The sequence below is a fragment of the Corylus avellana genome, chromosome 10, assembly GCF_965113065.1.
Source record: "Corylus avellana chromosome 10, dhCorAvel1.hap1.2, whole genome shotgun sequence".
Taxonomy (NCBI): domain Eukaryota; kingdom Viridiplantae; phylum Streptophyta; class Magnoliopsida; order Fagales; family Betulaceae; genus Corylus; species Corylus avellana.
This window is the reverse complement of record NC_142499.1, coordinates 20,128,345-20,248,782: the sequence shown is the minus strand read 5'-3', so window position 1 is coordinate 20,248,782 and position 120,438 is coordinate 20,128,345. Positions and strand designations below refer to the sequence as shown.

Genomic DNA, 120,438 nt, shown 5'->3' with positions numbered 1-120,438 from the left:
TATCAAACTAAGGAATATGAATAACTATTTAATTCTATTTTCGTCTATTCTTAATAATAACTATTCATTTTCCTTACGGAATAGCCAATCCACAAATCAAACGAGAAGAAAAAAGAAAAAAGAAAGAACCGCTTTATTCCTTTTCAATCTTTACCCCCCCGGCCAAAAAAAAAAGAAAGACTATAATATATAAATAATAAATCACAAAACCATGTCAGGGTAGCGCAACAAAATCCAAGAACACTTTACTGTAGGGCTTCTTTCTTTTGAAAAATGTGTACACATTCTTAAGTATTTACTTTTTAAAGCAACGATGAAAATTATATGTACTTTTATTTGTTATTTCATCTACCATAATTTTTATTGGCATATCAATGAACTTTTGAAAGTCGTCTTTTCTTACTTGTCTCACTTTTACCAAACTTGGACTATAAAATTATACGGCAAATTCTAAGCACATGCTATGACTTAAACTTCAATGTCCCTATCAATTTCAGCATGTGAACAGCACGTCCATCTGAACCAAGGGAGAGAAGAAGAAAAATGTGGCTATACATACCACGAAGTCCCGTGCATTTAACATGTTAATTGCCCGGATGATACGGGCTTTTTTCAAAAGTCATAAAAGTTACGAGCGTGTGATTAAAGGTTAGAAAAAGACAAAGAAAACTTGTCTTGGTTAATATATTATGTTATAAATCAGACATCATAAGAAGCATTTGAGAAAAAAACTAAGAAAGTTATTCGATTTTGCACATGTTTGATGCATTTTATGTTATGAGAGGAGGTGTTGGAAGGTATGACGGAGTCTTGCATGCTTGAGTCTTTTTATTTAAAATAGCTTATTGTTATCTAGGTGTGGTAGAACACTAGTAACTGGAATCTATTGGTAGTCTAGGAATTATGTAGCCTTGAAGTTATCTCCTTATGTTTAGGCTTTGCTTTATCTTGTTAGCTTTATCTTATGTTTTTTGAATCTATTGGTAGTCTAGGAATTATGTAGCCTTGGAGTTATCTCCTTATGTTTAGGCTTTCCTTTATCTTGTTAGCTTTATCTTATGTTTTTGCTTTATATTTACTGGATAGTATTTCCATGTGATAAGAGACATTGTAGGAGTTGAACTCAATTTGATCACTCTATTTAAGGGGGTGATAATTATTAATAAAGGCATGCAAATTTATTCTCAAACTTATTGTTTGAAGATGCCTTAATCTCATAGATTAGCAACATAAGTAGAAGCTCGAGTTACTTGGTCCTTTACACAATCATGTAACATTTTATAAAAATGATAACACATCAATCATTTTAGGATCATGTTTTTCTTTAAATTGGGTTGGATAAACTTTTTTCAACTCAATCTATAAATATGACTTATCTATGCTATTGGGATGTACCTGATTTTTTAATAAAATTTATTTCAGCTTTGTCTATGCTATTAAAAAATCATGTGTCTTTCATATGTTCAACATAAACATGTCATTTTTATAGAATGAGTGACTCACCCAACACCTTAAAGGTGATTGAGGGTGGCACGCGTCCACCCACAAGTCACCCCCAGAGACTTGGCCTGCCCCACCTTTGGGGTGGTTTCCCAACCCTAAAAAAAGAAAATCAATTTTTTTGTTTTATATATTTTTATTAAGAGTAACATGCGTTTTTATTTTATTGGCACTAACATGACATTTAACAGAGTTCATCAAATGTTTTAATATAATTTGATTTTGGGACTAAATTATTTTTTTGGCATATTATAGAGGAGTAATGCTAGAAGTCACTTATGTCTATTCTGTATATCTCCAATAATGATGTGATTTCTAAAATCATCATTGATCTTTTAATTGATTATTATTGAATTTTGATTAAATGATAATTTTAAAAGTTATCTTACAAAATTACTCATCACATAGATCTCTGAGTTCACTTTGACATGGAGCTATTTGTAATTTAGACTAAATATATAAACTAATTTTGCATCTAGAAAACGTGAAAATTGTTCCACGCGCCAAACGTGTCTTTTTGAATGAAGGTCTAAACCAACACGTACATAAAAAAGAAAAAAAAGAAAAAGACAGAAAAAAAAAAAAAAAAGGACACCTCCTAAATCTACTATTGCTAGTATTATGTCCCCAGCATATTCCTTTCTGCTTAGGGTTTTCCACTAGGGTTTCTCTTTCTCTTTCTTTTCCACAAAATTTCCTCAACCCATGATTTCACTATTTTTCAATTATAGGGGTTTCAGAGATTCATCAACCATCGTTTAAGCCCGGTGAGATCAAGCTCACCTACTTGTGCACACCGAGTATTAGAGAGAGGCACAGAGAGGCTATGAATTTGCAGAGAGAGGCTATGAATATGGAGGCTCGGGTGGGTGTGGTCGTGGAAGGAGGGCAGAGGGCTTTGAACTCCGCTCACGGGAGCGTCGTCGACCGGAAATATCTGCAGCAGCAGCAGCAGAGCCACTCGAAGCAGAAGCAGATTGGCGCGGTGCAGCAGCTTCTCGCCGGTGGGATTGCCGGCGCTTTCAGCAAGACCTGCACGGCGCCCCTGGCCCGGCTTACCATCCTCTTCCAGGTCCGATTTTTCCCACTCTCTTTCTGATTTGTAATCTGAGATAAAACTCTTTTTGTTTAGTATCTCTTTTCCAATATGGGTCTTTGTGGTTTGTGATTTTTAAACGTTATTGGGATTGGGAAAGTGGGAATTGTGATTTATGCCTTGGGGTTGGTTTGGTTGGGACTGTTAAAAAGTTTTATGCTGTGTCCTTTTTTTTTTTGACGAATTAACACATTTGTTATTTTGGGGTTGGTTTGGTTTTGGGAATGCTTTAAGTTCTAAAGACTTTTTTTTTTCCTGAAAACGAATTAGCACATTTCTTATTTTGGGAAAACACATTTGTTATTTTGGTGCGGGTATGGTTGGGAATGTTAAATTGAAGCTATTTTTTTTTTCAACGAATTAACACATGATTTATTTTGGGGTTGCGATTTCTGTTAAATTAAATAGGATTAGAAGTTTTTTTTTTTATTTTTAAAAAGGCTTAATTAGTAAGACAATAAGGGGGAACTAATGCAGCGGGTTTTATCATGAAGCTTTTTTCTATTTGATTGCATACGTACAACTCCCCTTGGATTGACAGTTAGCTAGCTATATATAACCAAGTTTTAATTTGCTTCAAGAGGAACTTTTTGGGGGTATGGAGGACGAAATTTGGTTTTTGTGGGTCGTGATTATGGGTGGTTTTTGAGTATGAGTGCAACTTTTGTTTTTTCAATTTGAAACGATTGGGAGTGGGAAAGATTGCATATTGAATTACTCACGAGGTTTGTTTTTGTTATCACCATATGTACATTTGAATATTTAGTAATTATTTTATTAGTAATATTTAATCATTTTCTTTAAGACAGGTTATATTTTTTTTTATTACATTTGTTTGAGACACGAATTTCCAATTTTTAGGTCGAAGTGGGTATTTGTCATTTTGTCATGACAGCCAGTACATGTGTGGATGTATATTGCGTAGAAGTAATCCCAATGAATGTCATAGCTCTCATTTTTTAATTGTCAGTTATACATAGTGGTAATTATAATTCTTGGTTTGTTAAACCCAAAAATGTGGATTCCTCTATATCATTCTATAACTTTCTTTTGGCACATATTTCCTCCAACTGCTTAGTTTGCTGATCCATATCATTCTTATCAGGTGCAGGGCATGCACTCTGATGTTGCAGCACTGAGTAAGGCTAGCATATGGCGTGAGGCTTCTCGAGTCATGAATGAAGAAGGGTTTAGAGCATTTTGGAAAGGCAATATGGTTACGATTGCTCATCGTCTTCCTTATTCTGCACTCAACTTCTATGCTTTTGAACGTTACAGGAATGTGAGTGCAGATGTCCCTTTAATAATTCTGATGTGATGTTAAAGTGGGATGGTATTTTATCTTCGCATGTTGCTTAATATCATTTCATGTGTCCCTTTTTCTGCAGTTTTTGCACTCGGTTGTTGGGGAAAATCGTAGGGGTATTATGAGATCAGATTATTGTCTGAACTTTGTATGTGGTGGATTGGCTGGAATAACAGCTGCTTCTGCTACATATCCTCTGGATCTTGTGAGGACCCGTCTTGCGGCACAGGTAAATTGGTGGCATACTTTGGATGCATTCTTTTAGTATGTGAGTGTGTTTTCTATATATATATATATTTTTTTAAATTTTATTTGGGGTGTGGGGGTTAGAGAACAAAGAGTAGAACTAACAGTAAACTAAATGAGGAAAAGCTATTCCTTAACTTTTGAGTTTGAACATTTGTATAAATTCACTTGCATTTTAAACTTTGCAGACAAATGCAACATACTACAAAGGCATTTGGCATTCATTTCATACAATTTGTAGAGATGAAGGTTCTAGGGGCTTGTATTGTAACACTCTGGTCTGACATTGTGAAGACAAGTAGTAGACAAGTCCACAGAGTTGATGATTTATAAAGATAGCTATAAGTACTAAGTCCCACATTGTTTTTTTATTTGGTAAAACTAGGCTTTATAGGGAATTATAGGGAAGGTCCAAATTGACTAGTCATTTTGGGGTGATAGTACAAATGTGGTTAGTGCTTTTCCATAGGTGGTTACAAATTGTATTAGAGTCACTTAGTAACACCATGTGGTACTTGAGCACTGCATGACGTGAGCTTGACAGGGACATCAAGGGTTTAAGGGGAAGAGTTTGTAACAATTTGGTCTCACATTGGGAAGATGAGGAGTAGCCGAACCAATATAAAGTGGGTGGTTTATAAAGATAGTCATGAGTGCTAAGTCCTATATTGCTTAGTTATTAGGTAAAACTGAGCTTTATAAGGGATTCTAAGTAAGTTCCAAATTGACTAGTCTTTTTGGGGTGATAGCGCAAATGTGACTAGTGTTTTTTCCTGAGTTGTTACATGTAGAAAGGACAAACAGTGACCTAAATGACGAGCTATTCCTTAACTTTTGAGTTCTAAATTCACTTACATTTTAAACACTGCAGACAAATGAGAATAAGAGCAGAACTAACTGTGAATTAAATGAGGAAAAGCTATTCCTAGCTTTTGAGTTTGAATGTTTGTCTAAATTTATGTGCATTTTAAACCTTGCAGACAAATGGAACATACTACAGAGGTATATGGCATTCATTTCATACCATTTGTAGAGACGAAGGTTTTAGGGGCTTGTATAAAGGACTAGGAGCAACACTTTTGGTAAGCTTTTACTCTACTTCTATTCCCTTACGCATATCATTGACTTGAATTGTGCTTGAGATGCTTCGCATACACAGGGTGTTGGGCCAAGTTTAGCAATAAACTTTTCTGCTTATAAGGGCTTGAGTTCATTTTGGAAATCTCAAAGGTGAATATTCCATGTTTGTGTTGAGGCCTAACTTATGTGGAGTTGTGTTTGCTATATGATGCTTGGTGCATTTTGGTTGTAGTATTATGCTTATATTTTCTTTTGACCTCAGGCCTAATGATTCCACTGTCATGATTGGTCTTGTTTCTGGCGGTCTTTCAGGCGTTGCATCATCAACTGGTGAGTTGTTTGAAATAAACAGTTAAAGTTGGCCTTTTAACACTCTTTGGTACATGGATTTTTAAAACAATGTTTTTTATATAGCCTTCCAACTCTGATCATGTGACTGAATCTGTAGTTGCAACATTTTTACTTTAATTTTCATGCTTGGATTTATGTGATCTCGTGGCCGTGGTATTGGAAAGTAGAGAAGCATATTTTTGGAGGTATTTGAATTCTGTTGTCTTCATTGCTAATTATTGGCTTACATATTTAATTTGTGACTTGTCAGGGGGATTTTCATATAATACACATTTTGGAGATGATATTTTGTATAGGGAAAAAGTAAATTTAATCCCTAGGTTTTAGTGGTATTTCAATTAGTCCCTGGGTTTCCAATTTCGATAATTAGATCCCTATGTTTTACCCAATTTCAAATAGATTCTTGCGTCAACCTCTGTCTAACTTACTGACTTTCCATCTGCCACATTTCAAACATTTGTCATGCTTTCGGCGTCATATCTGCCATGTCATGATCGTGTCAGTCACTAAAAAACAAAAATTGCCTACAAGAAGTTATATATACATATATATAAACTGTCTTCCTCAGTTTACACTGCTGCGTTGATCAGAAAACAGGCATTGAACACAAGAAGAAAAACCACATCCTAGGGGACCTATTAGAGCTGAAGCTTCATCTCCTTCCTTTGAACACAAAAAAACCCTAGCCAATCCTTCAAACTTTCTTGGAAAGTGTGCCAACTAGATCGTAGTTGATTCCTTGGATCATTGAAAGATAGTTAATGATGCAACCACATGTGGCTCAGCAATCGTCTGTGGTCTTGGAAGCAGCAGTTACTGCTTTTATGCCGTCACATCAAACGGTAGCGCACGGTCCCTCCCATTATTGCTGTATTGCATAGCTGATGCGTGGAGTCCGTGTGTTAGCAATGCAACAACATGAGCAGAGCCACCCAACGTGCACACAAGCACTGTTGTGTATACCATCTTAAATGCTGCAAACCTTGGAAGGGTACTTTTGTTCTCTCACGCACTAAGCCTTTATTTTCCTTATTTCTGGGCATGGGGACGACAACATGTCCGTATAGGCCTTATATGCAGTGCCGAAAATGATGGAGGCTTGAGGCTTCGATTTTTACCTTTTAGTATTTTGGCTGCAAGAAAACTGAGACTGGGTCCGAATATTTTTTCTTGATCTGATAGTTCTTAGCAAGAAGATCCAAAAATACTATTGGACCTTCATGCGGAAAAGAAGTTCCATGAGTTCTCATGGCTTCAAGAAGATTCTTTTTAACTCCTTGTAGGCGAATAATTTTTTAGAGTGTGACTCACGTGTTTATGACTGGGCAGTACGTGGGGCTGACAGCCTGCGCATGATGTGTCAAATGCGTGACATGTGGTAGGTAGAAAGTTGGTTAGTTGGACAATAGGTTGACAGAGGGATCTATTTGAAATTGGGAGTAAAACCTGATGACCTAATTATTGAAACTGAAAACCTCTGGATTAAATTGAAATCACTTAAAAATTTGGGGATTAATTTTGATTTTTCCCTTGTATATATCATTTACTAGTAGTCATCAAGCTCTAAATGCGAAGAAAATTTTCTCATTGTTGCGATGGTTTTGCTTTTGGTGAGGTGTCCTGACTTTGGACTTTCCTTTACACTGAAAGTTCATGTTAGATGTCTTTCTCAATTTGGCATATGTTAATTGTTAATTATGAGATCCCAATGAAATCCATTCGGAATGTAGAGGTGGAGCGAGGATTTTGGTTCACAAAGCAAGATTAAAAGATTAAAAAAATTGATTAAAAATATTAAAGAACATAAATTTATTATAAGTCATTTTGACTTATAACTTATAATATTTATCAAATTTTTTTTTTTATTACAAGTCATTTTAATGTTAGAGTGCAAAACTAATAATGGTGTTGAGTATTAAATTACCAGTTATCCTAAAAGTTTAAGCTGGATGGAAGAAATAAATTTAATTATTTAATCATTAGTTGAACACTCTCCCTTACATGTGGGCTCAAATTCCCTTTTAATAGGTGACGCCCAACACATAAAATATTTAATTTGAATGGGGGTGATTTGACGGAGTTAAGGTTCGATCCCAAGATCTTTGGTTTTGATGCCATATTAAATTACCAGTTATCCTAAAAGTTTAAGATGAAAGGCATGAGTAAATTTAATTACTTAATCATTAGTTTAACATTGAGTAGTGGCCATAAGAATATCGGGTGTTGTCTAGAAGTAGTGACCATAAGAGTACTTGTTATTGCTGATGAGTGTCCTGGGGGCAGGGTGTCAATATATCTTATGCATTTACCTAAGAACAATGCTTGTGTTTTTTGTTGTCTGGAGTTGGTGTCTCACAATCAAGCTACTTTGAAAGATTTCTTTTTCTATTTGGTGCTATTTTTAGGTGTAGGGAACAGATTTGTGGTTGGATTTATGTAGGGTGGAGCTTTGTGAACATATTTTGTTTGGCTAGAAAACGAGTTGGGGAAGGGAGGTTACTGTGTGAAATACTAATTGCATAAATAGTCAGAATAGCTTTCTATATTTAACTTGTGGGGAGGTACGAGGCCTTGCCAATATATTTAATTCAAAAATAAAGAAAAGGTACATAATAATTTCACGAGATTTTAAAGGAGGTCATTGTAATTTTTCTGAAAGATTTTGTATCAAAAACAAAAGTAAAATGGTTGCAAGGAAAAAAATCTCAAACTTTGAGCTCCCTCTATTCCAGGCACCATCCTTTTCCAATTCCCTTACCTTCCTATCTCCTTTGAGACAAACTTTCAGCTACTCCCTACTTTTTTAGGCAGGGGGCAGGGGGGTCATTTGCCCCCTTTCGCCTCCTACATACTATTCGTTTTCTTCCTGTACATGTTGAAATCACCATTATAAACTGATATAATTATGGACATAATGTTGTAAATTTTATTCTTATCCGTCACTTTCAATATATCTGCGTCATGATGTTTTGTTCTCCTGATTACTTTCCAGCAACATTCCCTTTAGATCTTTTGAGGCGGAGGATGCAGTTGGAAGGGGCTGGTGGTCGAGCTCGCGTCTATAATACTGGTTTGCTGGGGACATTTGGGCACATAATCCGGACTGAAGGCCTGAAAGGCTTGTATAGAGGGATTTTGCCAGAATACTACAAGGTCGCTCCTGGTGTAGGCATTGTCTTCATGACTTACGAGATACTAGGGAGGGTTCTATCAGCTTTTTAGTTGCCAATTAAGTTTCCCATTTTCTTCTCTTTTCTACCTTGCCACCTACATGGGAAGGTAGAAAAGAGAATGAAGTTTATAAAAGATACAAAGGTAGGTAGAAGAATAGTTTTGCGGTGTCCTCTGTGAAATTATGTGGTGGTAAATTTTGCCCTTGCTGCCATGAGACGCATTCTTTTTGGTGTATAGGTAGTTTAGCACAATTGAGTCATATCAAGGGTAACCAATTTCATCATGATTGTCTTAACGTGTTAGTGTTCATTGTTGATTGTATCGTCTCTACAGTATTGATGTTGCAGCTTGTTTGTTACCTGCCTGCTCTTCAGATTTATGTTATCAGACTACTTATTCTTTTATCTTTTCAATGGATCTGAATGTAACCCATCTTACTGAGAAATTGTCTTTGATTATAGAAATTGTTGAGAAAAACTAGCTATGAAATGAATGGTGTTATTGCCTGGTGATGCTTGTCCTGAGAGATGATAAAGAATAGCCTAACCTCGATGGAAGACGCCCCTTTATTTCATATATTTTCTACTACCATATAGAAAATGTGATTAATGAAGGATTTTGGTTTCTGCAATAGCCCCTTGCTCAAACCGTCAAATCATTGGAGGAAAAATGTAAAAGATGAAAATTTTCTCTTTGACAGATTTAACCTTCTGATAATGCATAAATAAAAACATGGGGAAATAGATTTGACTCTCATTTGCACTTATTCCCTAAATTATCATTTGTGACACGCTTGTTCCCATTAAACTGCCATTTAGATGGAAGAACCCCTTTGCTAGTCGATAGCTTTAAATCTGCCAAAAAAATAGTGCATGAGATGTGTAGTTATTTTTAATGTAAACTGACGAAAATCTCTTAAATTTACTTGCTCTCTAAGGTAAAAATACCAAAAAAAAAAGTAGATGAAAAAAAGGATTGGTTAGCCATCGATTTCCGGGGTGGTAATGGTGGTAGAGATCGACGAGTAAATGAAAAAAAGGATTGGTTCTATAATTAGCCATCGATAATGATAGAACTATCTTTGTGGGGGTGATCAAGCTACCTCCAAAACTCTTTTAAAGTAGTTTGGCTATTCTCAAAACCATTTAAGGGTGGCTAAACCACACTGGGAAGTCACCTTGAAACCACATTGAGTGGTTCAGTTAGGCCCAGGTTATTCAGTGTGGCCAAACCAAATTGATTTAAGGGTAGTGCAACTACTGTTAGGAAATTAATCTTATTTTCCAAGATCCGTGAGATAAGAAAAATGCGGAATAACAAAGATAGGCAATCACACACGACACAAAGATTTAAGTGGTTCGACTTAACAAGCCTACATTTACTGGCGGAGACGACCAGGAGAAAATCACTACCAAAAGATGGAATACAAAAATAGTAGAGAGAAAATCACTCAGATCCCAAAGCCCCAATACACCCAAATCTCACTATCACACAAAAAAGATTATTCCCAAAATAGAATACAAAAGACAGATTTACAAACTCTTCTTTTGCTGGAAGAGATGGCGGTTGATCTCTATTTTCTTCTCTTACTTTGCAGCACCTTTTTCTTCTAATCACTTGTTTTTGGCTCTTTCAAAAACCACCAAGAAAAAAACACCGTTGCTGCCCTTGTACCTCCTCTCAAATTCTCTCTTTTTTTTTTTTTTTCCTTTTCCTTTGGTGCTTCACGTTTTTGGCGAGCACTAAAACACAAGGCTTCATGCCTTTATATATTGCACCATAGTCGGTTGTAGTCTCCTAGTACAAGTCAAATGTCAAATCCAATTCCAACTTAGACTAGGAGTTCACGTGAGCAAAGAAAAGGAATTCCAACATCAACTAGGAGAAACTTCTCCAAGTAGAACTAGTGGGGCCCACGTGTGATGGGTGTTAAGTCACACCTAATAACTACCCCCATATAATTCGGGATTGGTTGAACCACTTATCTTTGAGGGTGATTAACTATTTAGGGGTAGCTTAGCCATCTCCCGTGATTGTGGGGTGGCCAAACAACCCCCAACACTTCAAGGTGAGGGAGCCACCTTAGGAGTGGTTTGATTATTCATCTCTTATTTTGCGTAGTTTTTTTAACTTGAAGAGAATTTTAATCATTTTAGGTAAAAGAAATAAGCATGTGCATGTTTTATGCTAATTTTTTTTTATCGGAAATACCCACAATTATATAAATGGTAGTTAGAGGGAATCAAGTATCATAAATAGTAGTTTCAGCCCAAGTGCAAATAAAACGTCATTTCATAGGGTAAGTGTGTTTATCCCTTAAATCAAAGTTCTAATTGTTTAAGAATACATAAAAATGAGGGGTGGACAAGCCAATTAGCCATTCCCAAAACCACTTAGGGGTGGTTCAACCATCATTAGGTGATTTGGGTGTTGTTGAACTACTCCTGAAACCGCGTAAGGGTAGCTCGATCATCCCTAGATGATTTGAGGAGGGCCAAACTACACCTGATGGGTAGGCAAGCCATTCACGAAACCACTCATGGGTGGCTGGCCACTCGTAATTGATTTAGTGGTGGATGAACAATCCCATTTGAGATGGCCAAACCATCTTCAAACCATTTAGGAGTGGCTAAACCAACTTCAAACCATTTAGGAGTGGCTAAGCCATTTCCAATTGATTTGGAGGTGGCCAAGTTACCCCGAAACATCTTAAGAGTGGATCATCCACCCTCAGTGATTAGGAATTGCCAATCCATCCCAAACACCTCAAGATAGTAAAGCCACCGTCATGCACTTTTGTTATTTTAAGTAAAAAATGAGCACATACATGTCTCGTTAAGGGAGGCCATGAGCTCCTTCTATATAAATGATAGTTGAAAGGTGCTCATCCAAAAAAAAAAGAAAAGAAAAGAAGTTGAAAGGTAAGGTGTCACAAACGATAGTTTGAGTTTCCTTAAAAGTTAAAAGCAAAGTGCATTCAAACAAAGGAGTCAATGGTTCAAAGTAGGGGTGATCATGCAGTTAGTGGTTAGTGGCTAAAACCGTTAACCGCAATCGCTTAAGTGGTTAATACATTTTATTAACCGCATTTGGCTAACTACTTTTTTTACTAACCGCTTTTTTGGGCTTTCTTTTTGGGCCAAATTTGAGAATTAAGCTTTTTTTGGGTTCACTTTTAAATGTTTTTTTTCCATACATTTTTTTCCCCCCTTTTGGTCCAATTCAATTTTCAGTTTTGGGCTTATTTTGCCATTTTTTACCGTTTATGTGCCTTTTTGGCATCAAAATATGCACTATTTAACAAGCATATAGGTTGCAATATATTACATTGGGCTTGCTCCAAAATGAGCCCATATAAAAAAAATGCAAAGAGCACCTAAAAAAACCCAAATGCTATCAGCATAAAAAAATAAAGAAAAAAGAACATAGTTATATGAAAATCATCAGGATGATCAAATTCCTAACATAAAGTAATACAAATGTGAAAATCAAGAAAGAAAACCCGGTTGTTAAAAAGCCTTAGAATAAATATCCCAAACAAGAAACACAAACATAAACATATTCAATACACCATAATATATATATTAAAAAAAGGGTTTTCAAAAATTCACTAACCACTTTAAAAGCGGTTAGCAGTTAATAAAAACCGCTTCTACACCTCTAGTTCAAAGCATGCCAATAACAACAGCGAATTAAATATATTTTATTTTGCCTATAAATTAAAATCAATAACAACAGCGAGTTAAATATATTTTATTATGCCTAAAAATAAACAATATTCGATCGTCGTACATATCTTTTACTACTGATCATTAGTGCTTAAAACCAACGATATCTTCTTTTTTCTCTTCACCGTCAATGTCAAGGTTTGTGTTCAAACTATGCAGTTTGCTTGGTGTCGTCCGATGGTAAACGACACAAATTTATCTCAATCAGCAAGCAAGCATCTCTTGCCAAGGTAAACGACACTTGTCTGAAGCTATTATAAAGTACTAGCTGCTCGGCCATTGTTTTCTTCGTACGACAGTAGTTTTTCTGAAACGATGACCATTATGGCAAAAGAACAGGCATTTGTGATTTGTCCGGATAATGGTTTCTTGCAAACCCCTTCCACTACCGTGTTAATAATGTTGAACATCATGACTGAAAGAGTGGGGGTGCACTATGGTATATATGAACACACACACACACACACACACACATATATATATATATGCACTAAATACATTTTTTTAAATTTTTTTTTAATTTTAAATTTTTTTATGAAGTGTTGTAAGTAACCTCTAATTATCAGTGACTACATACATGTACCACGTGGAGAAGTATCGCAGGCATGAATCCCATTTCCCTTGAGGTAAGAGCACATTCAAGACTTTCTTTTTTCAGTTGTTTGTTGGTAAATTGAACGGACATAGAGCGTTTGGGATGAACTATATGTTTTATGGTCTAAATTAAATACGGACTAGAGTTTATAATCAATTAATTACCCACTTGTCCTGAAAGAATAATGAATTAATATATGTACAGATATCCCGTTGTGATCTAGGGAACATTAATAGCCAAGGGCCCGAGGGAATAGAATATGCTTGTGCATAAAAGCTGATGGAGGCCATCAAAGCAAATAGAAAATGCAAATGTGGCACCTCTTTTTCTAGTCAGTTCATCATCATTGGGACGAGAGCTAGCTAGACCCACATCTTCAGATTTATTTATATTGCTTAGGATTCTTCAATCACATAGGTAAGCTTCGAGCACACTAAAGACGTTGCTACTTATGCTTAGTGGTTTTTGATGTGCGGGTGTTGGGGTGATTATGTTTGCTAGCCTTTTTTAGTGAAAACATGGCATAATATTTAACCCAAAAGTTCAAGTCTATATCTTTGAATTCAACTATGATCTTAACTTATCTTTGATAGCTCTGATACCATTTGTTATGGATATTAATACATTGGAATTATTATTATTATTTTTATTCTCACAAGTATATACTCAATAGTGGGGATCGATGTTGTCTTTACTATCATCAATGAGCGTGTTAAAAAAATTCAGAGACAAAACTTTTATGAAAAGCTAAGGAAAGATCTCTAATCCCTTGAAAAAAAAGCAGTCAAGAGTCCTTGTCTATTGAAAGTAATGTCCCCACTAAAATCATTGGTTAGAGAAGAACCAGAATCATAGATGATTCTGGTAGAGCACCTTATCATGCCTTTATACCATATGCGCCCTGGCCTGCACAATATATTATTAACTGATACTTTTTGAGGATCATTAATTTGAGTAACCCTTATAAATTCCTATCATCATCATGAAGGCTCTCAAGCCGGCCCTTCCAGCTACAAACCTTCTATACACCAAATTTATATATTTTTCCATATTCTTCTAGCTCTTTCCTTGTTTCCCATTGATGTTCAATTGCGTCAGGTACAGGTAATCTGCATCCTGAGGTTTAGATCACTATATTTGCTGTATCTAGTCCTTGGGATGCAGATTATCTCTTCCTTACTCGCAATGATCCAAAAACTTGTAGTCAACCTAAATAAGAAAACCTTTTACCTTTCTTTTCTTTTCTTTTTTTCATTGTTTTTTTATTGCTGCATATTCAGGTTACTTTGTTTAAAAAGATGGATGAACTTGTGAAGAACCAGTTCATCTCCCTCGGTGTGTTTAATTAAGGTGATGCTGCTAAAGGTAGGTGCTTCTCCATGGAATGTTGGACAAATTCATTTCAATATTTCTTTTTTTAAATGTGGTAATCCTTCAAGCCTACAAATGACGTACGATGAACTACGACCACACAAGACGACAATTAATCACATGATTCATGCTGCTGAACCCAAATATTTGTGCGTCATTGATGCTGGTTTGTTTTCTTTCCTTCTGAGATTCAACATGCTTAATTAGCATGTTTTGATTTCTTACTTTCTTATTAATTAACGGGTTGGGGTTGTAGTCTTGAAATATATATATATATGAATTTTACGAATAACTTTTTCAGCTTTCTGCAGAATTCCAATGGCCTCTTCCCTGCTTTCAGTTAAGTCGTCCTTGCAATTCTTGAAGATTATAAGAAAATAAAACATCTGCATGTCTTATGCAAGACCCGAAGTCTTTGCCGACCACACAATGCCTGCAGCCTTGCATACAGGCAATTCATCGAATTTCTGTTGAGCAAGTTGAAATTTTATTAATTGATCATCATATAAATATCTTCGGGAAAATGTAATTTATAGTATCATATTCTAAAACAGATTAAATTACAAAATAAGATCTCGCATCTAGCTAATCACAGTTATATATATATATATATATATATATATATATGTGTGTGTGTGTGTGTGTGTGTGTGAACCAACTTTATGTGTTAAGGAATAAAGGGACACAATGTTTTATCTCTGCTCATTACCTAAGTGTGGAGGGAATTCTTCGTGTGATTGAGCTGATTTAAGCCTGTCAACATACCTTGTCATCATGACTTTGAATACATTGTTAATAAGTTCGCGCTCTTAAAATGTTTTTAGTCATGCTAAAATGATCATAGATTAATTTACTATCATATGCACGACAAGCAACAACATCATCTAAGAGAGAGATCAAAAAATTAGATGGTCAACCACAAATACTTAAAACTAAAAATATCAAGTAGTGTTCTATGACGATTTCTCTCAATGCGCAACTACGCTTGTAGTGAATCTCAAAATAATTATGTGCCTACTATAATAAATCCAGAGATTTTACTTCATCCATAAAATGCATATATATATATATACACGACTCTAATCGCGACTTTTATTTTTGGTCAAACTCACTATACATGGGACCTTAGATATCAATCAGCAAAACATACTACGACTCGTAGTTAGTACCGGTATGTGAAATAACCAAATTTTAAATTCATTTAGGGTAAAGCGATTAGGAGTACTATGCATCATTTCACAACATTTCAGCACAACGCCCTCAACAGCGCATGCACAGTCGTGCTCCGCCCGGTTCAGATGCACCAATCGTCTTTGTACCATCCAGCACCACCCCATCTCGGCCGCGCCCCATCTTCTTCATGTCAAACCAGATCATGGTTCATGAGAAAGAGAGAGAAAAAAAAGAAAAAGTTCTTCGTTGGTTAAAAAAAGAAAAAGAAAAGTTTAATTATACTTCTCGAGGGTCATGATCAGATCATCAAGGATTCTCTTGTTTGGGCTTAATTAAAAAATGAAGAAAAAAAAAAGACAAAAACCAAAGACTAATTATCGTTTTGTGAAGGAGGAGTAGTCAAGATCAAACTACTAGAGAAAGAAAAGAAAAAAAAAGAAAAGAAAAAAAGAGTTGTTGAAACTTTCACGTATTAGAAACAGTTGAATATCAATTTGAATATATATTTGGTAATACTTCTGGAACGATAAAAGGATCGAGGAAACACGTACGTACATCATAGTATTCTAAATCCCTTGTTGAAACACATCATAGTCAGTGAAAAAAAAGACAAAGAAGAAACTGTTTGGTTTTGGTAAAGCTAGACATAGTCAGCCGGTCAAAGTTTCAAGGTGAACCGTGGAAGCAACGTGAGAAGAACAAGATCGAGACTATTCAAGTTTAGTTTCCAAAATTTTCCATTGGGGACAAGAGAATTGTTAGGGGATGGAATGTGGTAATCATAAATTATGGGGTTAAGAATATTAAAGGACCTCTCAATTTTCGAGGACAAGCGTAGCAATTTCATCTAAAAAAATTATCCTCAAGGTGAGAGTCGGTAGGCGTCTAGTAGTAATTATTTGTCTATGACATTCATCCACTTTAGTAGGATTGTTTGTATTATTTAAGTGATGGTTACTGATAAAATAATAAAGTTGATTATTATTTTTTTATAATATAATTTTCTATATTTTGGAGGTCACGAAGGTCGTGAGTCGTGACTCTCTCAAAATAGCTATTAGACATTACAGTTCCTCCAAAGTAGCCATGTATTTTTTTCCCCAATATTTTGTACCATTTAATTTTCATCACATGGCACGATGCTTCACACGTGGTGATAACTGCCATGTTCCGCAACAAATTTGCAGCGGCCATAGTAATTGCAGATCTTGATGTGGCTTAGTTTTCATGCGGTGGTCGCATGAAGTCTGTCAGTGTAGCGCTGTGGCGAGGAGGTGCACCACGGTGGTGCACATGTGGGGCTCGACTTGCACACAACATGCCGTCAGACCCCCAATTAATTGAGTCTGGTAGTTTTAGCCATGATAATTTTATATTTTAAGAGAATAAAGGTATTATAGGAATATAATTTTTGTTTTAAAAAAAGGTGATATTCTTGGTACACTTTGATAGTTTGATGTACCACTTTAGAACACTTTAAACTTAATGTGACTTTTTTATATTTCCAAACAACCCCCCCCCCCCCCCCCCCCCAAAAAAAAAAAAAAAAAAAATTAGTCCTTTTGTTTGTAAAACAATATTTTAGGTCTTTCTTCTTTTACTTTGGCCCTTGGAAAAAATTTCAATACTATCCGACCTCTTTAAGTTAAATTCTTAGTTTCGTCCCTGGCTTAACCTACCCACTTCCACTTATATGCGCTAGCCCGCCATTAAATGTTACAAGTGTAAGTTCTTGTTGGCTTAATTCGGTAAGCAAAATGGTGACCAAAAGTGCCAAGATTCATCATCCATTCAATTACCGTTCGGACGAGAAGAAGTGCCGTTCGGATGCTCGAAGAATTCTATTTTCCTCGAGAGCTTCGTCTGCAATCCCGTTTGCAATCCTGTCCGAACGAGCTCGATAAATAGGAATTCCCGAGAGCCTCGTCTGCAGTCTCGTCTGAACCCCGTCCGGACGAGTTCGATAAACAAGAATTCCCGAGAGCCTCGTCTGCAGTTTCGTCTGAATCCTGTCCGGATGACTTTTACTAAAAAGGTCATATCTTGAGTTTCAAGCCTCTGATTGGAGCAATCTTTGCGGCGTTGGAAAGCTAACTCAAGGATCTACAAAGTCATGTTTCTCAAAGTTTAGCTAATTCCAATGTTTACTGGGTCAAAACGGGCGATAAAGAGAAGACTACGAAGCTGGGCGGAATGGCTCGTGTGCAATCTCGTCCGGACGAGATTGCAGACGGCCATGTGTTAAAAACACTTTCTGGCTGTGTTTTGTTGTCCCGTCCGGACGGCACATGTTCCCGTCCGGACGCCGCGTACCTGTAACAGTTTTAAATGAATATAAACTCTTTCCTAGGTCTAGGGATGATGGAGCTATTATAAATACACCTCTATAGAAAGAGAGAGTGGGAATTTCTGCATCTAGAATTCGCTTTTGTGTGCTAAGAGGGTAGAGTCTGTTCTCTCTCTTAGAGTGATAGTTTGTGTTTACTTGTTGATTGTTGAAGTGAAGTCAATCGGAGTTCCGGTGAAGGGAGATCACGTAGAAGGATTGTGCCAGCTGTCTCTGGAAAGGGCTACTGCGGTAGAAGGCAAGTGGGTCGCTTGTCTTATACAAGATCGTGTCAATTGCAAAGGTTTTGTAAGTGTGAACATCTTGTAATCCTTTATTCTTTTACTGAGTTAGTTGATTTCCTGGGTTTGGCTGCCCCGGAGAGGTTTTACAATTAGAGAGTTCTCTAATTGGTTTCCTCTTCGTAACCAAAATATCTGTGTTGTTTATTGTTTATTGTTACATATATTTTTGGTTGTTTATTAATTGTTAGGTCAGATCTATTTTCGCATAAATTGTGTGAAACACCTATACATTCAAAATAGGTGTCGTTTGGTGTCGTATTAGGTTTTTTCAACAAGAATAATAAACTTAATTGTATATCTTCAACCACTAACCATGAATATTCAAGGATCCTTTAGTGAGTCCAGGAAAGTTGCGGGGATAATATATGTATATATATTTTTTACAGGGAGATCGAGATTGATACTTCAATATTAAATTCCATGATTATGGATAGTGAAAAGTGAAAGTGTGGCATGGCTCACACCTCTTTGCACTTTGGCATATACTAGAAAGAAAGATAGAGACTTCACAGTAGTTTTTGTTGTTGCTACATATACAAGATTTGAAGTTAGAATGAATCTATCCCCACATCCGTCCTCCCCAAGGAAGAAAACGAATCTTTCAAAATTAAAAGATCATCATAAATAATATCTTGAACTGCTGCATCATCAATTTAATAATATTTAATCTACAAGCGATTATGTATACCTCTTTTGAAAAAGTTAATTCTGAGCCTAAAATAGCAGCTACCATCTGATCGATCAACGTATGATTTGTTGTGTTGTGGAATCAAGTAAGATCTTATAATTTACTCTTATTCTTTCACAAAAGCAGATGGAATTAGCTTCAAGATCGCACCAATCTTGTCCGGGACACGTACAAATTAAACTGTATCATTATTCCTTGCGTTAGGATCCCTCCTTCGTGCATTGCTTTTGATTAACATTAACAATGTAGGTTGAGAGCCTAATAACCCAAATCCATGATATGGCTCTACAATATAAGACAACCTCAGGCATGTGTATATATATAACTTGGTGCAAAATCTTGTAATTTGAAAATAAATCCCTTTGACCATAAGGTTAACTTATATAATAGAAGTACATGATCATCATCCACACATAAATGATAAAGTATTTTGTCCCAAAGAGGTAGTTCAATCGGCTGGGACGACGTCTAATTAAGTGGAGGTCATTAGTTCGAATCCCTCTTCTCTCTCTTGTGCGGACATGTCAAAAAAAAAAAAAAATGATAAAGTATTTTGTTTTTTCACATTTTGATGAGACAAAAATACGCATCCAATATAATTAACTGGAGAAAAAAAGGGTCTGCAATATTATGCTTAAGCAACTAAATTCTAAAGCACCAACAGTTAATACATCATTTTTATTTAATATAGTATAAAAAGATATGGACTAGGTTCCCACAGGGCACATAATTTGAGTATTAGCTAAACATATTCACCCTTTATTTCTAATAATTGTCTAGAAAATGAAATATAATATGTAACTCCAAGAATCCATATCCTTATAAGAATTTGAGTTCCTAGCAGCCAATTAATATTTAGCAACTGCCCCTAAATTAAACACTAGGAAGGCTATCGATCGCAATCATAGTAACTTATTTTTTGTTGGGAATTGAATTTCTTTTTTTGATTGTAAATTTTAGTTAAACATTTAAATATTTAACATACAATGGTAATAGAGTTGAGCCTAGTACTAAAATTAAGTGTCTCTAAGGGGTAATTCAATGGGCTGGAAACCACGCCTCATGAAACAGATGTCACTAGTTTGAATCTCCCCTCCCCTCTTGTGTGGACATGTAAAAAAAAAAAAAAAAAAAAAAATTAAGTGATCACATACGATAATAAATATTAATTAATACTCCCCTCCTCATTATATACGAAAAGATCCAATTCTTACATTATTTAATTTAGAGAATCATAACGCCCTATATATGTATAGAGAGAAATCAATCAAGTGTATATATCTTATTTATTTGTCTTTAAGGGTTAGCTCAATCAGCTGTAGACCACGCCTAATGAAGCAGAGGTCACTAGTTCGAATCCATCTTCTTCCTTCCCTTGTGTACCTGTTAAAAAAAAAAAAAAAAAATTATCTTATTTGCCACACTGTTGGTTAATCTCATCAATATTGGAACAATATATATATCGATGAATCCTACACTTATGAGTACACGTGTTGGTTGATCTGAGCGGCTGACTTGTTGGTTCACTGAGCCCATCGGCCCGGCACAGGATTTGGACCCAACTATCCGGCCTAGGCTTGCACTCGATCTCGGCGATCGGGGATGGTTGGGTGGACATTCGACATATCAATCCACAAAAAGAGATGAAATTGAATTGGGTAAGATTTCAAAGATTCCAAATGCTCTATTTACACTAATTAAGATGAGTCGACATTGTACAAAAATGTAATTTCATGAGCTGAAAGACCTATATATATTCCGGATCCCTTGGAATTATCCCTAAAGAACTCTTCAATTACATAATTAATTAACAACCCCTATTGGCTATACTCTTCTAAAAGAAAAATCTAGTTACAAAGAAACCCCCTCTTCCAAGATTCAAGAGAATCCTGGCAAACATTTTCAAATCCAAGAGCAAGAAAACAATCAATTTTCTTTAAATAATTTTTCCTCTTTTATTCAAACAAGGTTCCTATATATTCCTCGACCTAAGCAAGAACACGCTGAGTTCTTGACCCGGGCACTCGTCCGGGCTGACAAGGTGGAACGACTCCGAGTCCGAATTCCCCACCACGTGCTCATAGTTGGCCCTCATGTACATGACCTCCTCGTCTCCCGGCGATCCGAACCCTGCCGGAATGACCCCTGCTCCGACCGTCGTTGACTGCATGGTCCTGAGCATCGACTTGACCCGCTCGCTTGCCTTCCTCCTGGCCGCGAACCCGAGCTTGCGGCCATTGCAGTACATGGTCCAGGCGGGTACCGAGCGGAGCTGGCAGGATCCAAGCTCGGATTCGTCGCACTCGAGAGCGATCCGGACGAGCCCGCTGCGCATTTCCTTGACGAGCTGGTGGGTGACGATGGAGAGCTCGAGTAGGAGGGTAGGCTTGAAGGAGAGGCGGTCGTGCTGGACACAGAACCAGACGTGGCCGCGGCGGGGCCCGAAGATGGTCCCGACCACCATGGTCCGGGAGGGGCGAGGGTGGACAAGAGGAGCAGCAGTCGTTGTTGTGGTGGTGGTGGTGCAGGCAGAAACGGTGTCGTTGGAGGTAGAGGAGTCTTGGTCTTGGCTCTTGGTTTCTGGGTCAGTGTCGTCCCTGAGGGAGGTGCTAAGGCGTCTCTTGGTGATGGTGGCAGTGGTGGCGTTCGTGGGTGTGGCGGAGAAGAAGCAAGAAGGGAGGAATCGACGGAGAGCGTCGGTCTTGGTCATTGTGGATGATCACCAACAAGTAGGTGTGCAATCAATTTTCTGTATCAAGAAAACGAAAGAACAAGAGAGTGAGCCGAGTCAATAAATAAGAGCGAGTGAGCGAGCGAGTTAGCCAGGAGCTTTGGGAATCGGAAAGAGAAGGAGGGTGTCAATGAGTTGGGAATGAAATGGTGGTACGGTACGTGCAGTGCAGGTACTTATACAGAGGGCGCGGGAAGTGAAAAATATAGCCGTTGGAGGAGAGGGCTAGGGTTTGTCATAACTATATGCGAAATTCATTTGTAACTTGTGGGCCCGTGGCAATTAGAGAGTGGCCCATGTGGGGGCCTCAATCTTCGGCTAATTGGTCACGTTATAAGAGGCGAAAAGAGGCCTGCCATTTTCAGAGGCTATGCAATTAAAGACAAAGAGTCCTATGAATTCTGGAGAGACAGTTTGCCATCACATGCATGGCTGTACAATAAAACTATATATGACTGTCCTCTTGAATGTTTTAGGTTTCAATTGGTGAAAGAAATTATAATGATGTCGGACAAGTCACGTGACTGCTCCATAAGCTTGATAGAACATTTAGAAAGCTAGCTAGTAAATAGTCATTATGTCGTTTTTTTATTATTGGAGTTATGAGTTTTTATTTTTGTTAGGTTATGTTCCTGTGTTTTTATATTGGTACATTATATCATTATATGTGTAGTTAGATAAGGTGGGTTCTATATATAGGTTCCTCCAGCACACTTTTACGTGTGATTTAATATATAGTTTTAATTATTCTCTACATTGAATAAAAGCCTAGGCTTTGAATCACTTTCTTCACCTTTCTTTCCCCTTTTTCCAGCATTCTCACCGATGCCGTCGATCTCTTCGACGATTATAGTAGCTTTGTCTTCTTCAAATTTCTTTATTCCGTGCATCAATTAGATATTGACTACACCAATTGAAACCTCGAAATGTGATCTATTTTGAGCCGTCACTAACCCTTTAGTCTGATTATCCATGCTTCGTCCAAAGGTTCTACTCATACAACCTTACGCTGTCATGATTGTTCCATTAAGTCGATGACCACGTTGATTAAAAAATCTTACACCAATCATTTCAGAGCTATCGCGACTAGTCCCATCGGAATTGTCACACTAATCAAAGTTTCTACCACTCCAACCAAGTGCCTATATGCTGCACAATCCTGCTTCACGTGTCGATACACTTTTTGCACATGTTGTGTGCCATGTGTCATCAAAAATAGTATGCCACATCAATATTCGTGTCAACAACAATAATCTATCCAATGCCACATCAGCATCTAACACATCATTAGTCCATGTCACATGATACATCATATGTCCCATTAGCACTCATGCCATGTCATCAAGACATGTCATGATTGACTGTTTGTTGATTGTTGACTTTTACTTTGATTGGAATAGCAATCATCATCATGAGATCTAGTGGTTTCGTAACACTACCATTCCATATATCTCAGCATTGTTTCAACACTGTTTTGTAGTTTTGATGATTCTAAGTCTACTTGGGATATGCTTGCCTCCCGCTAATGATTTGCTTATTGTTCTCGAAAGTACCAACTTATGTTTGATCTCTATCATTTGAAACAGGAATCAGGACATGCTATCAATTAATGATTTATTTGCTCGCATGCAATTCTTATAGGATCAACTTTCTCTTTTAGACCCATCTTAGATGGATCACAAACATGCTCAGCTATATGCTGCACACATGGATCAGTATCGATTTTATCAATTTTGATGTCCCTACGTGATGATTTAGAGTCCATCTGCGGGCAACTTTAGCATCACACTCCTGTTCTTTCCTTGGACAAAGCTGTCTTTGAACTTGTTCGAGAGGAGACTCGAATGCAGACACTACGCTCTCACCATAGTCATACAATATTGGTTGCCTCATTCTCTAGTTCATCTTCGTAGCTACACTGCTGTCTCTAGTCATGAATACTCCATCATCTCCTATGACTCACCCTGTTTCTTCACTGCACAGACCAAGGCACCATTCTCCTTCTGTTGTATGTTTGATGACATGATTCTGACTAGAGATGACCTCATTGATATTCAAGAGCTAAAACAATTTCAGACAAGATTTTGAGATGATGGATCTTGGTCTTGAGATTTTTCTTTTTTTGTGATGGTTATAAGTATAATTGCAGGGTCTCTTGAGCCTCATGCTTAATTTGATTAATATAATATTTTCAGCATTTTCCATTGCTTCTCTTGTGATTCGTTCGATGGGAGTAACGTTTTTTTTTTCTTCCCTTGGTCTTGAATGTAACGGTTGGGATCAATGTTCAGACAATGTACTAGGGAAGCATGAAAAATGGTAAGAAGTCGATGGGATTGTAAAACAACTACTCTGTTTTGTAACTATTTTATAAAGAGAAATACTAGTTCTTCATCTCCCATCCATCTTCTATTTATTTATTTATTTCAAATCAACCTTTGGATCTACATGTCTTTAAGCTGGCAAACGTAAAAACTGTTAGAATATATGATGCTAAACGAATATAAATGCTGCTAAATTCCTGAGTTGTTATCTAATCACTTTCTTTTGCCCTCAACTCTGTTTCTTCATCATTTGCTTCGCAAGTATGAGATGAATTCTGGGGCTCGCCAAACCTCAAATAATGCCGGGCGAAGACACAGAAACATATAAGATTTAATGATGCGAGAGCGGCAATGGTGAAGTAAAAGTAGTCGAGCCTCTTCTTATTGAGGATTATATTTATAATGATGGAGCTTAGGAAACTAGCAATTGATAAGCTGAGAAAGAAGATTGCCCCACCAAATGTCTTCATCCTCTCCGGCCAATGTTTAGTAAGCAGCTCCATCATGGCAATGGCAGCATAGGCTTCAATCAAGCCCGACAAGGCAAATTGTGGAACAAGCAATGCAACACTTGTAGGACACCAAATGAGCTCATTTGTGTCATGGCTAGAAAACAACCGATTCCTGTTAACCAAACAGGTAGAACACCAATCATGCATGCATTTCAGCTGTTCCACTTGTTGCAAGCTACATAACCTCCAACCATTCTTGGGATTGCCTAGGTTGTCCAATTCATCACTTGGGTCGGTAATTATGAGAACTACCACGAGGGCGATCATAAATAAGAAATACCTGTTAGAATATAAATTAAATTATTAAATTAACTATTTTTTTCATTGATTAAATTTATTATTATTTTAAAACATTTGGGGTGAGTAGTGATTTAACAGTACTACCAATTGCAGAAGCTCTCTAGTTGTGCTCTTCCTTTCTCTGTTGAGGTGTTGAACTGATCAGCCCTTTTAAGATGGAAATTAAGTAAATCTTTCATAAAATCCATTCAGAGATGAATTAAACATGCATTATTTTACCAACTCATCAAGGCTTTAGAAAAAAGAGCAAATCTTTACCAGAAACAAAGCTGCGCTGCCGAAGAGAAGAGTATGGAATCTTCCTAGATAAGTATCTGCAACAAAAGCGCCTGCTAGTGGTAGAAAGTTGGTGAAACCAGCCCAAATATTGAACACATCAGCTGAATGTACGGTGTCCATGTTGTACTTGTCATGCAGACACACCACTAAACTGGCTATCAAACTCATTGCAGCCAATTTTTCAAAGGTCTAGCTCGTTCCCTTTAAAATGCCAAATATGTACACAATCAGAACACAGAAAAGTTGGAAAAAACACATAAATAAATAGAAGAAAACATTATCTTAATTGAGATTTCTTGATCAGCTCATGCATTACCAAGGATATATCGTACGGCTTTCCATCCTCCTGGTGCTGTTTGAAGAGGTGCAGAAGAAGATGGTGAACGGGTCTGCTCTGCATTGGAGGAATGGATCACATTAATGTCCATCTCTCTCTGTCTCTCTACTCCAATATTCCTCCTCCCTTCTCTCTGAGTCTGAGTTTCTGCTATGCAAAAACTGGTATTCTCAGAAGCTTCTTGGTCAAAACGCAATCAGCAACAGACCAGAGTTGTTTCGCAACTGGTAGGCAAGGTTCTTCTGTATATTATTGGTTGAGAGAGAATGTTTTAGGTCGACTCCACCATTATGCGGATTAAGCGGCTGCCTAAAGCAATCAATTAATAATATTAATAAAGATTTTTTTTTTAATAAAAAAAATATTAATATTCTTTAATTAAGGTCTCTAATTATGATAAATAAGTAAGTAAAAAAGTATTAATATCATTTAATTCTTCTAAAAAATTGATATTCTCCAACATTCCATTTGAAATAAGACTTACAAAATTGATACCATTATGGGAATCAAACAATAAAACATTCTTAAATAAACTCATTCTTCAACTTTAACGAAAAAAAAAAACATTCTATTCTTGGAAAGAATGGAGAGAGTGAAAAACAATTGTAATATTTAATTACTTTTGTGAGTAGATTGAGCCTTGTGATAAGCATTGAGTTGCCAAAATTCCTATCAAAATTGAAATGCTAAGAAGATGAAAAGTTCCCAAAATATTTTATTCAATAACAAACTTCTGTCTTTATGAGCTCTTTTTTTTAATTTTTATTATTATTATTATTTTTTATTTCTCTCTATTCAAGTCTTATTCAAATTTGAATAGTCTCTTAAATTGTTAAAAGATTTTTCGTGGAACCGGCTATAATCCGATAGGAGCTTAAGTTTCCATTATAAATTATTCTCCTCAGATTCAATTTGGAGGTAAATTCAACTCCTCTCAATTTGCTTTTATCTTTGATTTTGGACAAAGTTTTCCTCTAAATTTGTTCATAGAATTTTTTTCCCAACTTAATCTAATAAACTTGCATGATATTCTCACATCATTTATGACATCCATTTCACACAGGCTAACGAGACATCAGTCACTTAAAATACTTCACATTAGTCGTGAAAAATGGTGTAAAGAGTATCAATACTCTATTTTAAAATGTATGTGTCAATCACATTCTCTATTAAAACTGAATTGAATTTTAAGAAATGCATGTAAAAATCACATGTACTCAAACACGTTTTAATAAATTGGATGGGAGGAAATTGGAAAACTTTATCCTTAGCATTAATAGCTGAGAAACTGCCTCTGTAATCACATGACAATGGTGTTCCTAGTTTGATGGCACTGAGGATTTCTAAGAAGTATACCCGTGAGAGAATCTCCTTTAAAAAGGACAGTTAAAATTCGAGGTTGTTTTTACTGCAAAGTAGGCTGCCAAAGCCTCACCTTCATTTGAGTCAAACGAAGGACCCATTCCCAATGTGGCTGCAGCAAAAAGAATTGACCCATCAGAAGAGTCTCTGGAAGGAGGGATCCAATGAGGGGGGCTTTTAGATTTGGGAGTTCTAGGCTTTAAGGTGAGAAGACAGTGAAGTCCCCTTTGATGATCTGAGTCCCCTGGGGAAGACAAAAACTTGCACAGCTCTTTCAATTGGTTAAGAGACCAAATTGCAATCAGGCTAATATAAGCTATGACGACAAAACATCCATCTGCTAGCATTTTTAGAGGTCAAAAATATTACAATAGGGGATCCAATCGATTGAATGATTTCTTAGCATAAATATTTATTTTATTTTTAAGTCCCCCATTTAAGTGGTTAGAAGGCATCTCCAACATAAAAGAGGAAACACCTGCACTTATTGCACCCCACTCCATCTAGCCCAGTCAACAAATTGCATCCCACCATACACATTGTTGGCAAATCTCACACCAACTGTGAAAGCCAAGGCGATGGGTGGAACCTGCTTTGCAAAAGCTGATCCTTCGACCAAGCGTTCCAGTCCATTGATGATCTGGTAGCGGGTGTTGGAGGAAACGGCAAGAAATACACCTGCAATTTGGGGAGAAAACCGTAACCAATTAGCCGAAGACAACGGAGATATGACAATTAAAAGTTAAAAAATCAATAACTATCCCCTAGAGAATGAACAAGATAGACGAAAACTTAAAAAAAAAAAAAAAAAAAACTGGGAGAATTATCCACAGAAGAGGTTGAATAACGAAGGTAATATGAACTGAAAGGTAGGTAACAGACAACATGCCTGTTCTAAAAGATAGGTACATGGATTGAGCTACTATCAATTGGAAGATAGAACAAATTCAAAGAATGAAAGAAACAGTAAAAGCCACAGTAAAGTTAGTAAAACATCGAGGAGGCATATCAAACAAAAACCTTTTAGATGTTCTCACTAGCAAGGAACTAGTAAGAACAGAAATATGTACCAGCTCATGGACACCAAAAGCTTGTTTCAAGATCATATTAAGGCAATAAACTTGACAACTTAGAGCAAATCTAAACAGTGATGGCATACCCCAAAGAGCAGCAGTCTTTAGAAGTGGTGGCACAGGTATGTCGTCTTCTGATTTCTTTATATTCCTGACATATAGACAAAAATATTGTGAGAAATGATCCACTAGAAGAAAAGACAAACACAAACTAAAAAATTCAATTTCATTTAATTATGGGAAAAAAAGTAAGCAGCTAATTCCTGTATTTGAAAAAGAAATACTTCAGTTCCACCACCGTCCTCTTTTGGTTTTCAAAATTTTTATTGTTTCTTTTCCTCCAAAGACACCAAAAAAGGCAGGACGCAACCATCCTCCACACAGCTGCAGTCTGAAGACCGACCTTCTGCAACAAGCAAAAAGGTCTACTATTCTTCTAGATATAACCCAAGCTAACCTAACACGGCTGAAAATATCACTCCACAAGGCATTGGCAATCTTACAATGGAGTAGAAGATGACCTATAGACTCTTCACTCTTTTTACACATACAACACCAATCAACCACAATGATATGTCGTTTCCTTAGGTTATCCATGGTTAGGATCTCCCCTAAGGCTGCTATCCAAGCAAAAAACTGCCATTACATAGTCACCTAACACGGTAAAACAAGATAAAAACCTAAACTGAAATTGTAGCTTAGTTAAGACCCCCTTCACATTGCAAACAAAATCATGTCTTCCATTTCCCTATAGTTCCTCTCACTTCACAAAGCCCCACATGGATGGTATCATCAGTAATACATTATACTGAAAAATGGAAAAATGCCCAAAAGAACCTTGGAGTGACAAAGGTTCTCAAACGATTGACAGGCTAAAAAGTCAACGTCCACCCCCCCCCCCCCCCCCCCGCCCCCCCCCCAAAAAAGAAGAAGAAGAAGAAAGAAATGGGAAAACTTATTACAGATATCATTCAAAATGACTATATAACACCCACTATTTTAAATATGGTAAAAAAACAAAAGCAGAATTTCGCATGTAACAAGTATAAAGGAAGCATCTATATAGGAAGTATACCGCTTGGCAGTCATGATCAAATTTGCAATGCCTTGGCCTATGATGCCACATGCAAACCCAACTGATCCATACATGATACCCTGGAAACAGAATTTGTAAACCAACAATTACAAATATGCCAGAAACCCCACTATGATTCAGAACAGATAAATATAACTTACCTTATAAAAGTATGTACCCATTCTCTGCTGTATGGAAAATCTACATCCTGGCCTTTCAGCTTCAAACACGCTGCATAAGAAGATCACCTGACAGACTTACTAAAATATTTCTTACATTCTAAATCTGAATATGCAAATAAACACAAGTACAAATACAATATCAGCATGCAAGATAAAGGATACATCCAGATCAAGTAGAAAATATTTCTTTATGAGGAAAAGAAACAATTGATTACTGTTCTACGCATGAGTTACTTATCAAGATAAAATAGTTTTTGCAATGAGCTAATAACCTGCTAGGAAGAGCTCCATAAGCATGTTGCATTCGTCCAAGGAACCCCTTAGATAGAGATGGTCCCCCAATACGAGCATAGGGTGCCAACATACCAACCAAAGCAACGTTAACCACCAACCCAACCAAGAGATCTGCAACATACAACTCAAATTCTGCCCAAAAGTCTTCGCCTCTCTTTTGAACTTCCGCAAATGTAGCACAACAACAATCAATGACAATCTGCGTTGTATTAAATCAATGATAATAAAAGTCACACATGAGTCTATGGCAACAACTACACCGCACCAACGGTGCTCTAAGACATTAGAGCACATAGAGGCCCTCGTGTTTGACCAATTCCAGCAATACAGGAAGTTGGCCACAACTTTGGAAGGGCCCTGAAACTGTAAAGAATAAGATAGCCACTTGGCAGCCTAACTTGTCTACTGCCTAAATGCCTCATTAACTACTCTCCCAGTACTCAATCATCCCGGTTCTGTATGCTAACACTTCAATTCCATACATGCTGGCACATGCAAAAGTGGGTAATTTTATTCCCCCATGTCAACCAAAGCATTGCATAAGTGATCAATTTATATTCTCTGGCCACAACAGTTTAAAGGCACCATTTACTCCCACAAAAGTTGGGAAATATGGCACAGTTTCATCAAAACCAGTCAGTTACATAGGCTTGCATAAAAAAACATGTTACAAGAAGATCAACAAACCTCTGTTCCAACTTTAAAAAGAAAAGACGGATCAGCCAACATTCGATTGCGAAGTATAGCGCATGTCCTCATTGCGAAACCCAGAGGCCAGACAGACCCCTACAGTTCATATATCAAAATCACTGGTTATAACAGCAGCAAAAGACTTACTAATCAGTAATCACACATAAGGACACCAAAACAACAAGTTTAAACAGACACATAATATGTAAGTAAGTTGTACCTGCAAATCCAAATATCTAAGGAGAAGCACTCTGCGAATCCCCACGCTCTTGGCAGCCTCTAACATATCTCTAGGAAGACTAGCCCCCCGAGCCTCCGTCTCCTTCATAACCTCCTCAAATTTCAAAATTGGTCCAAGCTCCTCTTCTTCTTTATCATCCCCATTGTCATCACCACCGCCACCTCCTCCGCCGCCTCCTCTACCATTGGTAAATCTCCCATTTCCACCACTCCCACCAGCATCTTCTCTCGCTTCATACCCACCCTCCAAGACCCCAATACCCTTCCCTACACCAATATCACTATCGCCTTCCTCTTTCGCAACTGTGACCGCAGCTACGCCGGACTGCGACTCTCCACGTGGCTGCGACCCATTTGCCACCACCACAAGCCGGTGGTTCCTCTGTCTACTCCTATTGTTGCTCCTAATCAACACCGGAAAAGCCACCACCTTAACCACATTCCTAAATCTCACACTCTCCACAACCACGCTCTGACTCAACACTTTCCCCGAAACAACCCCGTTTCGGGAGCTCACGACATTTGATACCCCCAAGCTCGGTGAACAACCCGCCATTTGATAACTCGACAAATAATTTTGAACTATAATACAAATCTAAATCTCACTCTAATTGAAGAGGGTGTGTAAAGTACCTTCGTTTGGACAGAGAGAAAGTCGAGAGGAAAGTGAAGGGTCTTGCCCAGAATTTAAAAAGACAACAAAAAAGACTTTTTGTTTTCTTTTTTATTTAATTTGATTTTATTAGCAGACGTTGGGTTCTCCCGTCTCCGCTTGTTCTCACCTGAACACCAGTCGGGGGAAGCAGTGACGGCATCCTATATATATTTCTTTGGTCGTCGCACGTGGGAAAGACATTATGGACTAGGGCTAGTGTTAGATTCCTGGTTAGTGGCTTCGCGTTTAGTGGTTAATTGTTGAAAATACCTTACGATTTTTTGTTTCCCAAGTTGAGAAGTCACGTTCTATTATTGGTCATCATGAGTTTTGTTGTTTTGTTCTTTGTGGATGAGTTGAATGCGACGTCCTTTATTGGTCCTGTGCAAGGAATTATTGGTCGAACTAAGATTTCTTTTAGATTAAATTTAAGAGGATTATTGTCCTGTTATTACAATGTTTATGTAGATAGCATAGGTATTGATTATTAAGAATTTTTTTTTGTTATTCTCGATCGGGTGAAATTGACGTTTTATATACTCTTTAATTTGCAGCGTCGATTTTGCTCTTTCGGTGAATATATGCTTTCTACGTACCCAAAAAGAGAATATATGCATGAATGGTTTATTAGGCAATAGACACTGATTATTATGGTATCAAATATTTTTTGCTTGTAGTTGTGGGTATGTGATTCTTTCTCTTATTTTTGGAGCCCAATGTGTGGGAGCCTTCACGTCATTCAAGTTCTAATTCAAATAAGATAATCTTATTCCCTCACATGTTGAGTTTTCTTAAGACTTTTTCTAAAAATTTGGTTCCAATTTCATGTATTAATAAGGAGAAGTGTTTACATATTTACCTATTGTCCATTTAAAGCTTTCTTTTATTACATAAGAAAAAAAGGAAAAGTAAAGATAATTATAGCTCTCGCAATTGCTGATTTTTAGAAAAATTAAGTTTAGATTCATCTTCATTAAGAGTGGGTATCGGTTTGGCCGGTGTCGATAGAGGCATTTTCACCTACTGAACCGGGGAAACCGACTTCATACCGATAAGGAATAGCTTTGATTTTTTCTGTTATTCAGTTAATCGGTTAATATGTGGCCGGTTAATTGTCGGCTACAAGTTTTTGTATTAAGATTTATCAATTTCCTTCTAACTGCATATTCAATAAAGCATATGCTTTATAGATGAAAAGAAAAAAAAAATTAAAAAAAAATCATAGAACACAGACCAAAATGACAACCACAAATCAGCTTGACAAAACAATAAAAAAACCTACCATATAAAATTCAAATTTCACTTGAAAATCGGTTAAGTCGTTTACCGGCCCCAAAAAAAAAAAAAATCTACCATCCACTGAACCGAACAAACATCAAAATAATATTTTTATTCTACCTACTAACAGCCGAAAGGCGATCGGTATGCGATAATGGTTAACATACCCGCCCCTATTCTTCACATTCTAGTAGAAGTTGGAGAACCGAAGCCATTGCTGGTCTTTTGTTTCTGTCTTCCTCCACACAGGAAATGCCAATTTCAACCATTGTTGTTGCCTGCCTCCAGCTAAACTGCCCTTCCAATCTTGGATCCACTATTTTCTCTATCCATGAATCGTCTTCTCTGCATTGAATTTTCCCTTTCACTATCCTAACAAACCTCGTCAACTCCGGTTCCTGCTCCTCAGTGCTATTGTTTACCACCCAGCTTGATAACCTAATTCCCTTCAACATCTCCAAAATCACAACTCCATAACTATAAACATCAACTTTTGCTGTGATAGGAAGAGTCGAAGCCCATTCCGGAGCCATGTACCCTTTTGTCCCTCGAATCCGAGAAAATCCTGAGCTGGGGCTTCCTCTTTGAGACAACTTTGCAAGCCCAAAATCTGCAATCTTTGCTTCAAATTCACTGTCCAGAAGTATATTTTCAGGCTTCACATCACAGTGGATAACCCATTCTAGACACTCATGATGAAGATAAGCCAACCCTTTTGCTGTTCCTAATGCAACTTTAAACCTCTCTTTCCATCCAAGGAAAATAGGGGGGAATAAGTGTCTGTCCAATGATCCATTTTCTACATACTCATACACCAGAATTCTGTGTCCACGTTCTGAACAGAATCCCCACATTCTAACAAGGTTCATGTGATTGATTCTCCCAATAGTACTTATTTCTGCCCAAAACACTTCTTCCCCTTCATACATATCTCCCAATCTCTTCACAGCCACTACCCTTTCATCTGCCAAAATACCCTTATATACAGCCCCTGAGGCTCCTCTTCCTAGCTCTTCCTTGAACTTCTTGGTGACCTTCCTCAGTTCAGCATAACTGAATTTCCTGAACTGGCTTGAAAGCGCACGGTACCCGTCTTCTAGTGAAGCGGGCACGCCATGTCCTCTAAAAAGGAACCACCAACCCAATACAAAGATGAGAACTTCAACTGCACCAATTGCGGAAACAAACGAGTAGAGATAAACCCATGTCTGTTTTTTTGAATTGTTGTCAAACATGGAAGGAGACCCTATCACAATTTCAGATTCACGGATCCCACATATTGGATTGGTGGCAATGAGAGTACTGTTGGGTTCTGTGGTTTCCAAACTTGCTGGCAATTTTAGAAATATACTGCCTGGAAAATCTGGAGTCCTGAAGCCATTAAAAAGTGCACTTTTTGTGAAACAAAGCTGTTCTCCTGTTAGCCTATAGCTAAATGCTTCACAACGGCAATCCCCTAAGCAAAGATTTCTGCAAGAGTCAATTGAACTTTCTGTACTGTAATCGAGATCATATCCATAGAAATCTACATTTGCAAGCTCCACAAATTTCACATCATTGGCTTGGCTGCAAGTTTTATTGAACTTGGGCTTGCAACCTTTGTTCCAATTACTTGGATCAGTGACCTCATAGCCAGGAGGACATGAGCACTGGGCCTGCGGTGCATAAACACAAATCCCATTTCTCCCACATATCCCATGCACTTTACACGGTTCAGTGAGAGCTTCCCATGAAACCTCCCACAATCCTGACAAATTGTTTAGGCTATAAAGTCTAAGGTTTCCATCATAATCCGTTGTCAGCCTCCTTTTGACCCCAAAACCCATGTCAGCAGCGTTGAACTGCAACTTGTCAGTCGATAAAAAAGTACCCATTTCATCTAAAATAGCAATTCTGCTACTATTATAATTTGTTCTTCCATTTTGGAACACGGTAAAATCAGGATCAGGCCAATACAAGCTTGATATATCAGGCCCATCATACATCAACCTCAACACATTATCGTTATCAAAGTAAAGACTAAAATAACCAGAAAAATATGAACCTCTTCCTGAAGCAGAAACCAGTTTCTTGCTCTTTGTAAAGGGTTGGTTAGGAAGGAGAGTATTTGTAGGAAAATCAAAACTTTGCCACAGAATTTTACCGTGTGGGTCTTTTAGAGCAAGGTTCCCAGAGTCCAAAAGCTCGGCTCTTTGAACATCAGTGGCGGTGGTGTTGGTCTGCCACACGGTCGAGCCGTCCACGTCGGTTAGGACCATGGCGCCGTCTCGCCTCAGAGAGATTCTGGAGCCTCGGCCATTGACTGGCTTGTCTCTGTTTGCCATCCAAACAACAGTTCTGTCCTTGGAATTGGTGAACCAAATTGAGAAGCAGTAAGCATTTTTCCCCACCGCATAGAAGCCGCCGGTGAATGACTTATCTGGGGAGACCAGAAGGTCTGAATCAGCTTCAACTGAGAGAGAAGAACCCCTTTGAAGAAAGTTATTGGTTGCTGAAGTTGCAAAGGAGAGAAAGAAAAGAGAACAGAGAAAACTGAGAAAACCAGGGGATTGAAGGGTTTGTTGGTATCTCATTTTCTGCAGCATTTGGCTCTGAATTGATCCTCTTGCCAAGCGAAGCACAAAGCTGGCTTAATGGCAATATGGTTGAGCAGAAAAGTCAGCTGTAGGTTTGATGATCTATGTTGTTTGAAATTAAAAAGGGTTCCGCACGTCACAAGTCACAAAATCCTGCCACTTCAAAATCATCTTGTGAACTTTGATAGGTTGATGATGGATAGGAACTAGGAGCATAAAGTCTATGTCGTGACAATAATAACTCTTCGTCTGATGTTTTTTTTTTCCTTAATTTTTAGTTTGATTTTTTTTTTTTTTTTTTTGATATGTCCGCACAATAGGAGATAGGGTTTCAAACTAGTAACCTCCGTTTTATTATATTTGATCATAGCCGATTAAGCTATTTCTTGGAGATTTTTAGTTTGGTTTTTAAAAGCCTTCTTTGGCACAAATAAATTAAATAATGGTTACTATAATTCTATAAAATGGCCTGACCGATAATCTAATATATTTATCGAAAGATTCTATTGGGGAAGTAAACAACCGGGGAAGTTATATTGGCATAAGACCTTACAGGCTTACACCTTATCGTTTGACACACGTGTAAAACAAGAAATCACATTCACACATGACACAATGCTCATTTAATAGTCTTAATTAACTTTTGAATTCAAGTAATGAGTTTATATCTCAATTAATAACTAGCCTCCCCATTTATTTATTTAGCCTTCTTCATTCTAATTTCTTGACATCAAAAAACTATAAACAACCTATTAAGTGAAATTCATGATAAATATGCAGAATCCCCTCACTTGATATATGATATCAAGTTCGAATCTTATTTTTATTATTTATTTATTATTTTCAACTAAATATTTACGCGTTAAGTCTCACTAAAAATCACATTTTTATCTCATAACTATTTCATAAAGATGATGCGGCAATTTTAATCGATCATCAATAAAAGCAAAATTCTAAAATTGGTTATAATTGTGACGTTGGCTTTATAAGATAATTATAAGATAAAAATGTAATATATATCACTACTTCTTACTTATTAAGAGTGAGTATGAATAAAATAATTAAAAATTTTATTTTTTTATCAATGATTTAACAAGGCAACTCTTCCATACCCAAGTTTGGCTGGTAGCTTGACGACTGGACCCTGTTTGGCCGAAAATCTTGAACGGAGAAGATATCCCACAAAAGCAAACAAATATAATGATAATAGTGGGAAAGATATTTAATCGATCTTCTTACAGCTGGTTTTTCTTTGTTGCATACGACCCGTATGTCTCCCAATCCCCATAGAGCCTTCATTGTTTTGAACTCTAAACACGCCCGTCTCTGTGCCTACACCACAGTATCTAGGGTCCGATGTTTTACTAATATGATAGCATAAGAAAATAAATGGGAAGCTTTCCATTTTTCTATTTTCTACATTTTTATCAAATGCCAAAGTGATAGCCCCAATCAGTGTTTGGAACCCTTGGATAAGTTTTTGTTAGGAAAAAAAAAACAAGGGTTAAATAGAACTGCAACAATATATAGTTATAACTGAAATAACTATAAGTTGCTGGGATACAATTTTGACTACTGCACCAAGAACCCGGACAGGAAGCACATCAAATGTAGAAGGAATGCGCATTTCATCATTCTTTAAATCACAAAATTGTAATATTACAACAGCCTACCCTAATATAGGTCAACTCCAGTCAACCTCCCAATTCCCCCAGTCACGCAAAGAATAACTGTACAAACAAATAATTTTACAGAGTAAGAGGATGCAAAGTCATCAAGAAATGGTACTAAAATCTTGCTTTGTATTTATTTAAGGGGGGCAGTGTTGATCCTCGCACTTTAGAACAGCCATCCGCTGAGACCTTGAATAACATTGCCTGTTTTTAATGATGTCAATGTAACCTCGGAGCCTATACCGGTCCGAGTTTGTGAGGGAGAATGGAGGATTGACAATGAGGGATGGTGCTTCCACTAGAAGGAAGACTAACAAAAGCACAGCTTTTGAATACAATGCTGCTGCACTTTCCATATTACTCATGAGCTCCTCAACCTACAAAACATATGAAACAACAATCCTCAGTGGGTGGTGCCAGAATTACTTCAACATTTTGTATCACTCACCGAATTTCATAATATCTAAGGTAACATGTTATGATCTTTTCTCAAACAATATATTCAACATCCTTATAGTCGAGACCATTGTTTTGTTAACTCGATTATCTATATAAAGAGTATTTCTAATGGATTTGAAGCAATGCCATGTAACTTCATGCATTTCTACCTCTGCTTTTTCTTACAGCACAACACGAAAGGTTGTGTTTTTAAGTACATTACACGTTACATTTAGTGAAGCAAGTGAGCATGATTTGAATCATAATAGACAAGCCTATATGGACACAAGACTAAGAGACGCCGACAGAGTATTGGTTTACAATTATGAACACAGAATTTCCATTAATTTATTTTTCAACTACTCACTTCAGGTTCATAACTAGCTAGAGTAGGGACTTTAGCATGTCTCAACCGTGATCCCTAGTCTGGAATTTAACCTCCGAGTTCTACAAGCACAAATACAATGCATAAACATAAAACCTTGTCTTGCATTGCCTTGCCTACTAATTCAGTTAAGTATTAGCTACAACCAAATGCGGGAATGTGTCATGATCCAAATTCCAAGAAAAAAAGAAAAGAAAATACTCACGCCTCCGCGCCTCCCAAAAGCAAGGGCAGAGTCAAATATTGTCTCCATTGCATCTGGCATCTCCGTATTGCCTACAATCACGATGAGGAAGTTCAGTATTTAGAGCCTTACACACTGTAGAATGAAAAACCATGGGAGCTTCCTTATCTACATTTTTATAACACAGACAAATTGGAGGTACAGAAGCACCAAAGTCCCTCATAAAAATAGATATATGACGGCAAAAGCTCCCATACCATAAACATGCTGCTCCTACAACCACTAGCTCGTAGGACCCAATCCCATTTTACTTAGAAAAAAGTTGTTGGCACCATTAAATAATAAAGATTGTTAACATGACATATACACACACACCTTATGCATATGCAGATATGACTTCAAAAAATTTCACAACACCAAGATCGAACCATTTGAAATTTGAAAATTGAAATCGGAAAGTTGTCAAATACTATGGGTTTAAAAAAACAAGCATAGGAATTCAGGCATCAATAAAATGAATTTTACAAAAGGGTGAGAACAAAGTGAAACATATGATCTTACAAGCTACAAACGCTTCTGCATTAGTGCCGATGATCTATGGAGGAAACATTAAAATTTTATATGTAATGAAGAATGTCCAAATATCATGTCATACCAGGTTCAATAACCTTAGCAAGTTCTTCAGCATGTTCAACTTCCAGGAGAAATTCTCTCTCAATCTGAGAGGAAATATCCTCGGGCAATTGAGTACTGCAAACATCAAGATGTTCTTCTGTGTCAGAACTACCATATTTCTTGCTGGTGCTCCTCCTAAATCTTGGAATCTCTTGGCCTGGACTTCCTTCCATGGCTGAGGCAGCTTGTGTATGGCATATATGCAAGGCTTGCTTCCAAATTGCAAGAATTACAAGCTGAATCGAGAATGCTTCTAGTTGCCTATCTGCCTCGATCTTTTTGATAATGACAAGTTAATTAAACTTGTAATAGCAGAAAAAACTAATTAAACTTGTAATAGCAGGAATTAAAAAAATCAAGGTAATTCAAGGCATATCAGAAGGAGACTTAGGCTAGCAGAATGAGGCACAAACAAAACAGGAGACGAAGATTAAGTTAGTCCGACCACCAAATTATGCTCTTCAAACAATAATTATAGGACATAAGAACTTTATCAGGTTATAAACCCTATATTGTGGGACCCAGAAAAGGTTTACCATGCATTGACGATCAGAGGATAACAAGTATAAAATGTATAGTCCGTTACAATCATCAAAGCAAATGAATAGGCACCCAAGAATTTAAGCCCACCATCATACATTTTAGATCCCACCTCCTGAGTCAGCTCATTAACATGTGTCCTATGGATATACCATTATATATCTCTGCTATACTGGAAGCCAATTGAATATTCCCAAGGAGGCCACATAGACACCAAATGAATTAAGTGCTTGGCTGGCCTAATGAAAAAACTAAGGGAAATCAACAGATGCCAAAGAAATATATAGAAACAACAAGACTAGTTTTAGTAAATGGGCCAGACATGATTATGTGCCACTGAGAGACCATCTATCTTTAAACTTAAACTCAAATGACTGAGTGGAGAGGGAGGAAGAGGGAACCATTTATGATTTATTACTCTGATTTGTACAAAATGCACTTTTTTAAATTCCCTACAGGGTTGTTGGGACAATACAAAAGAAACTGGCTTACCTTTTCATTTATTAAATCTTTAATGGCAGAGGCACACTGCTGTAATGATTTAATCCTCGTCATGCAGTGAGTAGATGGCTGCTCTAAAGCGTCTCCCATATCCACTGATCCCTGTGAAGTGCCTGGAGCAGAGCTCTGACTTTCTAAGCTTCCAATGGGACACATTTTACTACTCTGTGCGCCAATGATTGGCATTGGGGAACTTGATTTGGCGGTCATGTTAAAAACTGCTTCAGGAGGACTCTGTGATTTGTATGGAGAATGGTTTGGCTTGGAAGGACTTGCTGAGGAAGACGACATATCCATTGGAGGTCCAGACACAACAACATAATCTTGATCAATTAAATCTAGCGAATCCATGACTGCAGAAACCATGAAAGTTCATGTCTTACTAAGACATGCTAGATCTAGATAAACCATACACTGAAATGAGAGGGAAAAAGAGCATATTGGGATTCTTGGTACCTCTTGATCGAGTGTTTGAAGATCTCTGGTCCATGGATTTCAGAGGATCAGCTAAACTTCTATCTGAGGGTCGATGGCTGTCCACCTTAGGATGAGTACTTTCCAAATTATCTGTGGCACTACCATATCCGAAAGAGAGATTCATGTTATTAGAAGTGGTAGATGCTGCTTCCCTTCTATCACCTTTTGTATCAAGGGAAAATCCAAAAGAAGACTTCATTGAGGACCTCCTCCTTAAGAAAGATGGGCTACCCTCAGGACCACTAGAGTCATCATCTAAAAAGAAAGGCAGACAATCCTCATGAGAACTTTCCTCCATATTTCTCACAGGATCACATTCAGATGAAGTAAATTCATCCGCTAGTCTTGAAGAGCTCCTACTCCTGCATAAGATTTTAGAATTTGGGTAACTGATAAATACATTTAGACAACCATGAAGACAAACGCTCTTCGCATCGTGTACCTCGGCGATGCAGCTGGTTGTTTCTGAGAAAGGAATGGGTGGTTGAAAAACTCTTCAAATGTTAATCGTTCAACTGCAAATACAATTTCAAGGAATAGAATCAAAAAATTGGAAATACGAGGAGGAATTTCATATAAATTTCATAATCCATTGGTAGATAAGACAAAATTTCCTATGGGTCTCATATATCATTCCTTGACATTGTGAGACTTTAGCATCTGATTATAGCTCGCGTCTCTATGCCATTTGACAATTGACAACATAAAAAATATTGAAAAACATGCAGTTAGAATTTAGAATCTGATTATAGTCCATTCGCTCTTTGGTCTGATCAGGTATCTCATACACATTCATCAAGAGATATACCTGGATTACGGCGCAGCAATTTCTGGCATAAATCTTTGCAGTAAGAACTCAAACCCTGGATATCTTGAGGGAAAGGCAATTCAGTTGATTTCACAATGTTCTGGAGCAACTGTACAGCACACGATATTGAAGTAACTTGGGTTAAGACAATGCATGATGACTAGTTTAACCCAGCTTGAGGATTACTACTAAAACTAAAAGCAATTATGTTAGGAATGCTGAGCACCATGTGAAACCACATTAGGCATGTGAAAAAGTAAAGCTAGTCAAAACCTGTATTTGATTGCTTCCAGTAAATGGCGTTTTTCCAGTAACAAGCTGAAATAAAATGGCACCAACACTCCAGAGATCTGCCTGCATATTCCGTTCCATGTTAATGGGAAGAAACATTAAATACTTTATAAGTACCTAACCAAGGAAAAAAGAGCGAAAGTCACCTTTGCATCATACTTCTGAAGTTGCATTATCTCTGGTGCCATGTAAAGCGGTGAACCACACATGGTTTCTGCGAGGCCTCTAGGTTGCAGAGATCTGCAAAGGGAAAATTGACATGCCTGAACATCGAAAAGTTGAAGGAACTAGGGAAACCACCTCAACAAGAGTCAGGTGCAGGGTACATGTCCATATGTCATTTTTTGAAGTGTCTGACGACCACAACTTCCCCATGTCATGGCTTGTCAGCACAGATGCTCCAAGATGAAGCAAAGTGTCTAGTTAACAGTTGTGCACTAAAAAATGAAAGAAACAGTTTCCTTTGGACAAAATGGCATCTCCTCTCCCCCATACACAAGGTATTGAGAGGTAAGGTTACTAATTCAATGCCACATGGGTTCATGAGTTGTGTTTATGTAACAATCCAAGAAAAAACACTAACCACATATGCGCTATCATCTCAAAAGGACTAGTCAATTTAGAACTTTTCTAGAATTGATTATAAAGCTCAATTTCACCTAGTAAGTAAGTAATATGAAACTTAGCACACATGAGCGTCTTTATAAACTACCTACTCTATGTGGATTACTCATTTTCCCAAAGTGGAACTGAGGTGTTACAGTTTGCCTATAAAAGAAAAACTGGTAAAAATAATATCTAATCAGACATTACAGTTTAGGAGCATTCCTGACCATCTAAACTAGAGTGCCCATGAAAGCTCTACGTAGGTAAGGCATCTAAAGGTGGGGACTTTAGGAAGCTTATAATAAAAATGACATTGATTTTACCTTGCAAATCCAAAATCTGCAATCTTCAAAACTGAATTGTTGTCATTAGTGGTGAGAAGGAGATTCTGTTCCAAAAATGAAACACGTTAGAAATGGATTGAAATGCTGAGAAAACCTTTCTGCAACAACAAGATTACTACATATCAAACAATTCGGCACATCAAACTATCTTATTATAAATGTTAACCAACGAATATTTACTTCATCTATTTGCCAATTTCTTAGCCTTCTGCAGGGATGTTGAACCATATTCTCTACTAGACTAAAGCACTATCCCAAGTACAAATTTTGTTCGTCCATGGCTTTAAGTACTATGAAAAATAGAAAAGACAAATTTTGCCATGGGCTTGCTTCCTCCCTTAAAGAAATGATCAATATACAATGCCATTTATAAATCAGAAATGGAAGTTAAACAGAAAAGAATCAACCAAACCTGCGGCTTTAAATCCCGATGTATAAGATTATTTTCCCGAAGAATTTGTAGTCCAGCCACTGTAAAATCCACAACCTTCCAACATCACTACATTACTCATCATTGAAGATTTGAAAAATAGTAATGAAGACCCAACAAGGCAAAACTCAAGATATACCTAGCTGCTGCATGAATTGCTTTGCAATGCCTTCAGGGACTCTTCCATGGCGTTGAATGTACACAGAAAGATCACCCCCTTTGCAGTACTCCAGTACAAGGTGTATCTTCCCAGGAACCTAGATGAGCAACATCATTCAAACTCTAATTAACAAAAAAAATAAATAAACTCCGGTCCTCCAGAGAGGGAAAACAGGTGTGGGGGTAGGGGTGGCACCCTCTCCCTACTCATAACATCCCAACTATGGTACAACCGCCCAGAGCCTTTCACATGCAAACTTGCAATTTCCCTACAAAATGAATTTTGGAGGGGGAAAAATACACACCTTCAATGCTTTGGAACATATTGTATATAGATGACATTACTAGCTGAATACCCTTGGAGAGAATTTTAGGGCACCTTTGACTTGTTGAAATTGTGGATTAATTCTAAATCAGGCCAAGTGAATACTCTATAGATGGACTCGGTTACAGGTAATAAGCATTAATGTTAACTTAGCAAACTATTCTCAGCTCAAGCCAATCAGGCCAAGTTACTTGAGCTTCACATGGTGATTATAATTTTCCCGATAATCCTTTGTTTTCCCAGCTCTGCAGTCTTGGAATTCTTTGTTTTGCTTTTACACAATAAATTCTCAAGTTGAATAAGTAAAAAGGTTGCATTACCCTTTGATCAAGTAAAGATACAGTCTTCTCAAGCACAAATATGCAAAAATCTGTTTTCAAAATCTTTACTTTTTAGCCCTCATTTTCTAAATCTCTCAGCAATTAAGCTAAGCCCTGGGCTATAGTCCTGTCTATTCCATTCATTCTACTTTTCTACCAATTGCTATCACAACGTAGAGAAACAAAGAGAAAAATACACGAATGCAGACCAACAACATAGACGTATCCCCATGGAAAATATTTCCGGGAACTCTTTTCCTGGAAGACCTCATGGATTTTCACCATAAATTTGATAAAGGTCTAACGACTATCGAAACAAACAAATCCTAATTCCTACATAAATTTCCATAACGAAACAAACAAAGCCTACGGTTTAAGTAAACAAAAAGCTTCAATTTATCGTTTCATAATGCGTCACAAAATTTAACGAGTAAGAAACTTCAAAACTATTTTCCTTCGACTTCCCTTCACTTTCTCCGCATCCAAACAAAAAGTTATTCAAGTAACTAAAAAAAAAAAGCTACAAAAATTAATTTCAGACCTGAATAATATCGTGCAAGCGAATAATATTAGGGTGGTTAATCCGCTTGAGGATAAAGATCTCCGACATTAGAGATTCTTGCAATTTCTTGTTGAGCCGGCCCGTAGCGATCTCCTTGATCGCCACCTCGGTCCCGTGGACTCGATGCCTGGCGTGCCACACCACCGAGAACGAACCGGACCCGATTTGCCGCCCCACCAGGTACTCCCCGACCACCCTACCCCTCCCGGTCGCCTGAGCCATTCTCGAAGCCCTCAAGAACCCTAGAATCCGAACCCGGAACCAGCTCCGAACACCGCAGTTCAACCTCTCGGACGGAGTTTCCCAGCTCTGGAAACGGACCTTCCACGATTCGACCCGAATTTATAGGCTTTATCTGGTCGAACCAAGAAATGATTAGAGAGAGAGAGAGAGAGAGAGAGGTAGATAGAGAGATTAAGAGGTTTGTTTAGTGTAATAATAATTGTTTATATTAAAATATTAGCTTACATATTTCCTGTAAGAATTTCAATTAACGAGAATAATTGAGATTAGTGCTTGTTGATTAGAAAGCGTGAGCAGAGAGAGGCTTTGAACGAGAAGGCGTAGCGTAGGTGGCAATAGAAGATAACATGCAATGAGGAAGCAATGTTAGCCTGTGGTTGATTCTACAGTGGGTCACGTGGGCGAGGGGTGGCGTGCACCGTGTGTTGCTTGTCTTGTAGTTGTAGCAGCCCCTTGATGTGGTGGTTCGCGATGATTGGTGGATTTTGTGTCCGTTTTCTCTTCGTTGGGTTTGGTGATGATGGGGGGTGGGGCCAAGTTCAATAATGTTGTGATGGATAGATTTGGAACAACGAAAACACACTTTCTTTTTCTATTTTCTAAGCTTAAGGTCAGTATCTGGTTATCATTTATTTTCTATTTCTTAACCTTTTGGCTAAGATCAAGTGTTAATATTGATAAGTCGTCTAATCACCAAAATTATGTGTCTTTTACTTACCAAAGTAAAGTCTTCCTTTTTATTATAATTTTGGAATTTATTTCAAAGAAGTCCGTTGTGTTTTTTATTGGCAATATATCGTTTCTTAGTTATTGGGATGATAATGAAACTTATAAGAGCAGTCCAACTCGTTAGTTCATTCGTATATATTTATATATATTAATTAAAGTAAATTTTATAAGTATATGCATATATATTAGTTATTAAGTAATAAGTATGTTATATATGTTAATATGCATGAGTGTGTGTGTGTAATTATTTGTATAAATATAAGATTGTATTGTATAAATATTAACGGCATCATATCCATAGTTAGCGCATTCGTCATAGTTAGAATCTCCAGCTCTATATCAAGGTCACGGTCAATATCGTCACTATCTTCAATAAAAAAAAAAAAAAAAACCTTAGGCTTGTTATCTAGGAACTTGTTTTGAAATACTATAATGAAATGAACATAGGAATTTTTCGCTAGATATTTGTATACTAATTATAGTTAGGTGTTTATAATTATTGGTAGCAAATGCTAAGGTGAGTGAGCTCATTGACCAATATACTAAATGGTGGAACACTTTGCTTCTTCAAAAGATTTTTATTGGATATAAGGTGAGGGCCATTTGCAAGCTGCCATTGAGTTGCTACAACGAGTCAGATGCCTTTGATATGGAAAGGTACCACATCAGGAGAATTTACTATTCACATTGCCTGTTATTCGGAAAAAAGAAAGAAAGACAAGATATATATACTCAGAGGAAAAGTTCAAATTGTTCAAGAAGAAGTGGGATTTGAAGTGTCACAACCTTCTACCTACCAATGAGAACTTGTTGAAACTAGGTAGTGGAAATGAACCTTCTTGTCCTATTTGTGATATAGATGGAGAGAATACTTGACATATTTTGTGGAGTTGACCAGCTATAAATGTAAGGGGAGCTTGTGGGATTTTTTTTTTTAAATAAATGTAAAAAAATGTAAGATTGTATTTAACATAATTCAATAGAGATTTGGGTCATCATTATGGAAGGAAATGAAATCCAAGTAGTGAATGTTATCAAGTCCAACAGATGGAATTTGAGTGGATATGAACAACTTGTGGAAAACACGCTAATGATGCTTACCTCGCGCGTTACACAGTTGTCAAATTGGCCACGTTAAAAGAGATGTAAATTATGTTACTCATGGTCTAGCCAAAGTATCAGTTAAACAAGTAATAGATTATGTTTAAATGGAATAAATTCCTAATTGTATATGTAATATTGTTTTGTTAGAACAACATGAATAAAATCATAATTTTCTTTAAAAAATAAAAAAGAAGTTATAGTATATTAACTATTTATAACGTAAGTAACTATATAACTACATGTTAATAATTAATGTGTTAATGTATATTAACTATACTACCATCTAGTTAGTTAATACACTAACATATTAAATAGTTAATATTACTTATCTAATAAGTAACTTTGCATTACTTCCCTTGTGCGGACATGTAAAAAAATAAAAATAAATAAAAAATGGTAACTTTGCATTAACATTTTAGTGTATAGAAGATTTAGTGATTTTTTCTCTTACCATTATAAATGGTTATAATTTGACTCTTTATATGTTATATATGTTAATTAGATTACAACTTTTTGTTGGTTTGAAATTTAATAGCTTGTGAACTTATTTTCTACGAGAGTAATACTATTTAGTAGATTATTACACGATTGGTATACAATTGGAATGATGTATAAGTGAAAACCATCCATTTTTTTTTTTTAATAAGTATTGATAAATAGTTGATTTTCAATTTTTCATTGTCACATTATTAAATTGTATAACAATTGTATAACAATCTAATAATAACATTACTCATTTTTCGAAACACAAAATACCCTTTATGCGTTTGTAGAGCAGAAGAAAAAAGTGTGAGAAACTCGGGGTGGTTTACTTGATTAGAGTTAGAATTTTCTTCTTCATTTTTTTCTTTTGTTTTAGCAAATGAGGGACAATGGATCAAGATGGTTAATAATGGATCAAGATTCCTTAGAATTTTTAGGACATTCTATTAGTATATTTCTTTAAATCTTAACTATTAGTTTAAAATTTAATAGAAGGGATTTTGCCATTATAATGGTTATCAGGGCTTATCGGACTTATCTATCTTTTAGAATGAATATTTATTGATAGGGAAAATTTGAACGTTCAATTTTAAATAAAATGATTGAGATTTGAGGGGAAGTAGTTACTCACTCTAGGTTTTAAATCATTGAAGTAAAAAAAACCAAAAAATAAAGACGGAAGCGTCTGGGTGGTGTAGTCGGTTATCACGCTAGTCTCACACACTAGAGGTCCCCGGTTCGAACCCGGGCTCAGACATGCTAGCTTTTTGGTCAAATTCCTCTTAACTTTTCCAGACGAACCTTCGTTGGCTCAAAACCTCCCAAAACCATTTCCTTCCATCAACGCTTCCTCATTATCTCCCTCCCCAAATCGCTCCATCCTATCTCATACGATCACCCACCTCCAACCTCGATTCCTTCTCGCTCTCGCTTCGCAACTCGTTATTTTTTTTTCTTTTCGTCCCCGTATTTTTAAGGTTGTCTTTCTAGGGTTTCGTAGCAGAATCCGAGAGAGCTATGGATTGGGGCAACGTGACAGCGGAGGATCTGATTGACGCCCTGCGCGAGGTCGACTGGTCGTCGCCGCCGCGCCCTCTCTCCGAATTCTTCTCCAGGTTCACCGTCCCCAGATCGTACGCCAAGTGGAATAGCCGCCTCAAATGCAATCTCTACTAGTACGATTTCCTTCTGACTTATTTTCATGCTTCTTTAGCTCGATTATGTGGTTGTTTAGTCTCTTTTTCTTTCTTGCTTGAATTACCGAGTTCTGCTTGAATTTTGCATTTTCTTGTGAATTAAATCGGCTTGGATCTAAATCGGCAAGTTCTTTTGTTGCTGAGAACCGATGAGTAAGAATTGAAATATTTATCAATATCCATCCTACTTGTTTCCCTATATTTGGGTTCCTGAAAATGAATACCTAACTGAATTAGGGAAAGTAATTGCATAACGCTGATTTAGTATCCTGGAAAGTGAAAAGCGACTCGTCTAGCTCTTTGTTGGTATGTTAGGCTCATTTGGGTGGGGGGTTTTGGTTTTGTTGGGTTACCAATAATGTGATTGTTCGTATTTGTTTTACTAATCTGTTATCGTCATCTGAAATATTTGCTTGCAGCTACCGGACCAACTACTTCATTATGATCACTTTCATTCTTGGTAAGTGAACAAGAGGGCTCTAATGCTCCATTTCCTTTGTTATAAATATGTCAAATGTGTTTGTTTTTATATTTTCATTATGAATGTAGGATTGGGTTTTCTCTGGAGGCCACTCTCTCTTGTAGCTGCGTTTCTGACGGCACTTAGCATTGCTTTCCTCAATGACAGGTAAGCCATTGTATGTACGTGTGTGCACGTGCTTGTCTATTTGTTATGTACTTCTGTTATGTGTTTGTGTTTACAGGGAATACGGTTTACTTAGTTGGAATTTTGATCATTAAAAATAGTTCTAAGAGTCTTTTTTTGGAGGGGATATCAATATATATTTTACTATTTAACGCCTATGTTTTATATTCTCATTATCCGAGGGTATTGGTGGTGAAATTCATTTAATATTTTGAATATTTAGTTCATGGTAACTTAAGTTAGGATTTTACTGGTGTAGGTTAGAGCAAGTTAGTGAGGCTTGATGATTTATGGCTTTTTCCTTGCCCAAATAGAGTCCAGGGCAGTCAATTTGTCCTTTTAGGAGGCTAAGTCATGAAAAGTGAGTATGTTATACGTCACTCATTGATCTGAATTAGTTATGGGAGTATACTTTATGCTTATGTATACATAATAAATCGAAAAGTTTCTTCCTATGGTTTTATAATGGTCAATGACTCAATATTACAACCACACACATGAACATACACATGCATGCACATACAGTTTTTGATAAGTAGGCTTAGAGTTGTACTTGTGTTTTAGATTGGGTAACTGTCCACTCATAATTGGAACATGGTGGTGGTGGTGGTGGAAGTGTTTGTCATGGTTTATGGTTCAGTAATGGGGTAATGCTACGGGTGATGTCATGGAGAAAGCTAGACGGGTGGTGCATGACCTTGTTGACCTCTGTTCACATGAGTAACAACTTTTTTTTTTTTTTTTCTCGAAAAGCAGAAAGATGTGGATAGGGAAAAACTGACTGGGACTTTCAGAAAGCAATTATTAAGTATTCATTTTTGTAGAGTTCCTATATAAGTACTTTTGACAAGTGGGAAGAAATCGGCATGACATATATGCCCATGTTACCAATCCAGTGGAAATTTTTTGTTGTGTCTGCTTATGCATATATGGGGTAGAGTATTGAAGATATAAAAAATCTTAGTAATAAATTATGGAAATTCATTAGTTTAAGTTGCACAGTATGTACTTCAGAATATCCCATGTGAAATTAGCTTGAGTTGGTTGCGTCCGTTGTCAACGGGACTCTTGACTGTCCCTAACCTATATTTTCTATTGTTTGTTTTCTGCCATTTGCTCTTTCTGTCTCTCTTTTCCTGTGGGTGGGGATTGGGCAGCGGCTTAAATCTGTTGCCAGTGATTCTGTGGGATTCGCCGCTATCTTTTGACTAGAAGAAAGGTCTACTCCTATGCATAAAATGATTCAAAATGCAGGGATGGGGTGAGACTGTATTATTGTTTGTTTCTTTATATTGGCTGCAGTGATAGTAAACATAAAAGGGCCATCTAGGAAGCGAAAAAAAGTCATACCAGGCATCTTTTCTCTTTATACAGTGATACTGGTATGCAATAATATAATTCCTTATCAGTAACCATCATGTTAGTTTCTCATCTGTTGTCGCTAAGGATTATTGCTACAGCTTTGCAGGTACTTTTAATGAGAAGGTAACAAGAACAGTGAGGCAATTCTCTCCTCACTTAGCTGCAAAGATGAGGCCTCCTCTTACGTAAGTGTCTTTGCTTATTATGTGCCTGCAAGTTGTCCTGTGATGTCTATCGATGTACTTTTTTCCTAGTTAGACGTTTCTCTTGTATACTTCCTGTGTATATTCGTTGCGCTTTGCACTTTTAATGATATTTTGATTACTTACAAAAAAAAAATTGTTTTGTTATTGCCAGGCCTGTTATTCGTGGACGTCCATCAGCTAAAAGAGCAATATATATTTGCGGCCAGCCTCGTTGGGTGTTTGTTTTTATATTCTCTGCTGGTATTTGAATTCTGAAAGCAATGTTTTCTTTTCTGCATATGCTGAGAGTCGAGAAACCATCACTTTATGACTTTTATTAGTTATTTAAATGCTTACCCAATGTCCTTTTTGTCTTTTTGTAGGGAGTTTCGTCCTTTGGTTTATTTCTTCTGGTCTCTTAACTGTCCTATGGGCTCTTGCCATTGGACTTCTTGGTATGTAATGTGCTGTAAATCTCTCGTGTTTTTCCTTAGCATTTTGTATATTTTGAGTTAATTCTCTCTTGCTCTCTCTCTCAGCCACTATCCTGCATGCAAGTCTTAGAACGCCTAATTTGAAAGCACGCTTGAACACATTCCGTGAAGAATTTCGTTCGGTTTGGCGCAATTATAGTGAGCTGTAGCTTACATGGAGTTTGCAGGACGCGAGTAAATATTTTTATGAGCTTTACATGTTTCAATTTCTACCATTTACTGTGTTTTCATATAATGAGGTAGCGCTTTGTAAGTTTTTGTTATGCCTCTATGGTTTTCAGATATGGCTGTCATGAAATTCAATATTTGGATTTATTTGTAATCTAAAATAATTTCTCCATTTACAAGTTATTTAGGAATCGGCATATAGCATAAAAGATGTTAGGGCCCATTAGTGTCTGAGGCACTAATCTATTGCAATCTCATAAGTAAAACCAGGGGTTGAATTTTGTATTACTACTGATAAGATTTTCTCTATCTTTAATATTGAAAAAATTAGTCTTGGTTTAAAAAATTTTTTAGGCATTAATTTTCCTCTGTTGTTGCGGTTAAGTCCTAAAAAGTTGCATTGCAATTTCCCTCTTTTACTTGTGTAGCACATATACTAATGCACAATTTTGGGTGTGCTCTTCTTTTCTTGGGGGAAAGAAAGGGATGGGTGATTGTGTTTTTGGTTTGGTTTGATTGTGCATGCATGATTTTATGAGTGTGCACGTGCACAAGTGCTGGTGTTTTCTTCTTTCCTAAAGAATGGTCACTTTAAGCAGTCAAAGATGATTTAACCCTTGGTTAAAAAACATGACTTAATCCTGATGTAAAGCTAAATTAATCTTGAGTAATCTCAGCATCGATTTCAGATCCCACCAGCCACAGAAAATTGAGAGCTAAAGAGACTGGCACCTGTAAGCAAGCAATCACCCAACAAAAGGGGAAAAGGAAAAAAGGAAACAGGAGTTGTATGATTCTACTAGTGCCTTTAAGAGCACATGATGAAATTTATAGTTAAATATGGATCCCTACGTCATTACATTCCGTTTAGGATTAGGAATAGGCATAAGTGTAACCAGACCTTTTTTACATCTCTCTCGTTATTTGGGACCTATTCATCTCTTTGAGAAAATATTGGGATTTGGTGCTTAGATGGATATGGAAATGATTTCAGACTAGGAGTGTTAAGTCTGCTTTTGCTAAATTTGATTAAACAAACAGAGTTTCTGGTCTGTCTTAGTTCCTAGCTATATGCAAGACCCTCTGAGGTGTGAAATTGAGTGGGATTATCTCCCTTTTAGACATTGCCTTACGGCTGATTTGATAAGACATCAATTGTCTTTGCTTTGCAATATCTGCCTTATCGTGATTGTGACACAATATTGGTTGTGGGATGGAGTGAACACAATTCCAACATAAGTTTATGCTTATGGTTCCATATTTTTTTTCCCGTCTGTTATACTTTTTTTTTTTTTTTTTTTCTTCCTTACATTCCAATCTTCTACTGATTAAATTGGTCATCCGTAAACATTTGGCCGTAACGTTTTTTGGCGTTTTTGTCATAAAATTTGGGTTTTCACACATTCTTTGCTGTTCTTTTCAGGGATTGTTCACTGAAGCTCATACAACAGGTGGTCATTCTTAATATGGGATTAACTGATGCTACGTTTGGTAGAAAATAATTTCTTTTGGTTGGACTGGAATTTCAGAGGTGAAAGCTGCTATTCTACGCAGATCACCAAGTTGTAAATCAAGAGCTCTTATCTCTGTAAAGCAAAACTGTTTCCATTTGTTTTATCCATATGTAGAAGAAACCTTGGAGCATTTATATCCAGTAAGCACAAATGTTCTCATTGTATCTGGGCAAGCTTTAAATGCCCATTCTAGTTGTCATAGACTTCTACATTGCTTAATAGAAGTTGTTGAATTGCCTGTATGGGTAGTATTTGAGGTTGTACTTGGCAGGAATATACGTTTGGTGAGATTGAAATGGAAAGGCTGTAAACAGAAGAGAGCCTTTTTTAACATAACCTGGTTTCCGCCTTCATTGAAGATGAATTCATTCATCTTCAAGTGGAGTCCAGATAGAATTGGGTTGATGGAAAGAGAGATATTTCATAGAGAGAATAACTTCTATAGGCATTTGATACAAACTAAGTCATTTGTACCCTTCAATGAGAGAATGACACATCAGCGTGATCACTAAACATAATAAACTCAAAAATGCTAAATTTTTCGTAACTAATCATCAAAAACACCCTTTTGTCAGCCCTATTTGCTTTACTAGAATCTGGTTTACTTGTTCATCTTTGTAGATGGGTTGAAATCTTGTGGTCTTGGCAGAATCGGAATCCAAGAGTCTGAACTTGTAACCCATCTCCGCCTGGTTTTGCTGACATCCACGCCTTGGCTTCAAAAAAATGCTTAACATGTAACACTTCTAATTCTCTATCCTTAGTCTTCTACCAGTTACAAAGCAAGAATTAACTATCAAAAGGCTTCCCATTGCTCTGCTAATTGATATGGTGATTTCCGATTCACTAAAAAAATTCTTTAGCCTCATTAGGTAAGATTCTTCTGTAAAATGAAATTTGAAGTTAATTTCAGAAAATTAAGACGCTGCAAAGGTAAAACAATGGGCAGAGAAATAATAAAAATAAATGAAACCCAAAATCACACCCAAGCATCTAGAATGATAAAACTCTGCATCAGGACAAACTGTGGATATATTTGTCGTTGTTCTTTTGTTAACATGGGTTAATCCTAAATTCCAACGATAATTGGTTCTGTTTTTCTCTGTTTAATTTTTTTTTTTTTAAAATTTCTCTTAAAGGTTCCATGCACTCACCTACTCAAAGTAATAGCCGACTATCTCCATGAAGACTCTGAAATTCACATGGGGAGTGCTTTTGCTTTTCGCATGTGTCTTCTCGCTTTACTTAACCTAAAAAGCTATCTTTTTTCCATTCTAGGAAGGTTCTTCCATGACTAACCTTTTTGTATCCGATGAAAGCATGATGATGACGAGTGCCCATCACCTCTCTCTCTCTCTCTCCCCCTTTTCTTGAATAAATATCTCAGGCTAGCTGGTTCTAAAACAAAAGATTATTGGACGCTTTTCTTTTCTGTTATTTGTTGGACCTATTTCTTTGGAATGAAATAATATTTGGTTAAATGCATGCCCTTCCACGTACAAAGTATAAAACCCTATGAACTCTTAACAACTAATGTGGTCTCATATGTACGGAATTTTTTTTTTGTTGATACGGGCTTAATTAATTGGATATGACGTAAGCAAAATGAAAGAAATATATTTAATTAAGAACAAAAAGAATAATCATTATTTTTATGATATGAGGGAGAGGGAAGATCATTGGCGGTCCACGTACAACACAACATTATATATTGATCACTTGTTTGTGTCTATCCAATTAAGTCCAATCTTCATGGTTAAGCTAGCCAATGCACAAAGGTATCTGAAAAATGCTAGATGGAGAACATTGAAACTCGATCTGTGATGCGCCAAAAGGATAACTTTATTCCATATATACTTCCAGTACGTAACCTTTTCCTACATGACAAGGCACAGGAAAAGTAAAGATATCTCCAATTCTCCAATTATTCGTAGAACTCTTTTAAAAAAGAAAAAGAAAATGATGTCAGAGGAGTAAACTTGGATGATTTGAGGGAAGTCACAGCCCACCGCGTTTGACGGCAAGAGAGAGAGAGAGAGAGAGAGAGAGAATGAGTTTGGTTACTGTTTTTCACAAGCGATTAATATACGTACAGGGGATAAAACCGCGTTGTTTTGTTTGAAACAAAGAAGAAAGGTTCTTAATTATTTTTTTTAAAGTAGATTGTTCTTTTGAGTTCGAGTTCGTTAACCGACTTTTCAAAACTCTTCTACCATCTACCACCAAACCAACTGAAGTCGGTAATGATTTTCCTCTATTGCCTATTTTTGACTAAGACTCCGTTTCGACGTAAAAAATATTTTTTATTTATTTTGACGTAAAATAAATTCGTGGAAAATATTTTTTGGTATTTGGCGCGTATAAAAAAAAAATCACAAATTATATATATATATATATATATATATATATATATATATATTCAATTATATTAAACTTTAAATTACGAAAATGTCACGATTAGGTCTCGGCTGTGTGCTAACTGAGTCTCGACGATGTCCTAACTGAGTTCTGATAGTGTCCTAACCGGCTCCCAGCAAGTCTCGAGCGAGTCAATCGGGTCTCGGCCATTGTCGGCTCAATGTATTTGAAGGCCTTAGGCGAAATTTTGAAATTGGACCTTTTTTTTTAAAATATTATTATATTTTTATAATATTATTATTATTTTCATTCTCATTGTTGTTTCATGACTTCTAAGTTTAACTTTTAACTAGTTGCCCAAAAAAATTGATGTGGCATATTTGTTTTTTTGGTTAATTGATCTTATTGTACAATGGACTTATTATATTGGGGTCTTATTTTAGAGGCCTTAAATTTTTATGAGAAAAAACTTTGGGCCTTATTTTTTTTTAAAAAAAATTAGGCCTTAAGTTAAAATAAAATTTAAAATTTTTTTGGGCCTTATTAAAATTTTTTTTGGACCTTACTAACTGGGGGCCCTAGGCGACCGCCTCAATGGCCTAGCCATTGAGCCGACCCTGGTCTCAGCATGACCTCGATCAGGTTTCAGTCAAGTCTTGGTGGGATCCCAGACTGGTCCCAGGGCGGTCTTGGTGGGGTCCCAATTGATTGGGTCCTAGTCAAGTCTTGGTGGAGTTCCGACTAGGTCCCAACAATGTCCCGATCGGATCCCGACGACGTCCTAGCCAGGTCTGTTAAATTGAGGAAGGGATGCTTAAACTCGAAAAATAGTTTACGGTTTTAAAAAAATGTAAACCATTTTTCAAAAATTAAAGAGATTTTTTTAGTTAAACCGAAATATTTCCCATCGCACCAAAAACCCGAAACTACAAAAAACATTTTCTGAAAATCATTTTATAGAGAGCCTTAAGTATTAAAAGACAACATTATAATTATTGCAAATCTTGATCTTCAAAGGGTTGGACTCAAATTCATCCTCAGAGAAACTATCAGAAAAACTTAGGATACTTTTAAAATTTCCAGCAAAGATTTAATTGGTATACTGAACCATCCAAAGTAAAGAAGATTAACTCATAAAAACCCTACCAGCAGTATTTGCGCAAAGTGATACACTTTATCGTGACGCGTGAAATGATCCCGATGTGTGTGTCTCCAAATGAAGACCATTAATTATGAGCTATGAAGTCCCACGATGATTGAAATTAAGATTTTCTTCATTTGAGGAGAAGTTTGGAGATTCTTTAATTGTTAATCATGGCTCTTAATTTTAAATTTAATGGTTTATAAAATGTCAACTACTTTTGTATAACTGAGGCATTAAATGCTGGCTTTTGTTTTATCAATGTTTAAATGATTTTATTAACCAATAGATTTAAAATAAAGGGTCACGATTAACAATTGAAAAATCTCTAATTTCTCCTCAATTGAAAGGGACCCGGATCCCGATGATGGAGTGTGGATTCAATTATTTGGTTCTTTTTATGTGATCAATAAACTCACTCTCAGACAAACATTTTGCCGCCTATAGTAACATTCCCTCACAAAATTATAATCCCACCAAAATTGGATTGCTTGGCTTTTATCGAATAATAGAAATATTCTGTACAATTTTGTGACAAAGAACTTCAATCTAAACAACCTAACCTTGGGTTACTTTTGCAAAGGGAAATGGAAAAGGAAGAAGCCAAAGTAAAAGTCTCAAATACAGCATCTCTGCCTTCAGGCTTAGCCACCAAGTAAATACGTACAGACATTCTATTTTAGGAAAGCTCTTCGTGACTTCCTATGCATAAAAAATTGAAAAACAAGATGCATGGCTTTTGCTTTCCAGCAAGCGAGATGAATGGATAGTGGAGAAGGGTGGTTATGGGCCTTCTGAGATCTCACATTCCATTTTAGGACCATCGTTTTTCTTTCTCTTCATAAAGTACACATACTTTCAATCGGCTTTTGTGCTTTTCAAAAAAGAACCGCCTTCTTCTATCTCTCAGTGCATGCTCTCTCTCTCTCTCTCTCTGAAGGTATCTGCTTAATTTCTCACGATTTTGATTGCTGTCTGCTTTGCACTTTTTGGAAGCAAAAGAACAAAGGAAGGAAAACTTGTATTTGATTTATAATGCTGGGTTGGAATAACAAGGTGGTTTTTGGGTTTTATATTTGCCTTTTGGGTTTCTTCTACGAAGGAATGGTGGTATTTCTGAGTTCATAGGTCATTCTTTGAGAAGCTAAATTCTTCCACATATTTTTCCCTTTCCTAAACTCTGTTTTTATCCGAATAATGTTATACGTAATACTTATATTTTCGTTTTATTTTCAGATGTAATATAATATTTAAAATCATTATTAGATCAAAATTTAATAATAATTTACCACAAATTTAAATATAATTTTAAAAGTCACAATCACTTCTTATGATAAGAAGCATATGCATTATCCAAAAACCAATATAAATACTCTCTTTATTTCAAAGACCCCAAGTAAAGTAGTGCATATCCAATTAATTGTTTATAATATTTAATTATTTTTCAATGCTAGATGATTATTTTGAAGTTATTTTTTTTCATAGTAATTAATTTACTTCCCCAATAAAGATAAAATTATATTCAAATTATTTTCAAATTTACTGCAGTCTCTACCGTATGAGGTGTGTTGACCCAAAAAGAGCAAAAGAAAAAAAAAGAAAAAAAAAGTGGGTATTGAGGCATCAGAGAAGAGAGAGAGAGAGAGTGAGAGTTTGAGACAAAAAAAAGAAAGAGAGAGAGAGAGAAAGAGAGAAAGAGACATTTTGCTTAACATGGAGGGTTCAGTCTACGAGGTTCGCCCATTTCCTCACCTTCCGCCTGCTCTTCTGTCTGCCGAGCCAAAGATGCATTCAAAGAAACGGTAAGACGTCACTCACTCTCTCTCTTTCTCTCTCTCTCTCTCTCTCTTTCTCAATGAAGGTTTTGCTTGACTCTTTGCGCTCAAAGGCAATCTGGTTGGACTGCTTGAGATTAAAGTACTTAACTTTCTTTTGCATCCTCTTTACTCATCTCTAAAACACTCTTCTTTGCAACTCGCTTTCCTCTTCTATTCCAGAAATTTTTTTTTTTTGTTTTCCTTAAAGTTCTCTTCCTTTTCTTTGGTTTGCTGTTTACTTGGGGTCAGAATAGGGGATAATGGTGGAAATGACAGTTCATTCTTTCTCTGAGGTCACCTCACCGGACTTCTCATAGTATATCAATCAGTCCCATTTTTCCGACGACAGTTACTATATGATTGCTGAGTGCTTTTATTGATTTTTTTTCTTCTTCTATTTTTGTTTTCCCTGAGCATTTTTCTATTTTTGTCTTTGTGTTTAGGTGCTCTAGTATTCTAGCGACGTTTTGAGTTGATGAGAAGAAAGTTTAATTACTGAAAAAAAGGTACGTTAATCATATTAGTTTTAATGTTAGAAAGAAAAGTATTTTTCAATGGATAAAAAGTGGTATTATTGTTGTGATATGATAGATTGTGGTTGGATCATGGTTGCTTGGGTTTTTGTGACTTTGTTCATTTTCTATTATTGATTAATTCAGGTTTTCATTTTGATAATTTTTTTTTTTTCCTTTATAGAGTTTTAAATTATATCTATGGGAGCAAATATTTAATATGTTGAATTTATAAGGATTAAAATTTATTTGATATAAGGCTTTATGGTGTTAATTAAAAAAATATGGTTCAAAATGATCTTATAAATACTTCTCATTTTTAATAGCCAATGAGTTAATTAATTGAGTGAAGAAAAGAAAATTTGTTATATGATAATCTTTTAAAAACTTTTTAAATAAATTATATATAATAAGAAAAAACCACCGGGTATAAGCTAGTATATATAAAAGGAGAGTTTCTAAGATGAAAGCATATCATTACGACAAGTGGCGATGAATTATTGAGACAAGTACTGTCTCTCTTTAGTAACATGGTAATGGGTTTAAGTTGGTTGTTATTGTGAAACGTTGTGCTTCTATTTATTTTCTCAACAATCTCTAAACACTCTAAACAATAAATAAATGTTTCTTTAGGTTGTTGAAGTTATATGGTTTATAGTTGTAGAGAGAGTTTTTATAGAAACCAAAGGGCTCAGAGGCTCAAACTTAACTTTCAACTATAAGACACAGTTCAGAAGCATTGTAGTGGGTTTATCTCAATTTTGAATTATTTTTTTTTGGAAGCCTTTTTTCTTGAAATTGGGGTCTGATTATTTATTTCCTCCTGAGATTGATATATTTGTATATGAGATCTATTCTTGTTGTTTTATTATTATTTGTCTTTGAAACATGTTTATAGCTGGGATTATCTATCTGAAAATATTTGAACTTATATATATATATATATATATATATATATATAGATGTTTGTAGAATCAATATATTAACTTATTGGTCTTTCTTATTTCTCACACATACACTGCAAACTCAAAATGTCCCACAGGTAACAAATACTTACGAATATAACCTAGTAGACCAAAAGAGCTTAGAAGCAACTACAACAAGATTTGGATTGCGGAGTAGCAAGATAATTAAGGAGAAGAGGAGATATTATCCTATCGGTAAGCTTTTTTTATTTTTTTAATTTATTTATTTATTTTTTTTTTAAGACTAAGCCCCTATTTCATTTTTATACTAAACGTTGATGGATAAATGTGCGTTACAAATTTTCTCAACCGCTTTAAAAAACTGGCAACAACAAGCTGCGTTTAGAATTCTCTCAACCGCCTAAAAAAATTGGCAACAACAAAAAATTGTCACTAAACGCTATTTTGGAATTTTATGTGTTTGACATTTCTTCTAGAAATCTGTTTTGTGCTGAGTTTATTATGTTTGTAGATAATGTATTTCTATCCGATTCTGTATTTTGTATTCTTGCATTATGTTAGTCACTTCGTTGTTAGAATACTTCTTATTACTTTCACTCTTTTACACACTTTTATTCAAACATCTCTCAAAATACATGAAAATAATATTAGACGCAAGAATAGAAGGCCAAAGCCATTTGACAACAAACTCCACGTCTACTATTATATATATATGTGCAGCGCCCAAATTAAGCAACATGTTTACATGTAAATTCCACACAAAAATGAAGACGCGCGATAAAATGTATGTGATGAAGTAGAGAAGCGTAAGAGAATTGAAGTGTCAAGATTACTCAAATTCCTGAGATAGAAAGGGGACTTCCAAAAAAGTTAATGCATAAAACTAACAAACGTACGAAAATAAAACAAAGAAAAATATGAAAATATTCTTTTTTTTTTAAAAAAAAAAAAAAAAAAAACAAAGGAAAATATGAAAATATTCTTAAAAAAAAAAAAAAAAAAAAAAAAAAACCACAAGAGGATCGGACCTTTTAGACAGTTTAATCACTTTTTTTTCCTCTTTTACACACCAACTTTAGGATATATAGCAACCATTGTGGGATTTTCCACCGTCTCACAAGGTGGGTATTATCCATAACACACTCCAGTAAGTATATATGAAAATAGTTCAATATTTTTTATTTTTTATTTTTTGTGTAACGCACATTGTTGATTAGCGCGCAGTAGGGTTATTTTCTAAATGAATATCAAATTTTCTAACGGTTTATGCTAAATTTGGTCCAACAATTTCATAAATTCTTTCTAATTTTCTATTAATGCTTTGATAATCAGAAATTCTATTTTCATGTTTTAATTTATATGGATCAAACTAAAATTAAGGTTCTTAATTATGATAGTAAATTTTTTTATGATTTTATGCATTCATGTAATGTTGTGTGTGATTGTATCACTATATTCAATAATGTACGGTATATAACCTTTAATATATATTTTTATTAGAAGAGACATGACAGTATTTTTTTTACACATCTTCTCTAAACCTATAATGAAAGAAACTTAAAAATGTTAAAAACTACCTTTGTATGCATCCTACATTTCCTCTCCCTGCAATCTTCTTTTCAAGTACATACATTCTCTATTTCTTACTGACTTGAATCTTTTTTTTTCAAGCACAGAGATATAGATGGAGAGGGTGACAAGAAGATCAGTTTCTTTGTTCGTATGGAGTGTGATTGTTGTATCCGCAGGTATGTTTCTCTCACTAATTCATCTCACATGCATTTGATTTTCAAGTCACTTAAATTATACCATTTTCCTCCTCACCTCCCACAATCTACGTACACTGCATTGATTACAGCTTTTCACCCCTCAAAGAGTACTACTGTGTCAGCGGCAGTGTCGACAACCATCACCATAGCAAGTAGGAATGTGGATGATGGGGGCAACACCTCCAATATTGCCGTAGAAGAAGGTACGTACGCCCTATAATTATTTACTTCACTTTTTTGTTTTTTTGTTTTTTTTAGCAAATTTATTGGCCAAAGATTAATATAACTGAAAGGTTGAATAAACATGTCTCGTTATTTAATAGAATTTGTTTCTTTGCAGTTGACGAAATGATGTACATCAAGTCTTCCTTCCAATATTCCAAAGAAATTTTGAAGACCTGGATACCCAAATCCGATCCATGTGATTTTGCGTGGGTTGCTTGTTTAGGCGGTTCAGTGAGTAGCATGTTAGTACCGGTCCATCGTACCTGTTTTTGTGGGGAAATGACTTCTTTTTTATTAACAGCTGAGTTGTGATTGTGGTGCAGAAGCATAATAGATCAAAACTTGGCTGGAACTCTCTCACCACACTTGGACAACTTAACAAATCTAGAATTTTTGTTAGTACATTTCTTTTTGAAAACCTTTATTTGGATTTGTTAATATTCTATTCTGTAAGCCTCTTCAGGAGAACCAGAGAGACAATGAAAGACTAATAATATTTTGTTTTGCAGGATCCTCAGAAATGTTGGTATATCCGGATCAATTCCCTCTGGGATCTGGAGGCTCCAGAAACTTGTGATGCTTGATCTTTCACATAATTTTCTTGTTGGTCAAGTCCCCAGTAATCTGTCATACTTGCCAAACCTTCGGTCTCTGTAAGTAATATATATATATATATGTGTGTGTGTGTGTTCTTTTTGCTGTGCTTTTCTCCTTTTATGCATGATTCACTAGCATATAATTAATCCACGTCATTCGCGGGTATATTTTTTAATTATGATTTAAATTCAAATATTTTTTCAATGAAACATCTTGAGAAATTAATATATATATATATATATATATATATATATGAATAATAATATTGGAAAAAAAAATGGAAAAGAGATGATGGTGCATGTAAGATGAAAATAGCAATCAATTAATTAGATTTTTTAAAACAACGTACATTTAGACTTTCAAGTTACAACTTTAGCTGCTTAGAAAAAAAAAAAAAAAAAAAAAAGTTACAACTTTAGCAATTTAAATATAAACAAAATATTGAACATCAAATTTATCTGTAAAAATGACATTACTAGTAATAACCGCAGTAAATTTATACACCGGCATATTACTAAACATAGTAACACAAAATTACACAAAACATTGCATGAATGTATAAATCAAAAAAAAAAAAAAAAAAAAAATCCTATCATAGTACACTTAATTTTTTTTTTTAATCCATAAAAATTAAAACATGTTAAAATATTTGTTCACATATGTGTAATTTATAATGAAAAAAAGTATAAAGAAAAAAAAATAGCTAGAGGAAAATTTGAATTGTCATTATTAAGACATTAATAATATTTGTGTGATACCTATTGTATTTAAATACAAAATAACAATTTTTTTCTCTTCTTATGAATACAAAATAAAACAAAATCTTTCGGTCAATATTTAATGCAATCAAATAAATTATTTCATGTTATGTTCAATACTTAATTTTCTAGACAACAATTCACATGTTGCAATTCTAGGCTATTCTAAGAGGGATTATGTATATATATATATATATATATATATATATATGATTTCTCTCAATGAAAACATAATTTGTTTATTGTTCTTAATGCCAAATAACAAAAACTATTTATCTTTATAGTTTAATATAGTCATCCACAATCTGACCTACTAAGCATCTATATATCTATTTTTACGTCATCTTTCTTGCGATATCTTTGTAGGTCAAAACCTTTGTTTAATATATGCCATATCATTTGGCTAAAAAGAATTGATACCTGTTATACAAACAAGATTAAAACTAACTGCTTCTTCAGTACTTTGAATTTTATTTCTGAATATTGATAAAGTTTTTTCTTATTTTTCTAGGAATTTGTCCAATAATAATTTAACTGGTCCCATACCCAAAATTCGTCGGAGTCCAAGTCCGAGAACACACATGTAAGCCTCACTTGATCATTCCTTTTCTTCGTTTAAGTTTTTGTTCAATATTTATTTATTTATTTCATTTTTGATGCAGTGTTCCTACAGGCCCACCAAGTAACCAAGGTTTTGCATGTTCCCAGTTTCTTTTACTCATTGGCTTAATGTTTAATTTTAAATGTACTTTATTTTTCTTTTATAATTTCTTACGATTAACTGACCCTCTTGTTCTTTATGCATATAAAGTCTCTCCACCTTCCGGAGACAACAATGTAAAAACTGCACATGCGGCTGTAATAGCTGTTGTTTGTCTTGCGATACTTTGTGTTATCACTTTGTCAGCCCCTTACCTTTGGAATATGCAAGGGCACAACCAGGAACCTTCCATAGATCTCGGAGGTTAGAAAATCTTATATATGACTTAATTCCTACTAACATATATACAATTCATATTAACATGTATACTTTGAATTTCAGATAATTCTGTAGAAATGCAAGATCTTGGAGACGTCAATCAGTTCATCCTTGGTGAACTTGAGGTTGCCACAAATAATTTTGGCATGGGAAACCTCGTAGCCAATGGTTATTATGCGGCAGTCTTTAGAGGTCTCCTGGAAGATGGAACAGTTGTGGCCATAAAAAGATTAAATGACATAAATAATATCCGGGGCATGGATGCATTTCAGAGGGAAGTGAAGCTTATCTATCATGCCAAGCACCGGCACATTCTTCCATTACTTGGAATTTGTGCCACAACAATCGAAAGATTTGTTATATACCCCTACATGTCTAATGGGAGTCTTGCTTCACGTTTGGCAGGTAAATAGAGTTGACTATATATATGTTTTGAGTCTTCAAAAATAGTATACTAATTTATCTTTTTATCTGTAATCTCCCTTGCAGCAAGGCCGGCTTTGGATTGGGGAAGGAGAAAAAGAATTGCCTTGGGAGCTGCAGAAGGCTTATACTATTTACACGAGGTGTGTAACCCCAGGATTATTCACCGTGATATCAAGCCAGACAATATCCTGCTTGACGATGAATTGGAGGCTGTTGTGGCTGATTTTGGTTTGATAAAGCCGCTGACTCATGAGGAGTCACATCCCTCCACGTCGTCTGTTAGAGGAACACCGGGTTACATTGCCCCAGAGTATTTCAGCTCAAGTAGGGCAACAGAGAAAGGCGATGTTTATGCATTCGGCATTGTCTTGCTGGAGCTTATATGCGGGACAAGATTCTGGGAATTTAGCAATCAGCCAATCAAACCAAGAGACAGACAAAGCACAGTTGAGATGGTGAGTTTAGTTGAGTCGTGCTTAATATTGTTTCAAAATTCGCATGTTTTTAGTGGCATGTGATTTGCTTCAATTGCGGCTAAAATTGCAGGTCAAAACATGTTTGCAAGAGAAAAATTTTGGTGAATTGCTAGACCCTGACTTGAAGCCAACATGTGATCAGCAAGAGCTTGAGAAAATTGCTGACCTCGCTCTTTCATGTATAGAAAAGCTACCAACAAGTAGACCAAAGATGGTAAACATAGTGGAGGTGTTAATTGAAATGATACATTAATAACTGGTATAACTTGTTTCTTTTGTTGTAATTTCTTGTTGTTGGTTCATTTTAAAAGGAATCAATCTCAAGTCTGAAATACAGACTTTTTTCAATTTTAGTGCGTAGATATATATATATTCCTCTACTTCTTTTTATAAACTCTCTTTATTATTAATTGTTGTTTTAAATTTTCTTTTGAGTACATGTTGGAGAGGTTTGACAAAAAATCATCTATTTGATTGACGAGTTATTATTTAAGACTAGGAAAAAATAGCAAAATCGAGTGCATGACTTTATCTGGTCAAGTTATGTATCAATATATGATTTTTATTGTTGGGACAAGGGCCCACTTTACCGCGGGCCCACTAGCCCTAGGCCCATCATGCGGTCTACCGGCCGCCCCCAAGTCCGCAACCATCGAACCCTCATCCCTCAAAAATAATAACCATTGAGTCTACGACCTTTGGGATTGCTACCTTCATAGGAACGACCCTTAGAGCACGCAATCATTATAGTCTACAACCCCTGAGATCGCGATCCCAAGGCTTGCGACCTTTCGAACATACAACCCCTGAAATGCTAAACCCTAGAAGCCACAACCCCACGACTATGACTTCCAAAGTCAACGACCCCTGGGTCATTGAGAGAGCACGAGTCCGTAGTTGAGTGAAGGAATCATCGGTGGCTTGCGGCTGGCTTTAAGTGACCTGTGGGCCTCGAAAAGTCTGCTATTTGTACGTAAAGTCCATAACTCCAGTTAAAGTAAACGTCAAATCAGGGAAGATAGCCGTCACATCGGACTCTCCTTCCCTCGCCGACAAACGTGGGAACCATGCCTGTTAGTATGGACTAGGGGGCCTAACTCTGCAAAATCACACATGTATCATACCAAGGAAGCACGTGTCATATCCCCAAGTGGTTTAGGTATCTCGGATCCCGAGGACAATGAATAGTGGCAAATTACGAGGAACAATATGACGGTTGCGATCCCCTTTAGGCATTATGGTTCTTTTATGAAAGTCCTTAGCTCTCTTCTCTTCTCTCGTTTTCTCTTGCCTCTCTTTCTGTTGAAATTCCATTATATTATGTAATGCTAAGATGGCTTCAACGGCTTGATAGCATTCCTTTCTTACAAATGTCGAGGTTATTGACTTAAGTATCAGAGCTGTCCCTCGCCGACCTGCTCTGGCAAGCTTGTTCACCTTTTCGTAGTTTTGTAGATGTCCCTGTCTCGTGGTTGGAAACTGTCCCAAAATCTATATTTGAAATCCATTAGAAAGAAGAGAAGGGGCAATGTACGAGAAATCAAATTATACATAAACAATAAAAGCCTCAAATGCTCAAAAAATGCTAAGAGGTTTTCGAAAATGGTTAAAGTCGTCGAATAGGAGGATTACTATGATAATAAGCACAAGAATGCAAAGAAAGATTTCTGGCCTCTTGTAGCAATTTTTCACCCTTAAAGTAGTTGCTTAAATTTCAATGTAGCGATTGTGTACTTCTAATAGAAGAAAACCTACCCCTTCAACGAAGTTTAGTAATGTACAAATTCCAATTTGATTTGATGAACTGTTAATTTTGATGGTTGACACTATTAATTGAGAACAAATTGCACAAATTGAGAGGCCATAAAAATTGGAATATGATATCTCCATTTCAAGGTAGAAATTAGATTTCAAAGCATCTAATAGTGTTTATGTTGTTTACCTTGCCTGTTATTTAAATTTTTAAATGATGTGGTACTATGTACATTGTTAAATCTAAAAGAAATTTGGATCGAGTGTGGATTAAGTAGGAGAGAAACAAGGTCAAAACTTGCAACTGTTGAGCGAGAGCCCTTCCATAGGACCACAAGGGACTCTTTATTCAATCTTTTTAGCTTAGAACAAAGCTTTTCCATAGGGATTGCATGCCCATTTTAGGGATTAATCACTTCACGGGAGAGAACACGAGGGATGATTAGGCTTCTTTAGCAGCTCTTAACCTAAGGCGCCATAAATTGTTTAATATTTAATAATTTCTACATGTCTACTATGTTTAATATTTGACAATTTGTATATAAAACAAATTATGTTAGTAAAAAAAATGGTTAGACTTACAATTGGTCTACAAATCTTGCATGACAATTGACACATGTTGAAGCCGTCAATAATATAATAGCACTCAGGATATTACATATTTGACAACAAAATATATATTTATAACTCACTTGCAATGGCCAACCAATAGCACTCAGGATATTACGGATTATAGTGGAAAGATGATGAATGAATATAGAAATTATATTGATAAACGGGTTGTTTGAGAAACCCACTCTCCAGATTAAAGGAACAAAAACACTCTCAAGTCGTTTTTCATACCTTTAATAAATTGGACTGCTTATATTTATAGAACTCACACTCAATTACACAATTCTAAATCCTAACCCCCATTATATAAAAGGCCCACATTACAATTAAAAGCCCACTACAATTATACCCCTTACATTACCCCTTACATTGCCTGGGCTTGTTCGAGCATTTGGTCCAATCAAGCCCAGGCAAAAAATCCAATCAAAGCAAGATTTTTTTTTTTTTTTTTTAAAAAAAAAACAAGCCTTCCATCACAAGAACCAAGCCGCGCTTGCTTCTTTCTTCTTCTTCTTCTTCTTCTTTTTTTTTTTTTTTTTTTTTTTTTTTTTTTTTAAAAAAAAAAAAATTAAAGTTGTGCCAAAAAGTTGTACTTTTATCATACCTTTTAATTTTCATTCTTTTTCGTTTAAGGCATGATAAATATACAACTTTTTGACACAACTTTTGCCCAACTTTTCTCTTTTTTTTTTCTTTTTTTTTTTTTTTTTAATTGAAGCAATAATATCATATGTGGTCCTTTTTTATTTGGTATTTTTTTTTAAAAAAAAAATGGTCTTTTTCTTCATAAAAATTTTCATTTTTTTAAATGGTCATTATTAGGAAGAAAAAGAACATTTTTTTTTTTAAAAAAAAAATACCAAATAAAAAAAATTCACATAGGATGTTATTGCTTAAGATTTTTTATTTTTTATTTTTTATTTATTTATTTTAAATGACCACATAAGGGAAAAGTTGGGCCAAAGTTGTGCCTTTATCTTTTTATCTTTTCTTTTTCACTATAAGTAGGAGTAGTATTACTCTTCAAATCTGTTTACCCTACAAATTTCAGATATATCGACATGATCTATTTTAAGTGACTTTTATTTTATTTTTAGTATAAAATGGATACGATAAATGAGTGTGAAAAGTAAAATTACTCATATTAGTAAAAAGAGAAATGGTATATACTATTTGTAGCCGAAGGTGATGAGATTAAGGTATAGTATATCAATGACATAAATTTCCTCCAAACCAGTCCAAAGGAAATATCCTCCAACTTTTTTTTTTTGAGATAGAGCAACTTGCTCTACCCGGATAATCTCCGAGATACAATCAGGAATCTCATCCATCAATTGTCTCTCAATGCCCAACCGGGTAGCTAATTTCGCAAGGGTATGAGTTGCAAAATTAGCTTCACAACTTACATATTTAGCCTCCCATTAAATAAATTTCTATAGCAGGTATTGAGCGTCCGCAATAATATGGCCAACCTTACTCTAGTTTGCCTCCGAAGAAATCAGTGCATCCACCACATTTTTTGCATCACCTTCCATACAGATCTTGGTCAGGCCAATTTCCTTGCATAATCTCAATATTTGCACAGCCGCTATAGTCTCTATAGTAGTGGGATCGAGTCTGCCCCTTTGAACACTGCTATAGGCTGCCTTCATGTTCCCTTCTTGATCGCGTATGACAATGCCAATACTGATTTGTTCGCTTTTCTGATTTAAAGCAGCGTCCCAATTCACCTTATATACCCCAGCCGAAGGAGCTTGCCAGTTCACTTTCTCTCGGTCCGTTGCTGGTTCCTGCTCAGGTCCGTCCCTCCTATATGCAACGTCAAAATCATCTAGAGCAATATGTGCTTTTTGAACCAACAAATTTAGACTTATTAGTTTGTGCAATGTTCTTTATAAAATAATTTCGAAGGTACTTGCTAATAGGCTAAAAAGGGTCTTACTGTACATCATATCGCCTTACCAAAGTGCTTTTATTCTGGGGCAGTTAATCACGGATAACATTCTTGCAGCATATGAGACACCACATACCATGCACTCTAAAATGCATGGTAAGTCGGGTTTCATGGCCGTTAAGATTGACATGAACAAGGCATATGATAGAGTGGAATGAAGTTTTTTGGAAGCATTTATGAAAAAATTGGGTTTTGAGCAAAGATGGGTTAATCTTATTATGATGTGTGTTCGAACAGCTCAGTTCTCTATTTTGGTTAATGGGGTTCCCAAGGGCCATACTATCCCTTCTAGAGGCATTCGGCAGGGTGATCCTATCTCGCCATACCTCTTTATCATGTGTGTGGAGGCTCTCGGTTCAATGTTATCCTATGCAGATCGACATGGCATTTTGAGAGGTGTCCCAACCTCCAAGAAGGGTCCACGGCTGAACCGCTTATTTTTTGCTGGCGACAATTTACTTTTTTGCAAAGCTGATATGTGTCATTAGAATAGATTGACCAATATTATGCAACTCTATGAAAGGGCATCTGGGCAAAAATTAAATACAAGCAAAACGACGATCTATTTCAGCTGTAATACCCTTATGGGAGAGCAGACTTCTATCCTAGCAGCAACCGCTATGCCGGCATCACAGAGATATGACACTTACTTGGGACTTTCGGCTCTGGTGGGAAAATCACGTACGAAGGAATTCAAGATTATTGTTGTTTGGATTCAAAAACAATTAACTACAAGATTGGAAGCTTAATTTTTTGTCGTAGGCGGAGAAGGAGATTTTATTAAAAGCAATGATACAAGCGATCTCAACCTAACGCATGAGCATTTTCCAGTTGCCCAAAGCTTTGTGTTCCAACATAAATTCGTTCATGCAAAAATTTTGGTGTAGTTATCAACGTAAAGCTTTCGGAATTCCGTGAATGAGTTGGAGTCGGATGGGGCTGACCAAAGCAAATGGTGGAATGGGGTTTCGGGAATTTCATTGTTTCAATACAGCCCTATTGGAAAAGCAATATTGGCATATGTGGCAAACGCCGGATAGTTTGATCGCTGGTATTATGAAAGCAAAATATTTCCCCACTTGCCAAGTTATTGAGGCTAGTCTGGGAAATAAACCATCCTTTGCTTGGCGGAGCATCCATTGCTCCAAGGTGTTACTTATGGAGGAGTTGTTTTGGAGAATTGGGAACAGAGAAAATGCTCGTATTTGGGGAGATAAGTGGGTGCCTATTCCAAGCAGCTACAAGACCCATTCCTCATCTGATCGGGTGCCTATGGATGCAAAGGTGAGTTTGCTTACTGATAAGGATAGGGGCTGGTGGGATTAGAATGTGATTGAAGATCTTTTTAATGAAGAGGAGGTGCAGGCCATAAAAACTGTTCCCTTGAGTTGTACAAATCAAGAGGCTAGGATGATATGAGGGGCCAATACAAAGGGCCTGTTTTCGGTTAGGAGTGCATACCACTTGGGTAAGGAGAAGACGGATCGTACAAAGGTTGGGAGCTCAAATGGATATTATAGTAGTGATGTATGGAAATTCTTATGGAATCTTAAGGTACCTAATATGGAGAAGCACTTTATATGGAGGACTTGTCATGAGATACTTCCCACTCGGGACAATTTGATGAGAAGGAAAATTATTAGGATCCAATGTGCCTGATTTGTGGATTAGAGGTTGAGACTGTGAATCATATCTTGTGGGAGTGTCCCTCGGCGATGGATGTATGGGGCAGGAGTTGCAAAACAATCCAAAAAAGCTCCTATAAGGGACAAAGGTTTATTAAAAATTTTGAGGAGGTTGGGCGAAAATGCAGTGAGCAAGAAATTCGGTTTTTTGTTGGACTGGCTCAGCAAGTGTGGATAAGACAGAATGCTTTTATTCATGAAGGAAAATCCTCCAATTCATTTAAAATAGTGCAAAGTGTCTATAAATATTTAAAACGTTAGTCTAAATTAATAAACTGTTATTAATGACCTAAAAAATTTAATATGCGTTTTAAAACTGTTTTGTAGGAAATTTCTTTCCGTATATCAATAACATTATTCTAGCATGTAGAAAACCATAATTAATTTTAATGAATTTAAGAATCAAAATCAGATTCTGGCTTTATTAGGAAACCTGCAGAATTAGACTTCATGATCTTTAAGAAACTGAAATCCTTGAAATTTGAATCATGGGATTTGATGTTTTGCCTTTTTTTTTTTTTAATATCCGTAATACGAAATCAGCTGCGTGGTTTCATCCTTAATGCACCTATTAACATTTATTTTTGCCTAATTGTTATTAAATGTCATCGAATTCTCACTTTTCACTTTTTGAAGGGACAAAATATTATTCAATTATAATAACTGAATATTATTCAGTTCAAATGAGCTGAAGAGGATCATAATTCCTAAAATTAAATCTCAATAAATTCTTGATGTTTACTCTTCGTGGCCATTATGGAATTGTTAGGGGTACTTTTTTGATACTTTGTTATGGTATATTATAAATTTTTAAATATTGAAGGTCTAATTGTAAATCAGGTAAATATTTGAGAAGATATTATAAACTTGACAAAGTCATTTGTACCTTTAATGAGAGAATAACATATGAGCGTGATCACCAAACATAATAAACTTAAAAAGGATAAATTTTTAGTAACTCATCATCAAAAACATCCTTTTGTCAGCCTGTTTGCTTCACTAGAATCTGGTGTACTTGGTCATCTTTGTAGATGGGTTGAAGTCTTGTGGTCTTGGCAGAATCGGAATCCAGGTAGTCTGAACTTGTAATCCATCTTCGCCTGGTTTTTCTGACATCCACGCCTTGGCTTCAAGAAAAGGCTTAAAATGTAACACTTCTAATTCTCTATCTTTTGTCTTCTACCATTTACCACCTCAACCTCAGACATGGCTCAACAAATATTTAGTCAAAAAAATATTTATTTATCTTTTTTTCCATTTTAGCCACCAACTTTTTCAAATGGATTCAAGTCTCATTCAAGCTCAAGCCCAAATTTTGGGTCCAATCCATTCCAACTAGACTTCAGCCCAGCTGCCACCTCCAGCCACTAGCAGTCACTCCCGGCAGCCAGCAGCCTCCGTCCTCCTCCTCCGGCTGTTTGAGTGGGTGTTAGAATATTTTATATTATTATCTTTCCTATTAGAGTTACCTAGGGTTTCTTACTTATTACTCATAGCTTCTCTATTTATAGAGGCATTTGTAATCACATCATTATCATAACATTATAGAAGATCTGTAGTTTATTATATGCTTCCATTCTCTTTCTTCTCTCTCTCCTTCTTCCGCTTTCAATATATTCAACAATATATTTAACAATTTACATCTGACTCAACATTTTGGCTATTAACTTTATCTTTTCCATTTAAAATATTATTTATTTATCTACGTTTCTTATTCCAAATGAAGAAATTAAGAGAACAATATTTTTTTTTATTAATATAATTAAGGATTTATTTAGCAATGTAACACCTCAACAAATCTTTAGCCAATTTGTTAAGCCATGTGTGAAGCATTTTTTTGTTATTAAGCTAACCAAAATAGTTAAAAAGTTATTTTGTTCAGCTCAATGTGAATGCTTAAGAATGCTCATACATGTATTAAGATGAAACTATCAAACTAGTAATTTATTTATTTTGTTGCCTAAGAATACATGGAAAGAGGGGAAGCTTTATGGGTGGATTTCAAAAGTTAATTAATACGTCCTTTCATGTAGGATATTGAGATAATGAACTACAGAAAAATGTATCTCTCCCTTATTACACCTTTAGCTTAAGCATATTATAAGTGATACTCAATCCACAGAACTTGTTGAAATTTGCACAAATCGGTGATCACATTTTTTATTTTTTATTTTTTAAGGTTATCGCCCTTTTTGTACCATATTCGCGAGGTATATCTATCATTAAAAATATTTTTTTATGTAAAATTAAATTTGGGGTTTGAAACATATTCAGTAAAATTTGGCTCAGGTCGAAAAGTATGTTAACACAGAGATATGGAGGATCGCAGCAGTGATTATGCCAAAATTAAGAAGGTGGTCCAATCAAGTAATTAATGTTTAAAGAAGAACCTCACGTGCAACACACGTGACTTATTGGAGTTTTCTCTCTACTCGGCGACCTAGATGAGAAGTATTTGTTTCTCATAACCTTTCTGTTGGTTATTGAGAGTAAAGTGAGATTAAACAGGAACAATGGCGGATGAACCGTCCAATCTATGGGCAAACCTTTCCCTAGCGGATGAAGAAAGCGGTGAGATGGAGATTCAGGTGATTGAAGTGAAAGGGGCAGTCAAGTGAGGACAAGCCTATGTTGTGGGCAAACTGCTATTGGAAAGGATTGTAAGCAAGGAAACAATCAAAGTTACGCTCCTATGCTGGTGGAGATTGAAGGGGCTTTCACCTTCAAAATTTTGGGAGAAAACCTTTTTCTCATTGAATTTGAATTGGCCAGGGATAACGTAAGAGTCCTGAAGGGTCTGCCGTGGGTGTTCGAGAGTAATCTGTTCTTGGTAGAAGACTTCGATGGGCGCACTTCACCGTCATAATTTACTTTCGATAAGGCCTCATTCTGGGTGCGGATGACGAACTTACCCCTGGCTTGTATGGGACGAGAGGTAGGGTTCAAACTTGGAGCTGCTATCGGGACAGTGGAAGAGGTGGATACCGACAAGGATGGAATCGGATGGGGGGAGTTTTTACGAGTTAAGATCATGATTGATCTCTACAAACCCCTATCACATGGACGTATGTTGAAGTTCGATGGAAAGTCGACATTGATCGGCTTTAAGTATGAGCGTATGCCAAAATTTTGTTTTCACTGCGGGGTAGTTTGTCATGGAGTAGAAGGTTGCCTGAAAAGAAGCATCATGCGAAACCAGGAGATTCTTCAATTTGGTCCATGGATGAGAGCCAGTTCCCCAACCCAATGAACATAAAAAAACCATGAAAAACATGCAGGCTATTCAGCTTATTCTAGGTCTGCCCAACTTGCACCAGAGGGATGGAAACAATATGATGATCATCTTGATAAAGGGGGGGGGGGGGGGGGGGGAGGGAAGCCGGAGTGGAAGAACATGGAGGAGGGGTATTCCGGGGAAGGCGGCAATCTCAAGCTCAAAATGGAAAAGACGAGAATCCAGGCAGAAATTTTGGGGAGAATTATGACAACATCCCAATGGATTCTCAGCAAGACGAGAATGGTGGATTCGTAGGAATTATGAAGGACCGTTTTGAAAAACAGTCAACCAACTTTGATGAGGTGCGTAATCAATCAATAAATGGAAAGAATCCCGGGGGAATAAAGGGGGGAGCGTTCTCTGAAAATTCAAATGGAAAGGGACCGAAATCTCCAGCTGGAACGTGGCTGGTCGGGCAGAGGATTGAAAGGGAGACTATATCCCAACAGGCGCTGGTTTTTAGTAGTCCCAGGGGCCCATATTCAGGCACAGTCCTAGCAGATGTTGAGAAGTCCATGAGGGGGGCCCAGGTGGGAAGTATGGCAGTAAAGAGAAAGCACCGAGATGAGGACTTACATCAGTTAGGAGGAATGTTTTATAGGGAAAAAAAGAGAGGAAGGGCGCGTTTGGGAGTGTGTTTTTTAAAAAATAATCTGCGATTTTAAACCAAATCGCAATTTTTGGGTGTTTGAGATTGCGATTTTAAAAACGCAAATTTTAAAATCGCAAAAAAATCTGCAATTTTCATAAGCTGATTAGAGGGTGCTTATTTGAAAAAGTGCGAATTTAAAACAAAATCACGATTTTTATTAAAAAGATATTTGGCGTAATAGTTACCTTTTTTAGAACGGGAATGAAAAAAATACCAAGAATACCCCACCTAAAATATATTAAAACCCTTATTTTCTCTTTTTTTTTTTTTTTTTCCTTCATCCTCTCTGTCTTGTTCATCCTTATTGGTAATTTGGTTATGAAATCGCAATTATATGCTAATGTTATCCAAACACTCAATTGATAAAAAAAAGTACTTTTAAGTATGTTTTACCAAACGCCTGTGCGATTTTAAAAAGTAGCGATTTTAAAAACGCAATTTTTAAAATCGCACTTGTTGAAATCGAACTCCCAAATGGGCCCGAAGTGAAGGTGATAAAACATTATCAGCTCGGGGTAGTGCGGAAATTGAATTAAATATTGGTTCGGGAATGGCGGAGGCTAGAACCTAGTCCCGCCGACCGCAATGATCGTCTTAAGTTGGAACTGCCAGGGGCTTGGGAACCTTCGGATAGTTCATGAACTTCACTGGATGGTGAAAGAAAAGAAACCCAATTTAGTTTTTATTATGGAAACCAAATTATGCAAAAACAAAATAGAGGTGATTTAGACGAAAATGGGATTCGAAAATATGTTTGTGGTCAAGAGTGTGGGACGAAGCGGAGGGTTGGCACTTTTTTGGGAGGAGGGCTGTAAAGTGGAGGTTCAAAATTAGAGTCAGCATGAGGCTGATATCGTATTATGGATATCTGTATTTATATATGCATATTACAAAAAAGGCAAAACATTTAATCCCATGATTTCAAAGATTTCAGTTTCTTAATATCATGTAAAGTGAAAACTAATTCTGCAGGTTTCCTAATAAAGCTAGAATCTGATTTTGATTGGCAAAAACAATATTCTCAACCGGTTCTATTCACATACTTTCTTTCTAAGTGGGCTGTACCAACAACTAGACCTTCTAGTAATAGCCCACCCCTTAAATTGAACGAAACCCAGCCCCAAATTAACCCAACTCAACCTTCCCCCTCTTAACCTACAAAAATTACCCAGGATTTTCTTAAAATCTTGACAATTAATTATGGTTTTCAACTTGCTAGAATAATTTTATTGATATACTATCCTCTGATTTCAATAAGGGAAAGGGTTACAAAGCGGTCTTTCCCACTCTTGACCCGAATGGAAGAAAGAATAGAAGACCAATCTAGAATGCTTCCGAACATTGGATTGAAAGCGGTCCATCGAGTTAAACAATATGCACGATAATAAATGAATACCCAAATATGATTTGTATTTCCATTCATAAGTTATACGGGGAGAAGTATCACTTGAATTTAACAATTAAGGTTTTTCCTTCTAATAAAATATAATAAATACACAAATATTCTAATTATTGCAAGTGTATTTCACCTACTACATTTTTACTATATATATATATATATATTTTACCTACCTACCACGTACACCAGCATTCTTCGTAATATATCCTTAAGAGAAGGCCAGGAACTCTTGTAAATTGGCTCACCATCAAAAAAAATATGAAGAAATCTGTACTCAAGCTGGCTTTTGTGGCGATCTTTTTGCTCCTTACAACTGGTAACTAGCTCGCTCTCTTGCAATCATCACAAGTAGTTTTTTCATGTGTTTAAATTTAATTTTCTATTTTTTATTAGAAAAATAGAGAAAATTAAATTAAATCTATACCCTTAAAAATCTACAACATAAATATTATCGTTTTTTTTATAACACCCAAATTAAGAGCATGTTTGATATTGTGTTTGAGAAATAAAGCTTTTAAGTAAAAAAAAAAATTAGGCAAAAATTTTATTTTTAAGCTTTTGCCAAAAGTGAGTTTTGACAATTTTTATAATAAAAAAGTCAAAGAAGTACTTTTAAAACTTTTTACCAAATAAGCGAACCTTTGTTTGGCACAATTTTTTAAGTTCTACAAGTATTTTTTTTTAGTTATCTAACCCAATCACAAACAAGCTCTAAAAAAAAAAAAAAAAAAAAAAAAAGAAGTTGCGTGAGTTTGAGATATATTAACAATGAAAATAGTTTATGCAGGTTTAACACTGGGAACTGAGGCAAGAATGCCAAGAAAAGTACCCGACCAGTGCGGAAGTGAAAATGATTGTGCTGGCAAGTGTGATGAAACAATCTGCTACGCTTGTCGATGTCAAAATGGTCAATGCGCTTGCGCAAAGCGCCAAGAAATTTTTACAGAAGGATCCGCATGAAGATTTTGGGCTCATTTTTCGTTGGTCTAATAAATGTCTCAAAATAATAATAATAATAATAATAAATATATTATAATAATCATGTATTGTATTACATTACTTACTATTTAAATAATAAATTACTATAAAACAAAATGAATAAACTGTACAACAATTTCATCTAATTATGTCAAGAGAAGTATCAAATATTTTATTTCAGCAATTTTATTTTGTTATATCTAATGATTTACATGATGCTACTTATCTTTTAATTTTTTTAAATAATATTCACAAGTAAAATAAAATCTTAACCATTTCCTAGCTGGCCTAGCTTGAGAGAGGAACCAAACAATAATGCACCTCTACGGCAGGAGGGGGTAGATGTCTCATAAACCTCATGGACCAACCTTCACACGTAGAGGAGACGTATTTCGTGGATCATAAGTGCATCGACATTCCAATTTAGTTTCTTGTATGAAAAGATAAGAGGGACTTAATATACCGCTAATAAGTTTCTTGGCATTGAATAACTTTAAGACAAGCCAAATAGAGACCTCGACAGCTCAAGAAAAAAAACAAAAAAAAGAGCACAAAAGCACTAGAGATAACTATATCTTATTGCCAAACTTCATCACCACCGCCACATCCCGTCCTCCTCTTCCACCAGCTCAACCGTCAATTACCTCCACAACTGCTGCCATGTTCCATATCTATGTATCGGCCATCGCCATCATTGCCAACGTTAAAGTTACAGCTTAGTTGTATATGTCCTGCAAAGAGCAAACCTAAAAAAACTAAAGCGAACATCGCAGGAAACGCTATGGCAGCGAACGTCCAGGCCAGTTCTGTCATCTTTCTATATTGGTGTCCCTGGATTTCCTTTTATAGTATAGATTAAACGAAAATTGAAATCATCTTCTTTTTAAACGAAATTTCAGACAAGTTGAAGCTCAACAACATTTTATTGTCTAGCAGCTGGCTGCGTCTAACAATGTGACCTTGCCAGCTAATGACTTGGCGGCTGTCAAGACAAGTAATTAATTTCTTAGGTTCTCAATTGTGATTTTAAATAATCTAAGCTTTGCATTTGAATTTTTTTTTTTTTTTTTTTTACACATCCACACAAGAAAGGGGAGTGGGGATTCGAATTAGTGACCTATGTTTCATAAGACGAGGTCCCCAACCGATTGAGCTACCCCTTGGAGACAAGATGCATGGTCAATTAAGACTAACAACATTCCTAATGACTTATGGATATATACTTGGTCAAGATGCATGGTTATATATATATATATATATATATATATATATATATATATATTATCCTTTCAATTTGTTTTATCCCTAACTGTACGTAGCATCTTTTGATTTGATTTTATCCTCATATTAATATTATACATATATTATTTATTAAACTAGGTGGTTAGCAATTTTTCCCAATCGCATAAGCGGTTACATAGATAACTAGCGCATGCCGCATGCGGTTAATAACCATCCGTTTGTACAATTCTACCTTTACATGTTATTTGGGATATTTGGGTAAATTTCTTCATCAATGGGAAAAGTTAAGTATTGTCTATCGACCAAACTCGGTACATAATTATTAAAAATTAACAAATTTACCCTTTTAAAGAACAAACAACTAGTGTTCCAAGATCGGTCACCGATCTTAGGCTTGTATGGGGAAGTTCTAGTTGCAATTGAAAGAATACGCCCGCTTCTGATTTCGCGGGTTTGGAAGTTCTAGTCACAATTAAACGGTCCCCCAATTTCATAAGAATTAATTTGGATAATTCAAGAGAGGAAACTATGTGGTTCACTTGCTTCAAGCAAGTGGTCTCATAGCTCCTCTCGACTAAGTTACCAATAGAATATCTCAATCCAATCCTTCCACCAGCAAAAAGAAAGAAACTTGATCTCTACCATCTTATCTTCTTCTCTATCTTGTGTATATATATATATATATATATTAATTTTACTAGTGTGAATCGAAGTTAATTTATGCTGCATCAATTATCCTTATCCCATTGCTCAAAAAAAAAAAAATCATCCATATTGTCAAGCAGAGCTTGCTCTGTTGAATCTGTTGTGAGACAGAGTGATGAACAACAAAAGGGAGAAAAGAAGAGAAGAAGAAGATTGAACAAGTTGAGAGAGAGAATTGGAAAGATGTATTCTCTGTATATTCAACCTTAATGATTAGAGTGAAAGAATTCAAGATATATACTCGGTTACATTGATAACAAGAATGTAGAACTAACTAACTAAACTAACTAACTTCAACTTAGACTAAAACAGAATAAACAGAATAAGTTCAAACTGAGAATAAGTTCAAACTGAAACTGAAGTTAAACTAAAGTTTAGTACACATGCAGCCAACTCTAACTGATTTAACTTAAATGAGTTGTCTAATACTCCCCCTCAAGATGGATGGTGTATGTCTTTAAGAGACATCTTGAACAACAAACGACAGAAATCATTACATCCAAGTCCTTTTGTAAAAATATCAGCCAACTGATTTTGAGAGGAAACATGTAAAGTTCTGAGAATTCCGAGTTGAATCTTTTCTCTAATCAAGCAACAATCAATCTCAATATACTTAGTTCTTTCATGATACATTGGATTGACTGCAATTTGGAGAGTAGACTTACTATCACAAAATAACAAGGCAGCCTTTGAATGAGGTATATGAAAATCATGAACTAGAGAAAAGAGCCACATTAATTCACAAGAAGTAGATGCCATTGCACGATATTTTGCCTCAGCAGCAGATCTTGAAATTCTTTGTTGTTTCTTGGACTTCCAAGAGATTAATGAATTACCAAGAAACACACAAAATCATGTAACGAATTTTTGAGTATCTACACAACCTGCCCAATCTGAATCTGAAAAAGCCTTAAATGAAAATTTGATTTTACAGAAAACATATGCCCTTGAGTAGGAGAGTTATTTACCCTGGTGGCAACATCTAAATGAGGTTGTCTTGGTTTGTCCATGAATTGACTCAAGACTTGTACTGAATATGTTATGTTAGGCCGAGTGATAGTGAGATAGAGTAATGTGCCAGCTAATCTCCTATAGCCTGTAGAATCTGCAAGGAGATCACTAGCATCCTTGGATAGTTTAAGATTTTGTTCCATGGGAAAAGAGACAGGTTTAGAAGCTAAGAGGCCTGAATCTTCAAGAACTTCTAAGGCATATTTTCTTTGGCATACAGAAATGTCTTATGTGATTCTAGCAATTCCAAGTCCTAAAAAAATACTTCAAAGGTCCTAAATCTTTCAATTGAAATTTATCATTTAAGAGAGTGATAAACTCAGAAACTGTCTTAGTCTTATTGCTTGCTATGGCCACATCTTCAACATAGACTACGAGAGCAATGTATGAGGAACCTTTGAGCCTTGTAAATAAGGAGTAATCAGCCTTAGATTGGATGAAACAAGATCAACTAAGGTGGTAGAGAAATTAGAAAACCAATTCCTTGAAGCTTGTTTCAAACCATACAAAGACTTTGTCAATTTACATACCTTTGTCTCTCCCTTTGCGGCAAAACCAGGGGGCATAGTCAAGTATACTTCTTCATCTAAATCCCCATGCAAAAAAGCGTTATTTGTTGCAAGTGCTAAGAAAATCCTAAATGTTGTCATTTTGGCCACGGGTGAAAAGGTTTCATTATAATCCACACTTCACATTGGGTGTACCATTTTGCTACTAACCTAGCCTTGTACCTTTCAATGCTACCATCAAACTTTTGTTTTACTTTATAGACCCATTTACAGCCTATAGGATGTTTGTTAGGTAGTAAAGTAATAACTCTCTATGTCTGATTTTCTTCAAGTGCTGAAATTTTAGCCTGCATAGTTGCACACCAATGGGCATCTTTGACAGCTTGATGATAGAACTTAGGTTCAATGTGAGAGGAAATAGTAAGGCAAAAAATTTTGTGAGATGGTGACAAGTTATTGTAAGAAACAAATGATGATAATGGATAAGGTTTACCTGAATTTGTATTCATTGTTGTGGATGGAAGTGAAAAAGTAGAAACCAATTTGCAATGAAAATCCTGCAAGTAACTAGGTTTGGTTTTGATCCTAGTAGACTTTATAAGAGATGGACAAGGTATGGAAACAGAATTGTTTTGTTCAGAAACAGGAATATGCACTAACTTTTGAAGTCCCCTTTCTATCTCAGGAATTTGAGTAATCTTGACACTTCAAACCTCTTATGCTTCTCTATTTCATCACATACATTTTATTGTCTTAATTTTTGGTGGAATTTACATGTAAACATGTTGCTTTGGGTGCTAAACATAATAGTAGACGTGGAGTTTGTTGTCAAATGGCTTTGGCCTTTTATTCTTGTGTCTAACATTATTTTTATGTATTTTGAGAGATGTTTGAATAAAAGTGTAGAAGAGTGAACGTAAGAAGTATTCTAACAGCAAAGCGACTAACATAATGCTAGAATACAAAATACAGAATCGGATAGAAACACATTATCTACAAATATAATAAACTCAGCACAAAACAGATTTCTAAAAAAAATGTCAAACACATAAAATTCCAAAATAGTGTTAGTGACAATTTTATGTTGCCAATTTTTTTTTAAGTGGTTGAGAGAATTCTAAACGCAGGTTGTTGTTGGCAGTTTTTTAAGGCGGTTGAGAAAATTTGTAACGCACGTTTATCTATGAACGTTTAGTATGAAAATGAAATAGGAGCTTAGAGCATGTTTGAAATTGTGTTTGAAAAATATAGTTTTTAAGTCAAAAGGCGTTTTTTGGCAAAAGCTTCGATTTTTAAGCTTTCGCAGTGTGTTTTAGCCATTTTTAGGATTTTTTGGTCCTTAAATGCGCTTTCAATTTTTTTTACGGAAAAAGTATACTTTACCCCCCAAAGTTTGAGCTGATTTTCAATTCGACACCTAATGTTTCAATTTTTGCAATGCACCCCCCAAAATTTAAATTTTTTTCAATTCTGCCTCTCCGTTAGTCGATGCCATCTTATCTGATGGAACTGTGATCACGTAACCTGCACGTGATCACTTAAGCCCATTCACAATCATGAACCTCCTCTCGAGTGCACTTAAGCCCATTCACAACCCACGATTCTCCTCCCGAGCGCACTTAAGCCCATTCGCAACCCACGAACCAAGCCACCTCAACCGGCCCTTGGGGGTTGCTTCCCCATGGCTCAATTGGGGTGGCCGGCGATATTTTTTTAAAAAAATATTTTAATTTTTTACTATTTTAATTTTTTAAAAAGTTAGTTAATATTTTATTATTTATTTTTGAGTGGAATATGTGGCGTGGTGTGGGCTGTTGAATGAAAATGAACGGCCAGAATGATCAATTGGAGAATTTTCAATTTCTCCTCCAAGAGAGGGGATGGAGATCCCTCTTGTTTAGCCTTTCCATTTTTTATTTATTTTTATTTTTTCTTTTCACACCATCGGATTGTGATCAAACTGTCAACTGGAAGAACTTGTGTCAGAGTTTGCTTAAAACAGACGGGGTCAATTGCTTCTAACTTTTTGCTGGGCACTACAACGCCATATGGTTTAAAGATATTGGAGTTCAATCTGGACCGTTGTTATTTTTATCGTAGATCTCCGGTTGTTTTTGTCTACCGCATGTAATTACCCATTACCCATGTCACTAAAGAGTTTCCCAATATCAACTAACTTCAACCCATTAAGCCATTACCCATATTACTAAAGAAAAACACTTGTCTGAATAATTCATCGCCACTACTGACACCATATTAATAATCAGGATCATATTACATACACTTTTTTTTTTTTTTTAATCAAATGCGGGAAAAGGTTACAAGGGAGGATATTACATACACTTTATGTGTTGCTATACAAGAGCACAAAATGCTTTGCGTTAAAGATATAAATCATTTTGATTAATGAGTATTTGATTTGTGATTATTGTTGATTTGATTTGTTATTAATTACTCTTAATTCAAGGAATTTGTTTTGTATTTAAAATTATGTTAAAGGCTTAAAGCTCTATAAATAAATAGATCTATGTACTCAAATCATTATATATCAAGGAAATATGTAGCCTATAAGGTTTTAGTGTGTGGATGTAAGCTATATGTCGAGTCACCTTAATTTCTGTGTCTTTCTTTATTTTCTTTATTCTATATTATACTGATGTATATTTATCTTACTATACTTTGCAACCACATATTGTCCTCAAAAATGTAGATTTGCAGGTATACGGAAGTTGATTTAAAAGCCCAAAATTAAATCAATATTATTTCCCGATTGCTAACATAATTTGTTTTATATACAAATTGTCAACTATTAAACATATTAATTAGATATGTAGAAATTATTAAATATTAAACAATTTATGTTTAGTAGTGATCATCTTAAATCCTGTTTTCAAAATTTAAAAAAAGAAAAGAAAAGAGAAATGTTAAAAATTATATATTTATGTAGCAGTCCAACGAATCCTTGATTTTTTCTTTTAAGGTAAAGTTTATATATCTTTCTCAAATTACGATCTAATTGATAATGTCTTCTAAAACTTTAAATTGAGCTATTGTCCCCCTAAACTACCTCGTGGGGATGGAAATTATTGCAATAATTCTCATCCCCAAACTTTCAATTGATAATGTCTTTCAAAGATCCGCATGAAGATTTTGAGTTTCTTTTTCGCTTGTCTAATAGACTCCTTGTAGGTCTCAAAATAATAATAATAATAAATTCATTGTAATAATTATGTATTATCAAGCCCGGTTAATAAAAGCTCTTGGAATCATACAATCAACTATATAATTGAGAGAGAGAGACACCACTTTACTTACCCTAACGAAGTAGTGCTGGTTCTCTCTCATTATTTTCTTTGAATGTCGTGTGTGAATTATTGGTGGCTTTACCCTTTTCTTTTGCCTCTTGCCTTTTCATTTCTCGAATTATGTTTCCCTCAGAAGCTTTTCATTTCTTGTTTCATGTTTCTACCGATTGGTGTGTGAATTATTGGTGGCATTTCTTTTAATGTTGGGTCTCTGGTCCATAGAAAAAGTTCAAATCTCTCAATTATACCCCACATGCTTACCTGACTTAACTTCCCCTTTTAGCTTGTATACAAATGACAATCTAAAAAGTTTGCATGCCACGGTATCGTAAAGCTACATGGACCCATTTCATTGGCCAATTTTGTAGACTTTTTACTTTAAAAAAAAAAAAAATTGATAATTACATACATTGAGACTTTTTTTTTTTTTTTTTTTTTTTTTTTCTAATTGAAAATGTGGCAAGGGGCGACCAGTGTAGTTTCCCACCTTGGGCGTTACCATCGGGGTTCTCACCCGCTGTGGAATGTCCGGTTTGAACCATAGCTACTGCCTGGGAAGGCGAGCCCGTCACCACAACCCCACAAAGGTGTGAGCCAGTAGAGCCCCTTCAAAATAGCATCTGGTTCACGCATCTACTACCGTAAGCGGATTCGAACACGCGACCACTAGGATGAAAGGAATTCTTCTACCAACTCAACTACCACCCTTGTAGTACATATATTGAGACTTATGAACACGTGAAATTACATCAATCTACCATATAACATTTGCATTTCTCACACAACCCCTTTTTAACTTTCTCACTCTAGTGCTTTATAATGATTTAGCATCCAAATAATCAAAGTTATATAGGCTTCATTCAGGATCACGATCTCCTCCCATTAGGTGGGAGAATATGAGAAAAAGTGCTTTATAGTGAATTAGGCGACCCCCCATCTGAGCCATGGGGTGGCCGAAAGGGCCAATTGAGGATGGGCAAACCACCTCATGGGCCATATGGTTGGTTTCGCCACCCTCAAAGACCGGTAGGGGTGGGCAAATTAACTTGTCGGTTAAATCGATTATCAACCAATTATCGAATTTAACCGAACTGATAGTAACCGTAACCGATAGTTATTGGTCGGCAATCGGTTAAAAATTTTATACCAATAAGCTTATTGGTCAGTAATCGGTTGGTTAATAATTTGTTATCGAAAAACCGATATGACCGATATGACGGATAAGTTTTTTTAATTTTTAATTTTTTATAATTTTATATTTATTATTGAAACCAAAACGACGCCATTTTGGTTTTTATTTTATATTGTAGTGGATCAATATAAAAAATAAAAAATAAAAAAATAAAAAAATAAAAAGAAAAAAAAAAAAGAAAAAGAAAAAGAGTTTCAATAAGCTATTTTAGGCTTTAGTCCAACAAAACGTATTTGAACTTCCAAAACAATTAATTTTTGGCCCAATTAGCAACCAATTAAATCCCAATAAAAAGCCTACAAAAAACCGATTTAACCGACTGGTTAACTGATTACCGATATGACCGATAATTTTCAATAACATTTCTTATCGGTCAGTAATAAGTTAGGATTTGGTTAACTGAACCATTAACTGGACCGATATAACCGATACCCAACCCTAAAGACTGGTTAGGTGTGGCCGAAGTCACTCCATAGCTCCAGGAGTGGTTCGGCCACCCTGGGACCAAACCCATAAATGACATTTTTTTTTTCTGTAACTATAAAATAATTAATACCAATTAAGCACTTGAATTTTACAAACCAAGAAAGGAATCACAAATCATATTTATCACTTCAGATAATTCAATGTAATTCAATATAGGAATCGAGGATGCATATAGGTGAGGCCCACACCGCTCTGACAGTGAAACTCCAATTAATCAAGATAAAATTGCATTCTCGGTTCCACTTTGTTTTTAAATATTTACCATTATGTGAAAGTGTACCTTGTTCGGGTCTTTATTCTTTATGATCTCTTTGTAATTTTTTTTTTAAAATAATAATAAATTTATTTGCTTACAAAAAGAAAATGTCTTTTCCATTGTCTAACCATCTCTGGATAGGCTAGATTCCCTATGCACCCTAAGATTCCCCTTTCAAAGGAACACTTTCTACTCACGCGTGCATACCCATCTGTGCACCTAGGCAGACTGTCCCCACGGTGTCGTTTTTGGATGTTATCAGATCAGATCCATGATCACGTACGGCATCAGCTGGAGAGAGCTTGAGGGAAAAATAGCTGTGCTGGCCTGGTGCACATGGGATGAGCTTGAAAGAGGCCAAAACAACATGGCGCCAGCCAGCTGGGAATTTACCAGATACAATACTACTCGGAAGTGTCCAACTGTGGTGATGTTCATCTTTTTAAAGCCATACAATTAAGAGTATTTAAAAACTAATTATATTGTATATCCTTAGACATTAAGTAATTAGCTAGGTCGGTACTTAAAGTGGTCAAATTGCGCCTCCTGTATTACTTCAATCTACCATATGACATTTGCTTGTCCCGCACAACCCTTTTTTACTCTCTCTCTCTCTCTCTCTCCGGCCTCCTCCCCCAGCGGTGCTGATGCTCACTCCTCCCCGGCCGGGTCTCTCTCTAACCAAAATAATCTATGATTTGCGAAATAACTCTCTCTAGATCTATCATTTGTTCTTATTTCCAGTTCAGGTCTCTCTCTGTCCATTTTTTCATCACTTGCAGTAAATTAAAGGTTTTCTAACATTCTTGTTATCTGTCAAGCTTTCCATTGCTCTGTCAATGTTTTTTAAATAATTTATGCTGTGGAAAAAGTGCTTTATAGTGATTTAGCATCCAAATAATCAAAGTTACATATTGTTAAGAATATTACCTGTTATTTACTTCTTTAGGTATTATTAGTCTACTAAGTTTATCTTTTTTTTATTCTATTAGATTTACTTTTTTCTAATCTATTAGGTTACTTGCCTCTCTATAAATAGAGGCATCTGTATTCATTATTATTATCAGAGTCAATACAATGTAGTCCATTGTGTGCTTTCGCTCTCTCTCTTCTCTCTTTCTTCTGCTTCTAACATATTATCTAATATATTTAACACATAGGCTTCTTCTACCTAGTTAAAGAAGAACAAATGATAAGCACTGATCGAACTGGAAATAGCAGATATATATTAAAATATATATATATTGGATGAAATTATTTGGTTCCGAGTTTTATCTTTCTTTGTGAAAAGGCATGTCGTTTAAGCTATATTCATAAATGGAAAAATTCTTGTAAAGTAATTATTTTATTGGCTTCTTTTAAGGCAAGAGAATAATACATTTACCCTCACGTAGAGTCATTGTACATGTCTTGTATATACTGTATTTCCTTTTAGTTAGAATTACCAATTGAAGTACGTACTTATATCAACCCTTTTGTTGCATTTTTATTTCTTTAATTGCTTTGTTTTGCTTCTTGTTTCCATTTTCTTAGGCAGCAAGCTGGGTGAAAAATGAAACTGAATCTATAAAACAATTATATATTATCCAGAAGAGATATAATTTTGAGTTTGCACAGATGTTTCATTTGTACTATTTAAAATATGCTTCAGATTCTTTTTTCTTTTAGTGCATAAAAAAACTGATAAATATTTTTAAAATAAACCATGAGTGAAAAAGAATCGAGTACTGGAATTTGATAGCTGAAATTAATCTTGCACGGTTATATTCTAAACCTTTTTTTCCCCTTTGGTGCTTCTTATGATCTCTGGTGTCGGTTGAGTGGAAAATTTTATGGAACCAGCACAATGGTAGATTTTGGTAGAGGAAGACTTGTCAATACAATTAAAATAGGTGGATTGTTGTTGTAATTTGCCTTGTGAGTCACTGAATGAACTCTATTAGCATGATTTACTTATCCATATATACTGACTTATGATTTATTTTTCTCTATTTGATTATTACGTATTCAGGAAAAGTTCTTGTCACTAATGTTAAAAAGCTTGCTTTCACTAAATCGCAGTGGTATTGGAGCTCACTTATTTAGACTTGGGCAACTTACATAAATCGTTCCATTATTTTGATCCCCGAGGTACCACGCTTACTTCCCATGTGAGATTCATTTAACATATGCATTTAGTACTTTTGAATGGTTAAAAAATACCCAAGTAATACTGAGCTTTTAGTATTGATTTAATTTTGGGCTTTTAAATCAACTTCCTTATACCTGCAAATCTACATTTTCGAGGACAATATGTGGTTGCAAAGCATTTAGTGCTCTTGTATAGCAACACATAAAGTGTATGTAATATGATCCTCAAATCACAAACAACTCAGAGAAAGGGAAATTTTGTGCTAGAATTATTCTTATGTTCTTGATCTAGAATGTTATGGTGTGCATTACATCTGGCAGAAGCATTAATTCCTGTAAAGATTTTTTGTTTTCCCAATAGGCTGCAGAGTTAACATGAGCAGTGTGGATTGAACATTAATGATTTGCTTAATCTGCACTGGCAAAAACCCTCTGAAATTTCTTAGTAATGACATTAGCTGTTAGATCCATGATCTTTTTGTTTTCCTATTGCTGGATTTGTACCTGCGTCAGCATATGAGTTTTGAAGTCATTATTTGTTCCTTGAGATGTCCTATAAGTTTTTATACGTACTTTTTTGCATTTCCCAGTAAGAATGTTTGACAATGTGTCTGCCTACATTTGTTTTCATTTGTGTCCTTTTATTTTTTTTTACAAGTTCCGATTATCTGAAATATTGTTCTCTGTTTCCTGCTGACTTTTGCCTAATCACATTCTGCATAATTATCAGCTTCTCTTTTACGATATAATTCTTTATACATACTTTTTTGCCTTTCCTAGTAAGAATGTTTGACAATGTGTCTGCTTACATTTGTTTTCATTTGTGTCCTTTTATTTTGTTTTGCAAGTTCCGATTATCTGAAATATTGTTCTCTGTTTCCTGCTGACTTTTGCCTAATCACATTCTGCATAATTATCAGCTTCTCTTTTATGATGTAATAAAAATTCTGGTTGCAGTAACACTGATGTTCTTGTTTTTGTTTGAGATGAATATGATTTATTACTTGAAGTTTGTGGATTCATACTTTTGTTTACTCCTTGATTATAATGGTCTGTAAATGAAGTGCTGACACGTGATGCAGCATTCCTAGGGTGATTTTGAAATATGGATGCAAACTTGTTTGGAGATTTGGATTGTTTGTAGACAGATTGATTGGGAAATGTAGTTTTCCATGATCAACTAAATAATCTTCTTTCACTTGTATGTGATTATGCAGCTTCCACATTGTTAGAATATTTGATATTATTCTAGTTTATTATGTTGTCTTATATGTTATAGGGTTTAGTCTAGATTTTTTGCCCACTACTTTTTCTCTCTCTATAAATAGAGCGCTATGTAAACATATCAATATAACATAAAAGAGAATATACAATGTAGTCCATTGTTTCCTCCCGCTCTCCAATATATTCAACAATATATTTAATATAATATTAAAGCCACTTTCTTATGGCCTTCAACGTCATTGGCGTTTTTCGGTGCTCCCTCTGACGACCTTTGCTCCGACCATCCGCGTGCCGAAAAGTCTAGATCCGTTGAGATCCTCGCCTTCCAAGCTTCAATGCGCTGTCACGCACATCCAAAAGGTTCTGTCACTCCTCCACGTGCCGCTGCAGCATTCCACGTGCCAGGAGACCCGCCTAAGAATCTGTCTCATCTGTTACGCGCTTCACAAAGCTCTGATCACATCGGTAGTAGCGCCAATTGACAGATCAGGCTAGACGAGTTTAGATCCATCAAGATCTCTGCCGAATACGCTTCAACGTGCCCAGACGCGCTGCCTTTCCATCCACGCGCTGGCACGTCCACTTGATTAGCAAGGTTGTCGGACCATTCCATAGATCTGCTTCCAGTGGTTCCAATTTCGTCCAGAACTTCACCAGCCGAACTCTGACGCGCCGCCATTTGCCGACAAAAGGCTCTACGGGTGGACTTCACGCGCCTCACAGTGGGAGGCACATGTACTACACATGCTAGACGGTTTTCCTCTTTTTCCTCTACTTTGTGTCACCAGAGAGGCTGCCACATCAGCCCTAGTCATCTAGCAGCACCTTTGCCCCGTCAGCACTTCCAACCCGGTCCAAAACTAGTTTCTAACCATGTTATCGGGTTTAAAATATGTCCAAAACCGGTTTTTAATCGACCCAATCACTTTCGGCCTAGGTGCCCAAGCGAGCCCACTCTCAAACCAGTCCAGTCAGTCAACCCAGCCCATGGGTTAGACCCGGTTTACTCAGATTTGAAACAAATTTGATCCTACCCAGTTCAGCCAAATAGGCCAACCAGGTCAATTCCTACAACCCGGTCCAATAGTCAACCCGGCTCACTGAGTTATACCCGGGTCATATCATTTCGGGCCAGATCGATCCATTCAATGATCCATGGGTTTTCGGCCTAATTATTATGGCCCAATCTAGCCTATCCTACAAGGCTTTAATCCAAGTTTCAAGTCCATCCAGTTGGCCCAAGTCCTCCAGCAGCAACTGTCGGCAACCAACAGCCTCCATCCTCCGCCTCCAGCAGCCATATTCCGACCACAACTCCGGCGAACCCAAAAAAAAAAAAAAAATCATTATTTCCATTTCTTTTTCCCAAACTCAAGAATAGTACCCTTTGAAGAAAAATGTAATGCATTTTTTAGGGATGATGGTTCAGTGGTTGCGAACCTGGGGGCCCCCCGGTAGACCGCATGGTGGGCCTAGGGTTGGTGGGCCTGCGGTAGAGTGGGCCCTTGTGCCAACAATAGAAATCATATATTGATACATAACTTGATCAAATAAATTCATGAACTCAATTCCGTTATTTTTTTCCTAGTCTTAATTAATAATTCGTCAATCAAATAGGTGATTTTTTGTTAAACCTCTCCAACGTGTACTCAAAAGAAAATTTAAAACAAATTAATAATAAAAAGAGTTTATGAAAAGAAGTATATATATATATATATATATATATATATATATATATATATGGATTACACATGTTGTGTTCGGGTTTTGGTGTTCGACACGTTTAGCTAAACGTGTCGTGTTTGGGTTGGAGCTTAAATATATCATGTTGTAATCGGGTTAGACACGAACCCGACATGTGAATACGTTTTGCCAGCCCTACCTCACAACCATCCAATTGACATTAATGTCCCATCTAAACTACCAAAAAATTAACAATGTCCTCTAATGCTAGCAAAAAGATAAAAACAACCCTCAATTTTTTCAATAAGAGAAAAATACTACAATAAATTTGAGAAAAAAAAAATTAAAAGAAAACAATTAATTTAAAAAAAAAAAAAAATCACAACCTATTATTTATTATTTTTTTTTATATAAAAAATATAGTTTTAGTTTTTATTTTATTTTATTTATTTTATTAAGAGTATTTTCGTAATTTCATCATTGGAGAATATTGACAATTTTTGGTAGTTAGGGGGGACAATATCTCAAATGAAAGTTTGAGAAGACCTTATTAATTGGGTTGTAGTTTGAGAAGGATATGTGAACTTTACCCTAAGAAAAAAAAAAAAAATCAAAGATTGGTTGGACTGCTAGATAAATATATAATTTCTAACATTACCTTTTATAAAATTTTGAAAACAGAATTTGAGATGATCCCTACCAAACATAAATTGTTTAATATTTAATAATTTCTACACGTCTCATATGTTCGATATTTGACAATTTGTATATAAAACAAATTATGTTAGTAAAAAGAAATTGTTAGATTGAAGCCGCCAATAATATAATAGCACTTAGGATATTACAAATTGACAACGGAATATATATTTATAACTCACTTGCAATGGCCTTGGGGTAGTAATGACAAAAACCCGAGGGCTCCAAGCACTTCTTGGGAGATGTTGAGGAAGCTTTGCAATGAATCTTAAGGATGACATCTTTTTAAGTTTTTATTTTATTTTATTTTATTTTTATCGAATAGATATTTGTTAAGGGTTTTTTTATTCTTCGATTGGTAATATGTAAGGTGTATGATATTTTATATAAAATATGAAAGATATAAGATTATAATAGAAAGATGATGATGAAATTGATATAGAAACTATGTTGATAAAGGGGTTGTTCGGAATGAAAGCAATAGAAACACTCAAGTTGTTTTTAAATACTTCTAATGAATTGGGCTGCTTATATTTATAGAATCCACATTCAGTTACACAATTCTAAATCCTAACCCCCATTATATAAAAGGCCCACATTACACTTAAAAGCCCTCTACAATTATACTCCTTACATTACCCGCTTATGGGCTTTGAATAAGAGTCACCAAACGAGCATTTGGTCCAATATGCAGGGGAAAGAGGGTTTTGAAAAAAAAAAAAAAAAAGGGGGGGGGAGGGGGTAAGTTCTTGCAATGTGTTACATCATTCATAAAATTAAAAGTGGGAGATTCATGCGACAAAATTAGTGATAACCATCATATCTTGTACAATGTGTACCTTTACAAAATTCATAAAAGTCGTGCAGGCACAAGAGACCATCTATGAGTCTAGGACCTATGTTTGACAATGGCACGATACTTTAGCCATGGCCTATTACTGTAATTGAAAGTGATGGCCGTGAAACAGTAAGAATAATTGATATAAAAAAGTGAAAATTTTTTATTTTATAGTAATTTATTATTTAAATAATAATAAAAAGTGATTTATATGATATAAAAAGTAATAATGTTGATAATTTAATTATATGATGAATGATAAATGACTTTGGTTTGGTCATTGCCAAACACACCCATGAATCGAGTTCTCTCTCACAATTATATTTCACATATCTTCCTCTTAATTTCTGAAAAACCAACTTGATCATCCGTCGTATAAATGAGAAAAAAAAAAAAAAAAAAAAAAAAAAAAAAAGCAAACTTTTTCCTTATTTGAAAGATTCTCACATTTTCTTAAAAAGCTAATCAACCGTAAATTTTGAATCTTGTGAACCCATCTAGCCATCTTATATTCCATTTTTCAATACATGAAACCTAGAGAAAAAAAAAAAAGTGAAGAAACTTTATTGTATAATTCCAAGAGCTTTTATTAACCGAGCTTGCTAATACATAATTATTACAATCAATTTATTATTATTTTGAGACCTACAATGGGTCTATTAGACAAGCGAAAAATGAGCCCAAAATCTTCATGCGGATCCTTCTGTAAAAATTTCTTGGCCTCATCCGCAAGTGCATCCACCCCTTTGACATGGACAAACATCACCACAGGCCGTTACATCACATTTGCCAATACAATCATTATCACTTCTGCACCGGTAGGGTACTACTCTTGGCATTCTTGCCTCAGTTCCCACTGTTAAACCTGCATAAACTATTTTTATTGTTAATGTATCTCAAACTCACGCACCTTTTTTTTTTTTTTTTTTTTTTAGATTTAGAGCTTGTTTGTATTGAGTTAGAGGGCTCAAAAAAAAACTTTAGTACTTAAAATGTTATGTCAAACAAAGGTTGACTTGTTTGGTAAAAAGTTTTAAAAATATTTCTTTTACTTTTTTTATGATAAAAATGGTCGGAACTCACTTTTGGCAATAGCTTAAAAATGAAGTTTTTGTCAAAAAAAATTTTTTTGACTTAAAAGATCTATTTCTCAAATACAATACCAAACATGCTCTTAGTATAGGCTTTAAAAAAAAAAAAAAAAAAAAAAAAACTGTAATATTTATGTTGTAGTTTTTTAAGGGTATAGATTTAAATTCATTTTCTCTATTTTTCTAATAAAAAATAGAAAATTAAATTTAAACATATGAAAAAACTACTTGTGATGATTGCAAGAGCGTGAGCTAGTTACCAGTTGCAATGAGCAAAATGATTGCCACAAAAGCCAGCTTGAGTACAAATTTCTTCATATTCTTTTGATGGCGAACCAACAAGGATTCCTTCTCTTAAGGATATACAAATTACAAATACTTGGCGTAGGGGCTATATATTTATATGCATTAAGGGGAGACATCATTAAACAAGGTTTCCTAAAATATATATTTTAAAAAATCTCAGCAATTATTATCAAATTATGGTTGGAGTTTTTGTAATATAAGCATTTATCACTTTCAAGTACTGAAACATATTACAAATGAGACCCAATTCAAAAAAAAAAAAATAATAATAAAGGTAATTTATAAATATTTAGTTGGTGATATGACGAAATTTTAATAATTTAATTTAAGTACAACTGTACATGCATGATTGGGACTATTTATATGCATTAACGAAGGCAACATTAAACAACGCATCAAGATTTTCACAAATCCCGACAGTTGTTATCAAATGAAATGATTGATATTTTTTTTGTCATATAAGCATTTACTATTTTTTTCAAATGAAAAAGATATGATAAATACAAAGTTAATTAGTATTTAGGAAAAAATATAAAAAAGCCCCTCAAACTACCAGTCGTTTTCGATTTAGCCCCATGATGTTCCAAAAGTCATAAAGTAGCCCTCCAAACTACCAAACTTTTACATTTTGGCCACTTCGTTAGTCAAAACCGTCAGTTTGGATGGAAACTACAAAACGACGTCGTTTGGTTACGGGTAAGTTACTACAATACCCTTGTATGAATCTTTTTTTTTTTTTTTTAAACAATAAGTTAAACGGCGTCGTTTTGCTATAAGCTCATTAAGCTTGAATTGGGATTGCCGGAGAAGAGAACCACCGACAAAATGACAAACATGATATTTATTAATTGCTCGCAGAAAAATCAATGCAGAAGAAAGAAATCAAACGAGTCTCTCTCCACTTTCATCTTTTGATTTGCTCTCCATTTCTGGTTTTCCACCTGCAAGCTTGTGTTTTTGCTTATGAGAAAAGAAATCAAAGCAAGTCTCTCTCTTCTTTTCACGGTTTCACCTTCTGGGTTTCTCTCTTCATTTTTGGGTTTCTAGAAACCTTTTGAGTTTCTCTCTTCATTTTTGGGTTTCTGATGAAATTATATCGGTCATTCAGAACCGCATGTACTGATCATTGAATGAGAAAATCTTGGTATTTGACCAATTTTATTAGACAAAAATGATACTTGTAGTTCAATGTGTATTTCAAAATTTAAGCAAAAGGCCAGGAAGGCAGGAATCAACTATATGTTCGACCATTACAAAAAGCCAAACCAAAACAACCCATCAACTTATATTCCAATATCTCCCCTCCCCGGAGGCTAGATTGAATCAACAAGGTCGTTAGGGGTGCCATGAGCAAAGAATTTCAACGGAAAACAGAGAGAGCAGAGGAAATACAGAGCAAAACCATTTGAGAAAATTTTAGTTTTTTCGTGGAAGACAATGACCCCTTAACAGATTTTATATAGGAGCAAATGGCAGTGACCCAGGCAGGTCTGGCCAGACACAGCCATGGGTCAATGACCCAGGCGGGGCACCTGGTGACCCACGGCTGGGTCTGGCCAAACCCGCCTGGGTCACCAGCGGTAGCTAAGGAGTTTACGGCAATGAAGAATAAAGGGATGATGAGCGATGATTTTAATCAGAGTGGACAAGGTAGAAGAAAGGTTTCCGGAGATGATTTTAACCCAGTGATGATTTCCGAAGATGAAGAAGAAAGGGAGAAGAAAGCTTTGGATCTCTAACAAGGGCATTTTCGTAACTTAACCTTAATAAAACGGCGTCGTTTCATGGTTTCCGTTCAGACTAACGGTTTTGACTAACAGAGTGGCCAAAATACAAAAGTTTGGTAGTTTGGGAGGCTACTTTATGACTTTTGGAATATCAAAGGGCTAAATCGAAAACGGCTGGTAGTTTGGGGGGCTTTTTTATATTTTTCCGTAGTATTTAATTGGTAATATGAAAAATTTTCAACCATTTAATTTGAGATCAACGATACGACCATAAGAGTACAAAGAAGCTAGGCTAGTGTGGTAGCTTGGTAAAATATAATATGGTAAAAAATAAAAATATACGTAGTAGATGAAAAGCACTTACAATAATGAGAATAAATGCATGTATACATAAATGCATGCATGTATACATAAGGAAAAGGGTCCTCTCCTTTTCCTATTTATAAATGTGTGCATGTATTTAATAAATGTACGAATACATATATGCATGCATGTATTTATAAATGCATGTATATATATGCATGTGCATGTATACATAGATGTATGTGTATGCATATATGTACATACATGCACATATGTACATACATGCGCATGCATGCATATATGTATATGCGTGTATGCATGGGTACATACATGTATGTAAGTGCGATGACTACATCATTTCATTGTTACATTCAATTTTATTCTATTTAGGACTAATTAAGAGAACACACCTACCTATTGGAAACCCTCAAACTAAGGCATATATATAATCGTTTTCTTTTATTTTATTTTTTTGACATATCTGCACAAGGATATCATCATATCTACCCATCTATTGTCCTTTCAATGCCTTTTTGGGTATCTTAATCAGGTTAGATGAAGTCGGAAAAATATATGAGGTGAAGATCCTCTTCTATAAAACACTCTCGCATTACTCACTCACAAAGTCAAATACGGAGTTTATAGATCATAGGCCCATTCATGCATTCATGCAAGTGTGATGACTACATCATCTCATTGAACGTTGCATTCAATTTTATTCCATTTAGGACTAATTAAGAGAACACACCTACATCATCTCATGGAAGCTTCAAATAACTTTTCTACAACAAAATATAGGATTTGATTTTCCAACAAGAAGAAGTCGGCATGAAGCCTATTTAAATTTAACATTTGCTAGTTAAATTAGAAAAATTTTTGTACTTGACATGACAAGACGATGATGGCTGTAGAGCTCACTACTTAACGTTGTACCTAGTTATTACGAGTCTAGTAGTATAAGTATTTTAAGATTAAAACACTTAGAGATAACAGTTAATAATGAGTGTCTGTAGTACTATTACTTTATTTTATTCTTTTAATTAGACATGTGAACTTAGCCTTGAAATGCCATTTCTTTCCAATGCATGTGTTTTCTGACTGGGCAAGACAGCATATTTATTGATAAGCTTCTTGCCTACTTTTTTTTTTTGACATGTCCGCCCAACAGGGGGAAGAAGATTTGAACTAGTGACCTTCGTTTCTTCTTGCCTACTGTGGAATGGCTTCTTTATGCCAAATGGGGTTTGGCAGAGCTTAATCCTAACAAGTGTCATTACAAATAAAAAATAAGGGAAAAATACATTTTACCCTCGTGAATTATCCACCCATTTGCACTTTGACCTCCAATGTTTAAAAAGTGACACTTGACCCCAACAAACTTCCAAATTGTTGCAATTCGACACTTCTGATTTTTTTTTTCCCCAAAATGTCCCCATCCCAAGTTAAAAAAAATTAAAAAAAAATTAAAAAAAAAATTAAAAATTAAAATTAAAATTAAAATTAAAAATTAAGGAGTGTTCGGTCTGGGGTGGCTTCCCAACTGGGGTGGCCGGCCACCCCTTAATTTTTAATTTTTTAAAACTTGGGATGGGGGCATTTTGGAAAAAAAAAAAAAAAAAAAAAGTCAGAATCGTCGAATTGCAACAATTTGAAAGTTTTTTTTTTTGGGGGGTCAAGTGTTACATTTTAAACATTAAAGGTCAAAATGCAAATTAATGGATAGTTCATAGGAGTAAAATGTATTTTCTCCCAAAAATAATTGGTTTGGAGAAAATTTTCTTCAACATACTTTAATAAATGCATTTTTACATATGTGTATGCATGTATACATATATGCATGTGTACGCATATATGCATACATGTATGTACATCCATATATGCATGTACATGTGTGCGTGTATGCATATGTGTATATGCATGTATGCATTATGTAAGTACGATAACTTTTTTTTTTTTTTTTTTAAGGAATAATAGGACTTTTATTGCTTAAGCATTATTAGAGGAGGGAGTCTCCCCTAGGATAATCGCGTGAATACAATCAGGATACTCAAATTGCCAAGTCCTCTCTGTGCTCTCCCAAATAGCCAGTCGTGCAACCCCATGAGCCGCATAATTTGCAGACCTACGAACTGCCATAACCTTCCAACTGGGGAAAAGTTGTAGTAGAATTTGCATGTCTTCGATCAAGTGGCCAATACCACTCCAGCTAGAACCTCTGCCATTAATAGCGTCCACTACGAGCTTAGAGTCCCCTTCCAAGATGATATTCCTCAGTCCCAAATCCTTACCAAAATGTAGAGCTTGTCCTCCAGCCCACGCCTCCGCTGCTAAAGGGGATAGCCAACCCAATTTGATCAGAATTGAATGGCCAGCACCTTCCCATCCATGTTACGAACCACAACCCCCATACCCACCACTCCTCACTTGGAACAAATCGCCGTGTCCTAATTTATTTTAGCAAAACCCTCTAGAGAAGCAGTCCACTGGTCACCTCGGCCACAGCTCGGTTAGAAAATTTATTTTGGGAATTAGCTGCCATATATTCAGTGTGGGCCTCCATAGCTTGCTTTACTAGGGCGCTAGGATGGGCAAATTTGCCATCATGCACAAACTCATTTCGCCGCAACCAAACTCATCGTGCAATCCTAGCAAAGAGACCCAACTCCTCACCATCACACATCTGAGCCATTAGTTCTGCCACATGCCTGAAAGTTGGGCCATACGGTACCAGTTTTTGAAATTTTTTCAAACTAGCTCCCCATACGTCCCGTGCCGAGGGACAGTCCCACAGGATATGATATCCAGTTTCTTTGTGTAGCCCACATATCGGGCACAACTCGTCATGAAGAACTCGCCGCTTTCTCAGATTGGCCTTGGTAGGGAGTATCTCCTTATAGGCTTTCCATAAGAAATGTTTCTCCACATCCGGACCCTGCACCTTCCAGATTGATCTCCATAACTCCACACGATTTCCCTTCATTGGAGCTACCTGCCTACCTAAGAAGCTCCATTTCCTTGGCCAAATGATACCTAGATTTCACTGTAAACAATCCATTGGCACTCCCCCACCAGATCACCCCATTAGGTCTATTAGTGTTGCTCAAAGGGACGGACAAAATAGCCTCAACTTCAGCCAAATTAAAGAGAACGTTTAGAAGACCTGTATTCCATCCATGCGTGTCTTTATCTATAAGTGCACTTACGGTTGTATTGGCATCCAACACACGAGGTGGGGTTTGAATAGAGAAGGTTGACGGAACGGGGATCCATTTATCACCCCAAATCCATGTAGACTCTCCATTGCCAATCCGCCGATACAATCCCTCATTGAGGAGGTCACACAAGCCCAAAATACCCCTCCATGCGAAAGAGGGTTTAGAACCCAATTTGGCATCAAGAATTGTTCCATTTGCATAGTACTTCACCCTCAAGATGGTGGCTACCAAGCTGTTGGGCATGTGCCATAATCGCCAATATTGTTTCGCGAGAAGGGCCTTGTTGAAGCATAAGAAATCCCGAAAGCCCAAACCCCCTCGGGCTTTTGACATACCTAATTTTTTCCAACTCACCTATGGAATTTTCGACTCTCCCCACCAAAATTGCTGCATGAGGGAATTAATTTTGTCACACAGAGTCTTAGGAAGCTTGAAGACGCTCATGCAATACGTCGGTATTGCTTGTACAACCGCCTTAAGCATAATCTCCCTACCTGCTTGTGAGAGGAGTTTTAGCTTCCAATCTTGGAGTTTCTTCCAAATTTTATCAATGATCCCTTTGAAAGCTTTTGTCCAAGATTTCCCCACCAAAGCCGGGAGGCCCAAATATGACTCATAACTCTACGAACTAGGGACGCCAGAAGCTACACTGATGTGTTGTTGATGTGCTAAAATGGTGTTCCGACTAAATAAATGGCGGTCTTTGAAGCATTCAACTTTTGCCCTGAAGCTGCTTCATACTTTCTAAGAATGGTAGAAAACTTTTCCCAATGTTCCCAATCAGCTCTACAGAAAAGCAAACAATCATCAGCAAAAAATAAATGGTTGATGCGGGGTCCTCTCTTGGAAATGGGAACCCTGGTCAACACACCATCCCTATCCGCCTTGTCAAGTAGGGAGCTCAAAGCCTCAGCACAAAGCAGAAACAAGTACGGGGACAAGGGGGTCTCCTTACCAAATACCTATGGTTGGGACAATCTTCCTCGTAAGGACGCCGTTAACCAACACTTCAAAGTTTGTCGTGGTTACACACTCTATAATCAATTTAACCCAATTGGGTGCAAACCCCATCTTTCCCATTACCGCCTCCAAAAAACCCCACTCCACCCGGTCATAAGCCATGCTCATATCAATTTTAACCGCCATATATCCCTTTTTTCCTCCCAATCTACATTGCATTGTATGGAGGGTCTCATAAGCAACTAAAATGTTATATGTAATTAACCGTCCCTTAATAAATGCACTTTGGTTTTGAGAGATAATATTCGGTAAAATCATTTTAAGCCGGTTTGCATGCACCTTTGAGATAATCTTATATAAGACATTGCACAGGCTAATGGGGCGAAAATTCAAAACACGTGAGGGATTTTTATTCTTGGGGATGAGTGCTATAAGAGTGGAATTCAAATCTCTGTCAATGACGGCATTATTGAGAGAAAAAAATGATAGCTTTGCAAACATCAGTTCCTACGACGTCCCAATGTTTTTGGAAAAAACCAACATTGTACCCATCTGGTCCTGGAGCTTTTAAAGGAGCCATTTGGAATAAGGCCTCCTTGATCTCAAAAAAGGCCTTCCTAGAGACTCCCTCATGTCTGCCGTCACCCTCCCCTCTAATGCCTCCAAGCAAACAGCAACCTCCCCCCCTCCACTAGACATGAAAAGGTTATCAAAATAAGCTGCAAATGTGTCACCAATCGTCTTTTGGGTATCCCATCTATCTCCCCTTTCATCGACAATCTAAGAGATTTTATTCACTTTTCTTTTATAATTAGCACATGCATGAAAATACTTCAAATTTTTATCTCCAAATGACAACTAATTTACTTTAGCTCATTGGCGCCACTTTAAATCATCTTGTTCCAATAATATTTTCAAAGTGTTTTTTGAGGTTTCATCCTGTCCCAGTTCTAGTGCACCTTCCTGCCCCTACGCCATCGCTAATTTGTTGTAATGGTCCCTTAGAGTTTTACCTGGTAATCCCATCTCGGCATCTCTCCATTTAAGCAGTGCTTTGGTGCAGCATAGCATATTGCTTTGTAAGACAGCCCATGGGTTGACATATTGCCCAGGTGGAATACTAGGCCATGCCTTCTATGTCTTTTGGATCAAAGTTCGGCAGCTGCCATCAAGCTCCCACCCAGCCTCATATTTGAATGTGTGCCGACCCTTATGCCTACCCCCAGAATTGTTTAATGTCAAAAGGAGAGGAAAATGGTCTGACCATACAGCAGCCCCAATCACTATTTTTGCATCATGAAAACTGTCACACCATCCCCGATTAGCAACCGCTCGATCAAGTCTCTCCTTCATAAAATCCTCAGCCTCTCTACAGTTACTCCATGTGTATTTCGGGCCCCTATATCCCAAATCTAAGAGTTCACAATCCTCCAACACCCGTTGGAAAGCTTCCATTAGACTTCTTTGACGTCCACTCCCACCAAATTTTTCATCAAGGCATATAATCTCATTGAAATCACCGATGCACATCCAAGGGCCCGGTTCCATCCTAGCAATGTATCGCAACAAACTCCATGACTCCACTCGCTTACTAGGATCCAGATGACCATAAAAACCGGTAAACTTCCATGGCGAGTCGGCTGAGGAAGGACAAACTTTTGCATTAATGTGCCATCGGCTATAGTTTTGAATTTCAATCCCCATATCGGCCAACCAAAGCAATGCCAAAACTCCGCTCCTTCCCACACAATCTACCACAACCATATAATCATATCCCAAATGAATTCTCACCATTTCCAAGCGGTCAGCACGTAATTTAGTTTCCATTAATAAAACTATCGTGGGTTTCTTTTCCTTCGAAACTGTCCGAGGGTTCCCAAGCCCCCGGCAATTCCAACTCAATATACTCATTGCTGTCAGCGGGGGCGTTGCACAGCCGCCGCCAATCTAGAACCATATTTATTTTCTTTTGAGGCCCCTCCAGTAGGCTTACTACTTTTTCCACCCGATGTCTGTCCCTTTTTTGCCAGCTCCTTTCCTCCTCCCGAAAACTCTCGCACTTTCTTTTTCCCGTGGGCCCCATCATATTCCCCATGAAATTGCACCCCAAACCCCACTTTTGTTTCCCGTATCCACATGGGGTCACTGGCCCTTCTTTTTTCACTAGTTTGCATGTAATACTTGTTCTTCATGCACTGTTCCACCTCAGCTATCGTGAGAAAAGTCCCAGCACCCTGTGGGCCAATTCCCTTAACGTGGCTGTCGGTCCTGCTTTCTTCTTGATTGCCCTGCATGCCAATATTAGTGCCATGCATAGAAGCCTGCATGTGTCCCATGCTAAAACCAGTAGTTGTCGCCCTCTCATTTTGGGAAACATGAATTGGATTGTCAGTTTTTATTCCCTCATTATTTTTCCCGTGATTCTCTCGTGTCTGTGATATGTCTTTCCCTTCAAGACCCGCCATATTAATATTCAAATTCCTTGCAGTTTTCTCAGGAATATTAATTCCCCGATTTTTTACAAGATTTCGCCAGTTGCCTTAGTAACGGGTGATTTTTCATTGGGAAAACATTTATTGCTCCTTGATTCACTTTCCATAGGGGAGCCCATCCCATTCTCTGCCACATCGAAAGCTGCTCTGCCCCATTCCTGCCCCTCCGGTGATGGGCGCTGCCGCTTTGGGGAGCTCCATTTGCTTTGTCCCAATCTTCCATTCTCCCCACCATATTCACGCCTTGGTTGATCGCGTCAATCTGCCTTATGGCCAAGTTTGCCTCCAAAAACTCGCTTCGGAGATGGTCCACGCAGCCGTGCCTTATACTCAACAGGAGCATTCTGCTTTCTCGAGCTAGTGTTTGCTGAGCAACTAGTCATCCCATGTTTGAGTACTCCACATCGGCAACAAAACTTTGGCAATCTTTCGTATTGAAAACCAACCAACGTTGAGGAGCCGTTGATTTTCAGCATCCTCCTTCTCACCAGGGGTTTATGTAGATCAATGGTAACCTTAACCCGTAAGAACGCACCCCATCCCATGCTTCCCTCATCCACATCTACCTCCTCAACCTGGCCCAACGACGAGCCAATCTGTTGACCCACTACAAGGCTCATACATCCTAGAGGAAGGTTAAACATTCTAACCCAAAAAGACACTTTGTCGAATGTAAAATTTGCTGGAGACGTTAGACCATCATATTCCTCAACACCAAACAGATTCTCTTCAAAGACCCACGGTCTCCCCTCTAATACTCTTTTTTTGTCCCTATCGTTCACAAATTCCACCAAGAAAAGATTATCCCCTAACACCTTAAATGATGGTGTCTCGGTTGGCTTCCATCCTCGCATTAGGGTGGAGCAGATAAGTTCTTTGCTCACCAGGTGGTCGGCAATCAACTTTCCAACCACACATGTCTTCCCCTGTTTAGCACCTACCTCCCATGCCTGGTTCTGGATCTCCAACTCAGAATCCTCCACTTCTGATAGAGACAGACTTGCCCACATGCGAGACAGTTCACCTCCTAATCTGGCATGGAAAACCGTTCCTTCTACCCTAGGAATTACAAGATCCCAGAGAGAAAACTTTTTGAATAATCAAAGGTAAATCGTGATAAAATCGAGAATGCAATCCTGGTAAAACCTCCGTCCAACAAACCCCGGTTTCTCCCTAATGGCCTTGACAGACAACCGGTAGCGCCACCTCAAAGGCTACACCTCCCCATTGTCCCCATTAGATTCTGCGAAATCAGTGTTTTCATCGGCCGGCGGAGATCCGGCATGCACCCTTTTTTTTAATTTTCTTTTTTATCTTCTCTTGCTCTATGTATGCATATATGAATGCATGTATGTACCTCTATATATGCATGTACATATGTGCATGCATGCATATATGTATATGTGTGCATGCATGGATACATGCATGTATGTAAGTGCAATGACTACATCATTTCATTGTCACATTCAATTTTATTCCATTTAGGAGTAATTAAGAGAACACACCTACCTATTTGAAGCCCTCCAACTAAGGTATATATATAATCGTTTTTTTTTTATTAATATCGTCATATCTACCCATCTACTGTCCTTTCAATGTCTTTCTCGGTATCTTAATGAGGTTAGGTGAAGTCGGAAAAATAAAAGAGATGAAGATCTTCTTCCATAAGACACTCTCACATTACTCATAACTACTCACAAAGTCAAGTATGGAGTGCATAGATCATAGGCCCATTCATGCATTCATGCAAGTGGGATGACTACATCATTTCATTGAATATAATGTTGCATTCAATTTTATTCCATTTAGGACTAATTAAGAGAACACACCTACATCATCTCATGGAAGCTTCAAATAACTCTTCCACAACAAATTATGGGATTTGATTTCCCAATAACAAGAAGTCTTGGTGAAGCCTATTTAAATTTAACATTTGCGAGTTAAATTAGAAAAATTTTTGTACTTAACATGACAGGACAATGATGGCTGTAGAGCTCACTACTTGATGTTGTTGCTAGTTATTACGAGTCAAGTAGTGTAAGTATTTTAAGACTTACAGATAATAGTTAATAATGAGTGTCTGTAGTACTATTACTTTATTTTATCATTTTAATCAGATGTGTGAACTCAACCTTGAAATGAACGCCATTTCTTTCCAACGCATGTGTTTCCTGACTGGGCAAGGCAGCATATTTATTGGTAAGCTTCTTGCCTACTATTGAATAGCTTCTTTATGCCAAATGGGCAAAAAGTTGGTAGAGCTTAATCCCAACAAGTGTCATTACAAATAAAAATAATTGGTTTGGAGAAAATTTTCTCCAACCTATTTTAATAAATGCATGTATACATACATGCATGTGCATGCATATATGCATACATGTATATACACCCATATATGCATGTACTTGTGTGCATGTATGCATATATGCATATGTGTATATTATGTAAGTGTGATAACTACATCATTTCATTGTTACATTTAATTTTATTCCATTTAAGACTAATTAAAAGGACACACCTACCCATCTAAGGCATATATATAATCGTTTTCTTTCATTAATATCATCACGCTAACCAATCTACTGTCCTTTCAATGCATTTTTGGGCATCTTAATGAGGGTAGGTGAAGTCAGAAAAATAAATGAAGTGAGGATCCTCTTCTATAAGGATCCGCCTTACATGCTGTAGTTTAAGCAACGGTCAAGATTGAATATTTCAAAATCTTTTTTCATTTTCTCTCTCTTATTAAAAGTTTTTAAAATTAAGTCAACTTTGATATTCAATCTTAACCGTTGCTTACATTACAGCATACATGTTGTTATTTTAATTACAGCATGTAAGCCAGATCCCTTCTATAAAAGACTAGCTTTAAGAGAATGAACCAATGTTGGCTCACCATCAAAAAGATATGACGAAATCTGTGAAAATGCAATGCGGATAATAGTAATATCCGCATTCGAAAAATGCGGATAATGGTTTTTGATATTCGCATTTGCATCCGCATTATGCAATTACTATCTGCATCTGCGGGGTTAATGCGGATATTATCCGCTATCCGCATTTGATGCAATGAGCGTTTTAGACCTTGAAGTTGTCATTTACTAATTATTGCTTCTAGTAAATACAAAAAGAATACATTATTTATACTTAAACACTATTATTCAGATTATACTTGCTAAACATTTTGCCAATAAATTTTCATCACATATATTATTTAATATTTACCTTCTAGTAAATCTATCATTCGTGACGAGGAAAAACATTTAAAAAAATAATAATATAATAAAGGAAGAACATATAAGGCAATTAAATCAAAACAAATCAAAAGAGTTTCCTAAAATTGGAATCCAACAATATTACAAATCCAGCAAATATAAGAAACATAAATTAAAAAATATTATATATATATATATATCCGCATTCGTATACCCTAAAAACGCTATTTGCATCCACATTTGCGATTATTTGTTTTTGCTATCTGCATCTGCATTTGCATCTACTTATGCGGATAACGGATTGTGGATAAGTGCAGATAGTGGATGCAGGCAGTTATTATCCACCCGCACTTTCACCTCTACTCATTGCAACTGGTAACTAGCTCACCCTTTTGCAATCCTCACAATCTTATTTTACTTGCAAATTTAACGCTCGGATTTGGATTTCGTGCTATAAAAAGAATTCCAGTATAGGTGCAGCATTTTTTTTAAGTATTCATATTTAATAGATAAAGTTTTCTTTCAAACTAGGTTGGAGGAATTTTCTCCAACCTACTCTATAAAAATGACATGTGTCCATTTTTTTTAATAACATGTGAGATGCACATGTGTTTTTAATAAAATTTATTCCAACTTTGTCTCTTCTATTAAAAAAACATGTACATCTCACATGTTCATGGACACATATCACTTTTATAGAGTAGGTTGAAGAAAATTTCTTCAACCCAGTTTGGAGGAAAACTTTGTCCGTATTTAATTTTAACTTTTTCATGAGAAAGAGAACAAAATTTTTAATCTAAACCTTTAAAAAACTATAGCATAGGTTGGTTTCTACGGCACCTAATTGAAAAAAAAAAAAAAAAAAAAAAAAAAAAAAAAAAAAGGGGTAGGATTGTGAGTTTGAAATATATTAACAATTAAAATAGTTTACGCAAGTTTACCACTGGGAGTTGAGGCAAGAATGCCAAGAACAGTACCCTTCAGTTGCAAAGGTAATGATGACTATGAAGGCAAATTTAATGCATCTTGTGCTCTTTGTCATTGTGAAAGCCATCATTGCGATTATGGAAACAGCCAAGGAATTTTTACAAAAGGATCCGCATGAAGATTTTGGGCTCATTTTTCACTGGTCTAATAAACGTCTCAAAATAATAATAATAATAATAATAAATCTATTATAATAATTAGGAGAAACTTCATAAAGCCCTCCTGAACTTTCAGCTGTTTGGACAAGTACCCCATAAACTTTCAAAACTCTCATTTAGGCCCCCTAAACTTTGGTTTGCTCTTACTTTGGACCCTTTAAACGTTAAAGTCAAACAATTTGACTTTTTATACCCATTTTACCCTCCCCCAAAACTACTTCGTTTTGTGTCCTAAAACTACAACATCTACCCAGCCCAAAACGACGTCATTTTAGGCATTAATTTTTTATTTTTTATTTAAAAAAAAAAAAGAAAAGAAATTTTTTTTATTTTTATTTTTTAAAAAAAAGGGAAATCGGGAAGCCATCCCTTGGCCAAAATGGGATGGCTGGACCACCCCGTTTTTTGCCAAGGGGGTGACTGGAGCCACCCCCTAGCCGATCTGAAGGTGGTCGAACCACTCCCATGGCCAAGGGGGTGGTCCAGCCACCCCCTTGGCCAAAAAAAAAGAAGGGGATCGGGTGCTTTTGGGGGGTGGCCGGACCACCCCTAAGGGACTGGGGTGGTTTCGGCCACCCCATACCGGCATTGGGGGTGGTTCGGCCACCCCCAAATGCAACCGATCGGCCCCCCCCCCCCCCCCTTTTTATGTCCTTTTGGGGGTGGCTAGACCACCCCCATGGCCAAGGGGTTGGCCCAGCCACCCCCAGACCGGCTAGGGGGTGGCTGAGCCACCCCTGAATTCGTTTTTTTTTTTGTTTTTTTTTTTTTTTAATATTTTGCTTTTGCTTTTATTTTTATTTTTATATATATTATATTATATTATGCTCAAAACGACGTCGTTTTGGGTTAGATGGTGATGTAGTTTTGGAGTCCAAAACGACGTAATTTTAGTTGAGGCTAAAATTGGTATAAAAAGTCAAATTATTTGACTTTAACGTTAAAAGGGTCCAAAGTGAGAGCAAACCAAAGTTCAGGAGGCATAAGTGAGAGTTTTGAAAATTTAGGGAGTACTTGTCAAAATGGCTAGAAGTTCAGGGGGGCTTTTGAAGTTTACCCTAATAATTATGTATTAGCAAGCTCGGTTAATAAAAGCTCTTGGAATCATACAATAAACGTGGGTCTTTTTTTTTTTTTTTTAATCGTGTATTGAAAAATAGAAAACAAGATGGGTTCACAAGATTCAAAATTTACATCAGTCTCCCGACTTCTTGCCGTGATCTCTGACCTCCCACCTCGATCTTTGACCTCCAGCTACGACCTCCGCTCTCCAACTCCAATCTCGGTCACCAGAATCAATCACTAGGTAGTCACACTTCTAGTGGCAAAATTCAAGCAACAAATCACCATCAAATTTTGGGTAAACCAGTTATTTTGCTTACATAGTTGCTCAATAAATCTTGACATGCATGCTAGTCACTTGCAATAGTCAAATAGTGATGCCTTAAATTATTATGGCTCATTACCAAACCTGTTGAATTAAATTGGATTATAATCTAAGCAACATAGCTTCCATACATTCTTTTGGTCTATTTTGAGCTTCTACAGGAATACATGGGTCCATAAGACCTAACTCTGCCACCGAAGCAATAAACAGTTGAGCCAAAGTTGTTCTTACCTATTAAAAGGCACCAAGTCTCAAGACCACTTGGCTTTCGGCATATTTTGCATTCAACCTTTGAGGTGAAAGGATTCTTAAGTTCAATTCTCTTAACGAGACAAGTGGACCCTCCACAAGGGGTCTCTCATTAAGACAAGGAAGCTCCTGCATCCACGGGACCACGGGGCATCGAGACCTAAATAAGCATTTTCAATTATCATAAATGTGTTTTCTAATATGGGCAAGTTTTACTAACAGGTTTAAGGTGTTTCCATCTTGTTTTCTTGTGTGCATGTCTTCTATGATTGTAGATGAGAAAAGTGCTATGAACCCCCATGTTCCTTTCCTAGTCTCTGGACAAAGACCATAGTCCTAGTCAAGGGGTTCTGACCCTTTGGTGCACGGACTTGGATTGAAGACCGAGACCCTAGTCGAGAGGTTCCAAACTCTTGGTGCACGGGCTCGAAGAAGAAGACCAACATGGGGGGTCGCAGAGCCCCCGGGCTCCCATCCCTACGCACCTCATAGACTTAGCCCCTTGGAATCCGGGACTCGCCAAGAGACCGTGTCAAGGGCTAGGGTCCTTTATTGGGGCATGGAAACCTTCTTTGGCATAAGACTGTCAAAAGACATACCCTTATCAAAGGAGTAATGCTACAAGTCTTCTTAGAATCCTCCTAGAGTCATTCCAAATGTAATGTGGCTTTTAAAATCACCGTTGAATTTGAGATGTGATTTATTGACTTTTGATCTATTGGTGATTTTAAAAGCCACATTACATTTGGAATGACTCTAGGAAGACTTATAGCATTACTCTTGTCAAAGAGGTGGATGAGAGGTCTACGAGCCCCTTTCCTTGATCTTGAGATTGGGCAAACCTACTCCGTGTCCCCACCAAGATTCAAAAACCCTCTTTGGCATAAGACTGTCCCGAGACATACCCTTGTCAAAGAGGTGGGACCGGTTAGCCCCCTGGTGCTTGTCCTTGCAACTTTGGTGTGGGGACTTGAACTCCTCTAACATAAGATTATGAAAAGACATACCATTTCCAGGCATTGGGGTACCCCACCGAAGCCAAACCCTTTTTGGCATAAGACTGTCTAAGGACATACCCTTGTCAAAGCTACTGCGTATGGTTTTTTTTTTTTTTTTTGTGTAATTTGGGCTTATATAGGGAATCCTCAAATCTACAAAGCTCCGATCAGCCATCATGGTAGAGTATCAGTCATGAGTGTCATATCAATCCTGTAGCACCCCAGATTTTTAAAGTCTTATTTTAGAGATATTAAATTGATGCTATGATTATATTAATATTCATATTAGGTAATGACATTTACTTTGAGGTTGAGATATTTATTGATGATATTAGGTAATAATATTTATTCTTGAGGAATTTATTAGATCTTATGAATATTATTGGAATGAATATTGATTTGAGGTTATTATATCATGATGATGATTTTATATTGATTATTTTATTGGGAGATTTAAGAGATATGATAATTGATGATTGATTGGTATAATTTGGAGTATGATTGTAATAATTGGTGAAATAATAGGATAGTAAATGGAAGGTAGAAATAGTATAGGGTTGGTGGAATAGTATAGGGTTGGTGAAATAGTATAGGGTTGGTGGAATGGTGTAGGGTTGGTGGAATAGTATAGGGTTGGTGAAATAGTAAAGGGTTGGTGGAATAGTGTAGGGTTGGTGGAATAGTATAGGGTTGGTGAAATAGTATTTGATTTTCTCCTATAAATAGAGCTCTTCTCCTTCACAATTTTCACAACTCATCTCCTCTCCCATCTCTTGCATATATTCTTCATTCTTCCGCTTTTTACTCGGTCTTTCTTCTTTCTAAGAGTGTTTACTCAGAACAGAGAGAGAAAGGGCGAGACCAAGCGCTACAAGAAAGAAAGAACACAAGAGAAAACCGAGAGTGAGATGGGAAATTTAAGACAGAGAGCTGAAGAGGAAGAAAGAAAGTTTAGGCGAGAGAGAGAGAGAGAGAGAGAGAGAGAGAGAGATAGTCAGTGAAGGGATTGTTATGGGTATGGACCAACTGCAGCAGAACGGGTTTCAAGTAATTACCTTTGATGATCCATTCATGTAATCCACTGTAAGTATTCTTACTTACTGAGTATGATATTGATATCCAATAATACGGATTTTTGTGGTTTTATAACTTGTCTAGCATTTTGCTATATATGATTCAACAATGATTTATATTGTCGGAAATCAATTGACTCACTACTTCACAGTTTTTTGTAGTGCTTGCAGGAATGGAAAATCAAGGTAATTATGCAGTTGTGATTAGAGATTCATATTGAGATGTACAGAGATTCCAAGTTGGTTAAGTTTTGTCTAGAGTTTAGACTGTCGGATAGATCTGTATAAATGCCTTGTACGACATAGCTTTGGGTATTTTTTGTATAAAGAAAAGTATTTTAAGAGTATTTTTTTTGTATTGATAATTACAGTTTTTCCGCTATATGAGATCAGATCGTTACAAAATGGTATCAGAGCCACCTAGTAACGCCAGGTCATGTGGTATTGAAGCACTGCATGACGTGGACCTGACGAGGACGTCAGGAGTTTAAGAGGCCCATATTGGGAAGATGAGAAGAAGCCCACATTGAGTGGGTAGTTTATAGAGATAGTCATGGGTGCTAAGTCTCACATTGCCTAGTTACTAGGTGAAACTGGGCTAGAAATATTGGGATGTTACAAATGGTATCAAAACATTACCCAGCCTGAGATGGTGGGAGTTTGCACAAGCCTATGAGGGTCGCTAGTGGACACACGTTGGTGATGCCAAAAGTGGGTTATATTATAATGGTGTCAGTTAAGACACAATGAAATGTATAAGGGCCAAAAGTTAAGGGCCGAGAATGAAGAAATTCCCTGAGGATTGCCAACGGTGACACTGGTGCCCAAGAAGAGTGCTTGTAGAATCTCACATCGCCTGGGTATGGAATATGTTATGATATTTATTTATGAACAGATTGAATTTAAAATTTTTTTATAAGTAACTTGAGTAAGTTATGGTTCAAGTATGATTTGTTTTTAATTTGGGTTGCTCAATTTGAAGATAGGTGGTAATTTATGGGCTTTAATTTCGAGGACGAAATTCTAATAAGGAGGGAAGATTGTAGCACCCCAGATTTTTAAAGTCTTATTTTAGAGATATTAAATTGATGCTATGATTATATTAATATTCATATTAGGTAATGGCATTTACTTTGAGGTTGAGATATTTATTGATGATATTAGGTAATAATATTTATTCTTGAGGAATTTATTAGATCTTATGAATATTATTGGAATGAATATTGATTTGAGGTTATTATATCATGATGATGATTTTATATTGATTATTTTATTGGGAGATTTAAGAGATATGATAATTGATGATTGATTGGTATAATTTGGAGTATGATTGTAATAATTGGTGAAATAATAGGATAGTAAATGGAAGGTAGAAATAGTATAGGGTTGGTGGAATAGTATAGGGTTGGTGAAATAGTATAGGGTTGGTGGAATAGTGTAGGGTTGGTGGAATAGTATAGGGTTGGTGAAATAGTAAAGGGTTGGTGGAATAGTGTAGGGTTGGTGGAATAGTATAGGGTTGGTGAAATAGTATTTGATTTTCTCCTATAAATAGAGCTCTTCTCCTTCACAATTTTCACAACTCATCTCCTCTCCCATCTCTTGCATATATTCTTCATTCTTCCGCTTTTTACTCGGTCTTTCTTCTTTCTAAGAGTGTTTACTCAGAACAGAGAGAGAAAGGGCGAGACCAAGCGCTACAAGAAAGAAAGAACACAAGAGAAAACCGAGAGTGAGATGGGAAATTTAAGACAGAGAGCTGAAGAGGAAGAAAGAAAGTTTAGGCGAGAGAGAGAGAGAGAGAGAGAGAGAGAGAGAGATAGTCAGTGAAGGGATTGTTATGGGTATGGACCAACTGCAGCAGAACGGGTTTCAAGTAATTACCTTTGATGATCCATTCATGTAATCCACTGTAAGTATTCTTACTTACTGAGTATGATATTGATATCCAATAATACGGATTTTTGTGGTTTTATAACTTGTCTAGCATTTTGCTATATATGATTCAACAATGATTTATATTGTCGGAAATCAATTGACTCACTACTTCACAGTTTTTTGTAGTGCTTGCAGGAATGGAAAATCAAGGTAATTATGCAGTTGTGATTAGAGATTCATATTGAGATGTACAGAGATTCCAAGTTGGTTAAGTTTTGTCTAGAGTTTAGACTGTCGGATAGATCTGTATAAATGCCTTGTACGACATAGCTTTGGGTATTTTTTGTATAAAGAAAAGTATTTTAAGAGTATTTTTTTTGTATTGATAATTACAGTTTTTCCGCTATATGAGATCAGATCGTTACAAATCCGACCCAACAAGACTGACAAAGATCTTTGTCTCGGCTCCACCCTAAATTTCATAAAGACCTTGTCCTAGGTCCTTCCGACAAGAGATACAGATTCAGCAAGCTCGTTAGTGACGGTTCAACGAAAGCCGAGCCATACGCTCGAAGGGTAAGTGCTACACACATGTCGAACCCCCAAATGTCCAGGGTCGCTGCAAAGCGCCTCGTGCTCGACACTTCATGCTTAACAAGAGAAACAAAGGTAACCCTCACGACTGGCTCACCAAAGATTCTTGATGTCCAACTATTTGAGTAAATTGGTCATGGGAATCGGGGGGGTAACTGTTGGGGAGAAAATATCACCTGCAGGACCTACTCCTTTTCACGCTTACTTACAACATTGCCAACACCACTCATTGGGTGACACATGTACACATCACTGTTCACACTTTTAAATAAGAGAAATAAGGGGAATAAGGGATCTTCTTCTTTGACTCCTAGAGTTCTAGCCCAGAGGATCTCTCATTCCATCTCTTAGACACTCTCATGCCTCTCTCTCTCTCTCTCTCCTCCCTCTTTCACACCTCTCGCACACATTAGTTTGTTAGAACTTAGAAGTAATTTTTCTATTATTTCCTTTTTTCACAAATAAAGATGTTAACATAAGCATCGAAGAGTCTGTGGTCCCAACCGAAGACCCTCTAATCTTGTTTTTGTTTTACAGAAACCTTATTGCCATACAAGGAGTTTGTCATAGCTTAGCCATAAAAAAAATCACTAGATACCAAATTCTTGAACCAGAAAATGCACCAGTAACATGAAACCCAGAGGACAAAAAAAAGTGAAGAAAGTTTGTTGTATTATTCCAAGAGCTTTTATTAACCAAGCTTCCTGATACATAATTATTAAAATTCATTTATTATTATTATTTTGAGACCTACAATTGGCCTACTAGACAAGCGAAAAATGAGCCCAAAATCTTCATGCGGATCCTTTTGTAAAAATTGCTTGGCTGCCCTCGCAACCGCACCGATGGTTTTCACAATGACAATAAACACAAGATTCATTACATTTGCCTTCACACTCATCATTATTTCTGCAACTGGAGGGTACTGCTCTTGGCTTTCTTGCCTCAGCTCCCAGTGGTAAACCTGCATATATTGTTTTCATTGTTAATATATTTCAAATTCACAATCCTAATTTTTTTTTTTTTTTTTTTTTTTTTTTTTTCAATTAGGTGCCATAGAAACCAACCTATGAAACACACTTACAATAATGAGAATTATTTGTGTATTATATTTTATTAGAAGGAAAAATCTTGTTATATTCAAGTGATATTTCTTCCCGCATATCTCAGGAATGGAGATCAAAATCATCTTGGGTATTCTTTCATGAAACACAAATCTATCCGTTAGAATGTTATGTTATGCAATATAATGTGACATGAAATATTGTACTGCCACTGCCACATCACATGGTGCTACCTTTGAATTCTAGGTCTTTTTTTTTTTTTTTTTTTCACTATTAGTAGGAGTAATACTACTCTTCAAATTTATGTACCACACAAATTTTACATATATTGACGTGACCTATTTTAAGGGACTTTTCTTTCGTTTTTAGTATAAAATGAATGTGATAAATGAGTGTGAAGACTAAAATTACTCCCATTAGTAAAAAGAAAAACGGTATATACTATTTGTAGCTGAATGTGAGATTAAGGTATAGTATATCAATAACATTATTCTAGCTAGTAGAAACCAGAATTAATTTTCATGATTTTAAGAATCAAAATCAGATTCTAGCTTTATTAGGAAACCTGTAGAATTAGATTTCATGATCTTTAAGAAACTGAAATCGTTGAAATTTGAATCATGGGATTCAATGTTTTGCCTTTTTTGTAATATGCATATTATAAAAACAGCTATGGCAACTCCTGCAGTGTCTGGACTCTCTAACGAGAAAAATCCTAAAAGCGAAATATTACCCATCTTGTTCTAATCTTGGAGGCAAGTCTGGGCAATCAACCTTCTTATGTATGGCAGAGCTTTATGGTAGCCCAATTGGTCCTAAAAAATGGTCTATTCAAGAGGATTGGAAATGGGGAGGACGTCCATGTGTGGGGTGACAAATGGATCCTGAAATCGACCACTTATACCAAGGACTACACTCGACCAAAATGTTCGTGTGGCAAAACTTATTGATCCAGACACAACAACATGGAGAGTTGACCTCATTGCATAAGTTTTTCTGGAGGACGAAGCTGAGGTGATTAGAAGTATGCCTATTAGTCTTATACTGACGAAGGGCAAGCTTATCTAGCGGGGTACAAAAAATGGTTTTTTCTCCATCCAAAGTGCTTATTTCTTGGAAATGGATAATATGGCAAATAGAGGTTGTGGAACATCCAAATCTACTGGCGGCATAGCCTGGAAAGAGTGCTGGAGTTTGCAGATACCAAATGTGGCAAAGCTGTTCTTATGGAAGGCCCAACATAATTTGCTACCAACTAGGGTGAATTTGGCTAGGAAGGGAGTAGTTCAAGACACTTTATGCCTCATATGCGGACTCGAAGATGAGATGGTGGTGCACATTTTATGGTCTTGCCCATCATCAAACGATGTGTGGGGAGGGGGGCCGGTTAAATTACATAAATGTGGAGGAATGGGGAGAAGCTTTCCAGATGTTTTTGAGTCCGTTCTTGAACGATGTGACATAAAGGAAACTGAACTGTTTGTTGTCATGGCAAGTAAAATCTTGTTGAGGAGAAACTCAGTCCTACATGGAGAATTTTTTATGCATCCAACCCGATTAGTACATGAAGCTCAGACCTCGTCGGATGAATTTCGAAGTGTGTATCAAAATGTTCAATGTGAAGCAGCTTATGACCATGACCCAGCAGTTGTAGTATGGCAACCAACACCAAGTGATATGATCAAGATGAATTGGGACGCCAGGTTGAATTCAAGGGAAGGATGTGTGGGGCTGGGACTTATAGCCCGAGACTCAAATGGTAATTTTCTTGCTGCATGCAGTCTGTCTCTTGATTTTCAAACTGAGCCAACAGTGGCCAACGCTCTAGCAACGGTGAATGCTATTATTTTCTGCAAGGATTTGGGGTATAATAATATCATCTTTGAGGGTGACTCCTTACAAGTTATCAAGACTATTGCTTCAGAGGGTTCGTGTTTGAGTAGCTATGGGCAATTTATAGAATGTATTCAACGAGAGCTACTTTTGTTGGAGAACACCCGTTTTATGCATGTAATGAGGGATGCCAATAATGCTGCGCACACGCTAGCACAATTGGCTACCACCTATGTCACTATGTCTACTTGGTTGGCGGATGCCCTACCTAGTGTAAGTGAAATTGTAAGGAGGGATAAATCTTTCCTACTTGTGTGATCTTTTGAGATAATAAATATTCATAATATTCTTTTAAAAAAAAAAAAAACATTTATTGTCGTCTAGTTTCTATTAAATGTCCTCGAAATCTCACTTTTTACTTGTTTAAGAGACAAAAATACAATTCCAATATAATAACTGAATATTATCCAGTTCAAATGAATTGGAGATGATCCTAATTCCTAAAATTAAATCTCAATAAATTCTTGATGTTTACTCTTCATGGCTATTTTGAAATCGTTAGGTTATTTTTTTGATACTTTGTTATGGTATATTGCAAACTTTTAAATATTGGAGGTCAAATTACAAATCAGATAAAACTTTGAGAAGGTAATATGTAATTTTTTCATAACTTTTATAGAGACTTAGACACAAACTAAGTCATTTGTACCTTCAATGAGATAATGAAACATCAGCGTGATCACCAAACATAATAAACTCAAAAAGGCTAAATTTTTAGTAACTCATCATCAAAAACACCCTTTTGTCAGCCCTGTTTGCTTCACTAGAATGTGGTTTCCTTGTTCATCTTTGTAGATGGGTTGAAGTCTTGTGGTCTTGGCAGAATCGGAATCCAAGAAGTTCGCCTGGTTTTGCTGACATCCACGCCTTGGCTTCAAAAAAATGCTTAAAATGTAACAATTCTAATTTTCTATCCTTTGTCTTCTACCATTACCACCTCAACCTCTGCCACCATTTCCGGCTCAACAAATATTTAACTAAAAAAATACATTTTTCTATTTTAACTACCCATTTTTTTAAAACATTTACATTCGACTAAACATTTTAACTATCAACTTTATCTTTTCCATTTAAAATATTATTTATCTATCTACTTTTCTTATTCCAAATGAAGAAATTAAGAGAACAATATTTTTTTTATTAATATAACTAAGGATTTATTTAGCACTGTAACACCTCAATAAATCTTTAGCCTATTTGTTAAGCCAGGTGCGAAGCATTTTTTGTTATTAAGCTAACCAAAATAGTTAAAAAGTTATTTTGTTGATCAGCTCAATGTGAATGCTTAAGAATGCTCCTACATGTATTAAGATGAAACTATCAAACTAGTAATTTATTTATCTTGTTGCCTAATAATACATGGAAAGAGGGGAAGCTTTATGGGTGGGTTTCAAAAGTTAATTAATACGTCCTTTCATGTAGGATATTGAGATAATGAACTATAGAAATATGTATCTCTCCCTTATTACACCTTTACCTTAAGCATATATAAGTGATACTCGATCCAAAGAACTTGTTGAAATTTGCACAAATCGGTGATCACTTTTTTTTGTTTTTTTTTGAAGGTTATCACCCTTTTTGTAACATATTCGTGAGGTATATCGATCATTAGAAATATTTTCTACGTAAAACTTGGGGTTTGAAACATATTCAATAAAATTTGGCTCAGGTCGAAAAGTGCAGTCTAGTTAGGAAAATTTGGCAATAAATCATTCCGTTGGTTTTCGGTTCCACTTTGTTTTTAAATATTTACCATTATGTGAAAGTGTACTTCGTTCGGGTCTTTATTCTTTATGATCTCTTTGTAATTTTTTTTTTTAAAAATAATAATAAATTTATTTGCTTACAAAAAGAAAATGTCGTTTCCATTGCCCAACCATCCCTAGATAGGCTAGATTCCCTATGCACATTAAGATTCCCCTTTCTAGTTTCTACTCACGCGTGCATGCCCATCTGTGCAACTGTCCCCACGGTGTCGTTTTTGGATGTTGTCAGATCAGATCCATGATCACATACGGCATCAGCTGGAGAGAGCTTGAGGGAAAAATAGCTGTGCTGGCCTGGTGCACATGGGATGAGCTTGAAAGAGGCCAAAACAACAATGGCGCCAGCCAGCTGGGAATTTACCAGATACAATACTACTTGGAAGTGTCCAACTGTGGTGATGTTCATCTTTTTAAAGCCATACAATTAAGAGTATTTAAAAACTAATATTGTATATCCTTAGACATTAAGTAATTAGATAGGTCGGTACTTAAAGTGGTCAAATTGCGCCCCTTATATTGCTTCAATCTACCATATGACATTAATTTGCTTGTCCCGCATATGGCTGTTAAGTGAGCGAAGCGTCTCGCAAGTAAACTCAAGCTCAGCTTATGCTCGACTCGAATATTAAATAAAGCGTTTCACAAACATAAATCTTGACTCGAATATTAAACGAAACAAGCTTGGCTCGACTCGGCTAATCTCATGAGTAAGCTTGTATAAGGCTCGCCTCGCTTATTAGGCTTGGCTTGTATATTTTTTATTAAATTAACAAATAACAATATATTGTCAACATTACTCATTTACTCAATAATAACAAATGTATTATATACCTTTGTTTTTTTGATTATTTATGCATATGTGTGTATATATTAATATAAAAACATATAAGAAATATATATATATATATATATATATATATATAATAATAAAAAATATATGATATTATCATTAATCATTTTATCATGTGATATAATCATATAGTACAACCGTACAAATTTTTGTGTCATTTAATACAAATATTATAATTAGATAGTTTATACTTTGAAAATTAGAATCGTATACAGTATATCACATAATCATTAATCATTATATAATCATATGGTATATCTGCATAAGTTATTGTGTTATTTAATCAATACATTATAATTATATACTTTATTCTTATAAAACATATATGATATATCACATGATCTTAGATTTAAGATAATATTAATATTAATTGTGAGATAATATGATCATAAAATTTAAGTATGAGTGTATGACCATTAGATCATTATGAATTTATTACTTAGAGTTTGAGTATTACTATTAGATTAAATGATTAATAATTAAGTAACTAATGTCTTTCTTATAATTTATACATTATAATCGCAATTTACGGTAAGTAAAAACTTAACAATTTGAATTTAAATTATATATCATGAATCGTGATAATGAGAACATATAATATAAGTATATAAGTTATAACAATTAACATTGACCCATTACCCATATAAATTAGATAATGATACAATCACACAACTATATAAGTATATAAATGTTTACATATAAGATACAATATATATTAATATTGACATTATATACTTACTCATGTTAAGCATTAACATTTTAATATATTTACTAAATAATACTATATGTAATATGAATATATAATGGTAGACTATTAGTGCGTGTGAGTGTGACATAAAGCGGTTAACATTATCATTTAAAAAACACATAATCTAAAATAAAAAGAAAAAAAAGGTGATTGAAAAAACAAAATTTTTAAATCGCAATTATTCAAATTAAAATATCAAACTGACCCTAAATAATACTAAATAATACAATTTTTATTCTTAATTCCTAAATTTTGAATTTTGAATTTTTTATTGAATTTAATACTGGCCGTCCAATTTAATCTTAGACGTTGAATTTAATCAATAGAACCAGTCTCACCATCAAATGCACAAATAAGATTAATTTCAGGTGCACTATAAATTAATCTTTAAGAAGAAAAAACCTAACCCTAAATCCTAATAGCCGTCTCTTTCTCACACTCAGACAGCCGCCGTCCCTTCCTGACTTTCCTCACACAGACGCGCTCGCAGGCTCGCAGCGATGCTCTCCTCTCACCTCGCCTCTCGCCGTCCCTTCCTGACTTTCCTCACACAGACGCGCTCGCAGGCTCGCAGCGATGCTCGCCTCTCACCTCTCGCCTCTCGCCATCTCGCCCCTCACCTCGCCTCTCGCCGTCTCGCCTTACGGTATGCCTCGATCGCCATCTTGCTTTCTTACCTTTAGTTAACATGCAACTGAATGACCATTGTGCTTAAATTGGACTTTAGTGGCATAAATTTGAGAGCCACTGTTCATGGATTTTCTGATGGGTTTATGTTTTCTAACTGCTTCCATTTTTTTTTTTTTTTTTAATTTTCTTTATAATTTAACTGCTTTCATGAGTTTCATCTGATCTGAGATAATCACTTCCCAGTGAAAAACCTTAGCCGGGAATAAGTGCATTGAGCACAATTCTATTTCAAAGGCTGATCCTTTCTCCCCATAATTATCTGAGCCATGTTAATTCAGTAATAAAAAAGTCGAGCTCGAGCTCGAACAGGTTCCAACCCTGTCGAGCCGAGCTCGAGCAGCGAAGTCAGGCTCGACTCCAGTGGCGGAGCCACGTTAGTCTTTGGGGGTGCCCCAAAGATTTAATTTTTTTTTTTTTTCTTCATTTTTACTACCCACGGCACCCCAAAAAATTTTGATAGCCCATAGCCTCTCTCACTCTATTCATCAGGAGCATGAGATTACTTACAAAAAATTTTTAGGAGAACCTATCCAGTACACTCTGTCAAGGAGGCGGAACATTTCTGTTTTAATTTTACCATTTCAAACTTTCCGATATTTAGGTTATAGAAGGAAGAAGACGACCCTCAAATCTTTGGTTAAAACGCTGCGCTTCAATTGTTACAAACGGGGCGTTTAATATGCCAACATCACATAAATACTACAAGTCTTTAAAAGTTAAAACGATGTGTCTTAAAAACAAGGCTGACTTCTAAGTGCTGAGGTGGTGTAAGAAAAGAATACTTTTCAAATCACAATTCCCTATGACTATGGGAATTAGATGTTCACGTGAAAAAACGCTTTCTGTTTAAAAAAAAAAGAAAAGGGAATTTTCCCTCTTTTCCCAATGGCTACATTTCTTAAATCATTTTTTGATACTTGTCTATATTTCCAATATTCCCTTAGCCTTTCCTCAAGACAAAAACCAATTTATCTACAATGGCTTCCATCAAGCCAAGCATCATCTGGATGGAATTGCAGTAATCCACCACAATTCCCATAGTTATGCTTTAGATCTACCAATTTCCTATAAACAACTTCATCCATTTTAACATCATCTCTTTCATTTTCTATTATCTACAAACCATATGTTTGCGATGGTTCTCCTAAATTTTGACCCTAATGTACCCAAAATGCATCAAAGGTGAAGATAAATTATAAGTTACATTTATATGCTTTAAACAATAATTAAATTTTGTTGAATTGTTTATTTATTTTGTTAATTATATTTTTAATACATTTTGTTCAACTTTGTTTTTTGTTCAATTTGGGGATTTTCATTGTAGTTTAAATTTCGTTATACCCATTGGATAAGTGTTTTTGTTTTGAAAATTTTGGTGTGTTGTGATTTTGTTGATTTTGGGTTCAAAAATTTAGGGTTTAATTTGGGATTTTGGGGATTTTGCTATATTGTTAAAATTTCTAGTTTCTCTTTGAGTTTTAGTTCTACCCATTGAATTAAATCATATGATATAGGGAATTTGTTCTGCCCATTGG

General features: G+C 36.1%; 8 protein-coding genes, 1 long non-coding RNA gene and 1 other non-coding gene across 14 annotated transcripts; 5 read left to right on the top strand and 5 right to left on the bottom strand.

Annotated features, from left to right (window-relative positions):
• Positions 1-2,096: 2,096 nt before the first annotated feature.
• Positions 2,097-9,484, top strand: LOC132161604 (Mitochondrial substrate carrier family protein). 3 transcript variants are annotated; one of them, XM_059571761.2, is made up of 7 exons: positions 2,097-2,572; positions 3,702-3,878; positions 3,985-4,131; positions 5,129-5,230; positions 5,308-5,378; positions 5,491-5,558; positions 9,215-9,484. In XM_059571761.2, the coding sequence occupies exons 1-7, from the start codon at positions 2,327-2,329 to the stop codon at positions 9,232-9,234; spliced, it is 831 nt and encodes a 276-aa protein (XP_059427744.1). In that variant the 5' UTR covers positions 2,097-2,326; the 3' UTR covers positions 9,235-9,484. The 3 variants fall into 3 exon arrangements, with proteins under 3 accessions (XP_059427744.1, XP_059427743.1, XP_059427745.1); XM_059571760.2 differs by lacking the exon at positions 9,215-9,484 and adding an exon at positions 8,572-9,208; XM_059571762.2 differs by lacking the exon at positions 9,215-9,484 and adding an exon at positions 5,643-8,320.
• Positions 9,485-20,762: 11,278 nt separating this feature from the next.
• Positions 20,763-21,667, bottom strand: LOC132162591 (MIZU-KUSSEI-like protein (Protein of unknown function, DUF617)). The gene has a single exon (XM_059572852.2). It carries the CDS (start codon positions 21,647-21,649, stop codon positions 20,912-20,914), a length of 738 nt encoding a protein of 245 aa, XP_059428835.2. The 5' UTR covers positions 21,650-21,667; the 3' UTR covers positions 20,763-20,911.
• Positions 21,668-27,103: 5,436 nt separating this feature from the next.
• On the bottom strand, positions 27,104-31,188 carry LCD1 (reticulata-like protein, putative (DUF3411)). Its single transcript, XM_059572403.2, has 7 exons — positions 30,319-31,188; positions 30,096-30,194; positions 29,387-29,607; positions 29,094-29,163; positions 28,933-29,012; positions 27,944-28,008; positions 27,104-27,462 (listed from the first exon to the last, which is right to left on the bottom strand). Exons 1-7 carry the CDS (start codon positions 30,892-30,894, stop codon positions 27,269-27,271), a joined length of 1,305 nt encoding a protein of 434 aa, XP_059428386.2. The 5' UTR covers positions 30,895-31,188; the 3' UTR covers positions 27,104-27,268.
• A 1,113-nt stretch (positions 31,189-32,301) lies between these two features.
• LOC132192220 (putative receptor protein kinase ZmPK1) lies at positions 32,302-34,908 on the bottom strand. The gene has a single exon (XM_059607494.2). The coding sequence runs from the start codon at positions 34,854-34,856 to the stop codon at positions 32,445-32,447; it is 2,412 nt and encodes an 803-aa protein (XP_059463477.2). The 5' UTR covers positions 34,857-34,908; the 3' UTR covers positions 32,302-32,444.
• Positions 34,909-36,458: 1,550 nt separating this feature from the next.
• On the bottom strand, positions 36,459-44,097 carry LOC132191510 (serine/threonine-protein kinase ATG1c). 3 transcript variants are annotated; one of them, XM_059606562.2, is made up of 14 exons: positions 44,034-44,097; positions 43,545-43,920; positions 42,339-42,456; positions 42,182-42,240; positions 41,749-41,813; positions 40,966-41,059; positions 40,802-40,882; positions 40,529-40,637; positions 40,163-40,235; positions 39,700-40,082; positions 39,235-39,596; positions 38,183-38,477; positions 37,549-37,619; positions 36,459-36,897 (listed from the first exon to the last, which is right to left on the bottom strand). In XM_059606562.2, exons 2-14 carry the CDS (start codon positions 43,785-43,787, stop codon positions 36,658-36,660), a joined length of 2,193 nt encoding a protein of 730 aa, XP_059462545.2. In that variant the 5' UTR covers positions 43,788-43,920; positions 44,034-44,097; the 3' UTR covers positions 36,459-36,657. The 3 variants fall into 3 exon arrangements, with proteins under 3 accessions (XP_059462545.2, XP_059462546.2, XP_059462544.2); XM_059606563.2 differs by lacking the exon at positions 44,034-44,097 and having other exon boundaries at positions 39,235-39,518; positions 43,545-43,990; XM_059606561.2 differs by lacking the exon at positions 44,034-44,097 and having other exon boundaries at positions 43,545-43,989.
• Positions 44,098-46,807: 2,710 nt separating this feature from the next.
• Positions 46,808-46,881, top strand: TRNAV-CAC (transfer RNA valine (anticodon CAC)). The gene has a single exon. It is a non-coding gene; the product is annotated as a tRNA-Val (tRNA).
• Positions 46,878-51,940, top strand: LOC132161658 (PRA1 family protein A1). The gene is made up of 8 exons (XM_059571820.2): positions 46,878-47,299; positions 47,740-47,780; positions 47,870-47,948; positions 49,427-49,513; positions 49,686-49,774; positions 49,897-49,968; positions 50,053-50,181; positions 51,599-51,940. The coding sequence occupies exons 1-7, from the start codon at positions 47,142-47,144 to the stop codon at positions 50,154-50,156; spliced, it is 630 nt and encodes a 209-aa protein (XP_059427803.2). The 5' UTR covers positions 46,878-47,141; the 3' UTR covers positions 50,157-50,181; positions 51,599-51,940.
• Positions 51,941-57,026: 5,086 nt separating this feature from the next.
• On the top strand, positions 57,027-58,611 carry LOC148583483 (uncharacterized). The gene is made up of 3 exons (XR_015909290.1): positions 57,027-57,105; positions 57,449-57,511; positions 58,560-58,611. It is a non-coding gene; the product is annotated as an uncharacterized LOC148583483 (long non-coding RNA).
• Positions 58,612-99,995: 41,384 nt separating this feature from the next.
• Positions 99,996-100,688, bottom strand: LOC132162445 (uncharacterized). The gene has a single exon (XM_059572684.2). It carries the CDS (start codon positions 100,686-100,688, stop codon positions 99,996-99,998), a length of 693 nt encoding a protein of 230 aa, XP_059428667.2.
• A 13,387-nt stretch (positions 100,689-114,075) lies between these two features.
• Positions 114,076-115,107, top strand: LOC148583482 (uncharacterized). The gene has a single exon (XM_088511434.1). It carries the CDS (start codon positions 114,076-114,078, stop codon positions 115,105-115,107), a length of 1,032 nt encoding a protein of 343 aa, XP_088367560.1.
• Positions 115,108-120,438: the final 5,331 nt, after the last annotated feature.

What these genes read in the sequence shown, in the direction of transcription:
- LOC132161604 (XM_059571760.2), top strand. Translation starts at nt 2,327, where the DNA reads ATGAATTTGCAGAGAGAGGCTATGAATATGGAGGCTCGGGTGGGTGTG. An exon ending in GGCTTACCATCCTCTTCCAG is followed by an intron (nt 2,573 to 3,701) that starts GTCCGATTTTTC and finishes CATTCTTATCAG; the next exon opens with GTGCAGGGCATGCACTCTGA. An exon ending in TCATTTTGGAAATCTCAAAG is followed by an intron (nt 5,379 to 5,490) that starts GTGAATATTCCA and finishes TTTTGACCTCAG; the next exon opens with GCCTAATGATTCCACTGTCA.
- LOC132162591 (XM_059572852.2), bottom strand. Translation starts at nt 21,649, where the DNA reads ATGACCAAGACCGACGCTCTCCGTCGATTCCTCCCTTCTTGCTTCTTC.
- LCD1 (XM_059572403.2), bottom strand. Translation starts at nt 30,894, where the DNA reads ATGGCGGGTTGTTCACCGAGCTTGGGGGTATCAAATGTCGTGAGCTCC. An exon ending in TTTTTAAAGTTGGAACAGAG is followed by an intron (nt 29,608 to 30,095) that starts GTTTGTTGATCT and finishes AATACAACGCAG; the next exon opens with ATTGTCATTGATTGTTGTTG. An exon ending in TATGGAGCTCTTCCTAGCAG is followed by an intron (nt 29,164 to 29,386) that starts GTTATTAGCTCA and finishes CTTCTTATGCAG; the next exon opens with CGTGTTTGAAGCTGAAAGGC.
- LOC132192220 (XM_059607494.2), bottom strand. Translation starts at nt 34,856, where the DNA reads ATGCTGCAGAAAATGAGATACCAACAAACCCTTCAATCCCCTGGTTTT.
- LOC132191510 (XM_059606562.2), bottom strand. Translation starts at nt 43,787, where the DNA reads ATGGCTCAGGCGACCGGGAGGGGTAGGGTGGTCGGGGAGTACCTGGTG. An exon ending in GCAGATTTTGGATTTGCAAG is followed by an intron (nt 41,060 to 41,748) that starts GTAAAATCAATG and finishes TTCCCTTTGCAG; the next exon opens with ATCTCTGCAACCTAGAGGCC. An exon ending in TTCAGAAGTATGATGCAAAG is followed by an intron (nt 40,883 to 40,965) that starts GTGACTTTCGCT and finishes CGGAATATGCAG; the next exon opens with GCAGATCTCTGGAGTGTTGG.
- LOC132161658 (XM_059571820.2), top strand. Translation starts at nt 47,142, where the DNA reads ATGGATTGGGGCAACGTGACAGCGGAGGATCTGATTGACGCCCTGCGC. An exon ending in ATTGCTTTCCTCAATGACAG is followed by an intron (nt 47,949 to 49,426) that starts GTAAGCCATTGT and finishes TTATTGCTACAG; the next exon opens with CTTTGCAGGTACTTTTAATG. An exon ending in TCTTGCCATTGGACTTCTTG is followed by an intron (nt 49,969 to 50,052) that starts GTATGTAATGTG and finishes TCTCTCTCTCAG; the next exon opens with CCACTATCCTGCATGCAAGT.
- LOC132162445 (XM_059572684.2), bottom strand. Translation starts at nt 100,688, where the DNA reads ATGGAAACTAAATTACGTGCTGACCGCTTGGAAATGGTGAGAATTCAT.
- LOC148583482 (XM_088511434.1), top strand. Translation starts at nt 114,076, where the DNA reads ATGGATAATATGGCAAATAGAGGTTGTGGAACATCCAAATCTACTGGC.